A 143,034-nucleotide genomic window follows, 5' to 3' on the forward strand; every position below is an offset into this window, starting at 1 on the left:
CATGCAGATCTATTTAGGGAGAGACAAGGACTATTCTAGATTTCATTCCTCTGGTTTATAGACCTCAGGAAAGGGTGGGAACTGCTGTTTGTTACTGTTGGCAGCATCAAATTTAGTTCATCGTGGCCAGTGAAACAACTAATTGGAGGTTTTGTTGTTGTTGTTTTTTTTTTAAGAACTAAACATACTGAAAGCTCAAACATGAGTCAATAGACATTACTTAAAACATGTGACATAAATATTTTTATTGGCCCACAAAGTCATCCCTGAACATTTACATCATAAGCTGTCTTTTGCTAGCACTAATCCACTTTGTATGTCCATTCGATTCAGTGAAGACACATTCCCGCATTACGCTTGTCATGTGGAAATTACAGTAGTGTTGGCTCTTTAATGCTTGGGATCATAATGCTTCCAATGAAACTCAGATCCCACTTTAACTTTAAAATCTCAACATCATAGCTCCTAAAAGGAATGGCAAGTAACAGTGAAAAATTAAAAATAAAGGTACTTTAAAGCCTTTATATATGTATACACATTAAGTATATTTGCTGTTACAGTACAATACTGAACTTAGGTTATACAACCTCTCCTATTCTGTGACCTCAGAGTCCCATTAACTTGGTTTTTGGCATCCGCCCTATAATGAACTCTAAAATATTTCTGTATTCCTGGTGGATTGAGCAGTGTGGCAGTCAGAGGACTTTGCACCTCCCTATTCCCCAAGATAGGGTTAAAGATTGGGGGGGAGGGGAACTCTGACAATCTTTCTGTTTAAAATTGCACACTGGGGGACTGTTTAACGGGTTACTCTTTCTAGTATATTTATCTCCCACAAATCGATTTTGTAAAAAATGAGGCTGGCCCGGGGTGTTCAATATGATTGGCTGGGACCTTCTTTTATTTTTTATATTTTTTTGGGTGCAGCCTCGGACCAGGTGGAAAAGATTTGTTCCAAATTCCAGGGAAGAACCGTTCCCGTAGTGGTGGTTAAATGGTTGCTAGCCTTCACACTTGAGTGCCTGTAGACCAGAAGACTGGAAACAAAAGGGTTACTTGTTTCCCCACCACCGCCTTTACCCCCAGATCGATTTTTCTTATTTAATCAGCGAGTAAAAAGAGAGACGACTGGGGGAGAAAAAAATTGGAAGAAGGGCAAAGTGGTGGGGGGAGGGTTGAAAGCCAGAAGCCGCAGTACAGAAAATCGGTCTTGGGAGTTCGCGCTGCCGAGTCCTTGCAACAAGGAAGGGAAGCCAGCAAAAAAACGCTCTCAGTCATTTCCACACAGCCAGCCTCTCCTTTTCTCCTCGCTCCGCGCTAGTGGCTCATTTGGCTTCCCTCTGCCACCGAGCGATCACATACATTATTTCCCCCAAGATAACACAATCAAACTTGTATTTACCGACATCCTTTCCTCGCAGCCTGTTTGAGATTTGTTTTAATAAATAAGTGTTTTATGTGAATGATGTAGTCATTGAAACGGGCGCACCATTTTTTTTTTTCCCCTTCGTTACTGCAGGAGGTTCCTCAACCCCAATCTGGTTGGAAAATAAAACGCTTTGTCTCCACAACCACCCCCCACCGCACCCCCACCCGCTCTCAGTGTGTGTTTTATACGTGTGTATATCTCAACCCCCTACAGTAGCCAAGAGAAAGCAGCTAGCCAATGAGAGAGCCCAGTTTCATAAAAGCTGCTCTCTGATTGGCCTGATGCGAAAGGGCAATGGGAACAAAGAAAAGTCCCTTTCAGGTATAGAGGCTGAGAGCTCCTTTTGCTCCACTCCCCCTGTGTGTGTGTTGTGTTTCAGTCCTGATTTCAGTGTTGCAGAACAAGCTTGTGGTGTGTGTGCACCAGGGGGATTTTTCTTTTCTTTTCTTTCTTTTTAATTTTAATTTTTGCTTTTATAAAAAATACACAGGACGGTCTGTGACATTTGATGGTCCATCTTCTTTAATAATAAATTTGTTGAAGAGATTATAATTTCCAAAATAAAGCGGCTGCAACCAAACACATTCAATGCAGTTAGAAGGAAAAGGTCAACTCGATCCAATACAGACCGTAAGTACGGTTGCGTGGTGTGTCTCTATATAGCACTTAGCGGGGACTTCATGCAGGGGAATGTGCGAGTTTTATGCATTGAAATGAGGAACTAGTTACAGGGTTTGGCTTTTGCATTGAGAAAACAGCCCAAGAAGGGTGAGTTTTATTCAGTGGAGGGTGAAGCATTTGTAACTTCTTCACACAAATTAAGCTTGACTGGGCACTCGGGGTAACTTAGAGTAAATTACCTTTTGGGCTGTAACCCAAGGAGAATAAAAGTGACACAGTTACATATACTGATCTGTAGTGTCCATTCCCTAGCTCACCTCGCCCCCTCCCTCTCCTAGCCTAGCTGGGCAAGACCCTCTTCCAAACCGAGCCAGGAAAATGGGGGCAAGGGCAGAACAAGCCGATTTCTGTCTCTTGCCACATCCTAGTGCCCAATAATTTAATATTAAACAAGGGAATAGTCACCCATTACATGTAATGGTTATAATTACCATTTTCCACCTCCTGAAAAAAGCAAGCAGCAAAAACACCATTGGGGGGGGGGGGAGAAGCCCCACCCAACCCAAACAAACCCACAAATAGAGTAACAATGGTGTGTTTATTACAGGACCTGGTTTGGGAGCTAGCAAAATGTTTTTCTTTGTTTAAGACAAGAAGGGGGTCCCTAAAACCCAAATAGCTTGGAGGTGCCCTCCCCCCTCTTCTGGGCGTCCCCATCCCTGGCCCCTCGGGAAAGCCGACAAATTGGAGATAAGTTGAGGAAAGGTTTATAAGGTGTTTCTTTAAAACATCTGCTTTGCTCTTGTGCTCATTACATTTCACTCCTTCGAACTTCCGAGAGCCTAGATCTGCGAGAAATGTTTCACATTCATAACTTGTAGCTGCGCCCACTGCAGGGGGGTGGGGGCGCGGGGAGGCGGCGGCGGCGGCGCGGGGGGGGGGGGGGGTATGCAGGGGGGGGGGAGAGACCTTCAGCTTTTTTTTAAAGACCAGATCAGTATTTTCTTGATACGCTTGTCACCATTTTTGTTCTCACGACAACCAATTGAGCCCTTGATCCTCACGTGATGTGAAAGGCTTGCACTGTAACAAAATCGCTCCTTTTAGATGGTTGGTTGTTGCTAACTCGCCCATCCCCCTCTCCCAGCCCCGACATTTCCAGCAAAGCGACTCTCCACTTCCAATCCATCAACAATTCATTACTGCTTTTAGCTTCCAAACGCCAGCTAATTAAAAATACTAAGCCAAGCTCCGGGGCCATCTGACTAAACACAGGAGGGGGTGAGCGAGAGAGGAGGAGGAGAGAAAAATAAATAAAAGGGAGACGCACCGTTTGCTGCGACTATCAATGGGAAAAACTGTCCTGAAAAAGGTCGCCTTAAAAAAAAAAATCTTTTTTTTTTTTTGGACTCTAATTATCGAATTACCACATGACTGATTGGCTTGAGAGACAGCGGATTCTCCTCCCTCTCCCCCCCCCCCCCCCCCCAGGGACTATACTAGGAACTCGGTTCCTTTTTCTTAAAACAACATAAAACAGGAAAACATCACATCCTTTGGGTTTCGAAGACTGAACCAATTTTAAACGCCGTTATTTTCCTCACCCCACCGCCCACCCTCCCCAGCCCCGAGCGAATGCTGTTATAACTGGTTTATCAGCTCCCTGAATCATCTGCTCCCCTCCCCCTCCACACCTTTCTTTTTCTCCTCTTGCTGGGTTTCTCATCCTACCCTTTCTTCCTCCCCCTTTCCCCCTCCCCCTTCCCCCTTCCTCCCCCTCCTCCCCCCCTCCTCTCCCGTCCTCTCCCCTCCTCCCCCTTCCCCTCGTCTTCCCCCCTCCTTTCCTCTTAAGTTAGTTCAAGAAATCAAATCTGTCAGGACGGGCGGAAAAATGCCACTTCCCGACTAACAGGCGGAATCCAGCCCAGATTTTCAGTCGTTTCTTCTTATTCTTTCTTCCCTTTCACTAATTTATCCCGATGTTAGCACATTCTGTCTTGTTACTAGCGGACGCCTGTAGGTTTGCTACATGGGATCATTACTTACTGATCACGGTGACTCTGAAGTCTGGAACTGAAGGCGGAATGAGAAGTTGGGAAAACTTTTTTCTCTAAGCTCTCTCTCTTTCTTTTTCTTTTCTTTTTTTTTTTTTTTAAACCTATTATTCTCGATGCTTGTTAAGAGGAAAAAAAACCTTTGGTACTTCTGTTGTGAATGTGAAACATTATCTTCCAGCTGTACAGTGACACATTTTTTTAAGGAGAAAAGGACTCCTGATCCGTTTGCCAAAAGGGGGGTGGGGAGGTGGAATAATGTTATCGAGTGATTATTCTGGCTGAGATGTGTTATTTGGTTTCTTCCTTCTTGATCATTTGGTGTTTAAGTAAAATGAGGCACAGGCTTGTTTGCCGAGTGGAGTGGGAAAGGCATTTTGATTTGCTGGCCTAATTAAAAAATGATAAAGGATTAAAGGTAAGCAATGTCTGTGTGTGTGTGTGTGTGTGTGTGTGTGTGTATGTATATTTATTTATTTTTCTTGACAATCAACTGTTAAAAAGGGGCTGATCCCTTTAAAAACCGTTTTAACTGATCTTTGTCAAACACACACTCATTTGCGGTCATTGAGGCCACCTTGGCGCAGACTACTTAAAGTGCATGTCTTAATCAGTTTCCCCGTACAGTCAGTGGCACCATATTTAACAGATTGAGCAAGTCTGTGACCTAGGAATACGGTAGAATTGTTTATATGTGATTTTTTTTTTTTCCCTCAGAAGGCAGGTACTCAGCCTTTTATTTAGCACTGTCTTTTCTATAGAGAAATGGTCGTAAAGACGTGTGTGTGTATTTCAAAAATAAAATTGTATAAACTGTTGGGGGAGAGAGGGTATGTGTTTATGGGAGGGGGGTAGTTATTCATTGTTTTTCCTGTTCCTTACTGGGAACAAAAAACAGATTGCCCAGACGATTTGTAAAAAGAAGTAATCAAATTAGAAATACGGATAATTTAGAAACATCATTCTGAAACTAGCCTCAGAGAACTTCCAAGGTCTGGTCTTTGAAACTGCAAGATCTAGGACATGTTTGGGGATGTTTAAAGCTGTGTTCCTCTCTCTTGTCTTGAGTGTTTAGGCTGTGTTTCTAGGGTTGAGATAACACATGTATGGAAAAAAAATCCTAAACTTTTTTTTTTTAAACCTTCCTGGACTTGACACAGATCTTTAAGATATCTTAATGCCTTTAAAAAAGTGCTTATTCTTATGTTGTTGATAAAGGGATATATTTTTTTTAAGCTACTGTTAAGATCCTTACTGTCGTGGGTAAGTTTTTTGGGTTTGGTTATTTTCCTTTAAACCCGACTGTGGAGACAATATATGAACCACCTTCCTGTCCATCCTTCCCTGTGCCCCTTACTGACTCCCCAGTGTTAATCGTTTTTTATTCTGGTAACACCCAGACAAGAAATATTCGACTTTTCCCCCCTTCACAGGAAAAGGTGGACCTGGACTGAAGGGTGTAAAATCTCTGGACACATTCCTGGGGCAGGAAAAAGAAGAGGAAGATAAGAAGATTTTTTTTTTTTTTTTTTTTTTTTAAGAGAAAGCCCAGCGGAGCTAAACGAATGTCCCCTCATCTCCAAAGGAAAGTTCATCGGATTTTTATTCTAGAGAGCCCATCTTCAGGATGTCAGTGAACATTTCTGCTGCAGGAAAAGGTGTGGATCCAAATACGGTTGATACTTATGACAGTGGTGATGATTGGGAAATCGGGGTTGGAAATCTAATCATTGATTTGGACGCTGATTTGGAGAAGGACAGACAGAAATTTGAGATGAATAATTCCACCAACACCACCAGCAGCAGCAACTCCAAGGATTGTGGAGGTCTGGCCTCCGGTGGGGCCGGTGCTACCGCAGCCTTAGCTGATGGCCTAAAATTTGCTTCTGTTCAGCCCTCCGCTCCCCAGGGGAATTCACACAAAGAGACCAGCAAATCAAAAGTGAAAAGGAGTAAAACTTCTAAGGATGGTAATAAATCTCTGCCTTCTGCTGCCTTGTATGGGATTCCCGAGATCAGCGGCACTGGCAAGAGGCAGGAAGTCCAAGGGCGCCCTGGAGAGGCAACTGGCATGAATTCAGCGCTGGGTCAAAGTGTGAGCGGCGGCGGCGGCGGCGGCGGCGGCGGCGGCAACCCCAACGGCAGTAGTGCGGGCACCGGCCCCTCCGCTGCCCCCGCGGGGGCGGCCTCCTGCGGGAAAAGCAAAGAGGAGAAGCCAGGTAAAAGCCAGAGCAGCCGAGGCGCCAAGCGGGATAAGGATGCGGGGAAATCCAGGAAGGACAAGCACGACCTGCTTCAGGGCCACCAGAATGGCTGTGGCAGCCAGGCCCCTTCCGGGGGGCACCTCTATGGCTTTGGGGCCAAGAGCAATGGAGGTGGCGCCAGCCCCTTCCACTGCGGGGGCGCTGGGAGTGGCAGCGTCGCGGCTGCTGGGGAAGTTAGCAAAAGTGCCCCGGATTCAGGGCTCATGGGAAACTCTGTGTTGGTAAAGAAGGAAGAGGAGGAGGAGGAGAGCCACAGGCGAATCAAGAAACTGAAAACCGAGAAGGTAGGATCAAGTCGCCTTCCTCGAATTCCCACTTTCCTCTTTGTGTGCATTTGTGTGGGGGTGTGTCGGGCGCGGGGTGTGTGTGTGTGTGTGTCTGTGTGCCTCCCACTTCTTCGTGCTTCCTGGTTCTTTGTGAGGTTTCTGTTGTGTGCCTCCTTTCCGTGGACATGTGGAGTGGGGGGGCTGACTCGGGTGCGGTGTTTTCAGCTCTTGCTGCTTCTGCCGCCGCCGCTGCCGCCGCCGCCGCCGCCACCGCCTCCGCCGCGGGCGGTGCTGAGTGTTTGGTTCCCCAGGTGGGAGGGCCTGGGTGTTCCAAGTGCCTTTTGCCCTGCACCAGGGCTCCTGGCCAGTCAGCCGGCGGTGGTGTGCTTTTAATAGCAGACCTGCTCTTCTACCCGCTTGACTCAGGTCCTGGTTTCTCGCCCAAGGAGAGCTGTCTTAGGTTTTCATGTGCCCGCCCTGGTATTTCTGGTAATGAATGTGTCCTTACGTGCAGGGTTCACGTTCCCTCCCTGGAAGAGGCTGTGTCGAGGGTTCTCATTTACACTCTCCCCTCCACCTGTTTCTTTTCCCCAGACTTTCTCCAAAATGGTTCTGTCAAAGGGTATCCTCCTTGGATGGGTTCCCCTTACAGGTCCTGAATTGAAACCCCAGCCTTGGCGTCCTGGGGTCATTGCTCTCTTAACTGTGTGGAAAGACTGGAACGGTTTTGGTGGTTTCTAGGACTCTCTACGCTGGTTCCTTCGCCCAGTTCTTAGCTGGAGATTTCAGAGCGTTATCCCTTGGATTTCTAGCTTGCCTAGGGAGTGGAAAGGTTGGTAAGAAAAGTAAAATAGACTGGGCGGATTGGTGTTCCTGAGAATGGGGCAAGGGCCAGAGGGGATGGGAATTTAGTGTGGCATTTGAGTAATGGGGGATCCTCGATATAAGCCATGTGGACCCTTTCTGCCATCTCTCGTCCTTGTCTTAAGGTCTAGTTAGAGACTGCCTTTTGAAAAACTGCCCCCTCCTTGGGGGGAAGAAGGTGGAGGATGTGCCGCTTGGTGCTGGAGGCCTGTGACTTACTGGTCTGCCGACGGTCATGCGTTGAATAGCGTCCCAGGACGGAAGGGGCTCTGTCCACTGGGCAGTTTGGAAGTGAGCTGGGGGTGTGAGTATGTTTGTATGAAATCAACCTTTAGATTAAATCTGCGGGTCCTGCCTCGCAGAAGCAAAACTCATATCCTGTAGTTTCTGGCATGGTTGGTTGGAAATATGCTTATTAAATAAGCATATTATTAAATAATTCGATTTTTTCCCAATATCCACAGAGCTGTCAGATGTGTTTGGCTGATTATTTCTGTGGCCAGTTATCCACTGCTCTCTCTTCAGACCTCTCCATCTTTGTGGCCGTGGGTTCAAGATTAAAGGGGGAGCACAGGCAGAGGTTCTGATTTTCTGGTTTTAGAAGCTGTGGAAAGTCTATTAAGGTGCGAATGATGCCCAAATCACCGACAGCCTCCGGACACTTCTTTTATTCCTCTACCTTGGCTCCGACAGCTTTTTACACCAATGAACCCAAATGCATTTTTAAAAATCCCAGGTTTTGCTTCTCAACATTACATTGTGGAGTTGCACATGATTTTCTGCTAAAAGGCGTTCAGAAATCTTACTTAGTACAGTAGGGCATTTACTTTTGTTGCCAATAGTCTTCAAATTGCACTTCTAATCTGCTCTAACTATCTAGATGAATTGCCCTAATCCAGTGCTCACAATGGCTGTGGTTAAGGAGTCAGAGGCATTTGATTGGATTCACGGCTGCCTGGAATGTGGGAGGTACTGCCCTTTTGCATTCCCCTTAGCCTTTTAATCTTCCAGCCAAATGTTCACATTCAACAATTTTGTTTAGCTGGCAATCGGAACATTTCAGTATCTCAAAGGCTGCTGTCATGGCAACTGAGATTAGAGCACGGTGTCGGTTCTCCAGTTTTTGTGTTCTTCACTTTCCAGTCACAGAGGAAACTGGAGAAAGAATGGAGGAATTAAATTATTCATCTACGTGCGACTCATCTTCAGGCAGAGCAGGATAAATGGGATGATACGCATTGCATAAACGAAGAGCAAACAAGTCGCGATGGGGCCGGGCCGGGGTGGAGGAGGGGAGAGGGGGGGCGGGGAGGAGAAAGCGCGGCGCGTTGAGGACACAGCCCACCGCCCTCCGCCAACCGTGGCCGCTGGTGTTGGCACAGGGGCCCTTCGGGGATGGCTCCGAGGGGTTTGAATCCTGCAGCGCTGGCCATTCTCTGTCTAGCAGGGGGAGGGGGGTGTTGGCTCAGGAATGCTGATCCTTAGGCTCCCCACCCCCCCATCTCACCTCACCTCACCTCACTTCACCTCTTAACTTCTCTTTAGAAGGCTTGCCTCCTGGCCACGGGGAGATGGCACTCCCTTGCCCCCCCGCATGCCGCCCCGGGTGTGTGGGGGGGTGTCACTCTAATTCCACTAGCTCGTGGCTGGGAAAACAAGAGCTCAGTTTAGGGACTGCTTTCCAACGAGAGGAGGCTACCCTTTCAGGAGGTATGAGGAGGGCGCGCTTTACCTATTTCCACACTGAGGCATCTTCAGAGAAAGGTTTTCTGACGTTTTGTTGAATGTTTTAATTTCCGCCTTGCTTGATGTTCTTGGGCCGGGGACGAGTCAGGGTCTCACAAGTGAAGATGATTAATTTTCAGCAATCAGGTGCGGCTCACGAGGGGCCAAACCTGAAAACTCAAGGAGGGGGTTTGATGTGCGGGAGCTTTTCCTCTGTCTCCTCCACCCCCCCTTCCCCCCTTGAAAGGTTTCACCGGAGATTGATAAGACTTGCTGTCACCGGTTAATTTTCACAGCATGCTTAAATGTCTATTTTTGGTATGTTTATTCTGTTTCTACACTACACAAAGTCATGTAAAACATGATAAATTGGACCTTATGAAACCTAATTAAATCAATGAGTGTTCCACTCCATTATGTGGAAACCACAAGTATGTTGTAAAAGTCGCCACTCCCTTAATACGTGAACGAAATCAAAACATGCCATAATTCTGAGATGTTTGAGCTATATTTCTATAGCCCATTTTGTGGTTAAGCCACCAGTGACATGTCTGAATAAGTGGATTTGACGGGTTGGCTTTGGGTTGTTAAAACCTGCTTCTCCACCTTCCCCCTCCTTTCTTTTAAAGCCTAAGAACCTCTACAGAGGCTCTCCTTAGCGTCTTAGAGTTTTGACTTATCAGACACAGGCACTCGGCCGGGCTAAATAGGGTACATGGTTTTATTTGATTGCCGGAAAATTCTGAACGACATAGGAGAATTCTTAAAAACACCTAATACTTAAATAGACATGAAAGGCACAGGAGAGCTTACAGTCGTGTCTCAGGGTTCTGGCTGCTCAGTGCATATTCAGGAAGGAGAATTACTTTCCTGATATCATATTGCTTTCATTACGCCGGTCCTTAACAGCCTAAAGGTGGTGTCTACAAATGGACCTGTCTATAAGGGTATCATTCATTTTATTTTACTCTCTTGGAGAAGCCTTTTACACTTCACTAGGGAATTCTGGCACATTTTCTAAGTGAGTGTGAGCAGTTTAGGAACATATTTTGATTAATGAGTTTTGGGGACCGTATGCCTGCCTCTCCCTCCCCAGTCCCCCACATCTGGTGTCCCCTACAAATTCTGCTTAGATAGTACAGTTTATCTGCTGTGAAATAAAAGGGCAAAAAGGTCACTTGCTATAATTAAAGAACAAAGTCCATTGTTGTTGGACAGCAAACTGTCTGGAAAGCTACACATAAGGGATTTCGCGGTTAAAAACGTTGGTAACTAAGGCTGGGCTCCCAGTCAGTGTTGGTCCCGTTCCTCAGATTTCTCTGAGCGGCCTGGGAGGAGGGTGACAGGGCTTTTTTGAGGTAGATGTAGAGGCAGTCCTTCCCTGAGCAAGTTTTCTGTGAGAACCCAAGCAACTTGGGAGCCTTTGTGTGGCCAAGCATATCCCTGAGTCTTGAACGAATTATTTGAAACGGAGCTGGCATGGTGGAGAGATGAAAAAAAGAAAAAAAAAAAAAACCTCTACAGATCAAGATCATGCTAAAAGGAGAGGAGTAATGTTTAGCAACTTTTAATAACTTTGCAAATAGTCTGGGAGAAAAAAAAGGGGGGCGTGGGGTGCAGAGTCATTGTCCACATGTCACCAGGTTAAGAATCTCTTCAAGTGAAATTGCTTGGCGGCAAGATGGTTTTAATTAGAGTGTTATAAAGACTTATTTTTCCTAAGCAGCATTTTATAGTTAGTAAATGAAATGTATGCCGAACGTGCTAAGCAGAAATCTCCCTAACCACAGAGGTGTTCAATAACCAGATTCAAACAACATGGAAAGTACCATCTGTTCTTCGTTTTCAGCTTGAAAAACAAGGATTGAATGGCTGAGATTTGCTCCAATTTTGACTGTGTCTGTGCGTGTGTGTTTTTTTAATTTAAAAAAGTTCACCTGGTACTTCATAGAAACTTGAAATTGCAGTAATACGAGCAACACTGTGAAAACACATGTTCCTACATTTATTTTAACCAGTTCCACTTTTCTTTAAAAGATTTCCAGAAGCCCAGCCATGGAGCCCTTTATAATGGTTATTCGGTTCCTGCAGGCAATCACAACGAGGGGTCAGCTCTTCAAAGATCGCACTGTTTAGTCAGTACCTGAATTATTCTGTCAATTTTCCCCCTGGAGGCAGGAGGGGCAAAGGCTCTCCCAGGCTAACTCTGGTCAGCGTTTATCGGGTAATCTAATTGTGTGTGATAGCACTTTGGACTGGTGTTGACTCTGCAGAGCCCTTGCTCTCCTCCAGAGCTGTATCTGGGATGGTTGCTAATGAGGAAAATATTCTTTTCACGATGATAACTTTGGAGTCCTTGACTTTTAGACATGAAGCTTGGTTCTGGGCTTAGTGAGAGCCCTGGGTGAAACGGTATCCGGCCTTTGTTTGAGGTCTTTTATAGAAGCTAATGACTGGGCTTATGCCTCCCCGAGATAAATGACATTATCGTGGAGTGGGCTGACAGGAAACAGACATGTTAATGGTGAAGCTGCAGGGAAGGTCTGTTCGGGTTCTGACAAAAGAGTCACGAAGGGACCCCTGGTTGTGGTCATTAACACATAATGCGTTCTTGCTCTTCCTAAGAGGCCCTTGATAATTGGAAAGCTATTTTAGCCACAAGCACTTAAATCATAAATCTACCCCTCCTAGTTCCTTTGCATTTTTAAAAGTCGCAAAGTAACGTGTTCTTTGTTAACAAGTGTGCAGTCTGGTTTTTTAAAAATGGTGGCAGTTCTAGGCTGGGCGTCCCAGGACGTCTGGGAGGACGGCCCTTGGAACTGGCTTTATCTGATGGGATCTCTGTCTTTCATTGTGGCTCCGTCCTCCTTCTGTTTTAATGAAGCAAAAATAAATAAGTAAATAAATAAAAAATAAAGAAATGAAGTGGGTCCAGGAGCTCAAAAGAAATTGTCTTTGTGCGTGAACGGGTCTTGTGGGAGAGGGATAAAAATCCTGTTTTTTATAGGTTGGGGAGAAGATTTTGTTCAGCGATTCAAATGTGATGAAATCTGCCTTTTGAAGTGTATGTTTAAAAAGTCATGGGTATAATTGAGTTGCAGTGCATTTTAAACTCTGCTTCTTGAACGGAGATAATTGCCATGTTGAACACACTCTAGAGGTGTAGAAGAGGTGGAAAGGATCATGTTATTCTATTCTTTAATATTAAGCGCTGAAAGTTTTTCATAGTAATTACTGTAGCACAACATAGTTTTGATTGCCAGCACTCTGAACTTGCCAGTGATCCGAACATCAAGGGTTTTGCTTGAATACTAAACAGTTTATTCCTTAAGTTACTTGTAGAGCATTCTTGTAGAACATGGAAGCCAGAAACTAAGGAAACCCTGAGCAGTCTCTAGCAGTATCGCAGTGGAAATCACCCATCTTCCCTAGGATTGTTGCCCAATAAATAATACTCTCTTAATCTGTACAGCTAACTGTTGGTGCCCGGTAACTCCTATTTCATAGGTGTGTGAATGATTATTAAATGGGGACATTCAGCTGAGTAAATTAGTAGATCAGATTGGCTTCAATCACGGATTCATGAATGGATCAGTAGCTCATCTTGCAAGCAGAAAGGAGCTCTGAGGAGCTGTAGGAAAGAGGAAAGGTTTTGAAAGGTGGAGAGGGGCCTGGAGAAGGAAATTTATTAGCAGAGCGCCTTCCTAAGGGGGCCAGGTGGGACCTACTGGGTTTCTTTCTGTGCTGACCAGGTAATCCCGTAATAATGGGTAAAAGCCTATATTCCTGGGGGAGGCTGAAACTACAGTTAGATTGAAGTCTTGGTTTGATGACGTGGGGCTTAGCACAAGTGACTCCATTTTGAACCTGTTGTTTCTTTTTGTAACAGTTGCCCCTACCTTTGATCAGACCTAGCTGAACCGAGAGATATGGTCAAACTTTAAGGCGTGAAGTTCTCCCAGTTCTTGATCCCTTTGGGTGGGATTCACAGGTGATGACCTCAGGCTCACCAGTGTTGAGTTGGTCATTTTCATCCTTCCTTTTCTGGCGTTCCAGTCTTAGGGAGCTCATTTGCTTGGGGGTTCGCAGTTGGGAACATACCTTTAAAGGTTCTGAGAGAATACAGCGTGCCAGGGAGAGGACTGTGATGGTTATAAGTTATAGTGCCCAGTGCCAGGAGTGTACTTGGAAGCCACGCTCCCAGCACCCAGACCAATCAAAGGCAAGTCAGTCAGAGTAAGACTCCGCTGAAGGAGTCACTCTTATAAGTTCAGTGGCTTGCTCAGTGATTGTCAGTAACATCCCAAGAAACATGAATCCAGGTGTGGCTGGTGGTGTTGGTTAGAGCGCAGACCCCTCCTTGTTCGCTAAAAGATACACAAGGGCTGTCCTCTTATCAAGAATGACTTTGTGGGGTACCTGGGTGGCTCAGTGGGTTAAGGCCTCTGCTTTCGGCTCAGGTCATGGTCCCAGGGTCCTGGGATCGAGCCCCACATCGGGCTCTCTGCTCAGCGGGGAGCCTGCTTCCTCCTCTCTCTGCCTGCCTCTCTGCCTACTTGTGATCTGTCAAATAAATAAATTAAAAAAAAAAAAAGAATGACTTTGGTCAGAGAGTCTAGGATGTTCTGGAGACAGCTTCTGCATTAGCATTGGGTTTTGTAATATTTTCAAGAATTCAGGATGGATTCCTTGTCATAGCCTCATGTTTATTCCTAACCCCAGAAATTGAGACCTACCAAAGGGAACTAATTTTAATCGTGAAGGTGTGCTGGTATAGCCATGGAGGCCAATAAAATAAAAAGTTTCTGGACCATACACATGGTTACTCTTTTTTTTTTTTTTTTTCCCAGTAAAATCCTCCTATTTTTTTTTTTTTTTTTTATTTTTTTTTTTTTTTTATTTATTTGACACAGAGAGAGAGAGAGAGAGAGAGAGAGGTGTCACAAATAGGCAGAGAGGCAGGCAGAGAGACAGGGGAAAGCAGGCTCCCTGCTGAGCAGAACCCCATGCGGGTCTCCATTCCAGGACCCTGAGATCATGACCTGAGCTGAAGGCAGAGGCTTAACCCACTGAGCCACCCAGGTGCCAGGAGTTCTAGACTTCTTGGTCACTCTTGATCTGGTTTCTTTGCACCCAACTAGATTGCAGAGTTCCCTGATTTTTGGGTATTAACCAGAGACGTGGAAACGGACTCTTATGGTTAGGGTGTCAGATGAAATGGGAGGGGGGGCTGAGTTTGTTTGAGGGAAACTGAGGCAGGAGCCTAGTGGCAAGTCCAGCCGTGTTTGGAGGTGGGTTATCCTCCTTTGCAGTGACCTGGGAGATACGGATGATGGTGTTTATCTTTTCAGGCCAGTGCCAGAGTCAAGGATGGAAAGATAAGAAGAAAGTTTTAGGTTTAAAGTATGAAGTCTTGGTCAGACATTTTGCAAAGAAACAGTGAACCTCAGTGTTGGCTCTTTGTCTTCCTAGTCAGTTTGATTTTGAGGTTTCCACCTGGAGTTAAGGAACTGTCAGGTGGAGACTTCTTCAGCTATGAGATACATTGTGTAACCGAGGTTCACGTCTCCGAGGTTTGGTGCCATCCAGATAGTGAAAGAAACCTGGCACATCCTCCCAGATAAACCGATGGGCAGTCTTTGTTCTTCGTGATTCGAATTCAGTAGGGCTGGGAGAAAACTGGAAACATTAGTTGGAGTTATAGCCAGATATTTTAAGAAACCAGAAGAATTCAGCACCCAGTCCTTTACAGGTAAATAACAAAATCTTGGAGGCAATTAATATGATTAGAATCTAATATAGAGATAAATCTAATATAAAGATAAATGCAACATTTTTTTCTCTCTACAGTTATTTCCATTTTATACTCAAAAGAGTCACAGTAAAAGTAATTTGTTTGCTTTAAGCTTGGCCTGATTATTTGCATAAGTGCAGGAAGAATAGTGATTGATCAAAAATGCTCTTTTTAAGCCGGCTTTACTGGAACCCTGTAAGCAAAGTACCATGCCAGTTTTTCCAAGGGTCTTTATTTGCTCCATAAAGTCAACCTCAGTTTTTAAAAACACACACGGATCCTGAGTCTATGCACATGTCTCTCAAATACAAAGTTCCAGTAAAAGTCTTGGCAATATTACCGGTGTTCCCAGTTGTGTCCTGTTACAAAGAGAATGGATTCTCATTGAACTTATGTGAATAACTATTTTGCCATAAAAAGAATACTCAAGAGTTTCCACATTCTGAAGACATCAGAGGAAAAAAGTAAATGTTTCATCTTTGTTCATGAAGGTATACTTTACCAAATTATTGTAGGTCATAAATAGCTTAAGGGAAAAAGTTTCCCTAAATCTGGAAAAAACAACATTAAAGTGGTACTTCACGTAAGAAGTCATAAAAATATAATCATCCTCCTTAGTTCATTCATTCCCATGTTACTAATTTTTGTTCTGCTTGAATCCACATTTTCCATTAGTTCTGAAAATTCTTAACTGGTTCATTATCATGATCTTAAAGTTATGAGAAACCTATGTTTGCCAGAGTCCTTGTTTTGAAGCCTCGAAGATGATGTACTTTTGCAGGAACACGTTTGTGAAAACATCTGGGTGAAACAGTAACTATCTGAAAGTGAAAAGACTTATTAAAAAGATGTCCATTGTTAAAGATCAGATGAGAGTTCATTAGAAGGGAATTGAAAAGGAAATTTGGTTATTTCTGTCACACATGTTTTAAGACGATACCTGCAATTATGATGACAATTATCCTGTAATATTGGGCTTTAGGAATTTTATACACTTTCTGGAACACTTATATACCTATACAAATAACAATATAAAGAAGTCCTGGTTTTGAGGAGGCAGGAAGGGGGGAAGAAAAGGAGTGTGAGTATTATTTTTTGATAATGCTTCCCGTGTAATTCAGCATAACAAATAAGCCTACTTAGTTTCACATCTCCCTTTCTACAAGCAGAGAAAACAAATCTTTTCAGATGTTTCAGGGACTCTCTGAAAAATCTCAAAGTTAGTTTTTAGTCAAAAAGACTTCATTTAGGATTTAGTTTTGGGAAGTTTGTCAGAAATATCAAAGGTTTTAAAATACTTGGTCAGTTAAGATTTTAGGTCACTGTGAAACAATATGGTTAAACATCTTTTTAACCAAAGGGTCAGATAAAGAGTTCCAGGCAGGGGTGCCTTGCTGGCTCAGTTAGTAGAGTATGTGACTCTTGATCTCAGGGTCTTGAGTTCAAGCCTCATTTTGGGCATAGAGCTCACACTCTTTAAAAAAAAAATGAGTAAAATAAAGACTTCACAGACAAATATAGAAAGTTTAAAAGTTGTACAATATCTTAGAGTCCAGTAATCCAAGAAAACTCAGCAGATGAAAGAATATTAAGGTTCAGTTCTATATAAATATACTGTGGATATTAAAGCCCATTTGTAAAACCTTTATAACAAATTTTAATCTTACTAAGCTTGGTCATGCATAAAAATCTTCTCCCTCAATTTTTAATTTTTATTTCAGAAACTTTCTTTTTTTCCATTCAGAGTTTGTCATCTGTTTTTTCTTTTTCATCCTGATATAGCCACCTTTGCTTTAGGACAAAAGCACTTTTCTCTCAACAAAATGTATCTCCATTCTTCATACCCTTTTTTTTTTTTTTAAACCACATCCTACTTTTCTTTGGATAGGAGATGTGTCCCTTATTGTTTCTAGTCATTTCAGTTACATACATTAGAATTTTTTTTTTTTAAGATTTTTTATTTATTTATTTGACAGACAGAGAGATCACAGGTAGGCAGAGAGGCAGGCACAGAGAGAGAGGAGGAAGCAGGCCCCCCGCTGAGCAGAGAGCCCCATGCGGGGCTTGATCCCAGGACCCTGAGATCACGACCAGAACCGAAGGCAGAGGCCTCAACCCACTGAGCCACCCAGGCGCCCCCATACATTAGAATTTTTAACCCTTCAACACTTCCCCTTCTCCTGAAAGTTAAGAAGTAAACAATTGTGCAGTGTCTGTTACAGTAGCATTCTGTGGGTTGGTGAGTTTATAAATACTTATCAGAATTTCTAGAAGTAAATGTTTCCTCATAGTAAATGCACTGTGACACATTACTTTACCATTGGACCCAAATATCCATAGTGCCTCTGTAAAAGGAGCCCAGAGTAGATAAACCGATTTTGACCAATGTATCCTTGTTTGGTTTTGTTTGGAGATGATCTAGATAGTTCTTCAGTGGCCTTGACTTGCTTTATCATTTAATTTAGCAGAAGTTTGTTTCAGGTGGCTAAAAAGATTTGGAGACAGGTTGCTGAGAAGTCGACAGAGAAAACTATCTCCTTTTCCTCTATTTGAGTCATTTGTCCTTAACACTTAGTGTAATTACCTATGAAAATTTCATTAGGTATTAGACAAAGGCAGTCAGCATCCCAAGTCATTTTTCTGGTTGACAAATACAACAGAGATAACATGAACTTAGCTGATTAGTAAACCCAGGTAGAAGAAAAGTTGTACATCTGGCTGCATTATATTCAATGCTGATAGTTCTAAAGACATGCCTATGTTAATTAAACCAACAACGTCAATGTAGTTGTTACAAAAGATTATTTTAGATCACATGAACTTGAAAGAAGAGTTGGGGTTTTTATATTTTTTGAGAATTTTAGGAATGCTTCCACAACGACTTTTGAAGGCTCTTCTTTTTCCCTCTCAGTACAATTTTATTTTACTTTGAGAGGGAAGGCCTAAAAACATCCTGTCGTGCTGTGAATAGTAACGTCCAATTTGGTCATCTATTTAAAAAAATCCTATAAAATATTTTGTCATTTTTCACCTGGGACAAACACTAAAGATTTTTGACAATCTTCAACAAGCGCGTGGACACAGGAGGGGTCTCCAAAGAGGGTGCAAAAGATATTTGATTCTTCTCTCTATACTGGGTGCTACAGAGATTTGGGAGAGCTGACTCTGGTAACAATTTTCTTCCTTAGCTGGCTTTTGTTAGTTTTCCCAGGATCCCATCTGTAGGCTTCTAGTTGGGTGAAAGTATGTACCACAATTTGGCACGGCTTTGCATTAATTTTAATGTTGGTTTCTCCTTGGCTTTTAAAGGGAAAACACAGCAGACTACCAGAAAATTCCTGAGTCTCCTCAACTCTGGGAGGGCACCCTGTGGTGTCCCCCAAGAGTAGATAAAGGATTGTCTGTAAGACAGTTTGGTAGATTTGGTTTACTGTCATGTTCCACAGTCTTCTCAAAGTGTTCACCTCTTGTCATGACCTCATTCTGTTTTCTGCCTTTTTATTAATCCTTTAGTCTTAGAAGATCATCTGTCTGCGGAAACTTTTGAGGCTGTCCCCTCAATGGGGTTTAGGGACATTTTGAAACTATGGCCCTTAGTTTGGCCTTTGGCCAAGGAGTGAAAGATACCTGAAGAGGGTCACCTGGAGCCTTGGGTGGTCTTATTTTAAAACTATTTACTAGTCTTTTCAGAGTGAAAAGTGGCTTTAGAAAAAGGATCAATAGATTGAGTAGTCAAAGGGTGACGGAGAGCGGTGGGAGTTGTGTCTGGCTTCAGGTTCTTGTTTTAGGTAGTTTTGTACTTTGAATTTTTCATTGACTCACTGCAATGAATGTTTCAATGTAGCTATTTTGGAATTTTGAGGACTTTAGAGGCTTAAACTAGATAACCCATTCTGTTTGTTTGATTTGGGAACGCTTGCTTCTTAAGCCCACTTCTTCGATGATCATGTCAATGGGAGCATTCCAGTAATAATGGTCACTGTAATTCCCCTGAGGGTGGGCAACAGTTTGGTAGGACCCTAGCTACAAATGGAGAGTAAACCCACATTTGCGTCTTGCCATATTTTGGAGCCTCCAAACTTTCTAGTTAACCTAGCCAAGTGCTTAGGACAGAAACAAGCTCAGTAAGGTTTTTCCCATTCTTTTTTTTTTTTTTTAATTGATCTATAACTTCTGGGGGCCATAGTGTTTGGACACCAAATAAGTAGGTATGCCAGACGGTGGTACATTTAACTCTTTGGGTTTTAAGATCCCCCCCCCCCCAAGTCTTTGGCTGTCTTAAAGCCAAACTAATATCTAAGAGGAGGGATGTATCACTTGGTTGGGTATCTTGGTGGTGGTTTACATTGTACCTTGTTGCATGGAAATTTTCTTGAGGTTGGCAGGTGAACTAGTGTCGATCTTACCCTCTTCCATCAACTTACCATAACGTGGAAGTCTCTGGGTTAGGAGGTGTATCAGCTGGTCAGTGTTTGACCCATCCCATCAGTTCTGTGGCTTTTTGTATTTTTTCTGTGGTTTTTTGTTGTTGTTGTTTTGTTTGTCTCTCAAGATTCCCATGAACAATGTAGCCTTTACCTAAAACAAAATTTTATTTGCCCAAGGCCTCACACTGGACCCAGGACAGCTTAAGCCAAGCCAAGTCTGGGTTAAATCTGACCGTGTCCAGTCCCACCGAGAGTGGACTAAATGGTACCTTCCTCAGAATGAATGTTCCCCAGGTTTTTTTAGTGACCAGTCTAGTGACCAGTAGCATTACCCAGTGTGGAATCTGCTAGCACTGGGAAAAGATTTTGGGGACGGATTCCAGTCAAATGAGGAGCTTTGGAAACTTAGGTCAAAAGCTCTATGCCAAGAGAGTGAACCTCAGAACCGACAGGAACTCATTCACAGTCTTCCCCCTGGCAGTGGTGAAAAAGACAGCTCAAAAAAGTTTTCTCAGAGGACGTGCCTGCCTTTCTGCTTCCCCATCCCCAGTACCCTTAGTAGTCTCCTTCTGGTACTGCCACTGCCACCGATCCGTGAACTAGCAAATCTCCACTGAGTAACTTTAAAAATCAAATTGGCTTTATTGAAGGATTTGTGCATCAGGCAGCATGCTGTCTAGAAAATAGAAAGGAGCTCTGGAGAGCCATAGGGAAGGAAAGGTTTTTCAAGGCAGACAGGTTGCAGGAAGAGGAAGTTTATTAGCACAAAGCCTGTTTCAGGCAGGGTTCCCTTCCTAAGGGAAGGGGTCTCAGACAGATTTTCTCACTTGGGCTGATCAGGTAATCCCAGATCGCCTAGTTAAAGATTACATTCCTGGAAGAGGCTAAAATTGCACATAGATGATGCGTGAAGTGTTTTTTTTTTTGTTTTTTTTGTTTTTTTTTTTTTTGCTGATATGGGGCTTGGCATAAGTGACTCTATTTGGGGTCTGTTGTCTTTTATTTGTGTTATATATGTTATGTTATAATTGCATAAATAGATGTTGGGTTGGGAGTCGACTAGTACTTTCTAGTTGGTATGGGCTTTATTTCTTTTAAAAGAAGTATTACCATTGATTTTTATGTTCCACTCAGCAGCAGGGTAAATGGGGCCCCCAGTGCCCAGACTCCTCCTGTGCTCAATTCTCTCTCCCCACTGAAGTTTCCCTAAGTGCCTCCTTGCTGTCTGTTGCAAGTTCTTTTTAATTTAAACTAAAGGTTTTTGGCATTCGGAACAAAGCTTTTGCAACTGAATGGGAAGGTTGTTAAACTGTTCATAGTCTGTTGACCAGCAGTTGGGCTGTTTGTAATGTGTGTTTTTTTTTTGTTGTTGTTGTTGTTTTTGTTTTTTTGAGAACTCAAAGGATCTTCAAGAGGGTGGGACTGGCCCATTACCGCACTTGCTGAATTCTGCATCTGTGCTACCGTTTGGTTAGATACCTTTGGTCACGTATTAAAGGAGATGATGGGTTTCCCCTGAAAAGCTGAAATGATCACAAAGCAAATATGTTTTGATAGGACAGTGGACTTTGGAAAGACCTGGATGGCATTTGGTATTCAGAAGACCTCCCCCCTTTGCACCCCCACAATGAAGCTAAATGAAGATTTAAAAAATTCGCATTAGAGCTGTAAGAGAGAGAACTCAAAGGGAGGGGTGTGTTGGTTAGAACAAATCAGAGTTTGAACGGATGGATAAGTAGGACTGCTGATTTTTCAGAGGCGTTCTCCTTTTTTCATCCTTCCCATCCTCCTCTGATTATTCTTCTAGCTCAACCACTGAGCTTTTTTGCCTCCTGGGAATCCTCAGGGTCCCCTAGCACAGTAAGAAGAATGTGCCTGAAGGGCACATGTAGGCCTCTTCCAATAATGCCTTATGAATGTGGCTTTTACCGTTTCAAAACGTATTGATTGTATTTTGTGTTGTATATAATGATTTTAGAAGGCAGATATTTCGGTGGTGGGATTGGCTTATTACGTTAACCAGAAAGCAGATGGCATAGTGCCACAGACGTATAATTTTACTTAAAGGGACTTTTAAGGTTTTGATGTGTTTTCTTTTCCTCTTATTTCCCTGATGGCTTCTTTTTATTGAAGGGTAACTTAAGGAGACCTGGTAGCAATTTTACTGCCTTCCCCTGACAGTTTGAAATAATAGCATGGTCTTTGGTTGCACTGATCTTCCACTAGTCAACTAGATTCTGGTTTTTGTCATGTGGCAGTGAATTAAAAAAAAAAATAAGTGTTTGTAGTATGTTCTAAGAAATGGACTCTTTTATATGCTTCAATTAGCAACAGACGACAAAGTTCCAGTTGGTCACACTTTCATAAACTTCTAGAAGTCACAGTTCGTCCTTTTGATAAAGAAAACTGGTTTGGTTTCTTCGGAAAAAGCACATCTGGCCCTCTGCTTCCTTTAGGTACAACGTTTTGTCTTTTCTTTTGCCTTTAGTCACAGAAGGTTCAAAGGTCATGTCTGAGTCCTTCCTAGTTAGGTCAGCAAGCTTTCCCCTTTCTGGAGGGTTGTACTTTTTTGGGTTCCTACACCCACCATGGGTTGGAATTCAACTTGGCCTAAAAATACCATTGATTTCTCTCCCTAGATTTTACAGTTTGACCCATTCTTCTTGTAGGACATCATCAGGATGAGTTGGAAAGCATCTCCTCACTTTTGTTTTGCAAAGTGCACCAAGCCAGACCAGATGACTTTTGGATTTCCTGTCACCTCCTTGGCTGATTTTTATGGATGGCTCATGTTAAAAGCAACAATAATGTTTGAATTGGAAGGCTTGAAGCCTTGGGTTTTCATTCTTCATGGAGAACTGTTTATTTGTGTGTGGTTCACCACAGTACATGGATAATGCTATCAAATCTGTGCTTTATTATAGGCTTAGGACTCGCACAGCAGCCCTTAAGTTCTGTTTTCTGTGTTTGCGTTCCTTGCCAATTCTTTTGTGATGGAAATGAAATTAGAACCGAATCTTTGCAACCAAGGAGAAAATAGGCACAACAAATAGAAACTGTCCCGTGAGCCAGTTTAGAAGTAGTAAGTAGTGGTGATGGTGTTTATATATAATAATATGTATATATGTGTATATATAATATAAAATATGCATATATGTGTATATGTAATATATAAAAATATATATATTTAAAGTAAGTGAACTGTATAAGAAAGTACTTCATTTTCACTTTTCCGTGAAGATCTCTGGCCAGGGAGCCCAGCCCTTTGACAGATGGAGGGCTTCCCCCGCTTTTTGCTGTTTTCCATCCACAGTAACTGATTGGAAAGCGATTCACATTCCCAAACCTTCACACCCCTTTGAAGGTGGAATCTGAGCTAAGTAATATTGTTTGCTTCAGTTCCCCCAAAGGGAGCAACATGATTTAAAAACAGCCATCGAGCTTTTCCGCATCAGACTCCATTTGGCCACTTGTCTCCATTTACATTCCTTGCCCAAATCCTTCACCAGCCTTTCCATGATGCCGCAGCAGATGCCAGACACTGAAGTAGAAAGCGAGCAGCTGTTTGATTTCTCTCCCCCCGCCACCCCCCCTCCCCCACCTTTAAAAGAAAGAAACCGTCTCTCCCGCGGACTTCTGCATGCTCCAGTTTATCAGGCTGCAGGTTTTCTATCGGATCCGACCGCTGCCTTGCTCGGAAGGCCGGTTTATTGTTCTGGGCTGCAGCAGATGGGAGCGCCCGGGCCCAGGGGCGTGGCCGTCCGCGCGCTCCCGCTGGGGGGGGGTGTGTGGCGGGGACGCGCCGCCGGAGGCGCGCCCTCCTTCCCGCCCAGCACCCGTTTATAGCCCTGAGCGTTGTAAATCTGTCAGCTCTTCGCGACGCCCTCACCTCTTTCTTCATTTGCTCCAGCTTCTAGTTTGACAACGTTCCCCCGAGGCGGAATTCTAATCTGCTTCCAATTAGTTGCAAAATGTGACTGAAATTTCCACATTATGACTGCTGTTTTACTTGCACGCACACATCTAGAAACAAATTAATGCTCTTGAATATTTATTTTTTGAGCCCTTGGATTTACTCGAAGAGGGAGAGTTTCCAACTGTTTGGAATGGCTTCCAGGATTTGCATGCTCCCCTCCCTCAAGCCCCCTGTATTGGGTTTATATAAAAAAGAAAGAAAAAAAAAAAAAGAAAAAGCACAACTACTATAGTGGGGTCTCCCCACCTTTTAATAAGCCTTTTCCATCTTTTCAAGATTTCTCCAAATGTATTCCATATGTTTGTTATTCAGATAAATTTTGTAGCCTTTCTAAAATAAACAAAACAAGAGTTGTTGGCCAAAGTGTAGTGGAAGGGGGTCCTGGTGTGGTGTCTTAATACAACACAGGCACAAATTCACTTCTAAATGTAGCTTAAGTCTATTTGGCCAAAACACTAAAGACTTGTTAGACACCTCTGACTTGCTTTCATTCCATGTTCAAAAGCTCAGAACCCCAGATAAATGAATTAGGTGATTGATTAATTGGCTTAGCAAGTACAGGGCTGGCATTGATGATGTCACTGTGGCGGTAACAGTTACCCTGGAAGTTTGTGAGGGAGGAAGATCATTACTTTTAAGACCATTTACTTCTTTTCAGTGGTTTTTTTTTTTTTTTTTTAAAGAAAGATGTTGACTCACCTGATTATATGTAAATATTAGAGGTGTTTAGATCTTGGTTGCTGGGAGGTCAAGTTTACCTTTATTTATTACTTGCCTTACAAACTATTTTCGCATCCTCCGGCGAATTTGGACCAAGGCAGTGGGTCTCTGGCTTTGTATTTACAGAAAGCTGGTACTCTTAAGCAGGGTAGACGGGTGTATTTTACAGTTCTTGGCGTCTTGGCAGATTGATGTCAAGGATAATAATGATTTTTGAAGTGTGAATAATTTTATTGATGGGAAAGTGGTTATGTTGATCACATTACTTTGTGTTAGTTTTAAATAACACCGTCACATGCAAATCAGGTTTTCTCCCCCCAATGCCATCATCAAATATGATCATAGAAGCCGTGAATTAATTTATTATGTCATTTGGGTACATACTCTTTTCAGTCTCGGTAATCAGGTGGTGGGGCATTAATTTCACTTTGGAACAAAATTTATTTTAATATTTACTATATATGGAGTATATGTAACTTATTTTATTTGAAAACTTTTAGCTGTGGCAGAATTGCACAAAAGAAGTAGGATCGCTCTTTGTATTGCTTCTTTTCTTTCTTCTCTCTGACTGGTATTAGAAAACATAGCCAGATTGAAATGCTTAAAAATTTAAAAAGTGGGCCTTTCAGGCTGTAGAAACCTCCTGGGTTAAAAAAAGAAAAGAAAAGAAATTAGTGGACCCATAGTGAAATGCTCACAATAGGCACAATTGTGCTAGCCCCTCAAGTCCCGGGGTTCACTAATTACCCATTAATGAGGTCAGTCTGCCCGGGCTTTTTCCCTACCTTGGGAGGAAAAGCACACAAGACAGTTGGAGTTCAAGTGGATCTTGCTGTATTTGCAACTTAGCATAAATGCTTTGAAGGCCCCCAGGGTGCTTAATTGGGGCTGGGCATTTTTGCTTTGGGGGAGACTACACACAGCTCCCCATTGTGCATATAGAGGCCACTGTGCATCTTGGAAGCATTACATGCTTTTGTTGATGGTGCATAGGTTTATAAACTCCAAATGAGCTTATTGCCTTTTAACCATTGGGAGCACTAAATAATGGAGGAACCTAAAAGTCTCTGGATTGGGTAGCCGCCAAACAGTTAAAAAAAAAAGAAAAAAGAAAAGGAATGAATGGTTTAATTGTAGAGCAAACCATTTGTTTACAGATTAAGATTTATTAGGTCACCAAATCCTATGGACCAGGAGGTGGAAGAATGAGGCTGTAAGGTATAGGGCTTGAATGCCCAGTGTTCTGTATTGTGATCCTGCTCAGCTGTTTTTACTCCTGTTTTTCTCAAAAGAAGAATGAATTGTTGAATGGTGAGAACTGCTTGGCCAAGTGTACTTTTAGCTGTAGAGAGAGGGGAGGCAGGGAGAGGCGGGTTATTTCTTTGCTGTCTTGTTCAGAAGCTAAAATCTTAAGGCTCTTCCAACCGAGAGAGGGGACAATGGCTCTTGGTGAATTTCCCTGTTTGTTCCAATGAGGGGAGAATGGTGGTGGTCTTGGTGGTGGTGGAGGAGACAGGGAGTATAAAGTGGAAAGAAAGGTATGTGGGAAAGCAGGTGGTGATTGGAAAGCCTTTGTGAAAACAGCCCTAGACAATGCATTCTCTTGAATAATTGGGACCGGTTACAGAAATTCCTCACTATTTCTTTAGTTGGTGGCCTTGGTACTCAGTAGAGGGGAACTCTCCAGCAATGGCAGTGAAGTGGTAAAGGAATTTTGGGGGGACACGCTGTTTGCCTGGCGCCAGAATTTTAGAATGTCTCATTCCGTTTCTAGGACTAGATGATATTCAACAGTAGAAGACCAGAAATCATAGCATTAGTTCCCATCATGGTTACAGATTGTTCTCCTAATCCTTTTATGAATAATAGGCTTAAGGAAATACAAGTAAAGTATTATTTTCTAAAAGTATCATTTTGAATGCTCAGCTCCTTAGTTCACTGTTTTTATTTTTGCATTCATTTTCTTGGGAGTGAAACCCTTTTATCTCGAAGTGCTCTTTTGTGTGTAAACAGGATACTTACAAGTATTGTTGCTACATGATGTCTTTGTGTTCTGTTTGGCCATGAAGAACTGCTTTCCTTCTGGAACGTCATGAAAGTTATTTGTTATTCGAAGCATATATGGAAAATTGAACTTTAAACACACCAAATTGGCTTCATGTACTCTTGAGGTTTGTTTTGTTTCATTTTTCTCCTTAATAAGTTCTGGTTCTACTATTTTGGTATCATGATCACTTTTTTAAAAAGAATTTTTATTTTTTAAAGATTTTTATTTATTTGAGATAGAGAGTGAGAGCGAGAGCTGGGAGACGGAGAGGTAGAAGCAGACTCTCCTCTGAGCAGGGAAGCCTGATGCGGGACTCGATCCCATGACTCTGGGATCATAACCTGAGCCGAAGGCAGAAGTTGAACCAACCGAGCCACCCAGGCATCTGGTCATGGTCAGTTTAAAAAAGGCTTGATTTTTGAGTTGAAATCATGGCTGATGGTTTCATTTTACAAATCTTTCTCCTTTGGGGGGTGGTGAGCAGCAGGAGGAAAAGAGGGTAAAAGGTCAAAGTGGTTTCAGTCTTGTCAAACTGGTGACCTCATTGTGCTGTTGTTCATTCCGGATGGTTTTCTATTAATATTTTTTATGCTAGCAAGCCTGGATTTTACTTCTGTGAGCATCCGGCATAATTTTTAAAACTTTAAACTTTGAAATCATGAAAGTTAGCACTGTGGTGCTAGTAACATTTGTGTAAAAGATGTTTTTTAAGCCATCATGCAAAAATAAAAAATTACGTTTTACTAAAGCGGTAAATCCCCACACTCACTCACTTGAATTTGATTTCTTTGGGTGTTGTTTGACTGTTAATATGTGTTCAACCCGAGTTTACTTAGCAAACCAAACCAAAAGTGCAAAGATTAAAAAAAAATCGCTCCTGTTATCATCAGCCTAGAGGATTTGCACACTTGAAGTCTCTTTATAGCTTTAATCCCTCCTGGAAAGAAAGACTTTAACCAAATTGTCAGGGCCTAGCCCATGGGAATGCTTTGTGAGGGTTTTAAAAGCCACCTGAACATCCTGGGTATTTCAGGGAGTTCAGCTCACGTTAACATAGACATAAGGAACAGAAAGAACCGGGTGTCGGTGCTCAGCTTCCTTGCCTGGTAGTCAGAGTTCCCCTTGTCTCTTCTCTGCTTCCTGCTTGCTGACGTGTTCTGGGTACTCTGGAAGGGGATGCTTTTGTTGCCCATTGCAATGTGAAAGGAAGAATGCTAACCTTTTTAAGACTCTAAGATGCTCTGAAATTGATTTTGCTGCCCAAGTCTAGTCCTTTCTGTCTCAACTCATATTAAAAGCTCACTTCAAGTCTCCCTTGAAAGGCTAGCATATGACTCCAGAAGCCCACTCTAAATTCATGTACTACCTTCTTTCCGTGTAAGGTATTTTCCACTTTCCTGGAGCTAGGACGTCTGCAGAGTTCCTTCCAGCAGTCAGGCCCGTGCAGGGTGAGATGGACTGGGGGGGTTCTGTCAGACCTACGGCTCTTTACCAGGGATAGAATGACAACCCGAAATTTCTTGTATTTTTTGGATCCCAAAAAATATTCCAGATCCCTGGAATCTCTTTTTTTTTTAAATTTAAGATTTTATTTATTTATTTGACAGAGATCACAGGTAGGCAGAGAGGTAGGCAGAGAGAGAGGGGGAAGGCAGGCCCTCCGCTGAGCAGAGAGCGCGATGCGGGGCTCGATCCCAGGACCCTGAGATCATGACCTGAGCCGAAGATAGAGGCTTAACCCACTGAGCCACCCAGGTGCCCCTAAGCACCTGGAATCTTAAACCCGTCGAGATTTTATCTTTCTGACACTTTCAGTGAAACCTTGAAGAGGTTCGAAGATTTTCGTTCTTAGAAAAAAAAAAATCCAGAAAATGCCCAGCGTCTTCAGGTCCTATTTTTGGTGGTGTTCTCCTCCTTAGCTCTCCAGATCTTTTCAGAGGATCCCTGGGAGTTGGGTGAGCAGCTTGTCCGCACCCGCTGGTAGCAGGAGGGAATTCAGAGGTGGCGGAGAAATGGGCCCTGTTGTACCTTTTGTCTGTAAAATAAACTCTGACAGGTTTTTAGAGACTTGCATTTTGGACGTGTTGTAACTCACTTCGTGAGCTGAGGGGTAATCCTGACTGTGCGAATATTCTGTGCAATGAGGTGTGGTTGCCTCCGTGCTATTTGAGCCTGAATGTGCGTGCATAATTGGAGAGATTATTGCAAACTGTTTTGCTGTGGTAGATGTGGTTTAAATCCTAGCACTGAGCGCAGCATTTACTTTCTCAGCTTACCCACAAAATCTGTGACTAATTTAGTGAATGTGAAGATTTTAGTCCAGATGGTTAGGTTTAATTGTAAAAACTGGAAAGATTTCAAAGTACCCTTTGGGGGAGCGCAGGAAACAACAACCGAACAACAAAAAAGAATGAAGAGTGACTGGGACTCACTAAATAAAGCATATTGGTGTATTTTAGATTTTTAAACATACATGCATACCTACGGGCCTACAGTCCAAGACAAGCTTGAAGGATTTAGTATAGTGGTCGGTATGCACAGAGAGGATCGGGAAAGGGTTTCTAACGTTTAATGGCGTAGGATGTTCTGTGTCAGGTGTTTGTTCAAATGTCTATGTTTGGCCTTTCCTGGCCTCAAAATATGTTTCCTCTCAAGTGTGTGGAGAAGATGTGGCTTCCCTGTAACCCTCTATTCTTGGTTAAAGAGCGTTGGCAGTTAATCTCACGAAACCTGAGGGAAATGGTGCTCTCGCCTGGCGGGTGTCTCCTCGCTGTGGTGCTCCCTGAGGCCTGGGCTTGCCTGCTCTTCCAGACTGCCCTCATGAACTTCCTCACAGAGGGAGCCCAGTGCTGTGGAAAGATGGGTCTCCTTGTCTGCATCCATTTGTCCTTCACTGTTGGTTGCCATGACTGAGTAAGTCCAAGAATTGGAGTGGAAAAGCGTCTCAAGACCTTCTTTCTGGTTGCTTCAGATCCAAGCTTAAAGGATAGAAGTTGGCCCTTTCCTCTTGGGTCAGTAAAGTAGATTTGAAGTTGGTAGGTTGCTGGGGCTCCATGGAGAACTTATTTATATTACCTGGCCTTGTAAGGAGAGAGAGAGGCAAGAAGAATAAACATATCACGGAGATAAGTTTAGACCATTGGGCTGCTGCTAAGTTCTCCTTTGTTCCAGTGGAATGCCTAGGGTTTATGGATGGTGGCCTCAAAGGCAAGCAGGTGGACACATTTCTGTCACAGGAATGGACATTTGCCCACATATTTATAGATAAACTAGGATTTCAAAATATTCAGAAAACGTGGAGAAATGAGGCAAATTTATATGTGTTACAGTTAGCATATTATCTTTTGTTTTAACCCTTAATGATTGAGCCCAAAGTGTTTAATGAGCACGAGGTTGTCTTTCACGGTGAGGAAGATAAGCAGAAGACTATCTGTATGGGGTTAGTGATTTTGATTTTGGAATGGCTACAAAATAGAGGCCAAGAGAAGGTGTATCCCAAGGAGGAGTGTAGATCTTGGAGGCTCTTATCATTGGTGGCATGGAGAACAAGATCAAAAGGTCGGCCGCCCCAGAGCAGAAGTGGTCTTTGCCTTGATGCCATGGCAAAGCTCCTTCTAAAAATATCCTTCTTTTTGGGGTGCCTGGGTGGCTCCTCTGTGTTAAGTATCTGCCATTGGCTCAGGTCAGGATCCCAGAGTCCTGGGATCAAGCCCCACATTGGGCTCTCTGCTCAGGGGGGAGACTGCTTCTCTCGCTCCCTCTACTCTTTATGCCCACCCCCAGCTCATGTTCTCTCTCTCTGTCAAATAAAATCTTAAAAAAAAAAAATACAACTATGCCTTTATCTTCTCCTATCTACGTATTTACTTAGAGCCTGATTTTTCTCCATTTATCAATAGTTTTGCCCTCCGCTAGCAATCCGTTGGAATGACCCTGCAGGTGATTTTCAGATGGTGCCACTCCCTCATTGTGAGTGGACTTTTTGAAGGCCCAAGAGATGAAATTCTGTAGGGACTATCTGGTAGGAGGAGAGTCAGGAGAGCTTTCCTGGTGTCCATTGCATGATGCCTTTCGGACAGTCATCTTTCTGTCCCCAAAGCTGGTTTGGACAGAGCCTCATCTGTAGATGTTTCTTAGTATGTGTGGAGCTGACAGCAAGGTGTAAGTGATGAAGTTGAAACAGGGTCTGACCTGGATCCACGCCTCCCCACCCTTGATTTCACAATGGATATTTTTAGGGGGAGTTTTATAACTCGTGTAAGGAGGGTGTTTGCAACAGGGACCTGATAGGCATAGGAGATCCTGAGGATTGATGCCGCTGTTAAGTTATGGAGCGAGTCATAGACCTGAGAGTAAGATAAATGTCATGTATTTCTATTTTCTATATTAATATATTTTATAGATACACAATTTTTATAAGCTGTATTTTCTTAGTCTGTGTCTTTCTAATGTGTATGATAAATTTGATTTGAGGAACAGAAATAATGTGCATAACTTGAAGACCTCTGTGAGGGCAGCTGTACGTGGTCAAGGATACTGGAGTAATTGGGATGCAGGTCAGAAAGGTAATGAGACATAAACTCACCAGTGTATCTCTCAGCTCCTCTCGATTTGCCACAGAAGAGGTCCTCCTAGGTTTGTTCAGGCAGTAAGCAGTACTTCTTATTTTCTCTGAAGCTTTGACTTGGAAACACACGGTTATGTATCCTTGCCATTGGAAATCCTATAGGACGCCGCGGAGAAGAGATTCACTGGAAAAAGCAAGGAGGAGATTTGCCTCCTTACAGAGAACCTCTTCTGTTGACATTTCTTTACGGTCTTTGACTTTGACGACGGGCACCATGTATTTAGGAGATGAACCGGGTAGAAGGCTATGTCAAGTACAAACTTGAGGTGGAAGAGAAGGAACAGACTGAGCACCTGATGATGACTTGAGGGGAACCAAGGCCTCTTCTCCCAGTGATTGGATGTTTGCACTTTTCTTTTCTTTCTTTCATTTTTTTTTCTGGATGTGCATCCTGGTCTCGCTCTTGGCTGACTGCATGTGCTCTGAAAACCACCTGGATAATAACACACGGAGCGTGTTCCAGGCACACCGTGCCCAGATCGGATTGGGAGTTGGGCGCGGGCCAGATCAGGCAGGACTTTGTAGGTCGTGGCAAAGAGTTGGGATTTTCGTTTGAATATGATGAGGATTTTGAGCAAGGGAAAGACACATGACTTGGTTGTTGCTGAAAACTTACGTTTGACTGTGGTGTGGAGAAGAGAAATGGGGGATTCCACTGCAAGGCTTTTTTCAGAGGTCTTGGAGAGACAGGAGGGCATAGACCTGGTCATGGAGGTGATGAGAAGTGCTCCTGTTGTTGAAGGTATTGAGGAAAGACTCAGATGTGAGTGTGAAAGGATGACACTTAAGGATAACATCTAGAATTTGCGGAGTGGGCGGGGTCAAGAGTTGGGACACACGTTGGATGTACCCGCACGGCTTTCAAGTGATGATACACAATGGGCTGGCCAGTGCTGGAGGCATGGCCTGGAAGAGGTCACCTTGCTAGTCCAGCTGGGAAGGATGAGGCCAGGGCCGAGCCATGGAGCATCAGCAGGGCCTAGCAGTGCGTCCATTGAGGAGGAAGAGAACCATCCAGTCTGGTGCTTCCTGAGAGCCGGTGAAGACTTTCTAGCAAGAAGGATGTACTCCCATGTGTCAGAGACAGCCAAGCAGTCAGGTTAAGATGAGACTCGGAAGTGAGGGCTGCCTTTGGAAAGATGACTGTCGTTGGTGATCTTTAATCCAAGTGGTCCTGGGAGAGAGGTGGGGGTGGTCATAGAGGAAATCTAAGTTTGATCAAAGGGCTGGGATTTTGGGTATGAGGTGAAGAAACAGAACACAGAAAAAGTGAGTAGAGCACACTTTTCTGTAAGGGACAGCATGGGGTCAGGGAATATTTAAATGTTAAATATTAAATAGCTGTTAAATAGCTTGTTTGCGTGCCGATGGAGATGACACAGGGAACTAGGAGAGCTGATCTCCTGGAGGGAGCGGGCACGGGGTGCCCTGGAATCGGGGTGGGATGGCAGTAGGGGAGATCTGGTTCCTGGGTGCTTCTGTGGCCTCTTGGAGCCTGGACGCGTCTTCCACTCCAAAAGGACAGAAGTCAGAAAATACGTACAGAGGTACAAGGGCATTTGGTTTTCGTGGTGTGAAAATTAGGTTGCATTTTTATCATTTGTACAGGATATGGTTGCTCTCTTTAAGAAATTCTTTTAAATGCAGGTGTCGTGGACAACTGCTGAATTAGTGAATTTTCATGTCCTGCTTCCTCCAATAATCTGGGAGCTTTGTCCGTTTTGTGTTCTGATGGTAGAAATGTTAGGAAGGGCAGAAGTGTCCATGCAGATTTGTTTATTCTTTCATTCTTTCCTTCATTCATTCCTTCACTCAGCAAACACCTTCTGCCTGTTGTTTGTATGCCGAACCCAGTCTGGGCCCTGGAGATAGAGTATTGAACAAGCAAAGTTCCTGCTTTCATGAAGCTTCTATTCTAGTTAATTCTGGACAAATACATGTATTTCCGGAGGTGTTAGGTGCTTCAGGAAGGAATTGAGAGGGAGGAGGCGGTGGAGAGGGATGGTGGGAAAGGAGAGTTTTTGTTTTTTTGTGTTTGAGTAGAGACCTGGTAGACAGTGAGGAGAAGCCATTTGACCCCCTGGGGAGAGAACTTTTAGGCAAGAAAACTGTTCACAAGCCCTGGAGGTAGGGTGTGTGTGTGTGTGTGTGTGTGTGTGTGTGTGTGTGTGTGTGGTTCTAGGAGATTCCAAGCATGGTTGGAGCTGAATGAGGCTAAGAGGAACCTACCTGCTTGTTGATGAAGTTCCAGAAGGAGTCTGAGGCCAGGCTCCAGGGAGCCTTGAGGAACCAAGTAAGACTCAGAGGATGAGGGGTGAGGCTTTTTGAACACGGTGCGGGGGAGGGGCTGCACTGTGATGGGTGTTCTGGAAAGTTCTCAGGATTTGGGAAGCTACACTAAGCTTGATTTATGCCTCTGTTCCTCAGGCAAGATGATGAATACTAAGTTGGTTTTTTGTTGTTGCTTTTTCAGAAAGTGGACAAAATGGTGCCTTCCTCATTAAAAAGCAGCCACTAAACTTTCCTCAGAATGAATGTTTTCCAGGTGTCTCCAGTTGTGTGTGCACACCCATATACCCTCCCCTACATACAGAGTCTCCCCTCTATGTGTCACTGTACTAATATAGTCAATCATTACTAAAATTACAAACAATATAATTCCAAAATGATGGGGTAAGTACATAAATAAAAATCCTCATGTTTTTTTCTTGCCCTCCAGTGGATACCTCTTGTATCCCTGCTGGGTATTTAATGTGCCTCTGATTTGGGAGACTGGTCTAGAGCCTTGAGACACTAGTTAAATTTATTCAAATGTCTTTTTTTTGTTGTTGTCAAAGATTTTATTTATTCACCTGACAGAGATCACAAATAGGCAGGGGGTGGTGAAGCAGGCTCCCCGCCAAGCAGAGAGCCGGATGCGGGGCTCCATCCCAGGACCCTGGGACCATGACCCAAGCCAAAGGCAGGGGCCTTAACCCACTGAGCCACTCAGGTGCACCTATTCAAATGTATTTTATTTATTTATTTATCTATCTGTCTATCTATTTATTTATTTAAAGATTTTACTTATTTATGTGACAGAGATCACAAGTAGGCAGAGAGGCAGGCTGAGAGAGTAGGAAGCAGGCCCCCACTGAGCAGAGAGCCCAAACGCAGGACTTGGTCCCAGGACCCTGAGATCATGACCCAAGCAGAAGGCAGAGGCTTAACCACTGAGCCACCCAGACGCCGCCCCTTCAAATGTCTTTTAGTTGACTTTTTTTATTTTTTAAATTAAGAAAGCAGTACCTGAATCTATAAAAGTTTAAGCTGTACTAAAATAATATATAATGGAAAGTAGGTTTTACTCCCTTTCCCCGCAGACCTGCTCTGCAGAGCCAACTACTTTGAACAGTTTTGTGTGTCATTCCTGAAATAGTCTCCATATGTTCAAACATATATATTTATATTTCTTGTCTCCTTATACAGATTCCAAGCACATTTAAGAAACGGATCTGCATCTTGCTCTTTTTGTATAACTGATATCTTGGATATCCTGTGTTCATTTTCCACCTTTTTGGTTTTTTTTTAAGATCTTATTTTTTTGTTTGGCAGAGATCACAAGTAGGCAGAGAGGCAGGCAGCGGGGGGTGGGGAAGCAGGCTTCCCGCTGAGCAGAGAGCCTGACTTGGGGCTAGATCCCAGGACCCTGAGATCATGACCTGAGTGGAAGGCAGAGGCCCATCCCACTGAGCCATCCAACTTTAATTCCATAATTTAGCTGATTCTCTACTAATAGCCTGTGGGTGTTGACAGTCTTTTTCAGTTACATTTTTCAGAATGCTCTAGTAGACATCTTAATACAAATATATTTCAAAGTTTGTCTTCTAACTTGATGGCTGGAGTTGTGTTCCTACCAGCATGTGAAGCAGGATGTGAAGTGTCTGTATTTCTACAAGTTAACAAATACGGTGAATTATAATTATTTGGCTTTCATTTGTGGTAGTCTGATGGTAACCCGTTACGTTAATTTAATTTTAATTTCTCCTTTTCATGTTTACAAGTCATTGTATCGCTTTGTTTTCCTATATATTGATAGTGTATAATCTCTGACTCATTTCCTAGGGAGTTGGCCGTTTTTAAAATTAATTTAAAGTATTTCATTGTATATTAGTTAAATGTATGTATAAATATAAATATACATTTTTATTAAAGTATTTCAGTGTATGTTAATTAAATGTATGTATAAATATACCTTTTTTTTTTTTTACATTTTGCGAATTTTCTCTTGTGCTTGCAGATTTTTTCCCCCCTTTCTTTCTTTTCCCTTTTGTTTTTTTTTTTTTTTTTTGTGTTTTCCCCCCCCCCCCCCCCCCCCCCGCCTTTCTTTTCCCTCTGTGTAACTGTCTTGAATTGTCAGGTTATTCATTTCCTTTTGTGGCTTCTGGATTTTGTACCAGTATGAGAAGACCTCTCTCTCTCAAGAGAGAGTGAGCACAGGCAGACAGAGTGGCAGGCAGAGGCAGAGGGAGAAGCAGGTTTCCTGCTGAGCAAGGAGCCCGATGTGGGACTCGATCCCAGGACGCTGGGATCATGACCTGAGCCGAAGGCAGCTGCTTAACCAACTGAGCCACCCAGGTGTCCTGAGAAGACCTTTTTTTTCTTTGAGACTATTAAAATTTTTTCTGATAACTGCTCTGGAGGTAGTTGACTATCTTTGTAGTCTTCAACTGGAAGTTGAGCATGGTTTTTCTTTTTTTTAAGGTTTTATTTATTTGAGAGAGCACGAGCATGAGCTGGGGTGAGGGACAGAGGAATAGGGAGAAGCAGGCTCCCCACTGAGCAGGGAGCTCTATTTGGGACTCAGCCCCAGGACCTTGGAATCATGACCTGAGCCAAAGGCAGACGCTTAACTAAGCCACCCAGGCGCCCTGTGAGCATGACTTTTATCTTACTGGCTTTTGGGATCATATAACTTTTATAATAAATATTGTTTATTAATCCTCTATTGTAAGAGATAAATAGTATTTGATCAAATATCTAGAATCCTTATACCTTTAATTTAAATCACTGTTTCTTAATCAGAGCTCTGCATCTGAATCACCCAAAAAATGCTTAATTTTTTTCCTGTTCCCAAACCTGCAGTTCTAGGTCCCCTATGGCTATTCTGACTCTTCAGCTCTACAGGGGGGTTCTTTGTGTGCATTTAGAAAAAGCTGCAGATAGCTTATTGGAGGGTGCTTCCCCAGCCCCCCAAAGCAAATGTTAAGAATGGTTGTTAGAATCTCCCGTTTCTGGTTTTTTTTTTCCTTTCTTTTATAGTTCTTTATTTAAAAAATCCCCACACTATTGCTTTAAATATAATGTCACTAAGTGTTTTGCAGGTGGTTAATTAGTGCACTTGGTCAGAGGGGAGGTGGAGGAGAAGGGACAAAGGATTTGCAGCACCAGCCCTAGGAATATTCACAGCCAGGTAAATATCCTCCCCGGTGTGCTTTAGCCGTAAAGACAAACCCTGGTTTTGCTTAGTTAGCCCTTTTGGTTTAGTAGCATGTAGATAATTGCCCCGCAGGCCGGAGGAAATGTTTGGGGAGCGTATAAAGCCTGCTGTGATACTCCTGCTGTAGGTCTGATCTGTGGGGGTCATCTCTTCTGGTCAGCTGAGCTTCAGAAAACTGCCAGTTTGCTTTCTTGCCCTCTTGGTCAGCAGAGCAGAGCCAGGAAATCCTGCTGGTGGTGACCTTCTGGAAGGGTATTCTCTGCAGCGGGGCTCCCATTTCTGCCTAGGTCCGGATCCAAGGGGAGAAGCTGTGGAACGGGAGTTGTGAGACTGGGTCCCACTTGATGCATTGGCTTTGATTTTTAGGATCCTGGGTAAATGTCCCTGTATCTATCCCTGGGCCTTAGCTTCTTCTTGGATTCCTTAGTCTTCTGAGTGTCCTTCCGGTTCCAAAGAGAATCATCATGTCCCCCACTCCTAGCTATTGGACCAGACAACTGTGCGTGTCTCTGACTTGAGTCTCGCTCAGTCTGTCACTGTTGTGTATGTGTGTACATTTCCCTTGCCCACCTGAGACCTCTGAGCGGATTGATGGCATCTTACTTTCTAGATCTCTGCAGCACGGAGCCCTGTGCCTGGTTGTAGGGAGTGCTTTGTTAATGTTGGCTCAACGGGGTCTGCTTTTGGTAGGGTTGCAGACATAGGAGGACCTGGGGGCTGGCACCAGTGGGCCCATACCTTTTGTCTTTCTTCCAAGGAGAGATCGTAGGCAAAAGCCCTTGCTGGGAGTTATCTGGATCTTTTCGTATCTCACGTTCATGTGGCATTTTTAATTCTTTAATGCACCGCCATCTGCAAAGTTGGTTGTATTGCACCTGGTTTTCTGGATCTGGTCGAGCATGTCTGTGGACCCCTAAGGGTTATGCTGTATCAGAAGAACAGATTGCAGTGGTATCCTGTTGGCTGGCTAATTTTTGTTCGACGATTTTTTTTTTTTTGGTCACCCATAAAACCCTCGGGGCTACAATGGAAGACTACTCTTAGGGAAAAAAAAAAGTTATTATTCAAGTTAGAGAGAAGTGCCAGTTACAGCTAAAAGTTTAGGTGTGACCATGGGAAAATTTAAACAAGTTAACAATCTAATTTGGGGAGCAACAACAGCAACAAAAAGGCCAGCCCAGGAGTTTGGAGCATAATAAGATCTTAGGAGCTCAGGGATGAATTTGGCCCCTTTACCTTTGGTGAAATTTGTATAAGAACTTGGATCATGGCCCGTTTGGACAGTTCTGGTGTGTAATCATTGATTACAATGATGGATGGGTCATTAATAGTCGTAACTTGTTAAGTGGAACAGTGGTTTGGTTTTTACCTTGAAGTTGGCCATTTAAACTCAACATGTTATTAAAAGATATTTTTCAAAAAAACCCACTAGCCCATATAATTTAATAGATTGAAACTACCCATGTTTATTGTGAGAGTGTTTTTCACCTGAACGAGTTCTGATGTTGCTGTGTTCCTTGTCCTGGGTGCGTCTGTGGTTCTTTTTCTGGTGCCCACTGAGTCGTGTGCTTTTCTGATGGCAAGAGCGCTCTTGCTGGCAAAGGGGTGAGACAAAAAATCTTATAATTAGATGTATTATAAGATGGTGATGATGATGCCCATTAGTGAGAACTCAGCATCTTTTGGAGTGAGTTTCTTTCTTTGTTTTTTAAAAATTTGTTTTTAAAAAATTTGTTTATTTGAGAGAGAGTGAGCACAAGCAGGGGGAGTAGCAGAGAGAGAGGGAGAAGCAGACTCCCCGCCGATGAGGGAGCCCAATGCCAGGGTGGGGGATGGTGGGACTGCTCCATCCCAGGACCCCTGGCTCAGATCATGACCTGAGCCAAAGGCAGATGACTAACCCTCTGAGCCAGCCAGGTGCCCTTGGAGTGAGTTTCTGGTATAGCCATCAGCAAAGCCTCGGGATAGTCTTATCCCCTTTTGAGACCCCTTCCCCCAAGTAAGTAAGCTCCCCAGATAAATTATTTACTCAGAAGACTCTATCCTTTCTAATATCAAAAAAATACAATCAATAATTATCTTTGGACAGCCACTAGCATCTGGGTGCCCCGGGAATGTTTGTTGAGTTCAGTAATCCCTTAAATGATGTTTAAGTACTTCTAAAGTCATTTCCTGTTGGTTTTCATGATGGTCTTAAAGGTTGTTAGAGAGCTTGTTAGTGCTCTGGTTTAGGAGGTGAGGAAGCCAGGCTGATGACTGGTCAACTTGAGCAGACATGTGCAGAGTGTGTGTATTATGAAAAGGGAAGCGCTGCTCTTGACCCTGACTTTACAGACACTAGCTCAGTGCTTCTTAAGTCTATTTTCGGTTACAGTTTTATTGAGCACCTATGTGCTCTCTCTGCTGGGGGAAGGAAACAGCAAGTGCACCAGTGTGTGTAAACACACAGACCTTCGCTTCTGTAATTGTGTGCTGTCTCAGACTCTACCAAGTGTTCGAACCCCAGGTAAAGAGTCTTTGATTTAACAGTTGCTTGTCAGCAAGTCCTTGAATTAAATGACTTAGTTAGGGGCCAAACAGCTTGACTACTGAGAAGCAACAGAAACCCCATGCTTCTTTTTCCTCCCCTAATGTGTTTCCCACTACGCCATGCTGATTTTGAAATGATGAACGACAATTGAAATATTAGGAAAACGCTCCGTGAATGCAGACTGTTCTACAAATAAAAACAGCAAACCGATTTCGTTGTGGCAAGGGAGACCCAGGCCATGCAATTTGTAGTGTGGCTTATGTTCATATATTAGGGAGCCTGCTGGAACCCCACTAAACTGTGAGTTGCCAGCTGTTTGGTTTAATCTGATCATTTACAAAAATACAGCCAACCTCACTGGTGCATATGTTAAATACTGATATAACAGTAATAAGCGCTATGCCTGTGGCATACATTTTTGCAAATGCTTTCCGTGTCTGCGTTGGGAGAGCCGGTTTGATGCTAATTGCAGAAGTTTCGGTGGGATTTGTATCTGTCTTCTTGAGATAGTTGGAAGACATTTAAGTCCTCAAAATCGGAGGCTGCACATTTTAATTTTTGTCCTACTTGGGGAAGAACCGTGTTCATTTGAAGGAACTCAGGAATGTGCAGGTTGATACTGGTGGTTTCTGGTAGTGAATTAGATTTTGGTGGAGGGTGGCAGTATTGCAAACTCGAGGTTTCCCAACATTCTTTGATTTTGAGGGCAGAGAAAAAGCTTGTGGGTGTTTCTGCCATGCATATTAATTTAGGAATGAGTCGATAATGATTTCATTTCAGCATGAAAAAAGGGACACGGAGAAGGCTTGCCTGTCTTTCTTCACCAAATAGCAGTTTTGCAGACCCTTACAAGTTCCCATATGTTAGTGAAAAACATTTTCCAAGAAATTGGCAGCGTCGCACTTTGTAGCTGATGCCAGCTTCCTCCTTGGGCCAATTCAACAGAGAGAAGAGGGGGAAAAATGCCTTGTGTTAGTGGCTGAATTACTCTGACAAGCTTTCACATTGCCCCTCCTCTTATTAATATTCTTTTTGATGTGAGCTTGTAAAACAGAGGATTGGCTGTTAATCTCCAAGATCTCAAGGGCTTTTGGCAGTGGCCCATAATTGATGTGTTCACATGGCTGTTGTCTGACTACTAATGATTAGACAGCAGTGTTATCTCCCAGCTACATCAGTGTTGCTTATAAATCACACTTGATAAACTGCAGTTTCATTTCTTCAAAGAGTCTGTACATGTCTACATACTTTGATAGAACTGCCAGAGGCATTTCATGATTCTATGACAGCTTAGATTAGGTTTATTTTTCATTCCTGTGTGACAAAATATTAGACTTCCTTATGCATGTGAAAGAGACTTTTTTGTTCCTCCAACAAGGCACGTGGAGAATGATAGGCAGAGAAAGATTACCTGCTCTCCCTGGGAAGGTGCACAGGTAGGGGTGGCAGGGTCCCTTTTTGGCTTCTTGGGGCCATGTCTCTCTGGCAGAAGAAGAGAAAGATGCCCCCCAGGGGAGGCAGTTCTCAGAATGTGGGCTCCTACTCAGAGGGTGACATGGCTGGGGTAGGGCCATCTAGAATTGTGACAATCTAGATTGTCCTCACTGTTGAATCATATTATGTACTTAACCTGGGCGTCCAAATAGGATTCTGCTGTTTGGAGAAAGCAGGAGAAAGCGAGGAGGTATTATGAGAGGAAGAGGTAACAGCCACAGAAATCATTCTGTTGCTCTGCTTCGCTGTCCAGGTGGAGCTACTTGGCTTGGCACAGACACACCCAGAGCCCCCCATCTGCCCAGAGGTCTGGGCACTGCAGAATGCAACCGGGTTGCACATTGCCCATGGTGGGCTTTGACTGGGAACCTCAGAGGAACCTTGGCCCTGATCCTACCATAGACTCATGTGTCTTTGAGACAACTTTCTTTATCTATAAAACTTAAAAGAAAAAGCAACTAAGTAATGGGCCGAAATGGTTTTGCTCTTCTCCTTCTGTACTTCTACAGACCCTTGGGCTGTGTTACTCCAGAGCCCCTCAGACTCTTTTTGCTAACATTAGTGAATTCATCTTCACTTATTATTTTTTTTAGACCAGATATTAGATTTCAAAGCAGTAGTGCTGACATAATTATTTGATCTTAACAAACAGAATTCTGTTTACAGAGTTTAAAGGCCTGTTGCGTTTAAGAGCTGTCTGTAATGGCTTAAGGTGTGGTGAAAGTTAAATATTTCATCAAAATGTCTCTTACTCAGAATAAAATAATGTGACAGAGATTGGGAATAAGGGTTTTTTTTAAGTAAGTTGTTCACAGTTTAAAGAGCTACTAGAGCTCTAGAACAGTGAGAATGCAAGAGAGTGCACTTAACACCAGAGCTCCCTGAAATACATTGCCCATAGCTCACCCAAACAGAACAGAACAGAAGTTTGATAAGATCTCCAAGTTCTTCAGAGTTATTATTAAAGATACTTAAAATTTTAGGTAAATGCTTGACAGATGTGTCTTTCATATTTGGCATTTGTATGTAGATGAAACTGTTTTCTCCAATTTTGTTTCTGTGTACTCAGTTCTAGGTGCAACATTGAAGCCTTCAATGCCTGGGAGTGGCTTTGACCTAAGCACTCCTTGGCCCTAGTAAATTTTAGGCCTGTAATTAAAATAAGCAGTGTCATCAGAGAATACTGTTTATTGATTAGCACTAAAAAATAAAGATGCTTAACTAGGCTTCTTATCTTAAACTGATTTGTAGTTGAGGGAAATTACCCCTACCCTCCCTTTTTTATTAAAGAAAGCGATGTAAATATAAGTTTGTTTGGGTTATGGTTGTTTGATTTTAACACACTGTGGAAAAATATTCATGATTAACTTGGAGAAGATAGTGTCTTAGTGATGTAAATGGGTTCTTCATTGAGTTTTGATACATAAAGCAGCTGTATTGGAGTTCCTGATACAGCTGTAAAATAGGAAAAAAAAATCTATTGAAAGATTGAATATGGTTTTGGTTGTATAAAATATGTACTCATATGTAAGGGCTGTGTGGTGGTAGTAAAGATAAAGATAATTGGAGTATTTTAAAGGTTTTTTTTGCCATCTTTAAATAATATTTCTTATATTTGTTTATTTATATATGTGAGTTTTATGAAGTATGTTACGATTATGGCAAAAATAAGTATGCATTCTTTAATTTTAAAAAGATACCAGTTCTTCTTGACTGATAATTTAAATCATGACTCAAATTAACTTGATTTAAATTTAGCTTGGTCTCCTGCTAACACTGTCTGCAGGTGTTTATCGACTAACTGGAAATGTGGTAATATTAAGGGAGAGTATAATAGAAATATACATTTTAACATAAATATGAGAGGCTCAGTTGCCCACAGGGTTTGAGATTAGTATATGGAGTCTCTTTACTGTTTTCTGCTCTTTTGTGGGGCAGGGGAAGCTACCACTATATAAAATGTTCTATTCATTGGCTAAGAAATCTTGGACAGATTATAGTGTCTACCTTAAAAGTTGTGGTTATTCATTTATTTTGGACATGATCACCTTAAGATTTTATATGACCAAGATTTAGAGCAGGTATCATTTGATAGATATGAGTTTGGGTCATTGACCCTAAAATCGGTCTTTTTTTTTTTTTTTTTTTAAGATTTTATTTATTTATTTGACAGAGATCACAAGTAGGCAGAGAGGCAGGCAGAGAGAGAGGAGGAAGCAGGGTCCCTGCTGAACAAAGAGCCTGATGCAGGGCTTGATCCCAGGACCCTGGGATCATGACTTGAGCCGAAGGCAGAGGCTTTAATCCACTAAGCCACTCAGGCGCCCCTACCCTAAAATTGGTCTTAGTAGTTTCTTATAGTCATCTAAAATTTGTTCTGAAATAAGATACAGGTAAGATTAAGTATTCTGGAAGTACAAATGCTAAGATAGTGTGACCCTGCCTCCTGCCCCCCCATTAGCCCTTTTTCCTTTTTGACTCTAAAGAGGAAATACTAAAATGGATTAGCGGGTGGTGTTTGACCCTAGGGCCTTCATTTGCTGACCATTGTATAGACAGTGGACTGATGGCACAGGTTCCTTGCTTCAAGAAGGGAAGGTGTGTTTGCATTGGAGAAAACAGGATTTGTAGTTGCAGGGTGGGAACATAGGAAATGTTTTAATAAGGCACCGAGAATTGGAAGAGAGTTTCTGTCTTGGGAAGGGCAATAATTCTCAAGGGGAGGTTCCTTGGATACTTCAAGGCATCAGGGAGCGGCAGGATCAGGTGAGGGCACTTTGAAAAAGTATATTCAGGACGTACATTGGTTTTGTAATAAAGCCCCCTGAAGTGAAGGTCTCATCATCTTCTTGGCTGCCGGGGACGTGGAAAGATGGAGGGAGATGGAATTTGGGGGGTGGAGTCTGAGTTCTCAAAGGTCAGGAATTGTCTAATGGAAAAGAGGTGGCTGCAGCCATGGGGTTGAATCATTGTTTTCTTAACCGTAAAACTAAAACTGCCAGTTATTTTACCAGCAAAAGATGCGATTATTTGGGAGTAGCAGCGAATTGCAATCTAGGACAAGCGAACTACAGCAAAACCCACAGGCGAGTCTGGAGAAGGTTAGGGAACATAGGGGGGCGTGGGAGGGCTGTTGTCAACAGAGAGTCCATTGGAGTACACTGGGAGCTAGAAGTATGGTGCCTTCTCATTGGCTGAGTCGTGCCTTCTGATTGGCTGGGCTGTTGCTGGGGCAGAAGGAAAGCCTTTCTTCGTTCTCGGGTTGTGAAGTAGTATCCACCTGCAAGGGCCTCTCTTCCTGATGGGTTAGCGGTTGATGACAAGTGACAGTGCTCGAGAACCTACCCCTGCTGAATTTCCCTACTTCCCTTTATTTAATTTTCAGTTTCTTCAGCTGGATTGAAACAGAAGGTTCCAATGAGGCAGTGGGGCCATACTATGTGGAGGCCAGTTGGTGTTGAAATTAAGGAATCTGTTAAGAATTAGGAGGCTTTAAAAAGCTGTCAGTCTTGCTCTTCTGGGAGGGGCGGGGTAGCGCCGGGGCCACCTCCTCAGGGGTGGGCATGGATTTCTCTTGACTGCTCCCTGGTGTTGGACACCAAACCTCCCCACTCCTCTGAACTTATTAGCGCTCTGCTCCACCATGGGGGGCGCTGCCTGTCCTGTCCTCCCCTCCCCACAGCGGCCATCACCTCTTCCCTGGGCTACTGTCATGGCTTCTTAACTGCCCTTCTTCCTCCAGCTTCCCCTCTCCTCTGTTCCTGCACAGTGTCCCATGTGCTCTTTATCAGAGAAACGGTCGGAGCCTCCCACTCCCCTAATTTACAGCCTTGGAACTGGCGTCCAATTTCGTGGAACCCCCCCAAATTCTGAGCCTGATGGAGGGTTATCATGAGCTCCCTGCTTTTCCCTTTTGGACTCTTGTCTTTCTGACCCCCTGTGCTTCAAACCCCTTTGCTGATGGTCATGTCTAGAATGGCCCAGCTCTGTCCCTATCTCCTGTCCCCCAGGCTCCACCCTGCCCTTCTTCAGATCTATCTTCCACGTGCTCTACCCCGTCCTGCGGGGCTGCCCCAGTGTGCCACCTCAGCCCTGCCCACTGGCTGCTGGTCTCCCCCATGGCCTTGGTGCCCCTCCAGGGCTCCTGCAGCCATGCTGGTTGCATTATAGTTCCCTGGTAAAAATTTGTCGCATGAAGAAATGACTTCCCTGAGAAGGAGGTGGGTTTAGTAAGCAGCAGCTTACATGGGCTTAGTGTACAGTCAGTACATGGTCCTCCTGTCACAAAATGAAGACCTTATACTACCCTTGTCTTGTTGATCTCAGGACCTCTGCACAAGGACTTGAAATAATAGCCTTAATCATATGCTCTCTCCCTTCTGCACTGGCATTTGCTTACTTTTATCCTAAACATCTTTTTATTAAAACCTTGGTTTTTTAAAGAAATTTATGAACATTGTACCCGTTCATGTTAAAATTCATGCCTCAGGCTATAAAATAAAAAGTGATTCCCCCCTCCCCCACCCCCTGGGTTTTTATGTGGTTAACATTTCTGGAAGCATGCATAAGAAACTGTTAGAAGAAAGAGTGTTCCTAGAGAGTGACCTGTTGACTTCTAGAATCTTTGTTCTCAGGAGGGAAAACAGAATTCTGGTCTAGGAGCAGCTCTTTTTGTGTAAGGATTTGTGAGGAGAAACTTTCAAAAGTTGTAGTTTGGGTACAGAACTTGGGAGAGGCCATGGTGGCGTTCCCTGGGAGAGCCCATGGAATGAATATGAATGTCTCGGAGGTCCTTGAGAGTGGGAGCATAGATGAAGGTGATTCTTTCTCTCTCTCACCATTCCATCTCTCTGATAGAGCATGGAAAGCTTTCCTGAGTCCTTTATTTTGATTCAGTATGAAATTAAAATCTCAAAGCTTTCATTCATTTATTGAAGTCGATCATTATTTTGGATCAGCATTTGGGAGATAATGGAGGAAAGGGAGTCAAGAGGTTCATGCTGGGGGCACCTGGGTGGCTCAGTGGGTTAGGCCGCTGCCTTCGGCTCAGGTCATGATCTCAGGGTCCTGGGATCGAGTCCCGCATCAGGCTCTCTGCTCAGCAGGGAGCCTGCTTCCCTCTCTTTCTCTCTGCCTGCCTCTGATTTCTCTCTGTCAAATAAATAAATAAAATCTTAAAAAAAAAAAAGAGGTTCATGCTGTGCGTCTTTAGGTATGTGATAAAGAATTTATGTGAGTAGGTCACCTGGTTGGCTCAGTCCATTAAATGTCCGCTTTTTGCTCAGGTCATGATTCTGAGGGTCTGGGATGGAGTCCCCCATCCATCATGCTCCCTGGTCAGTGGGGAGCCTGGGAGCCTGCTCCCCCCCCCCCCCCCCCCCCCCCCCCCCCCCCCCCCCCCCGCCTGGCTCATGCTCTCACTCCCTCTTTGTCAAATAATAAATAAAATCTTTAAGAAAAAAGAAAAGCATATAAGTGAGCAGTTTTTGATTTTGCAGGGAGGAGAGTGAATGGTACTGAGGCGGTGTCCTGGGCAGTGAGTCAGAATTGTCACCTTCTGTGGCTGACGTGCCATGCTTTGGAGAAGCAGGGTTTTGACCCATGCTGAGGCACTGTCTTTCATCTCACCTCTGCAGTGTGACTCAGACACTTTCTTATTGAATTTGTTATGATGAGCACGTTGCATTTATAATTCAAATGTCTAGAATTTTCATTGAAAACACTCTGCTAGGCAGGTGAGATTCCCTAACACAAGGCAAAGAAAAGAATTTCTATTAAAAAGACAAATAAGTGGGGCGCCTGGGTGACTCAGTGGGTTAAAGCCTCTGCCTTCAGCTCAGGTCATGATCCCAGGGTCCTGGGATGGAGTCCCGCATTGGACTCTCTGCTCAGCAGGGAGCCTGCTTCCTCCTCTCTCTCTGCCTGCCTCTCTGCCTACTTGTAATCTCTCTGTCAAATAAATAAATGGAATCTTTAAAAAAAAAAAGAAAGAAAAGACGAATAAGGTGTTTTTTCCCTCCAAATAGGCCTTTGTTTCCTTTTTTTTTTTTTAAACCTTTTCCCCTTAAAGTTATCCTGTGTCAAGCAGGATGAAAGGTGGGACGCCTGGGTAGCTCAGTCGATTAAGGGTCTGACTCTTGGTTTCAGGTCAGGTCATGATCTCAGGGTTGTGAGATCGAGCCCTATGTGGACTCTGCTCTGTGAGGAGTCTGCTTGAGATTCTTTCTCCCTCTCCCTCTGCCTTTCATACTCACGTTGTTTCTCTCTCTTTTCTCTCAAATAAATAAATAAATAAATCTTAAAAAAAAGAAAAGTAGGGTGAAAGGCCTGTGACCTTTCCCTAATTTCAACCCAGTTTCAAGGAGAAATTAGAGTCATGCAAAGACAGGCACTGGAAGGTTGATCCCTGCATGTACTAAGATAGTCCTTATCCAGCTGTTTGGAAATTGATTGGTTTAGTACTGTAGGTGTCCCCATGCTAAGCCAAATCCAGAGTTAAAAATCCGGAGTTTTATCACTGAACTGCTTTTTTCACTCACAGGGGATTGGGAGCCAGGTCTAATTGGTGTACGTGGGATTTGTATGGAAATTTTCAGTCATGCAGCTTTTTACAAAGTCAAGGAACTCGTGCAAAGAATTAACAAAAGAAAATAGATGTTCTCTTTTTTTCTTAGCACTTTCATGATGGTCTCCTTTGTTTGCGGCTTATTTTTGTGGTCTGAGTAACTGAAAGTGAGCAGGATGGGAGACAACCAGAGAACCGAGACTGACGAGGCGTCAGCACCCTGGTCCCTTCGTGCCATTCTGTAAGCACAGCCCGCCCTCTGAGCAGGGGGAAGTGTCTGTGGCACTTTTAAACAGAAGAATTTGTGGCTCAGCAGTTGGACAGGTTTTTTTGGCAGAGAACACAGAGGAAGTTAAGTGTGTGACAGTTGACATTGTCTGGTGGAGTCCGTTTGTCCCAGGATGGAGTCCTTGTGTCCCCTGCCCCCCCCCCCCCCCCCAGCACCACAGTCCTGGGGCCTTCTGACAGAGAATTCTATTTGGCTTCAAAACAAAAACAAATTTCAGACACTGACTCGAGTAGTTTAATTATACTCTATCTTTGCGTACTACGGTACCTTCTGTTTGGCTTGGAAAGCTGTCATGTCTACAAGGATGAAAAAGATACTTGCTCTTGTGTAAAGGCAGTTTTATATATGTTGCTGGCCTTTAGGTGTCTCTGCTTTGCAATCTGCTCAGAGGGGCCACTTCTGGAGTGACACCCTCCCAGTCTTCTCCTCCTGGTGCTGCTTGCTACCCCCTCCCCCCACCACCTGGGCCCCACCATAGAGAGACACTGTGGGCTTGGCATTCTGTGATTTTGGCATAGTCGGAAATGGAAGCAGCTGGGGGCCAGAGCCGTGGTCCATGGCTGAGTCTTTGAAAAGCACGTTAGCAGGTGAACCGTGGAGCCTTTTATTTATTTATTTATAAAAGATTTTATTTATTTATTTGATAGAGGCAGAGCGAGAGAAGCAACACTAGCAGGGAGAGTGGGAGAGGGAAAAGCAGGCTTCCCGCTGAGCCGGGAGCTGGGTGCGGGACTTGACCCCAGGACTCCGGGATCATGATCTGAGCCGAAGGCAGACTCTTAACTACCGAGTCACCCAGTGTCCCCCTTGGGACCTTTTATTTAGGGCAGCCTCTGGTCTTCACACCTGGAAACGAGAAAGTGAAAGCCATGGTGTAATTCCCAACCATTGTTATGTGGTTGTAGCATTTAGAATTGGTTGATCTCAAATAATAACACCACCAAACCTGAGCTTTGGGTTCAGGGAATTTTCTGGGAGGGATTACAGTGATTTGCCTAGATGCCCCGAGAACAATGTGCTTCATTGAAAGGTGAATCAGGCGTGTGGCTTCCAATATACAGAGGAGGGTCCGAAATTACCTTAAGAGGAAAGCCTTTTCCCATTTTGTATTGTTTGGAAGAGTTTGCTTTTCTTCTTACCCTACTGTGGGTTCAAGTGTGGGCCTGGCCACCACGCCCAGTGACCTTTTATAGTCACTGACTTTCCCGATTTCTTTTTCTTCATTCTGGAAATACTTGTCTTCACAGTCTTGCGAAGATGGACTGAGAGAACCTACAGTATTATGTCCTTCTTATGTGATAGGAGCTAAACAGTGGCTGTTCCTTTTCATAGTTTTACATGAACTTTGAAATCAGAGGTTTGGCCTTGAGTAAATTGTCTATCCTCTGAGATCTTCACTGATCACCTCCATAAAATGGGGATGTCGAGCCATCAAGGAGATGGAGAGTATCTGATGCCTTGTACCCAGCAGACCCTGAACCAAGAACTCACCCACGATGCTTCTGTCTTGGCTCCAAAAGGGAAAGTCTCTGCCACATTCAGGAAAGCCAGTATTGGGAGTGACCAATGTACATCTCTTCAGGTTTCTGTGTCAGGGATGGGAGTTGAACCTTGACACTTCACTTTGGAGAACAGATCCGTGCGGAAAGCAAATGATTTTATAAGTTTCCCTCGCTTTGCTAACAAAGCAGCCGCGATGTCAGGCACCAAGGGCGGTGAAAATGCAAGGGGACAGACTGTGGCAGTGGTCACCGTCAAAGAGCTGTGATTTCCCCATACATGAAGTGCAGTCTTTCTGTCTAACGCGTTTTACATGAAAGAGGTGTCTGTGGGCGATCTCGTAAAAACAGCCAAATACCATGATATGGAGAGAAAGTCATGAGCATTAAGTCATTGTGCCCCTGAGTGCTCGCAAGAATGAAAAAATATTTTCTGAGCAAAATAAAACACGGTGGCCACTCTGGTGGTTGTTGATCTGAGAATCCAGGATTGGGGGGCGGGGGTTAATAGTCGGATGAGTGTGAAGATCATTGCACTGGTTGGAGGAAACCCCAGGGCAAGCTCCCCTCAGGGTGCGTGGACTGGTCCCAGGGTGTGGGAGGGCCATCTTCCCTTGACGCTGGTCCATCTCTGGCCCTGGCTGGCCCTTTTCCCTCTGCCTGCACATCACATGCCTGTCTCTTTGCTGGATCTGAGCGGTGCAGTCAGGTGCCCGCCAGGGTGTCTTCCCCCTACCCCCCAACCCCTGCCCTGTTGACCGTGCCCCTTTGGCTGTCATTTTTCCTGTCCTGGATCCCATCCAGGGCTGACAGAGTCAGTGTTGGAGGGAAGCAAAGAGGCTGCTACCCGCCCTGTCGGCTCTGGAGCCTTCCTTGCTCATCAGCCCTCAGGAAGCCCTTGAAATAAGGTGAACTGAGAAAATATTGCCAGAGTCTCTCTGCAGACTTTTCCCCCCAACCCCCTCTGATTACATACACTAAGTGCCGCTATCTGTGTAAATAACCTTTTCTTCCCCGCCTCTCTCTACCCCCCTCCTTCCCCACTCCCATGCTCTTAGGCTCTCTCGAGTGATAAATAGCCAGGCTACTGCTCAGCGTGCACCAACACCTGGGAATAATCATGCAAAAATAACAGTGAGAGACTGCCGCGCGTCTGTTCTTGACATTAACTTTCCTCGGTTTGACAGGCTGCCACCACCAGCTGTTAGACTTATGGGCCCCCCCCCCATCCCCACCCCAACTGGAGATGGCTGCTTTCCTGCTTTTCTTTTTTTGGGGCTGTAATAGGTTACATCAGTGTCCCATCAAGATGACAGAAAAGAGCTTTGACAAAGGAACCGGTGCTCAGACTGGCTGGGTTCTCTATTACAATCTTGTATTCTAGATGTTAGTAGTATTAGACTGATGATTCCCCACTAATTTTTTTTTTTAACATGGAATATCTGATGAGTACTATTTTAGCATTCTCCGCTTACCACCCCCCCCCCAGGTATTCATAATTGCCTCCCATGAATTGCCTTTAGATGCAGCAGATCTTGGTATTTGGTCTTGAAGGGCCAAACAACCTACTGATTTCTTTTTCGTCAAGGTGTCCTGTGTATTTGTAACCACAGTGACCATATTGACAATGGCAACAGCTTTTATGGGTTGAGTGCTGCTCTGTCCCAGGAGCTGAGCTCGGGTTGTTTGTCTGATTTCATTATTTCCATTTTACAGATGAAGACATGGAGTCCCAGACAGGTCAGGGCACTTGTCCCCAGGTCGTGTAGCTGAAGGTAGACTACACTGGGATTCCAGTTTTGAGGACTGACGCCCCGTACCCCAGTGTCTGCCACTGCATGCTGTGTTTTGAACTCAGGCCCTGTGGTCAGCCCCTTTGGACAATTTGGCTGCATTTGTAGAAATGTTTGAGGAGTGCCCCAGTCTTGCTTGATGAGGTAGGATGTCCAGGAGAACAGGGACCTGCTTGGCTTTGACCTACTTCTGGTGTGCTAGCAGGGTACCCAGTGCCTGGCACACAGCAGGTGTGTAATTACTGTTTATTGGGGGGATACGTGCTCAAGTTGGGGCAACTCAGAGGTGGCTTTTGGGGGAGTTGTGTGAAAAAGGGGGTGCAACTAGAGATTAGGAGATTTTGTAGATGTGTCGGACTCATTAGGACGTGCTATAAAATTGCGGGGGGAGGAGGGTGAGTTGAGGGGCAGATGAAGCCCCTGCATGAAAGGAGGAGAATTTCCCTGGGCTGAGCTGCTCAGGGTTAAGCCCCTTTTCTTATACTTTGAACACACTTTAACTGCACTTAACCATGCATTTGGAGGGGATTATAGATTTATGTTAAATATAGTAGGATATAAAAAGGAGCTTTGTAAGGTTGAGGCAGGGTTAGAGAACTGTAATATCAGACCAGGGACTTATTTATTTTTTTCCCCCTCTCCTTTCCTTCCTCACAGCCAGCATTTACGGAGCTAAGCACTTTGCTGAGCCGTCACTTGGCATGAGTTATCTCATTGAGTCTTCCCTCTGACCCACTGGGGGTATGTGTTCGTCTTCCTCCCGTGCTTAGGTCCAGACATTGAGCCTCAGAGTAACCAAGTAACTTGCTCAGGGGGCCCCCACAGCAAATACCAGCCAGGTCAGGATTAGAACCCGAGATCCACCATGGCCAAGTAAAAGTGTGTGCCACTTGGAGGGAGTCCTCCTAGGGACTGTTGCCGCCCTCTGCCCCCGCGAGCCTCATTGGTTGAAGAAGGTACGGTTCTGTCTAGGGATCAGTGACCTGGAACTCAGGGTGCAGTGGAGTTGATCTTTTGTATGAGGTAAAAACACTACTGAAAATCCCTCCAGGTCCCTGCTTTGCATATGGTGCATGTGGCTTTGTGTTAGACCCGATACGAGAACTGAAACCTGTAGGGGGACATTTGCTGGCAGAAAGAGCTAGTGACACTGAATTTGCTCCCTTCTACCTTACCTCTTTTGTCTCCCAGTGTGTGTATTTGAACTCCTGCTGTCCCGTTTATGCTTCTAGGATGCTGCTGCTTTCTACCCACTTGGGCTACCCGGAGATAGCTTCTTGTGTTTGTGCAAATACGGGCCATGTTTCTCTCTAACAGGCGGAGGTTGGGCTGGGTGGTCTTTGAGGTATAGAACGTTCTGTGATTGTCTTGGGGGAAATCTGGAAATCCAGAGTCAGCTTCCTGGAGCTGGGCAGGTCACCGCCAGGCCGAAGGGAAGCTCAGCCCTGTAGGTTGATGCCACCAGATGTGTGGGCCCAGCCTAGCATGTTATCTAATTATTATTTTAAGAGATAGTAGACATTCAGTCTCTTACCTCATTTTTTTTGTTGGCAAAAACCTGCCATGTTTTAGGAAGCAGCATACCTACCAGATAGAAACCATGCCTAGGGCCGCAGTAATTCCCCATCCTCCTCTGTGGTTGGTGACTTCTGGGGAAGTGGAGCTTCTAATAGACCGGAAGGGTGGTCTTTGTTCTTCACTCCACATTCTGCAATCCCACGGGAGAAGAGTTCCCCTTTCTTCTCTCACTGGTAGTGAGGCTCTGGTACTCACCTATAGGAATGGCAGCTGTGATTTCTCTTGAGGAAGCCAGTGTCGTAGAAAAACTGAGAAGTTGACTGTGTGAGTCAAGGAGTTGAAGGTTCTTCACTGTATTACCTGTTGAGTCTTCCTATGGAGTTTAAGAGTTTTAGCCTATTATCGCATGGGGGAACTGCTTATGATGAGTTCATATTTTCTGGCCAAACCCTATAAAGCTTAGTTTCTCATTTTGAATCATGTGGGGACAGGGCTCCAAGGTCCCCTCTGTAAATGCTGTCAGCCAGGCTCTTACCATTGCATTTTGGATTGTGTGGATGGAAATAAACACAGTTCACTCTCTGAGAGGCCCCGCATACCGTGGCCTCTCCCCTCAAGCCTTCTAGATTCTTTAGAAATTTGATGTTTGACTTCTCTTAAATATCCCAAATAGTAGAGGTGTGTGTGTGTGTGTGTGTGTGTGTGAATATTCGTAGTTGGAGTTTACATCGAAATAGAGATTTTGTCCAGAAATCCTGTTGTGATAGGAGTTGCCATCAGTAGAAGGCTGGAGATTACATTTTCCAGTTGAGGAAAACTGTGTTCAGCGGAACTTAAGTGCCTCCCCAAAGGGACAAGCTAATTAGTGTCAGAGTAGGGGCCAAAATCCTAGTGTCCAACACCCTGTCCTTATAACTTGGTGTTATAGGCTTTGCCTCGTTGTATCCCAGTGTCCCATTTGGGGGAATTAATGCCCTCTTGTATGCCTTACTTCCTTTTATTTCATCCCCTTTTCTTGTATATCTAATTGAAGCCATGTTCGTTTTCTTGGAATTAATGTAGGCTGTCGATCAAGGGATGTAAAGGGTATTTCGAGAATATTGTTCCGTTTTGTCTTTTCAGTTTATATATGTAGCAACCAATCATTGTCAGTTTATAGCTAACTATACAAATTAAGAAGTTGTTGGCAAATGTGAAAGAAAAAAAACCTATAAAGGAGACAGTTTATCATCCCCCGCCCCCCTTTAAATTCTGGTAAGTGGTTCTTTTTTTAAGATTTTATTTATTTGTCAGAGAGCGAGTGAGCATGCACAAGCAAGCAGAGAGGCAGGCAGATGCAGAGAGGGAAGCAGGCTCCGCACTGAGCAAGGAGCCTGATGCAGGACTCCATCCCAGGACCCCGGGATCATGACCTGAGCCGAAGGCAGTAGCTTAGCCGACTGAGCCACTCAGGCATCCCTGGAAAGCAGTTCTTATCTCACACAATCTTTTAGCTGAAAAGATTACAATGTAGCATTGGTTTTTTTTTTTTAACCCCTCACTTGAATTTCCTCCCTCAGTACCCCTCTCTTCATCTGTCAGCTCAGTCTTAAAATAGAAACTATCAGTAGGAACTCTGATCCGCATTAAGCTGCATTTACGTGAAAGCGTAAATCACCAGACCTGGGGTCTCGGGGCCGCTACGTGCTTTCTTACTTGGGGTCTGTGATCAAGAACGCAGAACAATACAAAGCGTGGAGCTGAAGTTTTATGGCAGCTCTGAGAGCAGGAAATTAAGTTTCTTCCCCATGCAGATGGGTGGAGGGCTGTTCTCTCGCGACTTGGATCAGTCAGGCAAGTGAACGTCAGTTTATCATTTCAGTGAGAGGCAAACTGTAGAAATAGTTCCTACTATCATATGAACAAGGAGCCCACACAGATGACTGCTTCAGCTGTTGAACTAGGAGCACACTTCCTTATATAATTTATCTTGAAATGCATGCGCGGTGTGTGTGTGTGTGTGTATTTAAACAACAAAGACTATGTTCTAGTACATTTGTAGCCAAGTGTTGATTTCTCACAAAGGTTAATTGGGAACATAGGAACCGCAGACTAAGATGGCGTTTTGCCGGAAAAACCTTCTGTGTGCCCTTTTTTACCCATATGACTCGTTAGCTCGACTGATCGTGTGTGCAAGGAGTCATCCCTTATAGGTGGGCGGTGTCTGTGTGTCACACGAGGGCATGAGGAATGTGGAGTCCCGGTGCAGATGGGCTTTACAGTGGGCTTATCTGCCTTTGACCACCTGTTTGAGCAGGGCCCTAACTAATTCTCTTAACAGTCCTAGCAGTGGTTAAAATGGGTCTGATGAATGAGTGGGGTGTCTGGTGATTGACCTATTTGGTATGTGCACAGCCTTTGGTTTCATTACGGCCGGGGTCCTGGACGTGTTGTGGGGACGATCTCTTTGCCTGTTCTCTAAGATAGGGGTGCAAAGGAGATACCGTTGCTCTTACAATGTAAGCTCTTACATTGGCTGTCTTGTCTGTTTCCTGGGATTTAGAGGGAGGGATCCTGGGTCTTGGTCAGATTCATCAGGGATCTCTCCAAGCCGAGCCACTGACGGATGGGTACATTGGAGAAACTCCAGTTCTTTTAATGTTGGGCACACACATTTATTTCCCCATTTGTATGAATTTTGTTAAACTTTGCAGTAGAAAACTTAATTAGGAGTTGATGCTTAATACATGCTAATAATATCCAGTTTATATGTTTGAGTGTGTATAATCAAGTTTATGTATTTTATATATTCAGCAGAGTAAGTTAATGTATTTTCGTAGTGATTTAATTCATTATGGTTTATAAAGTACTTTGAAAACAATTTCAGTCCATCTCCTGTGCTTAACTGTCCAAATGATGCATCTGCAGTGTTTATTGGAGTTCCTCTTTTGGAAAACACTGCAGTTTTGGAAGTACGATTTTATTACAGGAGGGAAGGAGCCTGAATTTTGCAGAGCGTATATCTCGCACCCTGACCGAGGCTGACCGGTTGTCCATCGGTGACATCAGGACATTGAAGTCCTGCCTCTCATTCTGGAAGCGAGAGCCCCAATGCTGACCTTGTTCGGCATGTGGGAAAAAAGAAATCAGATGCTCATTTCCCTTTGACTGTGTCTTTTGGCACCATGCAAACCCTCAAAGCGTATTATAATTGCAAATGGAATTTGGAACGGTGATGTATTCTAGAAGTGATGTAAACAGATTGCATTGCAAACAGCTCCGAGAATACAGCACCACTGCAGTAAGCCTGTCTGTCTTTCAGGTTGACCCCCTGTTTACAGTGCCAGCGCCGCCACCACCGATTTCCAGCAGCCTCACGCCTCAGATTCTGCCCTCCTACTTTCCCCCATCTTCACCCAATATTGCAGCACCGGTCGAGCAGCTTTTGGTTCGGACTCGTTCCGTGGGTGTCAATACGTGTGAAGTTGGAGTAGTGACAGAGCCTGAGTGTCTGGGGCCCTGTGAACCTGGGACCAGTGTGAATTTGGAAGGGATCGTGTGGCATGAAACAGAAGAAGGTAAATACACTTTACTTTTCTCTATTTCCCTGTGCCCTCTTCCCCATGACGTTCTGTGTTTATGCCCACCGGTGAGGGGACGTGGTCTGGTGGTAGGCGGCGAGGTGGGAAGAGGGGTTTTCATGCTGTCTGGATGGCTGTCGGAATAAGCACGGAGGCTCTTGTGTTCAAGGTGAATGAGAGGTCCGTGAAAGGGATCTGTACTTTAGGCGCTAGCACAGGGAGACTGGGAAGCAGGATGAGGGTTCCCCTTTGCCCCAAGAGGGATTGTGGAAATTAGGGAGACAGATGGATCTCAAGTTCACTTTCTTCTTTGGTGCCAGCCAGTCTGTCTGGACATGGTGGTTTCGTTTATCTTGACGTGGGGGTATTAAGGCTTAAATTGACCTGCTGAATTGAGCTCGGGTTCTTGTGTTTAGCGAGAGCCGTGCCCGTGATGTGGCTGTGGCTGGTTGGTGGTCTGAGCTCACAAAGCCCAAGCTCAGAGGCTTTTAAGCCCCAGCTGAGCCAGTCATTTCTCTTCTGTGACTGGAGACATGGCACCTTCCCTGCCCCTTAGCTCCCCGGGCCAACTGGCAAGGGGAATCCAGTAGTCATGAGACCAGGGGATTAGGATTAACCTGTCACTGCTCTTAGAAATGTACAAGTGTGGCCTCTACCATACCCACCATGGATCGAACCCTGACTGGACACATCTCATAGCAGGTGATCCCCTGGTCTGGTGTGTTTCAGATGTCATTGACCTTAGAGGCCCTTAAGTAATGAAAAACGAAATACCAAGGACAGCACTGCATTGCTCCACTGGGGAATGAGAGGAATAGAGAAAAATGAGGAAGAAACAAGCCCCAGGCGAGCAAAGGAGAGTGAACAACCCCTTCTTCCCTCTAAGCTAGGTTGGTCAAGGATAAGGGAGAGGACAGGTGTCTGTATCATGACCCGTTGGTCTGAGAGGAGTAGGGACAGGGAGGAGGGTAACGAGACTCCGAATCACTGTTTAGGTCCCTCTGCATCAAGGGGAAAAGTTGAGGGTTGCAACTCCTAGGAAAGAAAGTAAAATATATACAAAAGAATGAAAATCAGATGACAGGTTGTCCCAGCGTAATTGTCAGAAGGTGGAAAACAGCACACGCTGTCTCCAGGTAGAAAAGCAAAAAACCTTAGGAGAATCTTGGAATTCTGCATCTTGTGTCAAATAACGCTGTTAAAGGATCTATTTTGTGTTTGGTTACAGAATTTCGTAGATAGCATCGGTAAGGAAAAGTCTTTACAGATGAAGGAACCCGGGAAAGTGAATAAAAGCGGCAGATGGGAAGAGCTCTCTTGTGTGCGCAACCAAAAGTGATAGTTCACGTTTGCTTTCGGCTTTAGAAATGTCTGGTGTTTGGGGTTGGGGGGGTGGAGGGGGTGCGTCCTCTTTGTACTTTTAGTAGAGCTCTGCAGCCAGATTGGGGGGAGTTGGGGGAAGAGGAGCTAGAGTTCACATTTTCATCTCTTGCTTGTCCATTGAGACGCCCTCCAGGGCACAGGGTAGGTCCCCTGTGGGCAGCCAGCTTCCGTCCTCCTGCTTCCCCTTGGGTTGTGTACATACTTGGCCTTCTCAGACTTTCCCAAGAGCCGAAGCGGGGGCTGAGGGTGTCCCGGCTTGTATCTTGGGGAAGAAAAGTATAGAAAGAGACAGCATCAAGACATTAATAAGGTCATAGTTCATTAGCTTGGGTACTGATGATTCGGACACAGAAAAAGATTTGGAAAGGCCAAGGTTGATCTTCCATTGACTCGAAAGAAAGATTTTCTGGCACTTGAATCCACGTGCTTGTTAGGGTGAAGTGGCACCTTGCACTTCTGTCCCAGCAGCGACTTAGTGACTGTCAGTTTGTTGCGCGTCTTGACTTTACTTAGTCCTGTGTGGAACAGGACCATGTTCCTGCAGCATGACCTCACTGGGTGGCAGATGCTGTAAAATTAGCTACAGACTTTCTGGAACGCCTGTAAATCTTGGGTTATTTTTCACTTCGCTTGGACGTTGGCTTGGTTTTGACTTGAACCTGAGCTTCTAATAAAAGATGGGTTTACTTAGGGGAAACAAATGTTGTATTCAGAAACTGTAGGAACTCTGGGCAAACCGTTAAAGAGCTCGATGCTATTGTCAAGATTACTGTGACATTCTTTTCTTCCTTCTGTTTGGTCGCGGTGCACGTACAGTCTCACGAGTTGCACAGTGTTCTCTGAGTGGTCCGCCTCCTGAGTCCATGTGCTGTGGTCCCCCCATCCTGTGGGTGTGCCCCTCCCCCCTCTTGTGGCACACTGACAGCTTTCCCGGCTCTGCAGACCCAGGACTGGAGCCTTCTGCAGCTCCAGCCTTCTTGTTACTGTCTCACATTTTCCAGGATTTGGGACGTGTGGACGTCGACTGTGGTGACAAGAAGGAGCCAGAGCTCCTTAACACAGTTATTCTTGCTGAATAAACTCAACTCCCGACCTCCACAGAACTCGAGAACCCGACTTGGTAAAGACGCGGGTCGTAAAATGTGTGTTTAATGTGCAACCCTTCTTAAGAGTGTTCCATTTGCAACCCCCCTCTGCCCCCACCCCCGTACAGTGTGTTTAAAAGCTCTTGTACCAATTTAAAAATTAAATCCACTTGACCATTAATTTTTCCCTTTGGGGAAAAACAAAGAGAGAAACAGAACAAACGCATTTGGAGCCAGTTAGTTGGCAGAGCTAAAAGGGATGGGTTTGGGAAGAACGGGAGGGGACGGGAAGCCACAATCGTTTACTGCTGTGGGGTCGCATTAACGGCAAGCTTTAAGTCAGGCACTTCGGAAAGTGCCGGTTGCCTCTGATTAACCTCCTGGAGATGGAGTTGGAAAAAAAAAAAAAATCTCTTCCCTGGTGTTTTCATTTGAGGTGATTTTTATACCCGGGAGTGGTTTTCACACACCTAATTTGTTAGGTGTGTGTGTGTATTGAGATCCTAGAAATTTCTGGAGCTCCTATCTGCCGTCTTTGGAGGGAATATGGAGTGTTCTCAAGATCTGTTTTGAAGGATAATGTGCACCAGCAAGACAACAATATGAAATCCCCACTAAATACTAATTGCTTCTTGTGCTTGGAATTCCTCATTTGAGGAGGGTTCTTTGAGTCACAGGCTTTGCCTTTAGTGTTGCTGCCAGGATGTGGAGTCCTGGTTGCCTGAGGACCAGAGTGTCCTCAGGAGTAACGTGTGGTGAGAGAAGTTCCCTCTGGAAATAATTAGTGGGTTTCAGAGCGTGCTCCAGAGGAGAGAAAAACTATTAACTGCATTTGGATGTTTAGTTACTCGGCTCTGATCTCTCTTCTTGAAGGTGAGTGCATGGGAGCAGTGACGTCTCATGCAGAATTGCTCTCAGATGTTGGAAAGAATTTCCTGGGCATTTCATTCCTGACGTTTGGGATGCACATGCTTTTGTATAGTTATTTGTTTGGAAATTGGCTCTTTTGGGGAGGGTGAGGGTAGGGGAGACCAAACTGGAAGAAACATGGTGTGTACGCAGAGCATGTAAATACATACATACTGAACTTGGCTTTTTCGCTCTTATGAACGTGTTTTCCTTTGGATTTTTACTAAAGCATATTTCTAACTGGGCTCACCCCCCCTTTTTTTGGGGGGGGGGCTCTATCCGAGAACACACTTTGTTGTTATAACTCTAATTTACTTTGGCCTTTCAAGCATGTAAGGTTACAACACTGAGGTTCTCAGCTCTGTGCCTTTGAGTCACCCGGAGATTTTTAAAAACATGTCCAGGCACCACTTCTGGGCATTTCCTTGGTCAGGGATGGCAGTTTGGGCTGGTTGGGTGACCTGGTGTTGGTGTTTTTTTCCAGAGCTCCCTAGGGGATTCTGATGTGCAAACAAGACTGAGAAACACGGTCTCGGGGGAAAGAGGGGATGTCCTAACCTCTGCAAGCTGCTCGACTTTTTCCCTTTAAGGAAGTCCATGTGTTGTTACCTCATTCTCTTGGGTATAAAATGGACAGACACCCCTGCCCTATTTACCTCCCTGGATAGTGTTTGCCTAAAAGCTATAGTGTGGCAGGTGAGCGTGGTTGAAGCACCATCCCAGAAAGAAAGAGGGTCCAGCGCTTGATTTTGAACTTGGACTTAACAGAGTGTCTGGGACTTAATGAACAACTAATTGGTACCACTCTTCTGACTTGTTAATATGGTGGGGTGGACCTTACTGTCTGTCCCTTCAGTGAGCCAGAAGTGGTAGCTTCATTTCCTTTCCCCGTGGTGTCTGCTGAATTATTATTTTTTTTTTTTAAAGAAAGATTTTATTTATTTATTTGACAGAGAAAGAGAGAGCGTGTGCACAGGAGCAGGGGCAGAGGGAGAGGGAGAAACGGAGCCCAATGCAGGGCTTGATCCCAGGACCCCGGGATCATGACTTGAGCTGAAGGCAGCCACTTAACTGACTTAGCCACCCAGGCTTCTCTCTGCTGAATTATTTTTGAAATAGTTCAGAAATCCAGAGTATTAAAGTTAAGACTTGGCAGCCTTCCTATTAGCTTTGAGAGGGGATGCAGATGGGAGCTTCTGAACGTAAGTGTGGTGTTTTAGAGAAGACGTGCCACCTGGTGTAAGAGGCAGAATGGTTCTTTGTATGAGGTTCTTCATCTGAGGTTCTATGTGTTTTCCAAGAACAGTGATCTTGGGAATTAATGTTTTAAAGGTAATTAATCGGGGGAAGTAAATGACTCTCTTTAAACCACCGGAGATGCTCGTCAGTGCTTCTGCTTCTCCTGTGTCTCCAGAGTCATAGAGAGGACAGTGTTTCAGCGTGCAGTATCGGGGGTTTCAGGTTCATTCATTAAGAGGCAAACGATCCTCTATAAACTGACGACAGGGCTGACCTACGTTGTCGTTAACTCCTGTGCTGCGGTGTTTGACTTGCCGAACTTATTACCGGAGATAGAACTTTCATTTTGAGTTTTGATTTGAGAAGAGATTACATACGAAATCCAGGCTCACTTTGTGTTTTTGGTGTCTGAACGTGGAATAGGTGCCATACTTTTTTTTTTTTTTAAACTAAGTGAAATGTTCTTACTTACTGAGGTATTTCCCAGTGATTTTATAAATTCAGCTTTGACTCACAAGGCGAGTAAGATGTCCACTTTCGCTTCTGCATTTCATTACCCGCCATGCCAGTGATGATTGTTAACTCAGCCGTGGTGGGGGTGGGGGGAGGGGACTTGAAGACTGCTAGGGGGCATGCTCCCTCCTATCAGGAATGGGCTAAGTGGAGGTAAATCAGCGCCTGGTATGGGGGTCGGCAGGTGCACACAGTCAGTTAGTCAGTGTGCTGGTAAGAAAGAGCATCGGGCCTTGATCTTCACCATGAACTCAAAGGGATTCAGAAAGCCGGAAGAACTGCTGGTTAGTGCCATTTGGTGTCTTGGCCATAAACTTGACCCCCCACTCCCACCCCAGGCATTCTTACAGTGGTGGTTGGCCGTGAAGAGTTGAGATTCATTACCACTGGTGGCAGAGCAGCTCGAAGGATGGGCCTTCCAAAGCGTACAAGAACCACCTATTTTTTTAAAAAAATATTTTATTTATTTCACAGAGATCACAAGTAGGCAGAGAGGCAGGCAGAGAAAGTGGAGGAAGCAAGTTCCCTGCCGAGCAGAGAACCCGGCGTGGGGCTCGATCCCAGGACCCTGGGATCATGCCCCTGACAGAAGGCAGAGGCTTTAACCCACTGAGCCACCCAGGCGTCCCAAGAACCACCTATTTTTACATGCAGAAGTCAACCCAAGTAGAAAACCATATTTGTATATTTGCTGGACCACATGCCATCTTGGTTATCTCTCATTATTCTGGGTACAATAGTAAAGGTTTTCCTTTCTTTCTTTTTTTTAAGTAAAATAAACTTGGTTTAAAGATACATGTTATACATAATTATAAAACATGTCAAAGTATTTGGTTTTTTAAGATTATAGAAACTCATGTTACCAGTTTCACAGAAAAATCACAAATGAAAAACGGAGGCCAGGTGTTCATAGTGTGTCGTCCATAAAGATCTGTGAATGAAGGGGAGGTCTAAGGAAGGGACCAAGGGCTGGGGGACCAAGGGCTGGCTTGTCTGGGCTGTCTTGCTGGGTTTGCTTTCCTCCTGCACCTACCAGCTGTAGGCTTTTCTGATGGGGCCACCGTTTGCATATGGATGAGTGATGGTGTGTTTTGTTGGAAAGTGATACCATAATCACATCGCTGCTAGTCAGTGTGAAATAAATAAGCTGCTCTTAGGTAGGGTTCAGCTTCATGTTTTTAGACCAAACATTTTTCTTTTGTGTCATTTGTGTGTCACCCAAGGTGGTGACCTTGGGTGTTAGGGAATGAAGCAGTCAGCTTCATTAAACTCCCTGTGTAAAGGCCTTTTCTTGTTAACCCTTTTGGTTGGTCAATACTGTAGCTGAACTTCTCTGTGAATACAGAATGTGAGGCATGTCAAACTAAACTTTTCTTCAGACTGGAGTATAATAAAAGATCTAAGAAGTTTTCTTACAAGATGTGTGTGGATAGTAGTGTCCTCCCTTGCTTGTCTTTTCCCTATATAGAAGTTAGTAAAAGGGGCGCCTGGGTGGCTCAGTGGGTTAAGCCGCTGCCTTCGGCTCAGGTCATGATCTCAGGGTCCTGGGATCGAGTACCGCATCAGGCTCTCTGCTCAGCGGGGATCCTGCTTCCTCCTCTCTCTCTCTGCCTGCCTCTCTGCCTAGTTGTGATCTCTCTGTCAAATAAATAAATAAAATCTTAAAAAAAAAAAAAAAAGAAGTTGGTAAAAAAAAATCTTAAGTGTCTTAATATTACAGTGACCTTGAAATGAAGATATATTTTCTAATTATGAAGTGGAGTATTCTCATTGTTGCAAGAAATAGCTTTTGGCCTACCTGGGCATATTGATTAAAAGTATTTCTTTGACTTGTTAAATAGAATTTTTATAGCAGCTTTCTTGAGATACAATTCACACAGCATACAGCCCACCCATTTATTTATTTATTTATTTGAGAGAGAGAGAGAGAGAGAGAGAGATCACAAATAGGTAGAGAAGCAGGCAGAGGGAGAAGAGGAAGCAGGCTCCCTGCTGAGCAGAGAACCCGATGCAGGGCTCGATCGCAGGACCCTGAGATCATGATCTGAGCCAAAGGCAGAGGCTTAACCCACTGAGCCACCCAAGCGTCCCCAGTCCACCCATTTAAAGTGTATATTTCAGTGGGTATTTTTTTTTTAAGATTTTATTTATTTATTTGAGAGAGAGAGACAGTGAGAGAGAGCATGAGCGAGGAGAAGGTCAGAGGGAGGAGCAGACTCCCCATGGAGCTGGGAGCCCCATGCGGGACTTGATCCCGGGAATCCGGGATCGTGACCTGAGCCAAAGGCAGTCGTCCAACCAACTGAGCCACCCAGGCGTCCCATCAGTGGGTATTTTTTTAATGTATGAAGAGTCCTCCAACCGTCGCCACCATTAATTTGAGAACATTTTTATGATCCAAAGGAAACCCTGTCGCCCTTAGTAGTCACTACTGCTTCCTTAGCGCAATCCCCATTTCATTGACTAAATGCATCCTTGTCTTTGATTCTTCCTTGATTTTAAGTGTGTTTTATGGATGAGAGAAAGGGTGGATTTGTTGAGTGTTTGTACTGGGCATTCATTGTGCTGGACATGCTTGCCAGGTAATGATTTCCTTTAATCCTTAGAACACAGTCCAGAGTAAACTCTGGTTTTGTCCATACTTTTAACGAAGGAGCGACTTAGAAAGGGATTTACCTCTGCAAGACTGCACACCTACCTCCTTGGACGTGCAGAACCCTTTGTGTGTCCCACCTTGTCCTGGGAGTTCTGCTCTAGCAAGCTCCCATGTATCTCCCAAAGCGTGCTTTGGAAGGAGGCAGTCCCATATGACACAGTAATCAGAGTTTTTATTTTATTTTATTTTTAAGCACAGAATGATAGGAAATTCTTTATAGTGCTCGCATCTGATTTTGGCAGGAGTAACTGAATCCGTTTCAGCTGGGTTGATGTATACACACCATCCCTTTCTGCCTCACTAAGCTGGAAGCTTCTTTAGTCCACAGATCCCATCTGTTTTGTTCACTGTTGGATCCCCAGCGCCTGGCACGGAGTCAGTATGCCATACATATTTGTTGAATGTTGAATACATTTGCGGAACAAAGTGATATGGTCTTGATACCTGTTTCAGTGTGTGTAGTATAGCTTTCTAGTCAAGAATATGTTACTTTTGAATTAAGTTTGGCCTAGACAATCTGGACAATATTGCTCCAGAAATCTACTTTTTCACTGATGTGTGTGTGTGTGTGTGTGTGTACGGGTGGGGGGGGGCATTATAAAATCTGATTACAGCGTATTAAAATGCACCTCGCAACCTTGCTCTTCCTAGACCAGTCTCCAAAAAAGGGGGAAACAAAATAATTTGGTTTGCCTTTTTCCCTTCTGCCATTCGTATCCTCAGTATGGTTTTAATTTTCTGATCATAGAAGGCCATTTGAGGATATCCACGGGGTGGAAAACACCCAAAAGGTAGAAGAAAAAAAATCATCTGTAATCTCACTATTCAGGCATCTGCTATAATTTGTTGGTTTACCCCCCCCCCCCCTTTTTGCTTTTTTATTTATTTATTTATTTATTTATTTAAGAGAGAGAGAGAAAGCGAGCGCGTGAGAGGGGAGAAGGTCAGAGGGGGAAGCAGACTCCCCGTGGAGCTGGAGCCTCATGTGGGACTTGATCCTGGGACTCTGGGATCATGACCTGAGCTGAAGGCAGTCGCTCAATCAGCTGAGCCACCCAGGTGCCCTTTTTTTGCTTTTTAAATACACTTTTTTTTTTTAAACAAGTTGGGATCATTTGGTAGATAAATACTGCTTTCCCTTTTAATTATAACATTAAAGCATAAACATTATTTTTTAGATTTTATTTATTTATTTGACAGAGACAGTAAGAGAGGGAACACAAGCAGGGGGAGTTGGGAGAGGGAGAAGCAGGTTCCCCACTGAGCAGGGCGCCATATGTAGGGCTTGATGCTAGGACCCTGGGATCATGACCTGAGCCGAAGGCAGACGCTTAACCGACTGAGCCACGCAGGCGCCCCCATAAACGTTTCTGATGTTGAAACATTTTCTAAGATGCGTTTTCTGCTGATACAAAGCATTTTATGAAATGGACACACAATTTGATTCAAATTCCTCTAAGTCTGGATATTTACACTGCCTTCAGCTTCTTCAATAATATTATACTACAGAGTCTGTCTTTGTGCTGAAGTATTTGTTCTGTTTTATGAATTTGCAGTTACTCTTCTAGTATCAGGTTTCAAGAAACAATCACCCAGTCAAAGGACACAAACATTTTCAACGTTTGATGGCTTCACTACTTTCCCCAAAGGCAGTCCTGGTAAACTGTACCAGTTCCCATGGCCCTGGTTGAAAAACGCTTTTCTCTCTCAACCTTCCCGACAACTTTGGCCTCACTGACCTTTTCATGACCAGAGGATGGAGTTAAAAGTCATATGCACAGCCTCCAATGCCCACATCCAGGGTCCTACCGTAGATGGAGAGGGAATGCGACTGTCTTCCCCCTTGTGTAAAAATCACAGTGGACCAGCCAGGAACAGCAGGTGTGCTGCCAAGGGGTCCCAGACAATTTGCGGCCAGCGCCCTGTCCCGGGAGGGCATTGCTCTGGGTAAAACAGAGGTTCACATATCACTTCTGCTTGTGTCTGGATGTTTTTACATTTTCTGCGCCCTTCCCCTGTCCCCCCCAAAGGGAAAGAATTTTAAAAAGACCTCCTCGGAGACATTCAAACACGCAGGGGCAATTTGGGGTCTGTCAAATACCCATTCTGAATTGGAAGCCATCTCAGCCACTCCCGTTTCTGTCTTTGCAAACATCTTCTTTAGGGTTCTGCTCCTTCAGAATAAGGATGGATGGAGTAAGGAGGGATCTTTACAGGAAAACTTTGCACCTTGTGATTTGTTGATAATACATCATTTGTCACTCGACTTACTCAAGCCGGCACAACTTAGCCCTGACTTGTCCACCGTCCCTCCCGCCCCTGCTTCCAACATTCATTTCCCTTTTTCCCTAGCCTCTTCCCTCGGCTGCTGCCCTGTGTAGCTACAGCAGCAGGAATTTTCCAGGTCGTCTTAAAAAATAGTATCTACTACAGTGTTCTCACATGTACCCTTCCCCAGCCCTTCTGTCCCCAAATAAGACTGGCTAATAGTCTTCTGGCGAAAGGAAAGGAAGCTATGCTATGGGGACGTCCTATCAGAGGTTGCAGAAAACATTCTCAGCAAAGAAGGTTGCAGGAATGAGGCTCGTGGGCAAGTGGCGGAGTATCCAGCCAAGACCTGAGAAGGGCAGGATTCAAAGCGAGGGGAGTTAGGCAAGCCCCTCTCCGCCCATTTGGTAATTGCTTGCATCTGCATAGGAAATGGGATGGTTATAAGCATCCCACACCCTACATGGCCTCCGTTTCACAGGAAGCCTTCTGACTTGGGTATGTCGGGTAGTATTTTCATTCCTTGGACGTTAGAAGTGGGGCTGCTTTCTTTACACGACACATGACACATTGGGTATGTCTGAACAGCGGAGCACTTCTGCCTGGGGAGCTCTACGGGGCTCTGCCAGCGCCATCTGATTAGCATCTTTGCTTTATGTTCAAGACTCCCATCATGAGCCCTGTGACTCTCGCGGAGAAATCGAGGCACAGGCGGCCTGAATAAAATGGTTATGTGTCCTTTCTGGATTTCTGCTGTGTACCTCCCATGATCAGCCTTTCCTAGTTTTTAAGTCTCTCTCTCTGTGTGTGTGTGTGTGTGAGAGAGAATATAACCAATTATTTAAAAAATATGCTAAAAGGCAAATAAACATTTGCTTGTCAGTTTGAGGTTTTGACTGCGATGTGGGAACTTAATTCGGCTTATAGAGTGAGATGTCTTTTAAATTTAATATTCACCAAATATTTTTACAAAAGTACCCAAAATGCTGTTTTTGACTGCATATTTCATCACAAGAGAAGAAATAGCCAAGCCCTTCCCATCCGTCAGAGGCAATGCCACATGTTCCTCTGGCTCTGTGGACCGTTGGGCTCCCGCCAGCTCTTCACGGACTCACTTGGACATCTGCACACTGTCTGTGTTGTCATGTTGCTGTCTTCTTGATACTCATGTTGACAGACAACTTTCGAAGTAAGTCACGTTGAAAGAGCTGAGAACATTGAACGTGTCTTACTTCACTTGAGGGAGCAGCAAAGGCCCATTTGTTGAGAGAGAACCAACCAAGACTGCTTTCCACCATGTTCCTCGGCTTCTGGAGAATACCTTGTAGCTTTTCAGAATACGACAAGCCAAGCCAGTCCCAGCGGTGAGCTGCTTCTGACCAGCACCTCAAGCGGACATCTCTAACGTGATTTCTTACCCAAATGTACTGGAAGCACAGAAGAACCGTAAATTGGGTTGGAGGCGTTGGCTTTGTGCTCTGAGCCTGAGACCGGGCTGGCTGCAGTCGTCTGGCCCTGCGAGGGGCTTTGAGTCCAGTGAGTCTTAATACCCAACTGTACACAAGTGAGGAAGACCATAGCCTGGAATGATGACTGTCTTCCATAAGGAAGAGCTTTTCTCTTCTGTAAAATCTCTACTCAGTAGGGTGACCAGAAGGCTGTCTCACATTCCTGGGGAGTTCTAAAAAGAAAAGAGGGTAAGGTCTAAGGTGATAATGCAACAGATGACCCCAGGAGGGTCAACTTTCAAAGAAGCAGAATGCAGTGAGGTACTTACTGTTGTTTGTTTGTTTGTTTGTTTGTTTTTAATTTTATTTATTTATTTGACAGACAGAGATCACAAGTAGGCAGAGAGGCAGGCAGAGAGAGAGGGGGAAGCAGGCTCCCTGCTTGAGCAGAGAGCCTGATGCGGGACTTGATCCCAGGACCTTGGGTTCATGACCTGAGCCAAAGGCAGAGGCTTAACCCACTGAGCCACCCAGGAACCCCAGTACTTACTGTTGTATTGACTGAACATTCATCTTGAGTGATTGAGAAGGAGAGCGCTGACCACAAAGTCCTCTGTCACTTACTAGAGAATCCAAAGCACATGGCCTCTAGGACATCTCCCTTTATATCTGACTTTTGAATTAAACATCTTGAAATAAATATCTGTCCAACCAGTCCTCCTGAGACTGCAGTTTCTTGCAGTAGCTCATTTCCTAGTGTGGAATTTCAACCAAGCATGACTTGTTGAGTGTGACTATTAAGTATCGGAGGCCGCGGTTAGTGTCCGTATCTTCATTTTGTCAAAGGGAGGAAAATAAAGTGTGGGGAATTTATGACTCGAGTGGAAATCAAGGCAGGGTCTGAAGGAGAATCAAGGACCACAGAGTTCCAGTAGCTTCAGTGATGCCTTGAGAAGGATCTAGTGAGCCATGAAGGCTTATGTCAAAGTGTCAGAAGAAGGTGGGCTGGACCACACTGGGTTCCTCTTCTGGAGAAGAATTCAGGCCTGGCAGCTAACCCATATCGCTTCGACTCTGGGTTCTGACTCACTGATAAGCTCCCCTGCATTCCCCCGATCCTGCCTGACTCCCGCCCAACCACTCCTGATCTGTAGATCCAGGCTTTTGCTCAGGGTAAATTGTTCTCTGTTTTGGAAAGTAGGAAAAGTCATCCCGTGTTTACAAGGGAGTGTTAGGGGATTGTCAGGGAGTCTAAGTTAGTGTTCTAGCTGCAAATTCTCACAGCGTTGGCTTGTATGGGTCAGTGTTTGGTGTCATTGCCCTATTTATTTCATCCTGATAATTACTGAAAAGTGACACTGAGAGTAGTAGAAGTGCTAGGCCAGTAGGTAAGTAGATAAGCATTATATGCTTGATTAGAACCCAGAACATTAAAATTGCTTGGAGGCAGCTGAAGCTTTCTGCACACATGATGGTTCCTTGATTAGTGAAAAGCCTCTTGAGTGACAGCACTTGACTTAAGAAAGCACACGAAAAGCTACATGCCTTGGTCGTCTCCCATGAGAAGCCAGCGACGGGAGCATTCAGTTATTTCATACAAAATCCTGTGTTGATTCAGATCTTCTGGAAGGGCATGAGTCCATACAGCAAGGAGCACCTATAATTTTTGGATTAAAAATTCTTTATCTTTTTGGCTGCAGTGGTCTAAATCTATTTAGCAGATTAAACACACACACACACACACTCCCCCACCCCCCCAAAAAAACCCCTCTGGACTGACTTGCAGATCCGTCCAGAGTCCTCAGTACTGCAGTTGTAACTGCTGCTAGCGAAACTGAGAGAAGACCAGTGGCTAAAGCAGGACCAAAACCAAATGAAGACAAAATGATGTGATTGCTCCAACTTTGTGGTTACGAGAGCAGATTGGTCTCCAGGGAAGAGGGAGGCCAGTTGAAAGGAAAATGGACAAAGGTGGCCTGTTGCCTAATGTTGATCCCTCCTGCTTCCCACCAACCCCATGTGTCTTAAAAATACATGTATGTATGGTGACCGATGATGAGGTTCTGTGAGTGTTCCTGCGGCTGCCCTCAGCTTTTGCAGATACTGTCCCTTGCCCACCAGGAAAGGACTCTGGGCCTCATTTTCCTCATCTGTAAAATGGGAGGGTTTAGAATACCTAATTCCTTAATGATACCTGAGTTTTGGGGCACAAGGGGGTGTGAATCCCATAGAATGTTCTTGCCAGAATCATTTCAGACGTAGAGAATTTTCTGAGAAAAATTCCAAGCCAACAGTTAGCCTCGATGGCGTTACGCTTAAGTCACCCTCTGGGTTCGTGCCAAGTCCTGCTGAACAGCAGGTAGCCATCCCATGAGTGTCCCAAAGTGGATCTATTTCTGGAACACTTTATTTACTGAAATCATTTATATTGAACTATTGGCCATTGTGTAGGTAAAGGGGAGTCTGGTCTGAGTAGGCTGACATTTATTTTATGCTCTGGTACATTCCACGGAAGAATGAGCACATGGAAGACATTATCTGAAAAGATTCCTAAAACGTACTGTTTCAAACCCCTGCCCTAAAATGCCTGCATGAGCTCTACCTCCTTCTGTGTTACTCTATCTACACCTTGTGTCCCAGGGTGCCTGACTGGCTCTCTTGGTGGAGCGTGAGACTCCTGATCTTGGGTTTTTAAGTTCGAGCCCCACATTGGGTGGTGATATTACATAAAAAGAAAATCTTTAAAAATTAAAAAAAAAAATTCTTATAGTGTCCAAAAGATGGATGCAGAATAGAAAGTTTATTGGTTGCATGAGTGTGAACATTGAATGTGGTATACTTTTTCTCTTTTATTCAGTTTACACATGTATTTTATGGTCTAAAAAGCCAGAGTTCTTCTAGGGCTGTAACCACAAGAAAAACCCCATCTTTCCCTTCACCCAGTCCTGCTTGCCAGAGGCCACTAAGTACTTCAAACTTTTGTAGCTGGTATTTTCTTTGTATTTTGAAACACATCTTTCTGTAGCTATTCCGTGATGTAATTTTGTAAGTTTTAGGCTTTTTAAAGGTGGAAGGTGGTGATTCAGTGCATACTCCCCTCCCCCAACAGAACTGTATTTGCCGCCCATCCTCTCAATATAGTTTCGAGTTACCCATTGCTGTGTAGCCAATAACTCTAAAGCAGAGTACCTCAGAGTGGCAAACATGGATTATCCCGCAGTTTGTGGGTCAGGAATCAGAGGAACTTCTCCACTGGGCTTCTCATAACATAGTACATTACCTCCCCAGCAAGATCCAAGGGACTCTGAACCCAGATGTTTGTATAACTTCCTATGAGAGAGAAAACCCATTGTTTTTGCCACCTAGTCTGTTCGTTAGAACTCCGTAAGTTCAGCCCGGGCTCAAGGAGGGGAGCATGTCTTGTAAGTATGTCAATATCAAGAAGCAGGAATTATTTGGGACCCTCTTGAAGGCTGCCTATCAAAAGTAGTTTTTCCTCAGGTCAGTATTCAGTGTTTACATTACTGTGACTATATATAGTCACAGTAATGTAAAAAAAAAAAAAAAAAATATATATATATATATATATATATATATGCGCAGCACAGCCGTGTACTATGATCGCTTTTCTTTTCTCACCTGACTTTCTCCCTGGAGTTATTAGTTGCCTTCTTTTTGATTTGCTTAGTGTTCTATGCACCCCTCACTAATTCACCATGAACCATCATGCCAGAATTATAAATTGCTTCTCATTTTGTTGAAACACACCCAGCATTCTATACATTGTATCTTTTGGACTAGTCTCTCAGAGTCTTCCCATCTGCTCCAATCTGGTATTTTAGGGGTTAGGCAGGGGCTCGTGAAAGAGTTACAAAAACTGAGCTCTCTATACACCATCCTGAAGATTCCATTCTTAGGTTGGATATTCTGTTTGCTACATTGACGGATGCATCCCCTTGTTTCTCTTTCATTTTGGAGAAGCCTATCTTCAAGTAGCTTTCTAAGAAAGGGTTCACGGGGAGTAAACGTTTTGAAATCCTGGATGTTTGCGCAGGTTTTTCTTTACCCCTCATAACTGGACACATGAAGGGGCTAGGTGAGGAATGGGTGACAGTAATTTTCTGTCATACTTGAAGGCTTTGTTCCACTGCTCTGAGCTCTCCCCATTGTTGTCCTTGAGAAGTTCAATACCATCCCAATTTGAGACCTTGAGTGTGTTGGGTGTCCCCCTCCCCACCAAGCCTTCATCTCTTCTTTGTCCCCAGCATTCTGAAACATCTCAGTAACATCCTTTGGCATGAGTCTTTTTTTAATCTCTCTTGGTCCTCTCGTTAGAAACTCAGGCTGTATCCTGTTAGAAATTTTGTAGATATCTTTCTTGGGTGGGGATGCAATTTCCATTTCCATGTTCTCTCTGGAGCTGCTTTTAGTAAGATGTTGAACCTCTTGTATCAGTTCTACTTCCTTTTTTTTTTTTTTTTGTAAAGATTTTATTTATTAGAGTGGGGGGAGGGGCAGAGAGAGAGAGAGAGAATCTCAAGCTGACTCCCCAGTGAGCGTGGAGCCTGAGATCCTACAACTCTGAAATCACAACTGGAGCTGAAATCAAGAAACGGACTTAACTGACTGAGGCACCCAGGCACCCCTTACTTCTCTGATCTTTTCTCTCCTTTTTCAGTCTCTGACATACAGTGTTTTGGTTTTTTTGTTGTTGTTGTTTTGTTTTTAAAATATTTTATTTATTTATTTGAGTGAGAGAGTGAGAGAGGGCATGAGAGGGGAGAAGGTCAGAGGGAGAATCAGACTCTCCATGGAGCTGGGAGTCTGATGTGGGACTCAATCCCGGACTCCAGAACTAAGACCTAAGCCGAAGGCTGTCGCTTAACCAGCTGAGCCACCCAGGTGCCCTGACATACAGTTTTTAACAGATTTTCTAATTTGGGGAGTTCTGTCATTCTTTATCTTTAAATATTTTCATTGGAAAAAAGCATCTGCTCTTATACATTTTTCATTTTTGTTGTTACGGGGATTAAAAGCTTCCTGTTCTAGTTTCATGAATGCAATGTCTCAGTTACGTGAGGATCGACCTTCCTTCTTCCTTCTCTCCTTCCTTCCTTCCTTCCATCGGCCAGCCTCATTTCCAAGTTCCTTTGTGTTTTTGTCCTCCTTTGTCCTCAGTCTTTCCTGTTGGAGATTTTCCTCAAGCACCTCATGATCCTTGACTGTGTGCTTGGGGATGGTGGCCTCAGAAGTTGGTTTGAAGTCCCACATGTGTGGGAGGGTGTTTTGATGGTATAGGAAGATCTGAGTGGATTGTCTGTCTAGGGGATCTCCCAGCTGGGGGTTTCCAGGCTTTGATCAGTTTCTCCAGAAAAGCCTTCTCTGATTTCCTGGTTACCAACTTTTTAGGTGTCAATTTTGGGAAAGAGGGTGAAGATTTTACTCGGCATTGTGTAAAAACTGAACCTTACTGTTTCTGTTGGTTTGTTTGTTCCGTAACTGTAGTATTATCCACATTATACGGATAAGAAAACTCTGAAAGAACCTTAAGTTCCTTTGTTGAGTTTTCTTGGTAGCCACCATTTATTTCATGACCTGAAATTGAGATAGTTTTAGTCAACTTAGAATGTGCCATCATAGTGATTGCTTAACTTCCTTTTTTTTTTTTTTTTTTTTAATTTTTAAAGGATTTTCTTTATTTGAGAGAGAGAGAGACAGTGAGAGAGAGCATGAGAGGTGAGAAGGTCAGAGGAAGAAGCAGATTCCCCATGGAGATGGGAGCCCCACACGAGACTGGATCCCGGGACTCCCGGATCGTGACCTGAGCCGAAGGCAGCCGCCCAACCAACTGAGCCACCCAGGCGTCCTATGATCTCTCAACTTCTAAAGAGAGATCAAGTCCTTCATTTTATTACTTGCCCACGCCCCTACCCCCCAGTGTGGCTTTAGTTAGGCTCCGTTTCCAGATAGACTCAATGTTTGGGAACTTAAAACAGAGGCATATAAATGAAACAACAAACTGCCTTTTTAAACTGCTTTTGGTGATGTAAACAAAACAATGTAGTAGCTTTTTGAAAGAGTCTCCCAGTGCCATCCCTGCCTGCTGCCCTCATCAGTCCTGGCCAGATCATGACTTCGGGCTTGATTTCTGCTCTTTTTATCTGTATATAGCAACACAACTTGTTCACCAAACTGCTCTGTCACAGATTCCTTGAAATGGTTTAGCAAACGTCTCATTCCCTTGTTTGTTGACCAAAACTTGAACACTTCCACCTCTAAGACACTGAGTTGAGAGAGGTCTCCTAAACTGTTCCTTCGACAAAAGACGGGTTCACTGAAGACACCTCATAAAAACCAAGGTCCCTTTCTTGGTGGACTTCTGTGGTGGACCCAGGCCCCAGGGACAGGCTGTATCTGGAAACACTCTGCTCACTTATCCGAAGCACCTTCCATTACTTGTGTTCTCAAGTTTCTCTCCTCAGCCAAGAAAGGGCTTTATTCATTTCGTGCCCCTACTTTACTTTTACTTTTTATAAAGATTATTTATTTATTTATTTATTTATTTGACAGACAGATCACAAGTAGGCAAGAGAGGCAGGCCGAGAGAGAGGAGGAAGCAGGCTCCCTGCTGAGCAGAGAGCCCGATGCGGGCTTGATCCCGGAACTCTGGGATCATGACCTGAGCTGAAGGCAGACGCTTAAACCACTGAGCCACCCAGATTTTATTTTTTTATCGAGAGAGAGTGAGAGCACCAGCAGGGGCAGAGGGAGAGGGAGAAGCAGGCTCCTTGCTGAGCAGGGAGCCGGAGGTGGGACTCAGTCCCAGGACCCTGGGATCATGACCTGAGCCGAAGGCAGACGCTTAACTGACTGAGTCACCCAGGCACCCCAGCCCCCACACTGTTGCATAATATAGGGTCCTTCCTTGTTGAGGGGAACGGCTATGAAAGATGATTGCAAATATCACAATGCTATCATAGAAGGCATTATTTGTCCAGTTCACGCACATGTCCCTGGTACCCAGCACCTGGGCAGCCGCTACCCGTCCCTCAGGGCCGTCTGAATGAACTAGTAAATGAATGCTTGGTGAGGAGGAAGGTGGTCAGGTCAGGCATGACTTTGGAAGCCAGCCGCGCTCCTTCATTCCCTCTCCCCGTGTGGCTCGAGCCCATATTGGCGCTCAGAGGGAGCGGGTGTGGGTTTCGTGCCGTTCTGTCAGATGAGTCAATAGGTGACAGGCAGTGAGCTGAAGGAAACGTTTTTATATCCTTAAAAGTGTTATCTGTGAGGAGCAGTTTGTAGCACCAGAGTGAAAAGAAGCCTCTCTCAGATGGCTGGCTTGATGCAGGCAAAGCTGCTAATTTGTTGTCAGCCTCGAGGAGATTTAGAGCCTCGGCCTCCCCGGCGGTCGCTCACCGTGGAATTGTTTCCCTGCTCTTTCCTCCGAGTCTCCTGCCCCGCAGTGGGAGAAGCTGGAGGTTTGCAGAACCTGGGAGCACCAAGATTCTTCTTTCGTGGACAGGTGTGGAGATTGGTGGCCTGGGACTTTTTCTGACTTAAGGGCGTGCTCTTGGGAAAACACACCAACCCCTTCTGATAGCTGAGGGCAACCACAGAACTTCCTGTGGGAAGGAGACCTGGAGTCCAGTCACTCAACCATGCCGGGAAGGGGAGCATCAGAGCGAAAGTTCTCGTCTGCTCCCTTGACAAAGCCCTCCCCGAGGCAGGCTGCATACACAGAAAATGCACTTGGCACCTAAGTCAGAGCCTCCCCAAATGTCGGATTCACACCTGTAGCAGGCCCTAGCCCTGGGTCTGCCCACCAGTTCGGGACAGGACCGCGGGAACCAACATGGCGGCCCACTGTGGCGGGATGGCGGTCCTAGAAGTCCTTTCCGGACTCTGGTTAAGCCCCCATCTGTTGAGGCCACATTAATGGGAACTTTCCAGTGGCCACTTATAGGGGGAATATAGAAAAAGAAACTCGAGTAGGTGGTTGTTTGTGTGCTCTGGGTCAGAACTTGCATTATTATGTAGATTTCCACGGTTAATCAGATTAATTTTCGTCTTTTACAGTTCACTGAGATTTTTGTCCCCAAGCGGAGGCCTTTGGGTACTGAGTGCTGGAGTTTTAAAATTTCTTGGTAATGCCTGAATCAACACTCTAGGAATTGCCTCTTTGCCAGCTTTTCTCCTTTTTGGCAATGGCGAATGCATGAAGAATGCCTTCTTTGAAGCTTTAAGGCACACAATAGGCTAAGAACTCTCTAATTGAACTTTACAAGCTGAAGGGGCTGACTTCTGTGCAGCATTTGAACAAACTTCTAGTCACCGCAGTTTAGTAAGGGGTGGCTGCCAAAAGCCATGTAAGGCTTTATTTGATCCATTTATGAATAAAGAGCCTGCAGTAAATTAATTACCATATATTGGGGCTAATAAAATCTAGCACGATGAGAACGCCTTTGGGCTCATCTGTAGAGGGAATGAGGACAGAGCTGATTCCTGGTATCCGAGCGTTTCCTGGCCCTGGGGCCTTCCACAGTGCGGGTGGGTGGTGGGGGTGGAGAAGAATGGGGTTCACGCTCCATGTCCATTGAAGAGGTATGTGAGCTAGCTTTTGGTTCTGCAACTGCTGGAAGGCTTTGCTTTATTGATCATAATAAGCTGTTCTGTCTTATTAAAGTTGCATCATGGAGTCTGGTTTTTGGGAGCCCCGTTGAGAATTAGTTGCAGAAGAAGTGATTTGCTTGTATTTTCCGACAGTTAACAGGCCAAGCAGATGGGGGAGCAGACCTGGGCTAGTTGGGTTGGCTGCCTGCCACTCTTCCATGAATTGTGATTTTCACGGATCTGTACTAGTTTTCTAGTTTCCCCTCTACCTCCCCCCTCTTTTGGAAGTTCTAGCCTATGGGTCTGAGGAAAGGAATCCTTGGTTTCCTGTAGAATGCTCCCTTGTAAGCAAATGTTACTGCAGGGTGTCCCATGGACCCTGTGTGGTGTGCGTCAAATCGGTGTCGCATAGACTGCATGTTAGTGCAAGAGCAGAGCATGAGCTCTTTAGCGAAAACAGATTTCACCTGTGCTCTGCCTTGCATTTTTCAGGTGCTTCTCTTTTGTCCAGGCTGTGGTCCCCAACATACTGAACCACACGGAAGAAAGTGTGTTCAGCTTCTGTTTCGAAATGGCATTTGTATACAAATGTGAAAGAAGCCAGAGCAGCATTTGGGTGAAGAAGGTCGCAGTTCCTCCTCAGAGGCCATTCCAAAAACTTGTTTTGTTAAATATATGTAAGATGAACACACACACACACACACACACACCCCATGTGCAAAAATGCTGTTTCAGATGAGTATATGGTAGAAAGGACAGTGTGAAAGCAAATGCGTATTTCCTACCACCTTCATGAAGAAATGGGACATGTCCATTTCAGGACCTTTGAAAACCCCTGGTGTGCCCCTGCCTTTCTCCCACTCTGTTGTTGACATTCTCTGTGAAACCACTAACTTACGTTTTGTGGGGTTTCTCGTTTCTTTGTGTTACTGTGTCCCTCTGAGTTTCTATGTCAGCACCTCGTTTATTTTGCATAGTTTGAACATCATATAAATGGGGTCCTATAGGGTGCTTCTCTTGGCTCGGTGTTTTTCCTCAGCCCTGAGCTCTGGTTCATTTCCACTGCTGGGTCGGAATGTTTGAATATACCGTGATGATTTATCCATTCTTGCGCCCGTGGACTTTCGGATTGCAGCCAGCTCTTTGCAATTTCACTGTCCCTGTGAACATTCTTGTAACCGGTCTCTCGCTATCTAAGGCAGTGTTTAAACAAACCAATCTACTTTAAACACTACGCTGGCATATTTTTTTTTAAGATTTATTTTGCCAAGAGGGCATGCCGCAAGATATTTCAGGTATCAATTGATTGTAAGGTGACCATTTATTACCCACTTCAAAGAAAGGCATGTATTTACCCAGCAATGCGAAGGAACCATACATAGATTTGTGTCTCTGTTCTTACTCTGGGTCCAGATAAAAGTGCCGGCTGCTGCGAAATGCGTTTCATTAATGTTTGTTAAAAGGACAGCTTCAAGAGTCAAATGGAATTTTAAGATTGAAAAGATAAGTGAGAAGTGCCTCTTTGTCTCCATGGGCTGCCTTCACCTCTCCTCCCTGAGCCGATGGCGTGTTGCTTGTTGGCGCTTGCTGCTAGGTGTTCTGGTTGCTTCTCCCGTGGCATTCCCCAGCAGCCTCGCACGACATCTCTTCGACTTAATGTGAAGTCGAGAACAACACTTGGTTCTCCAGAGCGGAGTACCAGTCTTTAAACGTGTCTCCTGGGAGAAGGCGTGTTGAATAAGTAGAACCGAACGTGTCTTCTGTATCCTTGTCTTGCTGCCCCTGGCCTTTGCATTGCTTTTCTCTCTGTGCCAGAGCCCTCTTCTCCCAGAGCTCCCATATGTTCACGTTTTTGCAGTTTGGGCTCAGATCTTACCTTCCCAGGAATACATTCTTGGACTCCCATACCCAGACTCCCTTCCTAGCCCTTATACTGCTTTATTAATTTATTTTTTCAAGGACTTGGTACCTAAAATTATAGTTGTTTCCTTGGCTGTTACCGGCCTTTTTTTTTTTTTTAAAGATTTTATTTATATTTTTTGATTAAGAGAGTAAGCATAAGTAGGGGAGCAGCAGGCAGAGGGAGAAGCAGACTCCCCTCTGAGCAGGGAGTGCAATGCGGGACTTAATCCTGGGACTCTGGGATCACAACCTGAGCCATGATTGCTTAACTGGCTGAGCCACCCAGGTACCTGGCTGTTACCTGTCTTATCCCATATGTCATATGGGGCCAGAGTCTGTCGGTAGTGCCTAGTGCACAGAAAGGGGGAAAAATGGGTTGAGGAAAGGGTTTTTTTTTTTTTTTTTTTAGATAAAAATGACTAGATTAAGGATATTTCCTTTTTTTGTTTGTTTTTGTTTTTTTAAGATTTATCTATTTATTTGAGAGAGAGCGAGAGCATGAGCAGGAGGGGTTGACAGAGGGAGAGGGAGAAGCAGACTCCCCGCTGAGCAGGGAGCCCAGTGCAGGACTCTATCCCAGGACCCTGGGATCATGATCTGAGCCAAAGACAGATGCTTAACTGAATGAGTCACCTAGGCGCCCCAGATTAAGGATATTTCTAAGTGAAAGATGGCTGTAGTCTTTATATGTAGGCTGCTAGAGACTTCTAAGTAAGTCATCAGACTTTAGGCTTTGTTGTTTTTCTGATCCTGTGAAATGGGGTTATGGATGTAATAAGTAGGAAACAAGAGTAGACATAAAATTGCTTTTTAAGCAGGGGGAAAGATGTGTTGCTGACATTATGTAAACTGCTCCTGACTGTGGACTGGCCCAAAGGTGGTTGAAGGGAACTAGGTTTGAAAACCTTTCAGGGGGCGCCTGGGTGGCTCAGTGGGTTAAGCCGCTGCCTTCAGCTCAGGTCATGATCTCGGGGTCCTGGGATCAAGCCCCGCATCAGGCTTTCTGCTCAGTGGGGAGCCTGCTTTCCTCTCTCTCTCTCTCTCTCTGCCTACTTGTGATCTCTACTTGTCAAATAAATAAATACATAAAATCTTTTTAAAAAAGAAAAAGAAAGAAAACCTTTCAGAAATTTCCCTGTAGGAAAACAACAGTCTTCGAAGATAAAAGTGGCAGCCAGGTGGGAAAGCTCCGGGAGACTTTATTTCTCCCCCACGGTAATTGCACATGCAGAATCTGTACACTTTTGAATGTCTGCGCACCTAGCTGACACACACTGGAAACTTAATAAAAACATTTTTATTTTCCTCTCTCCTGGTAGGTATTCCGTTTTGTAAATTTTACATCGGCTAATACTTGGTAATGTTCTTTTATCGAGGCCTATTAATCATCTGACCGTTCAGAGGAGGGGCTATTTTGTTTTGTGATTTGTGATTCTATTGGACAAACAGAGTCGTGTGCCAGGCAGGGAAAGGGTGTTTGGATAAAAGCTTCCTAAGTTGTTTAAATACTTTGTATTAACCTCAGAATCTACTAGACCCTTTCTTCTCAATCCGGACTGCACGTTAAAATCATCTTAGGAACTTGGGGGAAATGCCATGGCTCAGGCTGCACATCTACACACGCCAGTTTGTTTGGTTTAGGATGGAGTCTAGCATTGTTTTTATGTGTGTGCGTTTCTCTGTGACTCTTGAGGTTATTCTGATCAGCAGGGAGCATCAAGAACCACTTGAAGAGATAATTTGTTTACAGACATGGCTGTCTGGACACCTGGGTGGCTCAGTTGGCTAAGGTGCCTTCGGCTCAGGTCCAGATCCCAGAGTCCCGGGATTAAGCCCTGCGTCAGGCTTTCAGGCTTTCTGCGCAGTGGGGAGCCTGCTTCTCCCTCTGCCTGCTGCTCCCCCTGCTTGTGGCCGTCAAATAAATAAATGAAATCTTTAAAAAAAAAAAAAAGCAGCAAATATCGCTTCCTCCAGGAATCACCCTGGTAAGTGAGGATATACTGATGCTTGGGGCCCCACTCTCAGTGGTTGGAGTTTTGAAGGAGGATTGGCCTCAGGATTTTTAAAAAGATTTCTCCTGTGATGCTAATTTGTCCCAGTCTTTGAACCACTGCTCTCAACTATGTGCTGCTTAAACCTAGAGCCCACACAGAAAGGCCTCCATCATTTTGCATGTTGGTACAACAACCTGGAATGCTTCCTAAAATGCAGATTCCTGGACCCCACTCCTGAATCTCCAGGGGAATATGTTGGGGTGCCACATACCCCTCCAGTGATTTTTAGGATCATGCACGTTTGGGGGACCTGGCCCAAGCCCAGTCAGTATTGCTTTTTCCTATGTTATTTGTTGTGGGTGAATTTTCTCATAATGTGCTTGGCTTGCCTCTGAGCAAAGAAGTGAGTTAAAACAAAAGCCTTTCAGATTTAGGAGAATATATACAAGGAGCAAAATGTATCAGTTAATGACATTTCAGGGGACAGTTATAATTGCTTTTTTTTTCTGTAGTTAAATGATAATAAAGTACAAGCTGCATAAATCCTTGAAATACAAAGCCTGTTCAGAGATAAACATTTGATAATGGGGGGTATGGCAGAGCCTCATCTGTTTATTATAATGTGAAGAGATAGCGTAGGTAATTAAAAGCCAAAACCAATGGGAAAAAAGTGTTCTCATCCTCGGAAACCTTCCCCTCTTCCCTGCACCCAGGCCTTTTAAAATTTAAGCCTATAATCTGATTTGCATTTCACTCTTATTTCCATGATTTTAGTCTTGTGGAGATGCTCAAATGTAGTGTCCTATTAAAAACACATAGATAAATGAGCAAAAGTGAAAAGACAAGACCTATTGGACAGTACTGATTGGACTCAATTATGCGCCTTGCGTTGTGTGAGACACTCGGGAAGAGATTAAAAGTACAAGATCATGCCTTGTGCTTTGTGGATAAATAGGCCTGTTTTGCAGTGTCTAAATAATGTACAACCTGTGTAATCTACCGACTGGTTCATCACTTGCCATCCTGAAGAGTAGCAGCTGAGTATAATTTGCTACATTGTACTCTCTGGTGTTTCTAGTCATTTATGAGAGAGTTTTCCATCATTTGTAGGCAAAAGATCCCTGTCCCCTCCTGTGAGTTAAGAGTTGGGAGTTTAATGAGGCCAACCTCCAGCCGAATCTGCTGGAAAGAGCTTGGAAGGGTGAATGAGGTGTGCTCAGATTGCCTGGGGAGCACAGTGGGGGTTGTCGTGACTTCCTGGGGTGGTGGTCAGGTCCCCATCCCTGGAGGGTGGCTCCAAAAATTTATTTGTTGCATATGCCCACTCTCTCCTGTCCTGTTTTTCTCCCTTGTGTGAGGAGGCGGTTCATTACACTTACCCTTTTTTAGTTTCTTCTTAGAGAATCACCGAAAGCTAGTAGGACCTTATTGCTGTCACCAGGTACGAATGTAAGCCCATGATAATACGACTGGGGTTCCCACTTCTTTCTGATGAAAGAACTTTTAGGAGACGTGTTTGTTTTCTCTGGGATAGAAAACAGTGAATAATGTTAAGATCTGAGTTGGGGGTTTTGTTTTGTTTTAGTTTGGTTTTTGGTGGGGTTTTCTTTTTGTTTGTTTTTGGTTTTTTTCCTTTTAGCATTGGAGATGCTAACATCAAAAGGCTGTTCCTTCAAAGAACTTCATGTTGCTATTTAAATGGTAATTACTTTTCTCCTGGGTTAGCTCCCGGCTTGGTAAATTTAGCAGGCTCAAGTATTTTTATTTTATATTGTTGGTACTGTGAGACGAGGGTCTGAATAAAAAAAAAAGTGCTCACTCGATTCTGATTAGGAGGACAGTCAGTTCCTAGATTGAGCATCTGTTCCAGTGTTACTTGGGAAAAATCATAAACTATGCTGCATTTTAAATAAGTGAATGGTCCTTTGGTTTTCTGTTATTGTCTGTTTTGCACACATGTTTCCTTTCGTGTACTTAGAGACCATTTTCCCAGTGAATAGAGCCTACCGATATAATTAAGCTCAGTTTGGTTCATTCTTCAGCGAGTTACTATTTTCATGGAGGAAGAGTAGTAAAATCCTGTTTTTAAAAAAGTGCTAGGAAACCGAATCACAATATTTAGAGGTCAGAGCATGGCACGGTTATTTTAAAAATAAATAAATAAAAATAAAAAGCCTTTCCCCCATATTTCTGATGTGCACCGGGATTGGGAACCACAGACACAGACCCATTCTGCATTTTATTTCGGTGAGAAAGAAGTAAATCAATGAATTTATCTAATGAGGTACCTATTAATATTTTATGTTGTATTTCTCTGTAGAGTTTTCTAGGGAGAGAAAGTGTGTTTTGGCTCTTTGGTAATTTTGCTGGGTGGTTTCTTGACTGGTCATCTGATCCGTCCTTTCTCTATAGAATTGGGTCCCTGGGAAGACCATTACGAATTCTGTGCGCTCCCCACCCCGCCCCACCCCCACAAGCCCTTTTACTTAGAGCTTCCTTTGAATATTTTATTATCTACTGGTTTATAATCAAGACCACCCACCTGATTTTAGCCTGCTGACTTTTTCCCCTGCCTTTTTATTCCTTCAAGCCCACAGTGCATGTGTATTCATGTTTTTGCTTTCCGTTCACGGAGATCTCCAGCTGGGAAAATATAGTGTGTACAATACTCTCTGCCTTCAACTGACATTGCTCATAAATTGCAACAGAAACATTGCTATCAGCAGCTTAATAGCAGGTAGAATACAGCTCTCCATATCAAGTCTCAGCAGGGTACAGAAACTACGCTTACCAAATTTCCAAAGGAGAAGGACGAGGGGGTAGGAAGTTTTCTCTCGAAGAATAACCAAAACAACACTGAAAATTGATTCACTGAAAGCAGCTTTTTGAAGAGGGCCTATAAGGGCTGACTCAGTGGTTGCTCCGCTGTCAGCTTTCTGCTGAATTGTTATTTTTGCAGACCTCACAAGAGGGTTTTATGGTAGAGCAGTGTGGAAAAAGGCCTGCTTCTTGGCTTCTCTGTCTTTCCGTCTTTCTTTCTGTTACCCTTTTAAAAGGCCTTCGATAAACCTCATGAAATACACGGGGTACCTCTATCTCTACTGTAAGATGATGAGGTGCTGTTAGAAATTACCCTCAGGCACACACCTGCCCTCACCCATGCCCGTGTCCCTGGCGGGAGAATCCTGCCTAGAATAGTGGAAAAGCTGGCCTCGCCGTTAGTCTTGGCTCTGAGCTACAATTTATTTTATCTTGCCCGGTGACCCATCCAATTATTTGACTTCTGGTAAAAGAGCACACAATTACGTAGCATATCAAGATGTTAATATTTTAGGCTGGGATGTAAAATTGGACACTCTTATTTATAGAACCATTCCGTTAAAAGAAGGGAGAAAAAGAAAAGGCGAGGAAAATATATAGCGGCCTCCAGTGTGAGAATTTCCAGTGCTATAGCACATCGCTTTATCTTAATAAGTGAGGTTATATTAATATGTTGAAAAGGCCCCAATTCCCCTCTGTGAAGAAAGGATTGCCAGGCTCCGTCATCTTTTGTGAGTCGCCATGGCAAGAGTCCTGCCTCTTGCCAGAAGAGATTAGTGCGGGTGGTGGAATAATTCTTTCTTTAAACCAAGTTAAGCTGTTGTATTAATACTACTGTCCAAGGGCTCAGGCAGATGAAAAGTGCTCCGCGTCACTCTAGGTTCCTTGGTGACTTTTCCTAAAGGAGTCACCAAATATTCCTGTCGCCACGTGCAGCCCCATCCCCCAGAATGTAGGAAAGTCATTAATCCCAACCTCCCCCCCCCCATTTCTGTCCTTCAAAAACGCCACATAGTTTTATGTATATCTTACTTTGTGTGGTGCGTATTTTCCTCTCAAGTCTGGGAGCCTCGTTGCTCTGATAAGAATCACCTTAGATGTTTGGAGGAGAGCTAATAATTGGGTTGTGTTTTTTTTTTTTTTTTTTTTAATTTTATTTACCTATTTGACAGAGAGAGATCACAAGTGGGCAGAGAGGCAGGCAGAGAGAGAGAGAGAGGAGGAAGCAGGCTCCCTGCTGAGCACAGAGCCCGATGCGGGACTCGATCCCAGGACCCTGAGATCATGACCTGAGCGGAAGGCAGCAGCCCAACCCACTGAGCCACCCAGGCGCCCAGAATTGGTATTTTTAATAAGCACTCAAGAGGATTTTTTTTTAATCACCCAGGGAGTTTGGGAAAACATTAGCGTTGGATAAGCCTGGGTTTGAAACCCATATGTGCCATCATCTAGGAGTGTGTGTGTGCGCACATGTGTGTGTGTGTGTTTGAGTGAGAGAAGAGATTCACAGATTTCTCTGTAGTTCAGCCAGGAACCCACATCTGGAAACCTCTCTATTTTCCAAAATGGCACCCTGATTCTTAACATGTAGAGAACGCCAGAGCCTCGAGGCCCGTGGATTTTTGCTGTCAGTAATGCTGCATTGGGATTGAGTATGGCTCATGACCCACTCCCTCCTGCCAGGCCCCTTGGCCGTGGACCCTGTCCACCCCGCCAGAGGGCTGTGATGACCCACTGCCGTTCTGAGAACACCTCCTCTTCCAAAGCGAAGACCGCGAGCGCCTGGGGAGGCAGCCCCCTGCCTTCCAGGCTGAGTCAGCAGCTACTTCTTGAGCTTGGTGATAAAAGGAAGCAAGTACGAGAGGCTCTCGGTAGTTTAGATCTCATTTTGTCCTGTGACTTCCCACCGCGCAGAGATGTGCTCCATTGGCAGTTCCGCTGGCAGGCGGTGGGTGTTGGTGGCCGTGGTGGCGGAGGGGGCTGGGAAACGTGTAGGAGTCAGAAGACGTCTCTGGTACTTCTCTCCTTAGCACGGTGCTATCCCAGGAAGCCTGTGGTCAGGTTCACTGAAGGCAAATGGGTAGAGTTTTATCTGACTTCTCTCGTCCTCCTCCTCAGTGCACTAAATGTGGCACTAAGTGGATTGTGTTTTACCACTCTGGCCTTTGCAGCAACAAGGAGTCTTCTGATTCTTTTTAATCCTTTTCTGTGGCATAAATTTAAGACACTCCCCTTTAGCTGCCTTCCTAAATAGGCCAGGGAGTTTAGGATTGATTAAATGAAAAGATGAGTCCCTGGTGCATGTGTTACCTACCACAGGACCTTGGCTATTACTTGGAGCTCTGACTCCTTCCTTATCCAGACCAAAGAAGCCTTTTCTTGACCACCCTCCCGCTTCTCCAGAGCCACTTTTTATCACTTGGGTGTGTGTTAGTCTCACTGAAGCAAAATTCTGCAGTGGCCCTGGGGCTCCCTCAAGGGCCTCAGCTTTAAAGGAACCTCTTACCCCCTGGAGAAGCCTTGAGAGCCCATCACAACGGCCTGGCCGTCCCAGTTGCTACCTACCTTATGCTGGGTGCTGCTCTCTGGGCCCCCAGGATCCCTGGAAGAGAAGAAAGGGAGAGACCTAGCTGTACTTTTGGCTCTCTTCTCCCTAGTCAGGGGACCTGGGATCCACCATTTAATCTCCAGGCCTGGTTACTTCTTCCTGAAGAGGGGAAGTTTTGCATAAGTGATTGCCAAGGTTCTTTTGTGCTTGAAAATAACCTGATTTGTTTGTTTTGGAGGGAACTCAGGACAGATGTGATGAAGTTTATTGTGTCAGTTGTGTGCCTTGTCATTTAAATTTGGCGCCGTCACTGATTAGTGCAAGAGGAGAATTCCTTGCAGTGAGGGCCAGCTGTGTATGCTCTGGTGGCTTCTACATGGGGACACTGGGTAATTGTTACAGACTGGAGCCAGGTCCCTTGGGTTCCTCTGTAGGGTCACAGCTTCCTGCTCTTGTGACCTTGGGATGTAACTCACTGCCTTTTATGCATCAGCCCATCATTTGTAAAATGAGGAGAATAGAGTATCCTCCTCATTGGGGTGTTAGAAGGACATTTCAAATAGTGCCTAACACACAGCACTCTATGCACTTCTCAGTGGACACACATACCCACTCCCAGCGTTGCAGGATTTCTTCGAGGCAAAGATAGGAATGCCTTTCGTTAGCCCGCCAACATGTATGTTCTCTGTAATTTGGGATTCCAGCCTTACAAGACGGGCAGACTGTCCTCCTAGTAGGTATTCCTCCGCAGCACATTAACACTGTCATGGTCCTGCTTTCTGACAGCCACATCAAGCTAGCAGGTGTCTGGACTGCAGGTCCTTCCGACAAAGGCGACGTGAGGGGAGAGGGGAGCCATGGTCAGACAGCGCCAGGTCTCAGATCTGCAGTGAACAAACCCTTCTCCTCCTGGGAGCCCAGTTCCCCTGCTGGTCCAAAGCAGCTTTCCTCTGGGGTCACCTAGAATGTAAACAACAGGAAGAGGTGATGGGAACCATGCTTCGTATGTAAATGCTCTGTGAAAAATATTTACTGCATCCTCCCCAGCCCCATCTTCGTAGATTTCTTTCTTCTATTTCCTTCGTGTAATGACTGCGGTTATAAGTGCATTTTAAGTAGAAGTTATTTTGAAGGATTGATCCTCTGTACCTCATGCTTTCAGGGATCAGGCATTTCATTTTTGCTTTCAATTGAATTGCTAATTTATAATAAGTGAGTGGAAATTTGCATCTTTATAATCTCCTGTTCCAGAGGACACTATGCTGCATCTGTAACCGTATTTACCCGTGTATGGATGGCCGGCGTTTAAACGGTTGCTGCTATGGCCCAGATTTTTTTGTTTTTGTTTTTGTTTTTCTTAAAGCGTGACTATTTCAAAAATTTTTTATGTGCCCTTTTGTTTTATTTTGTGGAATATTTACATGCAAACTGTGACTTACACATATTTACCAAGTTTCTTTGTAAACGAGTGCCTTAACGTAAAACTAGACTAACATAATTCACTGGAATTAAACATGAAGCATTGCAGTTTGTTGTACAGATTAAAATGCATATGACACGGGGCGCCTGGGTGGCTCATTCAGTTAGGCATCTGCCTTCAGCTCAGGTCATGATCCCAGGGTCCTGGGATTGAGTCCCATGTTGGGCTCCCTGCTCATCAGGGAGCCTGCTTCTCCCTTTGCCGCTCCCCTTGCTTGTTCTCGAGCTCTCTCTTTCTGTCAAAAAAATAAGTAATGTCTTAAAAAAAAAAAAAAAAAGATGCATGCAGCTCTCCGATATAGACTTGGATCATTTGAGTTGTGAAGAAACAAGTCAAAACAAGTTACGAGTCTTCTGGGAGGAAAAAAAAAAGTGCCTCTTGACTACATGGTGAAGGCAACCATATTGAAATAGTGTCCTTCTCCTGTCTTTCCCCTGGATTAGGAGTGCAGTAGCCTGAAGATCTGATGCTTTCTAAGTAAACTAATCTATTTGTTTTATGGGGAGAGAGGAGATACTGAAAAGCACAGTGGCAAAGACAGTTCTGTGTCCGGCACCGGAGAGGCCCTGTTAAAAGTCACGGGCCACGTGTTGAGGACCAGTGACGCATGTGCACGCTTCTGGTAATGCCAGCTTCCATTTAGTACTAGTTCCCAGTCCCAGCACCGCTTCCAGCCACACGGTGCATCCCCAGAAGGCAGGCGGAATAATCCGCGCCATCAAGGATCACAACGGGAAGACACTGCTTCGCACCTCACCAGAGTTTTCCCCTATTTATTGTCATGAACGCGTAACATGGGATCTGCGTTACTGAGCAATCAGTGAAATAATTTTCTGTCTCCTTGAAATCCATTTCTGGTGATCACACATGCAGATGGAAAACCATGGCTTGAAGACTTACACTCAGCAAATAAAATTGACGTCCCCTGAAAGGCAAAGACTGTCATTTCATGCTTGCTAACCTTCGTTGTCTATCTCCCTTTGGGACACACACGCGGCGCGGGACACACACGCGGACGCGCCCATTATGGAGAGATGGCTTTCTGCTCTGTCAACTTTGTTTTATAAAAGCTCTGTTTTCTTTATGGCCTTTATCTAGTACATCTGTAAAATTTATTTAAGCCATGACAGATCTGTCTTTGGGGCCCCAGACTCTGGGAGAATCCCCACCTGGCGGCCCATTGGGAGGAGATTTGTAGGCTATGACTGTTCATTAAATTGTAAGCAGCAGTGGGAGAGGCCAGTGGTCTGCATCTACCGTGGCTGGGCGGTTATGGTCTCTGTTTGGAGCTTCTGCCATCAGGTGAGCGACAAATGGACCTCATCAGTCGCTTTCATAATAGTTCAATAAAAGTGGATGGCTTTTGAAATCCTTGAGGAAGGTTCCGGGTTTCTTTACCTTATAAGAGTGCTTACTTCACAAAAATTTCCAATAAAAAAATAGAAGGTAACTCAAAACCCAATGGTTCGCATTCATATTATTACCCGTTATTTTGAAAATGGCAAGAATCGATGGAGATGGGCTCCTTCGCTTGGGAGGGATCAGAATCAGGGGACAGATCGTCACCGTCGCAATTTCACTTCGGCCTTTGGATTTGTGTCACGATAATAACGCAGGGACTCTTTTACACTTTGTTCATTTCGATATTTCATCTGCCTTTAAAAAAGAAGAAAGAGGGTGCCTGGGTGGCTCAGTGGGTTAAGCCACTGCCTTCGGCTCAGGTCATGATCCCAGGGTCCTGGGATGGAGTCCCACATCGGGCTCTCTGCTCAGCGGGGAGCCTGCTTCCCCTCTCTCTCTCTGCCTGCTTCTCTGTCTACTTGTGATCTCTCTCTGTACAATAAATAAATAAAATATTTAAAAAAGAAGAAAGAAAGACATTTATTGAGCACCTGCTTTTTGCAGGGCACTCTGAGTGAGAGACAGTGCTGAGTCTCCTCCAGAGTTGGCAGATAAAAATTCAGCTTCCTGAACATCACGTACGTCCTACAGTAGAAATACCCACAGGAGCGGTCAGGCATTTTCAGGGCTTCCCAGAGCTCTGTGCCCCCGGCCTCAGACGCCAGTGCATAAAGGCAGGCCCGGTTCTCCCTGCAGAAGGCAGTAGGAAAGCGTGAAGCCTGAGGTAACCTGTTGCGTGCAGGGTACTGAACGTCAGTTTGAGGTGTCGTGAGGGTGGGGGAGGGGTGAGTGGTGGCGGTGGAAAGGTAACCGAGGCCTGAGTGTGGACAGTGGCCCAGATGAAGAGGAGGGGATGGAGCCAGGAATTTTTTTTTTTTTTTAAAGATTTATTTATTTATTTGACAGACAGATCCCAAGTAGGCAGAGGCAGGCAGAGAGAGAGAGGAGGAAGCAGGCTCCCTTCTGAGCAGAGAGCCCAATGTGGGGCTCGATCCCAGGTCCCTGGGATCATGACCTGAGCCGAAGGCAGAGGCCTTAACCCACTGAGCCACCCAGGCGCCCCTGGAGCCAGGAATTTTAGTGAGAGTCAGAAGAGCCACACCTTTGTGACCAGATAGGTGTGAGTGCATAAATGGAAGGGAGAGGTCTGGGATTGTGAATTGTGACTACCTCGAAACGACAGCAAAAATGATAAGTCAGAACTGTAGTCCGTGGTGAATTCTAGAACGAGTCCTCCGCTTCGTACTTCAGATCCTTTCTAAGGAGTGAAACATAGATAGGGAAGGGATTCCGGGTTCCCTGCTATCCCCAGACCCCTGTTTTGTCTGACATGTCGCACAATGGGAAAGAAGAATAGCATTTCCACAAATTAAGGTCTGTAGCCATTGGTGGGCTGGTTAAAAAAAATTTTTTTTTTTAAGATTTTATTTATTTATTTGTCAGAGAGAGAAGGAGTGCATACAAGCAGGGGGAGCGGCAGACAGAGCAGGCAGAGGGAGAAGCAGGCTCCCTGCCAAGCAAGGAGCCCGATGTGGGACTCGATCCCAGGACCCTGAGATCATAACCTGAGCCGAAGGCAGTGGCTTAACCCGTTGAGCCATCCAGGCGCCCCTGCGCTGGTAAATGAACACCCAGTTTTGGATTGGAGGACTCAGGAACCCTGATTGGTAGTGTTTGCTGTTTTGTGGTGTATATTCTCAACTATGGTCTGTTCCAAGCTTCCAACATGAGGTGTCTGAAGATGGTTCTAGGAAGAGGTGTGTGCCCATCCATGGCACGTAACTCCAAGCACACCACTGGTCTTCACCTAGGTGGCCTTGCGTACCCCAGGGGCCCACATCCACACACATACGGTGGCTTCATGAAATAGTGTTACTTATAAAGTTAGGTTTAGGTAACCTTACGCAACGCATTTTGGAGCATGGGATCAGAAGTCAGACTGCCTGTGTTCACATCTCTGACTTTCCAACCCTGGGCAAGTCTGCCAGTTAAGCCATCTTGGAATTACTTTGCTCATCAGTAAAATAGTAATCATCAGGAACCGGAGGCTCAGTCGGCTCCGGTCATGATCCTGGGGGTCTGAGGATCGAGCCCCGCATCAGGCTCCCTGCTCAGAGTCAGCTTCTCTCTGTCCTTCGGCCCTTCCTCCCCTTCTGTGCTCTCTGACTCTCTCCATCTTCACGGACTTGAGACTTAACCCTTCGTAAGGATAAGTCTTTATGTATGGCACTTAGTGGCTTGAATACTGGGTGGTTTTCTCTGCGTCCTTTCCGAACTCATTTCTGGGCTGTACGAAGTAGGAATAGCCAAGGAAGTTCTTTTTCTCTAAGAACAGGCTACACGTTCACTTTTGTCCTGAAGAGTCCACTCAACCTTTTTTTCTTTTTTTTTTTTTTTTTTTTTTTTTGGCTTTGATAGCCCATGACATCATTTATGAGTTTAATCTGCTCTGGCGGTGTGTTCCTAGTGAATTAGGAATTTCTGATTTTCCTTACTATTCAAGTTGAGTTGAACTGAAGGAAACCAGAAAATGTAGTCCTTTGCAGCGAGACACTTTATCAGGACTGAAAGCACGGTTTGCTCTCTTGCCCACCATCTTTTCAGAAAGCTGATCAGATCGAGTATTACATTCATAGATCTCGGAGTTAGTATACCGTCAAACCCACAAATGGAGCAGGGTTTAATTGGAAAATGGCTTTCTAGTCACTCATTAGGGAAAGTATGTATTAATTTATAGGTACTAATTTAGATATGGGGATATAATAAATAAAACAACGTAATCAGTCTCTTGGCTAAATGTGCTAGGATTTTGTGGCTAAAAAATGTATTTGTTATTTTTAAAGATTTTATCTATTTGTCAGAGAGAGAGTGTGTGTGTGTACAAGCAGGGAGAGGGGCAGAGAGAGAAGCAGATTCCCTGCTGAGTGGGGAGCCCGATGCGGGACTCGATCCCAGGACCCTGAGATCATGACCTGAGCTGAAGGCAGAGGCTTAACCCACTGAGCCACCTAGGCTTCCCGTGGTTGAAAATTTCTTAAGCAAAGAAAGCTCAGTGAGAAACTAAGCCATTTGGTTTTTGTGTTTTTTTCCCCCTTGTTTCCACAAACTAAGACTTCCGAAAAGTCACCATGTGATCTTTCCTTCCAAGAGTTCAGTTTTGTAAAGACACTTGTTCAGTACTTTCAACAAGTGTTGTGGGTCCTTTGCTGTGGGGCTGTCCTGTCCGGTCACCTGCTGCCCCGGGCCATGGAGAAGCAGACGAGGTGCTCTGATGACTCACCTTTGCCAGGCCACCCCCCCCCCTCCTCTCCCCTAGGAGGCCTGTTTGGGTAAGAAGAGAGAATGGTTTGGTGTTTCTTTCAAAGGAAACCAGAAAGCCTTTGGACCCAGTCACTCTGCACCCCTTCAGAGTGCTGTATCCCTCACACGAAGCCCACGGGCCACTGTGCACAGCCCCTGCCCTCGCCATGCAGGGGGTGGCTGGCCCCTAGCATGCCCAGCTACCAGTTTCAGTGGAAGAATTTCTTTAGTTATTTCAGGCAGAGGACTTCAGTAGGAAATACGGTATCTCTACTTCATCTCTCCAGCAGGCGCTCTCCTGCCCTATGGACTCTTCCCCACAGATATCTGCCTTTAAAAAAATAAATAAATAAAATAGTCTTCCCTCTGCCAACTCCCAAATGTTCCCATTGTCCAGCCCAGCATTCCGTGTTCACATTGGTATTCAGTGTAGCAACCCAGGACCATGATGGGTACAAATCAGAGTTTTGTCTCGTGTGTGTGTGTGTGTGTGTGTGTGTGTGTGTGTGTGTGTGTGTGGTGTGTGTGTAGCTCTTGAGAGAATTACAAGGCAACCTGGGAAAGATGCTGAAATGTTTAGTCAGGTCTTCTCTCGTTGGAAAGAGGTGTATAAAACACACGGTGATGATGAGCACCAATTAACAGTGCATTACTTTCCAGAGGAGACTTCACGCTGGCTGCCCTGCAGGTCAGAGTCAATAAAGACTGAGTTACTAACAATAGCCTTTCTCTCTCCCGAAGCCTTGGACTTAACCCTAACTTCATCAGACCAGAGAAGAAGAGGCTCGTGCAAACAATAGGCATCTCCGAGGTTGACTTGGGCCTAATGCTCAGAGGCCGTGAAAGCTGTCGGGAGCCTGATTGATGGGCTCTCACGCCTCAGTCCCCAGTGCAAAGCACTAATGTTCCAGCCTCTTTGGAGTGGGTGGTTGTGCCACCTGGGGTCAGAACTTACCAGCCTGCAGGGCTAATGTTTCAGATGAGGCCAGAGTGCAGTCAATAATTGATACGGAAATTCTGTGCTTCGAGTCACCAAGGAAGGCCACATCTTGACTCGAATTCCTGTGTGTTCCGAAGAGAAGTCCAAGTCCGCTTCGGATCTCCCTGCTGACAGTGTTAGTCACGTTTAAGACGCGCTCTCATTGCAGAAGAGGACGAGAGCCATCCCGAAAGGCGTATTTAGTAGACACAACGAGCCAGATTTCAGGAGTTTCAGAATTGAGAAGTAAAACGAGGGGAAAGAAACACCAGCCCTTTGGCATTTATTTAAAAACCAAAGTAAATCACCCCTCAAATGTAATACGTAGGTCAGATGAAATCATAGCGACTTCGGTAAGCATCCATGGGGAGCGTCGGTATACACAGGTCCTGAAACTCAGCTTCCCAGTACGGACCGCTGGTGGGAGAGCAATGTTAGGAGCTATCAAAGACTGGAAGAGACGTGAGTGTCAGAGAGCAGAGCCTCGAAGACTTGATCCCTTCTGCAGGGCAGTGTCACCCCAAGTTAGCTTGGTGGCTGCACGTGACTGTGTGTGTGTGTGTGTGTGTGTGTGTGTGTGAATGAACATCTCTGCGTCTACATAAACACATGTATTATACACACAGTATGCAGAAATGGGCAGCAACGGGGTGACACCAAGCGAGGCTGGTCAATCAATAACCAGCTAAGTTTTGTTCTGCTCCAGCAAAACGATGACTTGCTCCAGTAAGTGCTAACAAAGGCCCTTTCCCTTGCTCTGCTCGGGGAGAGCACTATTAGTCACGCTTCATTAGGCTTGTTTACAGAAAAGAGCTGGTCTCTAAGCACATTATTGAAATACTTGTAACTCTGCTGGGCTTTTTTCTTCGCTGAAAAGATAGGGACTTCGGAAGGGGGCGGAGGGGGGGGGCCTCGGACCATTCGAGACATCTAGTCTGTTCAGATGGTAATTGGAAGGATGAGTTTGCCTTTAATGCTCTCTGCAGTCCCCAGAGCCCTGCTGCCGGGGCTCCTCTCGGCAAGGTCCCGGGGACCTTTAATTTTGCCTTTTGTTGCTGTGACAGATGCCAGGCATTCAGTTCCTGTTCCTGCGGACCGGATGTGCGGTCCCCGAACCCCACATCCCTAGAGGAGCCCGCAGGGATTTAGAACTGCATGTCCAGAGTGGTGAGGAGGAGGAGGTGGGGATATGGGCTTGCCACGGTGGGTATGCCAGGAAGGAGACCTTCCTGGGGGTTGCAGTTGGGGCCAGGCTTAGGAAGAAGCTAAGTCCCTCCTGTTGGAATTTGCAGCTCGTGAGATGTGCTTAAGAGATCGTGCTACCGTGTGTCCAACAGCCCAGACCCCGGGAATCCAGGATAATTTGCCCGGCGGCCCCGTCTGAGGGTGCTTTACCTGCCAGAAGCGCAGTGAGGCCAGCTGCCGGCTGATTTTCTCAGTGTGCAACTCCTTGTATTTTGGGGTCTCCCTCTGTTTCCAGCTGTGATGTGGGTTCCAGGGGAGTTTCACGATGAGGAAGCCTGAGTCCGTTTGCCAAGCGACTCTTGGATGCCCACGCCCCTGTGTTTGATGCTTTATAGAAACCATACCTTACCCGGCATCCGTATTGTCCCTGTTTTATAGATGAGAAAACTGAGGGGCAGAGAGGCTTCATTAAGGGTGAAGCCCCAGCTGCAGAGTGTGCCGGGGGCCAGGTGAGTCTGTCTCCCGAGACCATCTTCTCGGGCGCTTGGGATGCTGTGTAGGATTACCAAACACTCTCTCATTCTGTCTTCCTCCCAGTCTTCAGAGTAAAATTGGCTGCAGGCTGAGCTTGATTGGAGTTAATTCCTTCGGCTTTCCTTATTACATTCTGAACCCGAGCCACCATGGTGTGGCCTCACTATGGGAGTCGCTGGGCTTGGCTGCCTCCCGGTGAGAACAGGGAGATTTACCAACGACAAGGACCTCATTCACCCCATTGCCTTTAATTTTGAGGGTGCTGACTCCGGTTCCTCTGAGAGGCACTCCCTTGTTTCCTTTTTAGATTGGCAGAGTTGCTGACTTTCAGGTGACACATAAAATGTGTGCCTCTGCGTGTCCTAGACATGCAGAGTCTTGCTGGGGATGGACACACACACACACACACACACACACACACACACACACACAGAGGGTTCCCCGGTCTTCAGCTGCTGTTGTAAATTGCTATTTTAAATTTCAGCAAGTGGAATAATAGCAGAGTGATCATCTCCAGTAAATGCTGTTGGTCTTTGTAAAGAATGGCTTGTTCAGAGGATTTATGATTTATGGGGGACCCAGCTGGTGGCCAGCAGAGCCGTAGGAATGTGTGCTCTCCTGGGCCGGGGAGAGCTGGAGATGAAAAGGGCCCAGAGCTGGCACGAAAGCAAATAAGCGCTCTGACTTTGAAAAAAGCATCATAATTTCTATGAAGCCAGGCTCTTGGGTCCCAGTGAGATGCACGCATCAGTAGCAGCTTTTTGATGTGCGCATAATTGTCAATTGGTTCCCACTGTCTCCCTGTATCTCAAGGACCCGGGGAGGGTAAGAAATGACTGGAAAACGCAGTCCTATAATCTGTCCTGGGATTATCCGTATTTTGACGAGCAGTTCACTAGCACTGAAACCTGAAACTCTGCTCATCACCCACCTCGATGGATGCGCAAGAGGTTTGCGAGCAAGGAGAGGAGGAAGATCCCTCCCTCTTTGTTTTTTTCCTGAGTCTGCTCCCCTTCCCCAAAGTATAGGCGTTAGTTCATGCGTAGGTTTTATGTCCCCTGGCATCTTGCAATTTCATTCATCCCGGTGATGGGTGAGCAGCCCTGCCTGTTGCTCCCTCCCCTGCACTTCCCTTGGGTTGGCAGGAAGGGGAAGCCAGAAACAGACTTCTCTCTGCACCTGGAGCTGGGGGAGTTGCAGGTATCTCGGAAGCGGCTTTCCAAATTCATAGCATCTCACACCCTTCTTCCCTCCTTTGGCCTCAGAATGCTGTCTTCTAGGGGCCTTGGCCTGGAGCCAGGGGTTTTTGCGCCTGTTGTTGTCTTTACCTGTTTTTGAAGTTGGACTGATGACATCGTAGAGATCCTGGCTGAGGGGTTGTAAGCGGAAAAGATGCCGTGGGTAATACTGAGTGCGGGAAACCGAAGGCCTGCCTTCTCTCAGCTGCTCATCTTCCGTGGCAGGCGGGTCCGAACGTGGGGTTGTGTTGAGGCTGTGTCCCTTCCGTTCTGGGGGTGGGGATCCTGGTTATGTGCTATGGGCCTGGGCCCCTTATATGCCGCTGCCTCCTAAAATAACTCTTGGATGTGTGTTAGGAACATGCTGGGAGGTCCCAGAGTAAGAACCAAATCGTGATTGTGGCTCAGAGTAAGCCTGCTTCAGTAAGTACTTACTAGATACCTTTCCCCAACTTGTGAGTGCTTTTATATTAAGGAAGGAAAAAAGTGATCTCCTAATGAGCTAATAATTAAAGCTTGGGAGACCTGAGGGGGGAAGATGTCTGTTCTCCTATAGCTGGCACTGAACCCTGGTCTCCCCATGAAGATAGGGAGGAGAGGGAATGAGAAACCCTTCTATTCCAGTTGGTACCTTCAAAAAAGAGAGGGTTTGGGACACCCGGGTGGCTCAGTGGGTTAAAGCCTCTGCCTTCAGCTCAGGTCATGATCCCAGGGTCTGGGATCGAGCCCCACATGGGGCTCTCTGCTCCGTGGGGAGCCTGCTTCCTTCTGTCTCTCTGCCTGCCTCTCTGCCTACTTGTGATCTCTGTCAAATAAATTAAAAAAAAAAAATCTTTATTACAAAAGAGAGGGTTTGAGGAACTAGAAATCATTCATCGATACTCAACCACTTACAGAGCTATGAATGCAGAGGAGCAGGAAAAAATTCGGGCTTGGAACTTTGCACCAGAAATCAGTGTGGTTTGTTAGCATATGTCTGTGTCAGCCAGCCTCAAGGCATTACTTACTGGACAGTTTGATCAAAGACCAGAAATGAAACCTCTTCATATGAGTGTGTACCTACATGCATAGACTCTGTATGTGCACAGGGTCACTCTGTGCATTGAAATTCTTCCAAATGTCTCAGAAGACTTTGTGTTGTGGTCCCCCTCCCTTTCTCCCCTCTCTATGCTCCCCACCTTCATCTTTTATCTTTTCCTTGAGCGTATCAGTTCATTTTCCTGTGTGATGGCTGAGCCTTGATAGAGCACAGGATGGAGAGCCTCCCCTTGGGGAGGCATGCAGCCTCCCTGCCTGTCACTTGCTGCCCTGTCGGAGCAAGCTTGGGGGTTGGTTCCCCCTGCTCTGCATTCCCTGAAACTTGTCTTCTTGTCTATCCCCAGGTTGGGGGGCCTCCTGACCCCTAAGCGGTATTGTGGTATGGGTGGTTACATTATCTCTTTGTTTCACTAGTAGCCTTGAGCCATCAAGGATAATGTTTCTTTAGCATGCATATGTCTGCCTTACTTAAAATCAAGTGGTTTTTGTTCTCGTCATGTTTAAAGTTGCTTTGTCAAGATCTCCCCATGATTTTTTTTTCCCCCCCGCTATGCTCTTTGTTCCCTGAAATATCCGTAATGACACACTTAGGATGTCTTATAATGATGAAACTTACTGAAACTTATGTACTGATTTTTTTTTTTTTTAAGGAAAGCATCTCTTTCTGAAATTAACATTAAGTTCTAGTGATCTGTTTGGATCTGATTTTTGAAAGTTGTGTCTTAGGCTATCGAAGTTTTCACGAACGCTTCCACTAGGGTAACGCTTGGTCGGTGAAAATCCTGTCACCAGCCAGAGACGCCAAGCAGGCTCCCATACAGATGTCCAGGACAGCAGCTGAGTGTTCCCGGAGGTGCCTTACAAAAGCCTGATTTCTGCTCCCTCTTCTTCCCCACAAGACTTTTTAACAGGCCATTGTGTTTTCTAGAAGTGGGAAAGGGTAATGTTACTAGGGAAGCGAAGAGAAGAAAAGCAGCAAGAGCCTCTTTTAGCTGACCAGTCAACTGCGTATTGGCCACCTGTCTTCATGGGAAAGAAATAGATGGCAGTGAATAAGCGAGAGTCTAGTTTTCCAAGAAGCTCAATGATTTTCCCAAATCAATACAGCTCATCAGGCCTCAGAACAAAGGCTGCGGGGGAGGTGACAGTGATGGAAGTAGCTGTGTGTTCTTTTGTGTATTAAACCGTAAGGCCCATGGGGAAACAAGGTCTCTTTAGCTATGGTTCTCCCCCTCCCTTAGAGCTTATTCAAGGTAGTTGGGGGTGGGGAGAAAGCCTTTCAGGTTTTTGTTTTTTTTTTTAAATAAGATTTCCATAGATGGTATCCCAGTGATCAAATGTACTTTTGAAAGAGATAAGCTCAGTCCAGGAAGAATACCGTCTTTTAAAATGGAGATTAGAACATCATTCTGCCATTGCCTTTTGCTCTCTGGTGTTGGCTTAGTCCATTTGCTTGGATTTCTTGTGGATTTTTTTTTTTTTTTCCCTTGAGATTGATGGGTAGGGTTTGGAGGAACCAAAAAGCAGTATCTCGATGTTCAGATGAACTTCTGGCCAATCAAGAATCATTAACGATCCTCCCATAAATGAACCTTGTTCCCGATGCCCTGAAAATAACAGCGAACCCTAAAAGAAATGCTGAATTGTCGTCTGAGAGCTTATAATTAACGTAGATAGAGCGGTGCCAACATCGTCCAGCCGCCAACAGGGAACATCTATCCAAACCAGCAATTTTTAGCCCGTCAGTCCTTTAATCTTTAAGCTCACTGTGCTTTCATAAAGTAGTACATTAACACCAGAGCAGAGCATGTCTGGGGTTTATGAGTGGGGTGGTGGCACACTAGGGCATAAAGTGTTTCATTACACTCCCCTTTGTTAGTGCTGCCCTATCTCCCAAGCTCCATTGCCGTACGCTATTTGTTCAGATAAAGCCCAATGTTCAGGGTGACTAATCGCAGCACTGTGTTCCAGATGGTTTGATTACAGGATGTGGTTAAAGTGACTCTTCAAACATTCAGCTCAGCAGTAGAGCTCTTTTAAAAAAAAAAAAAAAAAAAAATACTGCATTTTCTGGTCATGTGATGACACGTTTCTTATCCTCGTGCTCCAGAGATAGTTGGCATAGGGAAATAGGCAAGTCCCTCTGCATTCTGACTGTGGGGGATTTCATTGGCAGCCTTCGTTGTCAGTGAAACATTTGCCCCAAAGAGTTAGAAACCCAACTTTGTCCTTTGAAGAAAGATCTCTCCGAAGGTTAGATGCTATAAAGCCAGGAAAATCGAATAATTGTACTATGCAAAGCTCAACCTTTTTAAGCAAGTCCTAGCCTTGGTTACAGCAAAACCACAACAGTAAGGTGTGGGAGGGGAGGGAGTTGGAGTAGGAAGGAGTGATGATAAATCATACCTTGTACAATGGTCATATTGTATAAAAATGTAGAGTAATAGGATACTCTAAATGTATGAACTTCATCCTGGGTGCATGAAACCAGCATATTGTGGCCTTTTATTGTCACAAATGATTCCACTAGAAAAAATATATAAAAGGAAAGAAATGTGTAAACTTCAAAAAAAAAAAAGGGGGGGGTTGTGGCACAACAGGGTTACATTTTGGTGTTATTAGAGTGAGGTTTCTGTTTTCTGCTTGAGTGCACGCCAAGTCCATCCAGATGTGGTAGTCTGAATAGGAGTCCAAAAAAGAAAGGGAAAAAAAAAAAAAAGACCGACATGATTCCAAATTCAGCATTTGCAACGCTTGGCAGAGACTTCTGTCCCAGAGACGAGGCACTTTAAAGACTCTGGAACACTCTTTAAACTGTAATACAAACAGAGTTAGATCCGCTGGGAAATCAGGCAATTGCCCAGTTCTTGAGGAAACATCTTCACGAATAGGAGAAGCAGTAATTCATACACCATATTTATCACATCTTTGGAGTATAGTCTCTCCACAGAGAATTTCTGTCATCTCTGCACTCTGGGAGATTATGCTTATTGAAAAAGAATGGTGAGAAGAAGGCTTCAGATCTAGATTCCCTTCTGTCACCGTGTCAGAGTTCCCAGGGGTCGAGTGCGCTGGCTCTGTGTGCGCGCCAGGCCCTGTGATCACCGGTGGGGCAGGTGTAGGCGCTGCTCCTCTGTCTTCTGGTTGAGGGCGAGGCATCCTCTGTCTCTAAGGACTAGCAGCATGGGAGGGACAGGGTATTAGGTTAAGACAGTCTCCGCAGTGTTCAAACATGGGAGGAATTGATCTGCTGCTTCCCTGATGGAGTGAGTTTGGGATTCCTTTGTTGCGTTTCCCTGGTCATTCAGGGGTCCCAGATGAAGGAGACCCTGCCATCCGCCGGTGGCCTTCAAGGTCACTGCTGTCTCCATGCCAGCCAGCCAGAAAGAGGAAGAAGTGAAAAGGACATGCACCGGGGATAGTGTGGGCCAGGCCTGTAAGTGGCGCACGTCCAGTCTCTCACTTGGCTGTCACAGACCTGAATGAGCCACACACCTGCGCATTGACCTGGGCGGGAGGCTAAGAAGGGTCTAGCTGGGGACTCAGAGGTAAGCCTGGATTCTGGGGAGCATCCGTTGGTCAGAGGGCTGTGAAGGGAAGTGCTGTGGGTGTCTCGGGAGGGGGCGGCTGTGTTTCCGTGGCATGCACTGTCAGCGTGGGAGTGGAGAACATTCAGAGAAGAGGGAACATTGGACTTTGTCCCTCTTTGGTGCTGATTCATTAGGAGCTTTCCTTGGAGATTTGGACTAGAACGTCTTAGAGGGATTAAAACTGTGATATAAATGGTGCTTGCAGAAGAAACTCCATTAGGCTGGAGGGGGGGGGGGGAAGAAGTGAGCTGGAGGTGAAAAAAGTGAGCTGGAGGTGAAAATGTTGCAGTGGTTGTTGTCCTTGCCTGGATGAACGGCTGTCCACGGGACAGTGGGTAGACTTTCCCTGCTGGTTATCAGAATGTCCCTCTGGGAGCAAGGGAGTCAAAGACAGATTTAAATTGAGAACCAGGAACGACTTTTTAACAAGATGACTGGAGAATAATGGGGCAGTCCTGGGTGCTTGGTGAGCTCTTGTCACTGATGAAGAGGAGGAAGAAGGGACACGTACACACTGGTACTGAGGGCCTTGTGCCCATTGGCTTCATATCCTAGCTCTTGTATAGGTCTGGCCCACTGTCGACCTCTCAGCCTCTAGTACCTTGTGACCTTGAGATTTCTACTTATGTTATCACCTTTCCTTGTGACAGATTCCGTTTCCCAAAATAAGTCCCTGTTTGGCTGCCTCAGCTTAGGCGCCCTTTGTTGCAACCATCCAAGGAGGCCAGAGTTAGGATCACTGTTTTAGGAGCCTAGTAGCCTAAGACAACCCTCTGAGCAGGGACTGTAGGCAGGGTAAGTCCTAGGAACATCTTATTCAGGGTCTAGTTTAATGTGATGGGTTAAGGGAACTGTTGTCTAGGTATAGGTCACCCCTAAGCTCTCCTTCCCTTTCTGGGTGACAGGGTGTGCCTGTGTTGGTTTTATGGTAAGTTTGTAAGCTCTTGCAGAACAGAGTTTGGATGGAGGTCTGGCTAGACCGTGGCTGATTCCATAGCACCAAATAAGTACCTAATGTATACCCTGGAGATGTCTGCGGGCTTGATCATCTCTCTGGGAGCACTTCACTGCTAAGTATTGACAAGAGCACATTAGAGTTAGAACCCTGTGACTGGAATTCTTAGGAGACGTCAGGGCTCTTTGGACTTGCAGAGGTCACGGGCTTAGGTTATAGAGGGCGGAGCACGTTCTTCTAAGTGTCCTGTAGATAGTACATACTTTATGGGGCCATAGCTTGGATTCTGTATCAGTATCCAAGACAAAGCATTAAAAAAATATGAAAACCCTGTGCGGTGAGCACACTCAAACTATCCATTGCTGTCTTTAGCTGTATTCATACTTCATTGGCCGTGAGCTTCAGATCTTTCTCAGATATAAAACATTAAGGGGCAGGCATTATTAGAACTTGGACAAAGACCATTGTCCTGGGTAGGAGAGGAGGACAGTAAACCTCAAAGGATACTGGAGAATGTGAAGATGAAAGAGGCTGGTTGTAGTGTGTCCCCAGCACCTGGGTCACAGGCAAGGCATTTGGAAGAGTACATGTGCATTAAAAGAAATATCAGCTCTGTTTGGCCTACATGTATATTTATTTCCAGTGTATGTAAGATAAATGAGAAATACAGCTGTGCCCAGATTTATGAAATTCGAAGTAGAACTTGAAAAAGACTAATTTTCATTTTGGTTATTTCGAAAGAAGAGTCCCACTTTACATGCCCACGGGTTACCAAGTACGCAAGCTGTTGGAGACTTCAGCAAGAAACCGACAAACCATTTGCACGTCTGAGAGCTGAAACACCACCTTCCCACTTGTCCCCTCACAATGGAGGTGGGGGGGGTTGTCTACACGCAGACTTTCTTACAAAGCAACAGGACACTTTGTAGTTTATACGAGAAGCAGTCCTTAAGCCTTCTTTCCAGTTTGGCCATGTCAACATGTGCGTGTGTACCCTCGCACGTGAATGCTAGGCAGAGAGACCTCCTCTGTGGCAGAAAGAAAAACAGACACAGGCACACGTATTTCATTAGCCCCGATTGATGGAGACTCTTCAAAGTCTCCCCGAGAGCAGAGCATCTGTTTTTGAGCGTTTCAGATACCGAGGGCTTCCAGGAAAATCAGGCTGGCGCATGGAGGCCCTATTGAAGCGGAGAATGGGCTTGACCGGGATCCCCCACCCCCAGGGCCGGCCGGTAATAAGGACGGTCCTAGCAGTCTCGCTAGTGCTTCCCCACGAGGTGTGCCGGTGTGGCTTCTAGAAACAGCCTCCTCCGGCCGTGGGAATGGTTTCACGCTGTGCAAGCCGCAGTGTGGGCTCAGCCTCGGCGGCAGCTGGCCACGGTGGCCCCTCGGCTGCCGCTTCGGGGTCCCCACGGTGCCCCCCGGGTCCCGGCTGGGGAACCGCCGACCGGGTCCCGGGGGCCGCGGCCCCTGCCCTCCGCCCAGCGCCTTTATCCCCGGCCGCCGCCTCGCGGCTCCGGGGCGGCCGCCCTCGGCCCAGCCAATCAGACGCGCGCGTTCCCAGCAGGCGCCGGCCAATCCGCGGCCCGCGTTTGCTGGAAACGCGAACCCCTTAGGGGAAAAGCAATAACAAAAGCCTTTCACTGCAGACAAATGTTAAGTGTCTGTGCAGACTTTTCCTGTTTTTAATTTTATTACTGCAAGAATGGAGGGTTTGTTGTTTCTTTCATGTTTCCTTTCAAGCAATTTTAATTATACATTTGTGCTACATCAGGGACTCTGGAACGCAGTGATTCAGCCTAGTGCGTCTAAAGCTAAAATGCGGTAACCTTCTGGCAATACAGATATATTCCTGCACTGTAAATATAGCTGACATGCTAAAGAATTTTAAGCAGCTGCAAAGGTCTTTGACACCACACACAGGGCCCCAGAGAGCACATGATGAGAAAACCAGCTCCGTCTTCCCCTTCGCCTCCCCTCCCACCGCCCTCCCTTTTCCTGGAGGGATGTGCTCATAAAGAATCCTTTCCTCCAATTGTTCTGTCTTGTGCAAATTTTGACCAAATGCCTAATTACCATTGATTCTCATCTCAGTATGAATTTTTATATTCAGTGGTTTTAAAAAAAAAAATTTCCCCAGGGAATTAGAATGGAATCAACCGTGATTTGAGGAAATGCTTGCTTTGCTTCATTCCTGTCCCCCTCCCACCTCCCCCCATCGCTACAGTGAGTAAATTCAGCTGTCACCTAATAGCAACAGAGACCATATGGGAAAGCATTTTTTAAATCTCTTTCAGAGACTTTTGAAAGAAATCCTTCCTTCCCCACTACTGAGTTCCAACCATTCAAATATTTTTACCTGCTGTGAAAATGTTCCCAAGGAAATTAGTCTTACCTTGTGAGTTGTCCCGTACTGTAAAGGAGTGCAATACAGGCTTTCTATACGATTCAAAATGGCAGTGAGCGAGGGAGCAAACCAACTAGAAGCAGACCTTGAGGACTGTCCCTTGGTGCTTCCAAGATAGAATGGATTGTAGGTACAGAAAACACAACAAAGCCTCACTTAAGCGTTTCATTTATTTACCCTAGTATTTTAGGTATGTCTCAAGATTAGGCCCTTTTATTGTACGTTTTTAACGAGTGATTAAAAAAATATATACGGCGCTTGTCCTCTAGAGAAATAAAGAGGATGTTCTATTTTGTTTTCCTGTGACATTTGGTATACTAAGTGCACTTAAGTTTAGTAATTCACAGATGCAGTGCTAAATTAAATTGTCTGCCTGCAAAGCAGTTGGGAAAAGCAGAATGGCTTGCAGGAAACAAGTGTGTTGGTTTTGAGATTTTTCTTCTAATCCTCTGTGGCAAATGCTTTCTAAAGTTGATTCTAAAGATAACCCCAAGAGCAAACCTATTGTGCACATTTATTTTCTTAAGAGGGCTATTTTCGGAGTCCTTAATATGAAACAAGACCGAACAGTGAAACAGATACCATACCCTGGCTGATGCTTGTCTCACAGAGCCAGAGAAGGGAGGAGTAGGAAAGAGAGAAATCATAGCAGATTGTCTGCTCTCTGGACTCTGTGGCCCCCCCTGCTCTCCCCCTCAACACCTATTTTTGTGCACCCCTATAATCTTTTTCTAAATACAAAATCACCACGATTCTATACTGTTGAATTGGAAACAAAGCCGATGCCTTTCAGTCACCTTCTGGTTTAAGCACTGGTAACTGGTGCTTAGTTTTTGTTGGCCGCTTGCCAAACGAAAGCAATTATGTGTAATAATAGAAAAATTAAGAGGTGAGTGTTGGTGTTTTACAGCAGGACATGGCAAAAACCATTTCCTTCTGTCAGCAGTATCTTGATTACACTCTCACACACAGTATTACCCTTTTGTACCGCATGGGCATGATCACACACACACACACACACACAAACATACGCACGCACGTACACACAAACATGCACACACACACACACAGTTTCCTGTGGGTTTCCACTTGAGGTCACTGAAACCAGAAAGAGGAAGAATGCAAACCACAGCTTTTGAAAGCGGATGAGAATAGAACTTTGCTGGTAAAATCATCTCATCACCACCATCATCATCATCATCTGGAAATAGAGGAATCCATGCTAACCGTGGTCCTCCTTCATTGCCCGTTCCTGCAGGTGTTCTAGTGGTCAATGTCACGTGGAGGAACAAAACTTACGTAGGGACCCTGCTGGACTGCACCAAGCACGACTGGGCCCCTCCCAGGTATGCACGGGGCCTTTTATTTCAGGCTCTGTTTTCTCTCCTCCTTCCTCTTCCCCTCACCTTCCCCCACCCTCTCTTTGCAAAGAAACCCGAGAGATAGATTAATAATGCATACAAGTCTGCCCGTAATTGAAACCAGGCAAAAGAGAAGGGAGCAGTTCAGGATTGCACACGGTGAAATGCAGATGCGGGATTTCTTTTCAGTCATGGAGAACTCTCCTCCCTGCCCCCCTGCTCCCTCTCTCCTTTGTTTCCTTCTCTACTTAAAATGGGAATTGGAACTGGATTTGAAGCTAGATATCCCAGTCGTTTTTCTTTGGTGTTCTAAAGAACATACATCCTCCCTAGCTGGTTCTTTTGCAGGGAGTGAAATTCTCAGCGGAAGGCTAGGGTGTGTTTTGCTTCTCTGGGCCCAGCCCTCGGGCTGGGGGGCTGTTGGCTGCTCTTGCCTGCATTGTGTGCCTCGTGTTTTCACCTGGCTCTTCTGGGAGTGCTCATTTTGACCTCTGTTGCTTGCTTCCCTAGGTTCTGTGAGTCCCCGACCAGCGACCTGGAGATGAGAGGGGGCCGGGGCCGAGGGAAGAGAGCCAGGTCTGCCGCAGCGGCTCCGGGCTCGGAGGCCAGCTTCACGGAGTCCAGAGGGTTGCAGAACAAGAACAGAGGGGGCGCCAATGGGAAGGGGAGACGAGGCAGCCTCAATGCCAGCGGGCGAAGGACACCCCCAAATTGCGCCGCGGAGGACATCAAAGCCAGCCCCTCCTCCACCAACAAAAGGAAAAACAAGCCCCCAATGGAGCTGGACCTGAATTCCAGCTCTGAGGACAACAAGCCCGGGAAGCGTGTCCGCACGAATTCCAGAAGCACTCCAACCACTCCTCAAGGGAAACCAGAGACTACTTTTTTGGACCAAGGCTGCTCGTCTCCGGTGTTAATCGACTGCCCCCACCCTAACTGCAACAAAAAGTACAAGCACATTAACGGCCTGAGGTACCACCAGGCTCACGCACACTTAGACCCGGAGAACAAGCTGGAGTTCGAGCCCGACAGCGAGGACAAGATCTCGGACTGCGAGGAGGCCTTGAGTCACGTGGCGCTCGAGTGCAGTGAGCCCAGCGCGAGCCTCTCGGCTTACGAGCAGGTGAAGGCACCCGCCTCACCGGGCTCCGGGCACCCCCCTGGCACCCCCAAGGGAAAGAGAGAGCTGATGAGCAACGGTCCGGGTTCTGTCATTGGCTCTAAAGCGGGCAAGAACTCTGGCAAAAAGAAGGGCCTTCACAGTGAGCTGAACAACCTCCCGGTGATCTCCAACATGACGGCCGCCCTGGACAGTTGCTCGGCGGCAGATGGCAGCTTGGCCGCGGAGATGCCCAAACTGGAAGCGGAAGGCTTGATCGATAAGAAGACTGCGGGAGACAAGGAAAAGGGCAAGAAAGCCAACAACTGCAAAATGGACAAAAATCTCTCCAAACTTAAAACTGCCCGGCCCATCGCCCCTGCCCCTGCGCCCGCGCCCGCGCCCCCACAGCTCATCGCCATACCCACTGCAGCCTTTACGAGCACCACCACGGGGACCATCCCCGGACTGCCCTCCCTCACCACGACTGTCGTGCAGGCCACACCAAAGAGCCCTCCGTTGAAACCCATTCAGCCAAAGCCCACGATTATGGGGGAGCCCATCACCGTGAACCCAGCTCTCGTGTCCCTCAAAGACAAAAAGAAGAAGGAGAAGCGGAAGCTTAAGGACAAAGAAGGGAAGGAGTCGGGGAGCCCCAAGCTGGATGCCAAGCTGGGCAAACTCGAGGACGCCAAAGGGGCGGGGAAAGATTTATCTGGGCATTTTTTAAAGGACCACCTCAGCAAGAGTGAAGGGCTGGCCAACGGACTGTCGGAGTCTCAGGAGAGCCGGATGGCCAGCATCAAAGCAGAGGCGGATAAGGTTTACACTTTCACGGACAACGCCCCCAGCCCGTCCATAGGCAGTGCCTCGAGGATGGAATGCAGCACTTTGGTGAACGGCCAGGCTCCCATGGCCCCACTGCACGTGCTCACCCAAAACGGCGCAGAGACGTCGGCGGCCAAGACCAGCAGCCCTGCCTATTCGGACATTTCTGATGCTGCGGACGACGGTGGTTCCGACAGCCGGTCGGAGGGCATGCGGTCCAAGGCCAGTTCCCCATCAGACATCATTTCCAGTAAGGAGGGTGTGGTCAAAGGGCATCCTTCGGCTACAGCACAATCATCTCAGATGAAAGAGTCCCATTCTCCCTACTACCATGGCTATGACCCTTACTATTCTCCAAGTTACATGCACCCCGGGCAGGTTGGAGCCCCAGCCGTTGGGAACGGCGGGAGCGCGCAGGCCATGAAGATCAAGAAGGAGTCCGAGGAGGACGCAGAAAAGAAAGACAAGGCAGAGCAGCTTGACGCCAAGAAGATGGACCATACCTCAGCACCCTTACAGCCCCAGCACCAGTCGGTGATCACACAGAGACACCCAGCCCTAGCGCAGTCCCTTTACTATGGCCAGTATGCCTATGGGCTCTATATGGACCAGAAGTCCCTGATGGCCACCAGCCCTGCCTACAGGCAGCAGTACGAGAAGTACTATGAGGATCAGAGGCTGGCAGAGCAGAAAATGGCCCAAGCTGGCCGAGGAGATTGCGACAGGAAAAATGAGCTCCCCTTGAAAGAGCTGGGCAAGGAGGACAGTAAACAGAAAATCCTGCCGTCTGCCACAATCTCAAAAGCTCCCTCTACCCCGGAGCCTAACAAAACCCATTCTAAACTAGGGCCGCCAGTGCCTAATAAAACTGAGGAGACAGGTAAATCACAGCTTCTCCCCGGTCACCAGCAGCACCTTCAGGCCGACAGCTTCAAAGCTAAGCAGATGGAAAACCACCAGCTTATTAAGGAGGCTGTAGAAATGAAATCTGTCATGGACTCTATGAAGCAGACAGGTGTAGACCCAACCTCGAGATTTAAACAAGTAAGATTGTGGAGCGTGGCCCCCACAGGGAGAGAGCGAGTCTGAGACTTGGACGTGTCTGGGCTTGATCTGGTTAGACGTCTTCAAAGGAAATAAGCCAAGGGTTCATTAGGGTTGGTCCCTCTCCTCCTGAAAAATACTTGAAAAGGTTCCCTCGGGAGTTACTGCCTACCTTGCAAGCGTTGCGTTGCCCACAATTGCCTTGTGTTGTGTAGTGAAAGGAACTTCAGACCAGCGCTTTGCAGACTGGTGTTCCTTGCTGTTCACTCACTGTGCAAGGTCCCCTGATTTCTTACTGAGTCCAGAGTGAGGGAGTACTACCACATGGCCGCTGAGATCCTGAGTCTGGTCTCTACAGTGTTCTCTGTCATATTTCCAAATTTCTCCTGGCACCTTCAAGGAATATTAAGCCTGGGCCCCTTCAATCCACATTTCCCACTCGTCTCTTTCATAACACTTGGGGCCCAGATGTCTTTCACATGGTGTCCGAGATGCCTGTCCCAAAGCGGGGCTCAGGGCTCAATGTCCATAGCCTGTGAGATGAAGGGATGGGGAGTATCTGGGTGTGTGGGCCTCCCGCAGTTCTCCTGGGAACCCCTAGTCAGCCAGTCTGAGGTTCCACAGGTAGGCACCTGAAAACCAGCCACCACGAAATCACACACATGCCGACACTTTCTGTCATGGCATGCGCATCCTCACTGTGGACCTCTGAGAGTTAACTCTGGGGTTTCCCAGTGTCCTGTCCCCCTCTCCACTCCCACACTTCTTGTCCCTGGGGAATCAGACCAACAGAACCCTGTCTTCATGCTCGCTCACTCACTCTAGAAGTTGAGACTGAGGCCCAAGGCCGATTGTTCTTTGGGGACCTAAATTCCCAGTGGGTTTTTGTCCTGAATGGGATGGAAGTCACAGAGGCCTTTTGCAGTCCTCCCTTCCCCACTTCTGGAGGCCTGAACCAGGTTCTGGCTTCACAAGGCTACATTAGAGCCATACGGTTTTGAAGGGGTTTAGAGGTGCCTTTGTTTTCTAATAGAAAAACTGTAATGCATACTATTAATTTGAAGTTTTGTGTTTTGAGTAAGATATCTGCACAGGAGATGGGAGCCTGTATACTAAGCCTCAGCTGCTATAGGTGAAGAAAATATGTTAGGAAACCAAGAGTTTCCCCCACTAAATGATGTTAATTGATGTGAAGATGACTTAAATTTACTACGAACTAGCCCGAGTTGGGAGTTTTTTTTAAATTTTTTTTGCCTGCATGAGATAGTAAAGGGAAAATGAGTTTTCGATTAAATGATGTCTGAGCGTGCTGTTTTAAATGTCGAAGGATCCCACAAAGGGCCCAGCTCTGGATTCCCGCAGACCTAAGTTTGTGGTCCAGCTCCACCCTGGGCAGCAGTGTGACCCCAGTGTTCCTGGAGCTTGAAAAGCTCTGAATTTGTCTTGTGTGAAAGAGATGAATAATGATGCCTATCTTAGACGTCATGACTTCGTCAGAGAGGGAGGCTTGAAGCTCTTGTGCAGGGCAAGGGCAGACACGTGTTCACTTAGTATTAGAAGTAAGAGTAATAATGCTATCATGGTGATTAATGGGTTTTGCTTCCAAAATTGAGATTAAAAAATTTTTTTTCCCTCTTCTTTTTCTTTTCTTTTTTTTTTTTTTCTTTTAAATCAGGATCCAGATTCAAGGACATGGCATCATTACGTATACCAGCCCAAATACCTGGATCAGCAAAAGTCAGAAGAGCTTGATAGGGACAAGAAATTGAAAGAGGATAGCCCCAGGAAGACCCCCACCAAGGACGGGGGTGTGCCCAGCCTTCCCGTATCACTAACGAGCATTAAAGAGGAGCCCAAAGAGGCCAAGCGTCCTGATTCTCAGTCCCTGGAGGAGAGCAAGCTGAAAAGCGATGATGGAAAAACGCCTGTGAACTGGAAGGACTCTCGGGGAGCGCGAGTGGCGGTGTCCTCGCCCATAAGTCAGCATCAGTCGTACATACAGTACTTGCATGCTTATCCTTACCCACAGATGTATGACCCCAGCCACCCTGCATACCGGGCTGTCTCTCCCGTCCTAATGCACAGTTACCCTGGTACGTGTCGTGGGTTCTCACTCTCTTGGAGGGAACAGGCTACGTGCAAATTTTAGCGGTTTAAAAAACTCAGGATAAATGAGACGCTTTGCCAGTAACCTTTGTTTTGCTGACTTTTAGGCTGCGTCAAGTCCCCAAGGTGAAACTTAATATGAGGGTTTGGGGGGGGCGGGGGTTGGTTTTTTTGGTTGGTTTGCTTGTTTGTTTTTAAGATCAAATATCAGGCGTCCTGAGCGCTCGTTTGCATTGACTCTGATGGTCTGCTCGAGCTGTTAGACCGACACATACTTTATTGCCTGTGGAAATATTCTAAGCACTTACTGTCATAATCATGATAGTTACTGTTCCTTTCACTTAAGCGGACACATAAATGTATGAAACGGCTATAAGCTCCATTCTGCTTATAACCTCCGTTCATCAGGATGAATTAACTGGGAGAAGAAAATCGGAGGGCTTTCGCACGGTTTAACGATGATGTAGCCCGTGCTTAATGTCAACCCCTATTTTAAGCTCTCTGACTCTTATCCCAAATTCATGTAACCCAGATGACGTTTTTTCCTTCCTTTTTTTTTTTTTTTTTTTTTTTTTTAAGATGGAGCCTGTAACTTGATGTGGCATTTGTTGTGTATCTGCAGGGGCCTATCTCTCTCCGGGATTTCATTATCCCGTTTATGGGAAGATGTCAGGGAGAGAAGAGGCAGAGAAAGTCAGTAGCAGCCCTAGCATCAACACGAAAACATCGACGGAATCGAAAGCCCTGGACTTGCTCCAGCAGCACGCCAACCAGTACCGCAGCAAGTCTCCCGCTGTAAGCCGTCTTTTGTTGTCACTTTAAAAGTACTGTGCTTTTGGGGTGGAAGAAGGGGACAAGCTAGGAAACGGTCTTGAAATATAAATGGCTTTCGAGCCTAGCCATGATTTCAAGATGCTGTTTTATCTTCACACATAAAGCATTGAATGTTCAAACGTCAGCTGCTTTCGCACAGGGGGGAAAAGTGGCCAGAGTGAGCGTGTGTGGTGCTGGTGGGCTTTTCTGTGGCAGAATGCACTACTTCAACTACCAGGAGGGTGCCTGTGAGGGGAAGGTGGACGTTCGTAGGAGCCAACTTTGGGGGCAAAGTATTTTGGATGCCTGATCCGATGCTGGTGGCTGCATGTGCTGTGTTTTGGCTTGGACCCCTGGTCCTGTCCCTGTAACATCCCAAAGCCTTGAGAGTAGGTGTCTTTGTGAAAGATGGCTCCCCCCTTGCTATCCCCTCTCCACACCCCAAGAAAAAGGGCATCTGTTCGTTCTAGAGGCTGTCGTGAAGAGAGACAAAGACCATGGCAGTTCTTGCCTAGAAAAGAGAAGTTGGGGATAAAATGTAGGATCTATGATGTGGATGTGTCCACCAGAGACTCTGGAAGTGAGAAAAGATGATTTCTGAGTCTCTTTCTGTGGGTCCTCCTTCTACTGCAAAGATTTTTTTTTTTCCCAGTGAGAACAAAGAACTTTATGTGGGCTCAGTTCTGGCAAGTGGAAATGTGTAGGAGAGAGTCCTTCATCATGATTTGGGAGAACTGAGAGCTTCTCTCCGCGCCTTCAGAAATGGGTGGATTCTGGAATGCTTCCAGAGGCATAGGGCAACGATTGCCTGTGCTCAATACTGACATACAGTGTTGAGATGCGTATTTTCAATGGACTAAACTAGAGATGGGCATGTTTAAAGTTTAAAGTTACCAGATATATTCTCCCTACCCAGTGTAAACAAAATACAAGGATAATTAGAAAACTTGACGTAAATCTCCACAACTACTTCTTTCGCCCCTTGATCAAAGTACAAAAGTTGTTTCTGGGAAGAAATTGGGTAGATTGTAATCTTGAGGTTATGAGCAGGCATAAAAAAAATCCTCTTACTTCCAGCATTTAGGAAAACCTTGATCCCTTTGGTTTACTCTTAGGTGGGAGCATTTCTTTAAAAGTGTTGGCCTAATGCCCGCTGAAACTCATGCACACCCTTTGAAATTGTCTTCCCGTTGATCAGGAATGTTAAGTATGTCTGCATTTGTTTTTAATCATTGACAAATACTGCTCAAGGGACAGAGGTGGTTTGAGCACTCCTTTTCAGAATCTTAAGAGGAGCCCATCTCTCTTTTCTGTTGCAGCCCGTGGAAAAGGCGACCGCAGAGCGGGAGCGGGAGGCAGAGAGGGAGAGGGACCGCCACTCCCCCTTCGGCCAGCGGCACTTGCACACGCACCACCACACCCACGTTGGCATGGGTTACCCACTAATCCCTGGTCAATATGACCCTTTCCAAGGTCAGCAGCTCCGTCGTTAAGCGCGTGGGTTATTCTGCTCGGGAAAACTGTTGCCCAAAGTATCTGTCATATCACAAAGTAAATATATTGAGCTTTGGGTTCACATTAACTCCAGGGAGTAAGTAAGTTTCTTAATTCTTATTTCCTAGTGACACAGCAGAGGTGATTGGCCCCATCTTTTGTGTTCTGCTGAGATAGGAGATGGCTCCCACTTAATAATTGTTGCTGGTTGATGGTATCAGAGGCTTGCTGTTATCTGATGGACCGAGGGTGGCGGCCACGGTCTGGGGCACCTGAATATAACAATCAGAAGATCTGATAGCTCCTTGAGGGAAATTGCTGGGGAGAAAAGGAAGGGATGGCGAGAGGCTTTGGTGACATTGCAGTGATTTCTTCAGATCTTTCCCTTAGCTTTCCTGCCTCACCGAAGTAATAGGAGCAACACGATCCAGTTTAACACTTTCTTTCTTTCTTTTTTTTTTTAAATTTTATTTATTTATTTTGACAGCGTTCACAAGTAGGTGGGGGTGGGGGGAAGCAGGCTCCCCACTGAGCAGAGAGCCCGATGTGGGACTCGATCCTAGGACCCTGAGATCATGACCTGAGCCGAAGGCAGAGGCTTAACCCACTGAGCCACCCAGGCACCCCCAGTTGACCACTTTCAATCACCTCTAATGCAGGGACTGTTTGTAGCCATTTATGGCTGTGACTTTCAAGATGGAGAAACATTTTGAAGAAGCCATAGCATCGACGAGAGAGAGACTTTGATTTGCGGTGTTATTAGCTGAGCTTGTGCCGTTTGTCTCAGCTCTGTGACCTCCCGGGGGGCAGGGGTGCCAGGCCCCATTGCTGCCCACAGATCCACTGGCCAGGTTCTTGCTGTCTCAGCTCAGATGGCCAAGATGAAATGTCGCAGCCTCCATGGCTTTCAACAGCAGGCATAACTTCCCATAGTTCTGGAGGCGGGGGGTCTGAGATCAGGGTTCGAGCACGGTTGCTCGGTGGTGAGTGCTCTGTGTCTGGCTTGAAGCAAGCTGCCATCTTGCTGTGTACCTGTATGACCTCTTCTCAGTGACAGAGACAGTGCATGCTGAGAGCTCTGAGTTCTTGTCTATAAGGACACGGATCTTGATGGATTACAGTGCCATCCTTATGACCTCATTTAACCTTAATTGTTTAGGTCCTATCCTAAGATAGTTACTCTGGGGGTGAGGGCGCCCACCTAGGAATTTGAGTGTGGGGAGACACTTTTAGCCCCTAACATGTACCACATCACCCCTTCTTTGACTGTGTGAACACAAGAGAACATGTGTGATGTTATCTCCCGAAGTGGGAAGTGCTCTGCAGGCGCCAAGACTCGTTTCTGTTTGTTTATTCATCTCGTGTTGCTTGCTGTCAGCTAGTGGTGTTAAGAAAAAACAGAAAGGGGGCACCTGGGTGGCTCAGTGGGTTAAGCCTTTGCCTTCAGCCCAGGTCATGATCTCAGGGTCCTGGGTTCGAGCCCCACATCGGGCTCTCTGCTCAGTAGGGGGCCTGCTCTGTCCTCTCTCTGCCTGCTTCTCTGCCTACTTGTGCTCTCCATCTGTCAAATAAGTAAATAAAATTAAAAAAAAAAGAAAGAAAGGACACAGAGGGAGAGTACTCTTCCCCAGGTTGGCACTTCTGTTTTCTTATTTTTCTGGGGTTTGTTTTTTTGTTTTTTGTTTTTGCTGTAGAATGAAAAATCGCTTCCCGCTAGGCAACTTTATGCCACCTGGGGCTATGCCGCTCTCGCCACCCCTGTCTCTCTTCTTGCGGAGTAGAAGTGCAGGCTGTTTCTAAGTTTGATTCGCTGATTCCGTGTGAATTCCTGACTAATTCCTGGCGGGGTGCCTTATGTTCCTTTGCTGGGGAAATGTTCAAGTGTGGCCCAAGTTACTATGAAAGTATCATGTTCGAAGCACTTCGCGTGTTGCTGCTGTTGTTCACCGTGACTTTTGCTTCGTGTTGTGACCCGCTGCCTATTAATTCTGCTGAGCGTCCCCCCGTTCAGGAATGCGCACAAACCACCTAGCTCCGTGCAGAGTCCGGGAGATGGAATGTCTTGGAATAGCTATTAAAAAACTGGACTCTTGGATAAATGGTAGACTTGGTTAGACCACGCGGCTTGGGCTCGTCCTTGCTGCGTGAAACGTGTCGTGTATGTTTAGGAAAGGTCCGATGGCTGTAGTATTTCACCTGGGCACCTGTACCTGCTCTTACCTTTCCGAATGTCACAGAAAACCTGCATTTTTTCCCCATCAGGCTTGACCTCCGCTGCCCTCGTTGCCTCTCAGCAGGTGGCCGCCCAGGCATCTGCATCAGGAATGTTTCCTGCACAAAGAAGGTAAATATCTGGTGCATTTCAAATCCACCTTCTAGTAGAGACAGCATAATGGGGGTGGGGGGGTGGATATAGTACAGGCTTTTTAGATCCCAAACTTGGCTCCTCGGTGTTTTATATTATTGTAATGTGTTTTTACATCCCTGTTGCTTCCCCTGTGAGCTTACCTTCCAGGACATTCCTTTCTTTAGCTGTAACATGGGTTAGCAATCAACAGATGGATTTTTTTTTTAACAGTTGAGAGTCTCTCACACAGCTTTGTTAGAATAATTGGCCATGACTCCCTTTGTTTTAGCCTGTGTAAAAAACAAAGTCATGAAGGGAGATACTTACTTTCATAATGCTAAAGGTCATGTTTGTTCTTCGGTACTTTGAATTACCCCTCCCATTGTTTGAGAAAGGAAAATAATTTCTTCTTCCGTGGTGTGTATCCTTACCCTCCTGTTCATTCCCTCTCTGTAGAAGGGAATCCTGTGAACAGAGTAGAATTGAGATAAATAAGTCTGTCAGTCGTGGGGTTGTTGTATTTTCGGTGTCACTTGTCGCAAGAACCTCGTGCTAAGGTCTTCTTTTCTCTTGCAGAGAATAACAAGATTGGAAACGTACGTTGTCATGTGACTGGATCACATGGGAGAGCGTTTTATACAAACATCAGTTCCATGGTGTTAATTTGAAATGCCTTTAATGGCAGGCAAAAACCAGTCATTTCATTTTTGTAAATTACAGATTTTATCACAGAGTAACAAATGTTGCTGTAATTAAACTTCTGTTTTATATATATATACGTATACATATATGTATATATACATATATATATATATATATATTCTTTACTTTTTTGTATCAGTAACCAGGCTCGCACACACAGGGTCTGCTGCCAAGTCGCAAACCACTCAGTAAAAAGAAATAAAAAAAGTGTATCTGTCATGTTGAAAAGTGTTGGCCGCAGAAGGCTGCTTACTTTCTTTTCCTTTCCACTTGTAAATAAAGGACGTTCCGTATCCGTGTGCCCGAACCTTGCATATCCTTCCTCGATACCCCGTGAGACCCTCAGAAAGGCTGGCTGTGATGGTGACGCTTGGGTACAATTTAGATGTCTATTCGGTGGCTCCCGTTAAAGACACATCAGTGTGAAATGCTCCTGTAGTCACTGTTTGTACTTGTGTGTTGTGGGGAAAAAAAAAAAAAAAAGACTTATGGAAAGGCATGGGGTTGCCAGTACCACAAAAACTGTGTTGTATATAATGTAAAGATTAAAATGGGGAAATAATGAGCATCTGTGAATAATGAGATGTCATTTTTTTGATAATCTTGAATGGCAAATAACCCAATAGCCTGCGTACCAGAGACATCTGTGATTGTTCTATTACTTGAATAGTCTTGCAGTCCCCTTTTTTTTTTTTTTTTAATGTTTACAATTATCCAGTTTTAGAAGAGAGAGACTTTAACGCCATTGCCTGGTTACTTGTTTTATGCTGTAATCTAGTTTATTTTATGTAAAATGTATATTGAATGCTTTCTTTTTTATACCTGCCTTAAATAATTTGGCAATCAGAATTAAAAAGTTTTTTTTTTTTTTTATAACGGCCTCTTGTCTGTCTCGTGTTATTTCTCGATGGCTGGGAGTGATTCTCGTTTCCAAAGAAAGGTTGCTTAATATTACGAACGTTCACTTTGAAAGAGAAAGTACACGCATACTGAGTTTTCTCGTGTGAGACGCCGGTGTAACACCCAGTGGTGTATTTAATTCCGTGGACGTGTGCAAATTTACTCGGAGCATCGCATCAGTACAAATTGGTACATATGAGTTTCTCTGATAGGGAATGATGCTGTAAAGGTATCCGTCTCGGGACATGTGGGCAGTAGGAAAGTCAACCATTTATTTGACTTGTCATTGAGTTGTTTTGCTAGTGTATTATCCATCCCACATAGAGAATTAACTGCCTCTGTCTTTGCCTCCCTTCCATCCTCCCTCCCTTCCAACAAACACTTACTGAGCATCTGCTTTATCCTAGGCACTGTACAGGGACTGGGATATAGCCGTGAACATAGTAGATTAAAATTCCTATCTTCCTAGCAACTGCATTTTCTAGTAGGTGTGATAAGCTCCTGTATCTGCTAATGGCAGTTGCCCTCCTCCGTGTTTGTCTACAAAGTTCTTGTTGTTGTCAGACATTGTCTTGGTATAATGTGGTTAGCTCTCCTCCTGGGGTGGGGAGGGCTTTGCCTTGCAAACCGATGAGATTCCTACACTCCAAGTGTTTCTTCTGCTTCCGGAAAAGCCTTGCAGGTTTGTCTGCGTTCCTGATAGATTTCTCTAGAAGGTTATTTTTCTCCATATTTTCGCTTCGATTGTCTTTTGAATTTCATCCATGTGAGTGTTTCTAAAGACCTTGGTGGTGGTGGTTTTTCCCCACGTGTGAACATTTCACATTTCTCACCATCGTCGTAAAGTTACCGCATGTTTTCAGTTCAATGTGTCCTTGCCGAGTTGATGTACCTTTGCTGAAGCCATTTCAGCAAGTATATTTTCTCTGTTCCAAATATGGTCTCAGGTGTGTCTGTTGATTGCCTCCCTGCTGCTGTAGCTCTAGAACAGACCAAACAATTCAGTTGTTCCAGACGCTGGAGCAGGGCTAAGGTGGTCTGCTCCCGTCTTCCGCTGAATCGCTGTGTTCCCGTGGCGGCAAGCCGAAGCTACGGATTCCGGGGTGATTTTTCTGCTTTTAGCAAGAAGCATTTTGTTAAAATTCTGTGAAAGCCAGTCTCGCCTTTCCACTGCAGAATGACTGGGTGAGTCCTTATGCCACACCAGCCTTTTGATCACTACTAGTTAGGGGCCTGACTGGTTAGTCTAAACAGATGGACCCAGCCGTGCTTCGCTCTGCTGCTGTAATAAACAGGAGTGCCGGGAAATGCAGAGAAATATATGACCAGACCCACAGTGCAACATGAATGGTCTCTCCTCGCCCCCCAGGCTTTTTATGGGAACGTTATTCATGACTGGTTTACATTAATCACTAAATGAAGTTTTGTTTCTTCGCCTGAACTGTTAGAGTGTTGTCTTTGCTTATGACAACATGAAATTGCCAAAGGGCAGGGCTTGTTTATATTATGTGTGCGGGTTCTCTGGCTGAGTACATAGTCAGGACCGAATGGTAAATTAAAGATTCCCAAAAGACAAGCCTACTTGGCTCCATTATATTACTATGATGAATCTGCCATTAATACGGTTCTAATTGTTTTACTTTTATAGACATAAAATCAGTCCCCTTAGTGACTAATAATAGGGTTTATTGATTTTCCTAAACATTATTCATTCCAGGCCAGCTCCTATCAGCTTGTCCTGAACATATGCAAAGAGCCCGCAGTGCTGACACAGTGCAAATTAACTTCACGGAGAGATGGGAGCCAAGACTTGTTTACAGCTGTGGTCCCATCGAAGGCAGAATATTAAAAACAAGGTAATAGGCCCCACGTAGAACCGTGGGTTCCTGGACATGGAGCGCAGCTGGCTTCTTCTTGGGAACTTGCCACTGGTGTTCATCGCCGGCCGTGAACGTGAACGCTCACAGAGTTAAAAGCTGGCCTTATCTGTTCCCACTGGCGCTGACCCTGATTTACTGGGGTTTCAGCCCGAGGGTCTGAGAGCCCCCAGAATGAATAGTTCTGATTGATACGGGATAAAACAGCAGTTTAAGTGATAATTACTGGTCATTTCATTCCCTCCCTGACTCTGAAAAGGAGACGAGACAGGCAAAGCCATTTATTATTGTTTTTGTCACCAAACACAGTCATCCATTCCTTGCTTCCTACAGAAGCATGAGTCACGAGTGTTGTTTACTTGGAGGAGCGAAGCCCACGATGGGCAGGGCCTCTGGTGCAGAATCTGGGTTTTTTTCTTAACAAAAGCACTCTTTAATGCGGGGCTTTCCAGCCTCGACACCTGATACTTGTAAAACCCAGTTATGGATCCCGTTGCCGGGTGGAGGACACTGAGGCCCAGAGCTGAAGTGACTTGAGGTCACATGGCTATCAGTCCCAGGGCAAGCTTTATGACCCCCACGCTCTTCCGCTTCAGAGAAGGGATCCCAAACTCAGGAAGTAACCAGACCGAGCCCATTTTCTTTGCTAAAGTCTGTTCCTTTCAGAGGAGCAAATGAGAGAACCCCAGCCCGCGTCTCTAGTCTTCTGTGAGACAAAACCCTGGTACAGGTTTTCCCGGAGCTGGGTAGCCACCCAGGCCTGGGATCCTGAGAGCCTGGAGCTCATTGCCGGAAGTTTTCCTTTTTTCCTGGTGGTCAAGGTGGTCCTTGCCGCCTTTAGTCATCTGCCACATGCAGCTGGGAACTAGAAACCCAGAACATGAGTTAGGTTTGGTGGGAAGGATGCTCGTGTGTCAGAGGCTGGTGGGGAAAACTGGATTCTGGTAAGTTAAAAACAAAGTGAAGCAAGCTCTGGGCACCTGGCTGGCTCAGCGGGTGGGGCGTGTAGCCCTTGATCTCAGGGGTTAGGAGTTCAAGCCTCACATTACTACTAAGGGGGAAAAATAAAGAAGACTGTCAAAGGAAGACGTTCAAACCACAACTCTCAATTCATCTCCTGTAACCAGATCCTTTTCTAGGGCATTTTGTGTGCAGAGGGAGATCTGGGAAACATTTATTGGCAAGATGTAGACGTTTAAACCATACCCAAACTTTTATAAAGTTGTATTAGAATGGCTTCTTTATGTTAATTTAGGGGGAGCCTTAAAAAAAAAAAAAAGAATGGCCTGAATTTTTCTTATTTTTTTCCCCCCTTAAGATTTTATTTATTTGAGAGTAAGAGAGAGAACACAAGCAGAAGGAGAAGCAAAGGGAAAGGGAGAAGCAGACTCACTGCTGAGCAGGGAGCCCGATGCTGGTCTCAGCCCCAGGACTCTGGGATCATAACCTGAGCAGAAAGCAGGCACTTAAGCGGCTGAGTCACCCAGGTGCCTAGATTTTTCTGGGCCTCTGAGAGGACTTGGTTCCAGAAAGCATTTGCTGTGGGAAGGATATACTATTTACTTTAAAAATTCCTCCTAAAAGGGGTGGCAGAAGGCTGTGGCTCAAAGGCTTCCTGAGCCTCGTGCAGTCATCAGAGAACCAGGTTGGAAAGAGAAAGGCGGTCCTGTCTTATCACCCTCCGGGGAAGGTCCCTCCATCACCCACCCCGTCCTCCTAGATCAGATGCCGAATTTTCCAGGGTTTATTTGTAGGGTGATGATTAGCAGGCAGGGAAAAGAGGTACAATATCCCCAGCCTGGTGGGGGGTGACTTTTCAACGAGATCATGGAGAGGGAAGGCATCTCCAGCAGGGTTGGTGGTAGGGCGTGATGTTTTCCAATGCACATAATGGAAACCTTGTCTCCAACTACCTTCAGCCCCTAGGAAATATATTCTGTTCCATAGCCTGAGGCTGAAAGCAGAATGAGCTCCAGAGCAGTCCTGCACATCCACGGGCCTGTTTCTCTAGAACACCCTTTGCTCAGCCTCCTCTGTATCCTTCATGTGAGTGGCCATGGGCCCCGGCCACAGGCATCCACGTCTCTCTGTGTCTCTGTCTTAGGAGGGAAGAAGTCTTTCCCAGACAGCTGGCAGACATCCACTCAAGTCTCCTTGACCACAGTCAGGGCACATGCTCACTCCTGAACCGTCCCAGATGAGAGGAAGAGATGGCTGTGACTTCCCTGGGTTGAGAAGGGTGAGAATCGCCCCCGGATCATGCATGGGAAAGGTGCCTGATGGCTTAGAACCAAGGTTCCGTTAGGGAGGAAGCTGAAGGAGATGAGTGTTTTGTTGTCTGAGCCCAGTGGCACTTGGTAGATTCTCCTGACGTCCGCTGGTTCTCTTGAGGTTATTGTCTGTGTCCAGGATGGGGTCTGGGTATGAAGTAGGCAGTTCTTGGCACGTAAGCAGAACTCAGGGAGACCTTCACCTTTTTTTTTTTAAAGATTTTATTTATTTGTTAGGGAGAGAGAGAGAGAGCGAGAGAGAGAGAGAGAGAGAGAGAGAGCACAAGTAAGCAGAGAGGCAGGCAGAGGCAGAGAGAGAAGCAGGCTCCCCGCTGAGGAAGGAGCTGGATGTGAGACTCGATCCCAGGACTCTGGGATCATGACCTGAGCTGAAGGCAGACGCTTAACCGACTGAGCCACCCAGGCGTCCCAAGACCTTCACCTTTTACCTGATTCTCCTGTAGAGAATCAGTGATGGGGCAGAATTAGTGTAGTGAGGCACTCATGTCATGGGCTACACTGAACCTCCAAAAAAAATTACAAAGGAATTCATAAGCCTACCAAGCAGGTATCTGGAAGAAAGATACCAGTCTCTACTGTATGCACAAAGACAGACACACACACACAAAACACACACACACACACACACACACACACACAGAGTTATGTGCTCTTTTCCCCTGCAGAAGCTCCCTAGAATTTACAGCCTGTTACCATTTCCCCCAAGCAAGTAGCCCAAACTCTGAAGAGAAAAAAAGGAGCTTGGGTCCATTCCTTACTGTATTAGAGGTACAACTGTGAGGTCGTTGGGGCCGGGGGGGGGGGGGGTTGTGGTAAGGGGACTGGAGTGTTAGGAAGGGGACTCGTCAGGCACTGGTGTACCAAGAGAAAAAACAAATTAGCCCACAGGCAGGGAGAATCTTATCATAAACAAGGAAGATTCCTTGAGGGAAAGAGAATCCAGGCTTCCGCTTGTGGTCATTGACCGAATGATCAAAAGCTTTCAGTTGAGAAAGAGCCTAGAGTGGTTCTTGCAGAGCAGCCTTACTGTCCCTGAAGAAGAAAAGTAGGTAGGTAGTTCCTAGGTAGTCCCAATGGTGGGGGGTTGGGTGGGGAAGGCTTAATCCTCTCCACCTTTGACCTCCTCTGCCCTCTCAGAGGTCACAGAGGTTGGTAGGAAGAAGGTAAAGGAACGGCCCCCATTTCCTGCTCTTTTCTCAGTCTCTCCGGGTTCTGGTTCTGATGCGGAGAGGGTGTTTACTGGGCTGGATGGCGAGCTCAGTGGTTCCATGAGGAGGTCCCTGAGGTGGTGAGGGGTGGCCCAGGGTGCCACGCAGCAGGTCTAGTGACTGGGAACATTCGGGGAGGCTTCAGTTCCTTCCAAAGAAGGAATTTTGAAAGTGGGTGAAAAGGACAGGAGGCAGAATCCTTTTAGGAAGTATTTCCCAATTGCCCACCAAAAGGGCCTCGGGTTTCCTAGGGTCACAGTGCCCAAACCTCGGGTTCCCTAGGGTCACAATGCCCAAACCTTGTGCTCACAGCCCTTCTAGACAGAGGGCACGGCTCTCCTCTCTGTGGATCAGCCGCCTGTGTCTGCAGAGCTGGGTGGACCAGAGCCTTGCAGACTTAACAGTTACCTGGGAAGACAGAGGTCTTTGTTCAACCCAGGGACTCTGCCCCCAGCTCAGAAAGCTTTAGACAGGATGTGCTCAGCCTCAGAAATCTGCAGGTACCTGGTTGTCTGCCACCCTCAACCTTTTCCCCTCCCCTCAGTGGCAGGATACACAGAGACACGCAGTGTATTTTATGGCAACAGTTTGGTGACCAGACTGTCTGGGGGCTGAAGCAGGATTCATCATGGAAAAGCCCCCAGCAGGCAGCTCCGGGAGGCCCTCTGTCCGATGGCACCGTGAACTCAGTCCCCAGGCCACCGGTAAGTGGCAGACGGGCCCAGAGGTAGGAAGCTTCGTGACTCATTGCTGCCCCTTGCTTGGATTCTGTTGTCGTCGTTGAGCGGCATCTCACCAAAAACATGGCACACGGCCGGGGTATTCCAGTGCCTGTCAGAGGGCAGCCTGAACATGGTTTCTATCTTGATAGTCCTCTTGCTGGGGGCAGAGCAGCTTCTGGAAGCCTCCCCCCAGTCCAGGGAGCCCAGGCACATTCCCGTGACTGACTCTGGAGGCTGAGGTGGGTTGACAGCACACAGACGACCAAGGAGCGTCCCCCCAGATCAGCCAAGATGGACTTCCTAATAATAGGAGTGAAGTACTCTGTTGGAAGGCCAAGTGTCTCCAGCCTTGCTCCCCTCCATGTTGGCAACTCTGGGGTCCTCTGGATCTTCCGAATGCCCTGCAGGCTCACCTGGGTACTGCCAGCTTCCTCGTGCTGCCTTGGCTTAGAAGAGGGCTTTTCCACTGTCCAGAGCAGAAATGTATTCAAACTAAGTAAACAAAATGGCGGATTCAGTGTAGGGCAGAGAGGTCCTCCGGGAACAAGGGCAGGAAGTGCGGATAAGCTCCAAAGGGGAAGCGAAAGCACCTTGGCAGCCTCATCTTCCTCCTTTTTCTCTCCTTCCCCTCTCCTTCTCATCGTGGCCTCTTTGCTCGCTCTCTCTCCGCTCACTGGCTTTCTCTGATTCTCTGAACATGTGGCCTGACTTGACCAGCAGTATTCCTAGCATCTCCGTTCCGAGTTTGGCTTCCTTGGGCCACCCCTGCACCCCTGCCATCCAGGCCCTGTGTCCGAGGAGCGCTGAGTGCCGGGAACAGAAGCCCATTCAAACCAGCTTAGTTACAGAGAGGGTCTGTTGAAAGCTTATGAGTCAATCTCCTCGTGTCCAGTGATAGGCAAGGAATTGGCAGGTCACAGTAGTGGTTTCTAGAAAACCCCTCAGTCTCACTGGAGTGGCCCATGGTCTCTTACCCCTGAGTCTTTTGGTGCAAGGGTCCCTTTCTCCTACTTCTGCTGACGGACAGACTCGTGCTACCCTCATAGCTTCTGGGCTGCTGTTATTAAATACAGCTTGGGATGCTTACGGACTGCCCTCTGGCCCATTTCTCAGCATTATTTAACTGCCTCCGCCTTTCAGTTCGCACTCCAGATTCCTACGCTGGGTGTAATGGATTTCCGTCCCTGTCATAACCTGATGTGGTTGGCCGGATTTGGGAGAGGTGGGACGGAATCCTAGAACTCAGGACTGTCCCTCCTGGAAGGCTCAGTACGGCAGCTTCTCCAAGAGTGGAGGTGAGTGGGTGGCATTTCTCCTGTACCCTGACATGACATTCCCTCACTCATTCACGTAATTATTGAGTGCCGGTTTTAGGCTAAAAGCTGTTGGGGATGCTGGAGATGAAACACTAAGAAAAGACACCCAACTCTGCCCTCACGGAGTTTACCTTCTCCTGGGAGAAGGTGACCCCAAAGAAGCATGCTAGGAAACATATACCAGGTCAGGTGGTAGCAAACCACATAGAGACAGGCAACATAGAGCCGAGAGGGTAGGGAGCACCTCACATGCAGAAGAGGAAATTCCTATTTTTGTGGTCATCTAGACATGTAATTAAAGCTCCTGAAGCCCTTGGAAATGCTGGGGCACCTGGGTGGCTCAGTTGGTTTAACATCTGAGTCTTGATTGATTTCCGCTCAGGGTTGCGAGATCAAATCCCGCCTGGGACTCTGCGCTTAGCTGGGAGTCTGCTTGAGGATTCCCTCTCTCTCTCTGCCCCTCCCCAACTCTAAATCTTTAAAACGAACAAACAATACCCTTGGATTCACCTAAGTGATAGGAGTCTGTTTTGTCATGCATAAGGGGCCTCTCCAGCCATACCCAAATGTATGGTAATGAGGTGACTCTTGGCCTGTCTCTCTAAGGCCTGGGTTGGGGACTGGTTGCAGAGGAGGTAACCACGTGATGAGAGGCTTGGAACTTTTAGAGAGACAAGGCCTGGAGATGGAGTTCTATCACCAATGACCAATGACTTATAAAAGCATGACTGTACAATGAAGTTTTGATAAAAACTTAATCCTGATGATAGAACGATAATCCTAAGTATGCTTTCCTAGGTTCTAGGAGTTGTTCCAACAAATTATCAAAACTGAGGGGCGTCGTGGGAACCCCTGATTTATTGTTGGCTGTGCACGGGTGCAGGTAGCCTGGGAACCCATTTGTGGCTGGTGTCTGAAGGGGAGACAGTCTTCATTTAAGAGACTAAATCCTTAACCTGTAGGGTCTGTGCTCACACAAGGCAGTGTCAGAATTGAATTGACTCATAGGACACCTCTCTGACTTGATGTTGGAGAACTGGAAAATTGTTACTGGAAAATAATTTCATTTTATAGAGGGGGTTCAGGAAACAGACAACTGAAGGAGTTGAGGGAACATGTCATACAGATGTCTGCAAGAATAGTGTTTTAGGCAAAGGGAAGAGCAAGTGCAAAGGTCCTGAGGTAGGAATGTGTTTGCACTATTTAAGGTTGAGGAATAGAAATGTAGCTAGAGCACAGATGAGGAGTCCACTGGCAGATAAAGTATGTGTTGACATAGCCTTACAAAAGGAGCCTCCATGTACCCAGCCAGGCAACCTGTCCCATAGTTGTGGCACAGAAAGCTCATGGACTAAAGATACGGAAATCACACAGTTAACTGAAGCAATGTAACCTCAAGCATACAGTTTGAAGCCAGTGGGAAAAAATGGAGTGGACTAGTACACTTAGGCTGGGACACAGTCCATGGAAGGGCACACCCCCTGAGTGCTATGTTGTACGTAGGTTTTCGTCCGGGATAGGAGGCAGATGGGGCTTTGAGTGAGTGTCAACAGTGAGTGGTCCTCATCTATATTTAGGAGATCATGAATATTCAGTGCTTTGTGTGTCTCGTTTATATTTAGTGGTCATGAATATGTAGTATTTACTTGCTTCTTCCACTTCCCTTCTATCTAGGTTCACACATATATGCTCTATTTGCTTTATCTGTCTTCACCTGTCTCCCAGGTAAATAATTTAATTATCTGTGCTTGACACATCTAATGATTTGCATCAGTCCCCCTTGTTTTGTCTTGTGTAGCCAAGTTGAATATTCTCACTGTGACCAGCGTACACTGCACAAGACCTAGGAATTGGATAGAGAATGGTGGCAAGAAAGCAGAGTCTTACAAGCCATTGTAAGGACCTAATTTTTACTCTGAAGGGGAAGTAGGAGCAGTCTATTTGGATAAGCCTAAAAATTTCATCACCCGCATGGGCGATTTTAGGAAAGGCAGGAGGTTGGAACAATTATGAAAGCAGATGTCAGGAGATTCTTTGCAGAGGGACGTACTTATAAAAAGGTGCTGAGAATGTGGGTTCTCCGGACTGAGGATTAGCTATTGATTTTACTCATTTGCCTACCAGCTGTTTCAGTCTTGTCCTGGTGGCGAAGAAACAGCCATGTGGAGGAGGAGGCAGTTACCTCACGATGTGAAAGGCAGGGCTGAGCACGGAATGGATGGGAGTCAGCCTCGGGAACAGGTGCAGCCAGCTCTGGAAGGAAGTTAATGGGGGAATTTTGCAAGGTGGAAGGTACCATTATACCTTTAGTAAGATTGAGAGGCACTGCTGTTCTTAGGCCATCAATCGATCCTTGCCAGAAGCTTGACGTGCCTCCCTAAGATGCCCTATTCTGGTTATTGCTTCTATATTTATTCCCATTGGAATGAATTATAAATGGTCCAGAATTATGTTAATCATTCCATTTCTGTGATTTGGGCTCATTGGGGCAAAGAAGTAACGCATTTAACTTCTTTGATAAAAGTTTGGTGCTGTTTGTTTATAAAGCAAAAAGATATAGCAATTTCAGTGGATATATAACCCTTAAAAATCCATTTAAGCTCTACCAAAGAAATGATTTAAAAATGCCTTTGTGGAATATCATTGACTTTACTTTTTTAGGAGTCCGTCTTATTGAGAAAGAATTTGGGGGTATTCCTTTGTCTTGTCTCTGTAACACAGAACTAACAATTTCATGTTATTTAAGCTGCAGATTATGTTTCTTAAAGATATTTTATAAAACATCTGAAATGGCCACAGTCTACTATTAATATTTCTGAAAAACAAAATTAATGTATGAAAACATATGAATGATTTTATCTTTATTTCTAGTGAAACATTGCTTGACCAGCAAATGTGTGTATCTTAAACATGTTTTGACATACTGATTGGGCATATGGGAGCAAATAGCTTGGAATTTAACATGACTCCATAACTCCTTAAAAGCCAGAGAAATTGATTCTTCTAGAATCAACCATTTAGTGGAAGTATCATAGCAGTAGAAGAAAACACTGGTGATCTGTTTTTATTTCTGGGATGGGAGTGATGATTCTGGACATAGCATTGGATTCAGAAATCACAGAGGAAAAGATGGATAATTTGACCACATTAAAGAATTTAAAGAATTTAAATTAAAGAATTTAAAGTTGCTTTTGAGACCTCATCAATAAAGTCAGATAACGGACAAGAAACCGAGGGAAATATTTGCGAAATTTACCACAGGCAAAGGGCCATTTTGGATACTGACATTATTTTTTACAAGCATTGAGCCAGCATAGAAAAGAGAGAACTGGAGAATTGTTGCTGGAAAATGATGTCATTTTATAGAGGGGGTTCAGGAAACAGACAGCTGAAGGAGTTGGAGGAACATGTCATATAGATGTCCAGAAGAATATTGTCTCAGGCCGAGAGAAGAGCAAGTGCAAAGGTCCTGAGATAGAAATGTGTTTCGATCATTTAGTGGTCTCATCTCTCATAGAAAAGAGAGATGAGGGGTCTCTGGGTGGCTCAGTGGGTTAAGTCTCTGCCTTTGGCTGAGGTCATGATCTCAGGGTCCTGGGATTAAGCCCCACATAGGGCTCTCTGATCAGTGGGGAGCCTGCTTCCCCCTCTCTCTCTGCCTGCCTCTCTGCCTACTTTTGATCTCTCTCTGTCAAATAAATAAATAAAATCTTTTTTAAAAAAGAGAGAGAGAGAGATGAAGGGTACCAGGAACAGAAAAGGAACACAGTGAAAGATAGGAATATAAAAAGGTGGTCATAGAATATATGAAAAGGACAACTGATTTCTTTTCACCTCTTAGTACAACCACACTTTGAAAGTGTGGCTCAAAGTTCCTACACTTGGCACTGTTTGTCAAAAATATAAACATACAGGAGCACCTGGGTGGCTCAGTTGGTTAAGCATCTGCTTTCGGCTCAGGACGTGATCTCAGGATCCTGGGATAGAGCCCTGCATTGGGCTCCCTGCTCAGTAGGGAGCCTGCTTCTCCCCTATTCATGCTTGCTCTCTCCCTTTCTCTCTTTTAAATAAATAAAACCTTAAAAATATATATAAACATACATAGGCATTTCCTTTTAGTGTAGCCTACCACCTATTCTCAATTACACAAAGATTGTGTGAAAATGTTCATTGCATCATTTTGAGCAGCCCAGAACTACTAAAATGTCCTTGACTATTGTCTCGCCAAGGCAGAGCCACAGTATGCTACCTTGGAAGGTTAAATGTTTATGTACTCATAGGACATGGTGGCTACAAGGTGTGGCTTGCTGTGTGTACGTGTGTGTTTATGCTCTATATTTGCGTTTGGATAGACACTTGGAAAGCCAGGTTCTCAAGTTGTTTTCAGTGGTTACCTGTCATGAATGGGGATCAGGGAGTAGCCTAGAGGAGGAAGGGGCTTTCTCTTGAATGTCATTGTGAACTATTCGATTTTTACAATGATGGACATAAATCAGTTTCAGAGTGAACTGTCATTTCTCTCCCCATGAATATGTAGCATGGTATCTGTCTATGTGTCTAGCTTATCTCTATTATTTCTCTTGCTATCGCTTCACCATCTCTATGAAATTCATCTCTATTTAATTAATATATATATACTTACATTAAGGGAGAATGTTTATTAGCCAGTTCTAGCATCTTTCACCATGATGTTAGCTGCCGTGAAATTTATTATGCAAAGTTTGTCCTTGGCTATTTGTGTATGATGTTTTATTTTAGCATAACATCATTTGCATACTCTTACGCGCTTAATGAGGAAAGCACTCAAATGGAGTAGCAAACAAATAAAGGTCTTTATTAAGAATAGGTTGGGGGGCGCCTGGGTGGCTCAGGGGGTTAAGCCTCTGCCTTCTGCTCAGGTCATGATCTCAGGGTCCTGGGATCGAGCCCCACATCGGGCTCTCTGCTCAGTGGGGAGCCTGCTTTGTCCTCTCTCTGGCCTGCCTCTCTGCCTACTTGGGATCTCTCTATGACATAAATAAATAAAAATCTTTAAAAAAAAAAAAAAAGAATACTTTGGGGGCGCCTGGGTGGCTCAGTCGGTTAAACACTGGACTCTTGGTTTTAGCTCAGGTCATGATCTCTGGGGGGTGAGATAAGGTGACTCTGCACTCAGCGGGGAGTTGGCTTGAGAGTCTCTCTCCCTCTCTGTCTGCCCCTTCCTTCCCCCCAAATAAATGAATAAGTCTTAAAAAAAAAAAAAAAAAACAGATTCAGTAACCCTCTTAACAGTGCTCAACATTTTGGAGCTACAAATAGAATATACGCATTGGGAAGAAGTCTATCTAAAATTCTTTGGATAGAGGTTAATTTCATTTTGAAACAATAGAGTTTCATCATTTTAAAAAACTGGTTGTGAGGGGAGTTGAGGAGTGGGTGGTGGACTCCTCTGAGTAATGGTTGCCATTTTTAAAGGGCACTTTGGAGACCTTAGAGTCAGGGTACACGTAGTGGTTTAGATGCTTAGCAAGAATGAGGTATAGTGAGTAGTTCAGCTTAGTTAATGCCCAAAGTAACAGTCTTCCGTTTTTTACCCCCTTGTCTAGCATCTTCGGACAGGCAGTACCCAATAGGACTAGGAGCTGTAAGCACGTTTAGCATATACTCGTACACTTATATATATGTATTCCTTTGTCACTAGAGGCAAGCCTCCATTTTTAAAATTTTGCATATGCCCGGAGAAATCTTTGCCTATCCTTTGATTTCAAGCTTTCTGAATCATTTGTTTTAGATGTGTCTCTTTTATGCAGAATAGAGATAAATTACCCTATAAAATCTGATCTGGAAAATCTCTTTTCACAGTCAAGTTTAGCACTTTTAATTTTTGGCTATGAAAGATTTGTTTGTTTCTGCAATGTCATATTATTTTATGTTTTCTTTTTGCTTATTTTAACATTGTAATTCTTTTGACATTTGAGAAGGTTTGTATCTCTGTACCTGTATTTTGTATTTTTGTGTAAACATTTTCTCCAACTCTTCTATAGTATAGAAAGTATATAATTACCTCATATAAGAGTATATATGGCATAATAACCTCAAATACTATCATCAGTGATAAAATTAGCTCATGTTCTCTTCTTTCTCCATAAATATACGCCTTGCTTCAACTTTATTGTCTTTTTTATTGTCATTTTTGTAGTGCTAATTATGTTTTCACTTCTGCCCCTCATTTTGCCAATATTAAATAACATTCTTCTGTGCTCATTTAATTTCTACCTCCTATCTTCTCCTCTCAGTTTTTATTTTATTGGCTTCTAAAAACATGTTATAGAAAAATATTTTCCGTACTTAAAAAGAATTGTACGTGATTTGCTCTTTTGCCTAGCTATCCAGAGGATTATTTTTTATCTTAAAATTCCCATGGATTTATTAGAGTGTATCTCAGTGTTGGATGTTTTCCCTAATACACGATATGCCGTTTAAATGTGTGGATACAAGTCTTCATTTATTTCAGGAAAGCTTTCTTATTTAAAAATACTTGCTCTGCTTTACTTTCCCTTCTTGAAGATTCCAGTTGTGGGTATGTGGGATACCTTTCACTTTGTATCTATCAGATACATTTTATCTTTTATAATTGTTATTGTTTTTCTAATTCTTTTAATTTTTTTTCTATCTATCTCATTTTATTAGCTGATTTCATTTCTAGCTTTAATATTCCTTTTTGTTTTTTTTGTAGTATCTGTTTTCCCCTTGGCTTGTTCATTAAAAAAACAACTAATTTCCCTAATTTCTTTCTTTTGTATTTCTTCCCCAAGTTCTGCCACATATATTTTATCCTGCTTAGTGTTTGGTCTTCCCAGCTCTGTGTTCTTATATTTTTATTTTTTAAGACTTCTTCTATGGAGATAATTGTTTTATTATTAACTTTAACATATCCTGGTAAAATTTGTGACTACAGATTTCATCTACCCTATGGCAATATATATATATATATATATATATATATATATATATATATTTTTTTTTTTTTAAGATTTTATTTATTTATTTGACAGAGAGAGATCACAAGTAGGCAAAGAAGCAGGCAGAGAGAGAGAGAGGAGGAAGCAGGCTCCCTGCTGAGCAGAGAGCCCGATGCGGGACTCGATCCCAGGACCCTGAGATCATGACCTGAGCTGAAGGCAGCAGCTTAACCCACTGAGCCACCCAGGCGCCCCTATATATATATATATTTTTAAAGGTTTTATTTATTTACTTGACAGAGCCGAGAGCACAGGCAGGGGGAGCAGGAAAGGGAGAAGCAGATGCCCTGCTGAGCAGAGAGCCCCATGTGAAGCTCCATCCCTGGACCCCAAGGTCATGACCTGAGCCAAAGGTGGACACTTAACCGACTGAGCCACCCAAGCGTCCCTATGGCAATGTTTTTGAGTGTTTTTTAAAATCTCTTGTTCAATTTTGATGTTTTAATTTTTTTTCAGCCTCATGCCAATTTTGCTTCGCATGATTGATTGGGTTAGATTTTCCTGGACCATCTATTTACTTACAGGCTCTGTTGTTAAGGGTGGGAAGTAGGGCAAGATGAAATTCTATGGTTTGTAACTTAAGAGTCTTTCCTTCGCTGCCTGAGAGACATTTTGCTTCCACGTGGCATCTCTGGGTTCTGCCCTCACCGCTTCCTGATTCTCTCTGAGCTTCGTGGTGTGATCTCAGCACTGTTAAATCTCAGTCATCTCAGAGCCAACCTTCTATGCAGTCTTTTACTTTGCTGTAGCTCCCTTTCAGTTGCTACTCACCAGTTCCCTTCACCCCTTCCTGGACGGTTCTCTGCTAATTCCAGAATAGCTCCTTTGGGGGCTCTGCTTGGTCTCAGCTGTGGGAGGCAGCGTGAGCAATAAGAAGTCTGTAGTGTGCTTGGTATCCAAGTTTGTCACAAATGTTTTACTCATAGTCCTGTTTGTTCAGTCCAGTTTCTAGGAAGAGAAGTGAAAACCTGAACCAAATTCTCTTTGTCTACATCAGAAACTATATTATTCTCATATTTTAAACAGTCTTAGTTCTGTCTTTTTTTTTTTTTTTGCGCAAATCATAGAGAACTAAATGATTGTTTTAAGAATTATTTTAAGCCAAACAGGAGAATAAAGGAAATAAAGTCTCCCTTAATACGTCTTCTCAAGCTAAAAAAAAGCAGCTCTGTGTCACCGGTTAGTATAGGTCTTTCTAGATATTTCTGTGTGTGTGTGAAATTGATATGAGATATTTTGAAATTCATACATATAGGAGCACCTCTGTGGCTCAGTCAGTAAAGCATCTGACTGTTGACTTTTGCCTCAGGTCATGAGGTTAGGGTCCTGAGATCAAGCCCTGTGTCAGGCTCCTTGCTGTGGGTGGAGCCTGGTTGAGATTCTCTTTCTCCCTCTTTCTGTGTCCCTACGCCCCTCCTGCGCATGTACCTGTTTGCACATGCTCTCTCTCTCCGTCTCTTAAAAAAAAAGAAAGTCATACCTTTGACCTTGACCTTTGTTAATGCTTTTTTTTTTTTCCTGGTTTCTGTTGCCTTATCTCATTCTGCCATTAACTTTGTTCTTATTCCTTGGCTACAGAACTTGTTGATTAATTGTTAAAAGAATTATTTATTGGTCTTGACATAGCAGTCCCTTCTTCCTCCAAGACAGAATATTCAGCAAACGTTAACCATTACGATGGTGGTGATTTTGCCATTTCTTTCATCCAAGCTTTCATTTAAACTCCTTTCCAAAATCTGAAAGCAACACCTGATGTTCTGCTCCTCCCCCATACCCTTTCTCCCTCTCCATCCTTCTGTATTTCTAGCAAATTCTGAGATTGTTTCTTATCACAGGACAAGACCTCTTTCTGGGAATATGATTCTGGAGCAATACTACATTTTTTTTTTTCTAACAGTGTCTTTTCTGTCCCCTGATGTGCAGTTAACTTTTTTTTTTTTTTAATTATGAGAATGAATTTAAGTATCCAAATTCATGTTTTGGAGGTAAGACTTGATGAAATGTTTTGTTTTGATTGTTCACTGTAATGTTAAACAGTTTCTCTTCCTGATCCCAACCATGAAAAAGTTTGTCTTATTATGTGTCGTTTTTCCTGTATGAAGTAAGATTAAAGAAAGGGTCTATTCTTGGCAGTCTTTAACTTCATGTTGAGACACTAAGTTAGAATCACAGACACTGCCTAACCTCAGAACTCTCATTCTCTTGTGCCAGATAAAGAAGGGCAGACATCACTCTTGTGGCCACTCTGTTAGTCACCCGATAGAAAGGCTGATCCTGGACAATCTATCATTTGGACAAAATAGTCATTTGGTACAGTTTGGGTTTTCAGAGTTTACTCATCCACAACAAGGATAAAGAATAGCTACATAAGGGGAATTCTTCACCAACGGAATTGCTTGGGGAAAAAAAAGAAAGAAAGAAAATGAAAACCTAAAATCATTGCCCTTAGGAGAAGCAGATGCTTCTAAACGCGTCTATACTGCAAAAAAAGATTTTTTTCCTTTCCACAGTATCATCTAGGCTCTGGGGGTCGGGTCCATGAACCGTCCTGAAGTAAATGGCAGCATTTTGCAGGACAGGATCACATAAGGATTCTTCTGGAACAAAAGACCTTTCATTTTAATTCGATTCCAAGGGTAGAAATGAATGAGGTTTAAGAAATACTATTAAGTAATACCAATAGTTTCCTAGCATTTTGTTTGTCCGTCTTGTGGTCCTTTGTTATTCCCGTGTGGCATCCATTTCCTTGCTTTCTAATGCTCTTCCCATGTCCCATGGGGGACTCTGTCCTTGGCTCTCAGTCCAGAGACTGCAGGCAGGGTCCCCCGCCCCTGCTCTGGGGGTGCTCAGGCTCCTGTGTGGTAGGTCAGCATATTCTGCCCTCTTGGCCACAGGGAGGGGCTCAGGGGTGCGCTGGTGACTCACTACAGGCCCTCGAAATTTCTGTCAGAGAATTTGCTGGAACTACAGGGAAGTTGCTGAGCAGATAGACTTTAACTCTGGGTCTGATGGACCCTCCATGGGGTGAGGGCTTTCCCCAAAGCGAACTTTACAGGAAATAAAGTTGAGCAAAACGATAGCAGCAGAACTTCGTGATACCTTTCAGAGCCCAGAAGCGTGTCTAAAGTGGTCCTCCTTCCGGACTTTTTCAGCTGCCTGAGGCAAGAAACACCCCTCCCCCACTCTTCAATTTGTTTGTGAACTGAAATGAGTTTGAGTTGGGAATTTGTCACTTGAGTGACAAAGAGTTGTTCCTGACATCTCTCCTCCTTGTGTATATACGTATTTATACTTTGTTTCTGAAATGTCTGGGAATAGCCTTTGTACAAGTTGCTGCGCATGGCAATATACCAAGATTCATGTAATGAATATCATTGACCATTTTGCATATTTAAGTCTGTTGTGCTTTTTTTTTTTTAAGATTTTATTTATTTATCAAAGAGAGAGCACAAGCACAGGAAGAGATGGAGGGAGAGGGAGAAGCAGGCTTCCTACTGAGCAAGGAGCCCAAATGCAGAACTAAACCCAGGACCCTGGGATTCTGACCTGAACCAAAGGCAGATGCTTAACTGACTGAGCCACCCAGGCATCCCTCTGTTGAGCTTTTTTTTTTTTTTTAATTTTTAAAAAGATTTTATTTATTTATTTGACAGAGAAAGATCACAAGTAGGCAGAGAGGCAGGCAGAGAGAGCAAGAGGGAAGCAGGCTCCCCACCAAGGAGAGAGCCTGATGCAGGACTCGATCCCAGGGCCCTGAAACCATGACCTGAGCCGAAGGCAGTGGCCTAAACCACTGAGCCTCCCAGGCGCCCCTCTGTTGAGCTTTTTAAAAGCAAAGAAGACAGCTGTCTGTTTTTCTAGCATGTACTGTAGCTTGTATTTTCTTCTTGGTCTATAAGGTTTTGCTCCTGGAAAAAAAAAAAAAATGGTTTTCCTGCCAAAAATGACTTTCATGTTCATCAAGCTTCATCGGATATTTCCTTGAGGCACAGTGGATGCCCCCTCTCCCATACCCTGAGACCCCAAGAAGGGAGTGGAAGAAATCAGACAAATCAAAGGGCACCCAACTGTGGCCTCGGGATCCTTCTTACTCTTTCATTTGGGCAACAAGAAAGGGTGCCTGTCATCGTTGACTCTGTGAAGTTAGCAGAGAAAACAAAGAATCGTTTTGAAAAATCTGCTCATGGTGCTGACATCGTGGGTTCTCCTATCAAAGGTACGGTCGGTCACAACAAAGATGGAAAAATTCTGCAAGACGCTCAAGTACTCTTTCAGCTTCTGAGAAAAATCAATACCATCTTCACTCTCCTGGTTGCTTGCATAAAATATTGACCGCAGATGCATTGCTTTTAGTCCTTATGTAAAAACGCCCATCTTAATCGTCCGCCGGGTCCTAATTGTTTCCCCTCCCCTCTCAACAGCAAGAATAATGAGAGGACAGCTAAAAGCAGAACTATATAGTTATTTTATAACTGGCACTAACAAATTTCGCCAATTACAGAGTCCATTCTGTAAGCAATGAATGTGTGGCTCCCAATTAATCTCGTGCACCTCTAGGCAAGGTCTAAATCAGCTGGATACAGCTAAAGCAATTTGCACACAGCTAAAAGCAAATTGGAAAGTAAGTGTCCCACGCTGCTGCCTATCTTTCCAAGCCAAAGACACAATCAGTATTCTGGCAGCGGCCCTCCGTCATGTTATTTGCAGCTATCAATTTTAATTATAACAATTATTGATTAGTTGGGAAAGTGAATAATCTGAAGCTCAAATAAATGACTTTCCTGCTCCAGGAGCCCCTTCCTGCCTCTTGCGAGGTATTCCTGAATCCTGCTTAAAGATTCCACTTGGGTCCTGGATGGTTCCCTCCTCCCCGCTCCCTTGCCTCCCCAGCCCCACACAAAGTCTTCCTTTTGCAGTTTGGCTTAAAGACTGCCCTGACCTGAAATGAAGGTTGGTCGGCATCTTGTTTCTCATCAGAGAGTTTAAGAGACAGTTATGGAAGAGGCATTACGATTTTTGAAAATTTCGTATTCGTTCACCTGTTTCTTTTCAGGTGGGTGAAGAAGGGAGAAAAGAAATCCAATAGGAAGAGAGGAAAATAGAGCCAAAAGGAGAAAGCATGGTCAGCACCCTGACAGATGGAGCAAGCAAATGAGTGTGGTGTAGTGAACAAAATGGTTTGGGGATCGAATGCATGAAAGCACTCTGTCTTCAGATGAGGGTCATGTACCTTAACTCTGTGATCTTGGGGAAATCAGATAACATCCCCGATCCTTTACCTGCTAATCTGTAAAACAGGGATGGGAATAACACAGTGAGGACACTACTTTGAGGTAGGTTTTGTTTTGTTTTGTTTTTTTAAAAACCTCTGGTGAAGGGGGTTGAGAGCAAGAGGCAGTGCAATGAGGCATTCCATAAGAAAGGGTTCGCTGACATGGTTGTAAATGTTACCTTGAGCTCTCCCCGATACGTTCTATTGTATTTGTTGAATTAGCCACGTTCTCCTTTGACTCAATTTTCTCCTGTCAGATTCTGCATGAAGGAAGCCCTGGAGAGGTTGGCGGTTCTAGAGATGATAGCTATGAACATAAATAAATTCATCTCTCAGTTTATGAAATAGAGGCACGCTAGCAAATTTGGCTATAAAGTGAATTTCTGCAAAGCAAATCCCATTTCTCTATTGATGTCTATTATAAAATCAGATATATATCCGTGGAAAAGAATTTCCCAAGATACTAAGTCAAAAATGGTTAGAGGACGGCGGCAGTTACTTTGAAGTGTGTTCAGAATTTTGAAGTATTTGGCACGATGTTCCCGATTCTGGGATTCATCTGGAACCTATCTTTGCAGAAAAGGCTCTAAACTAACTAAAAAGGATCCTTAAAAATGCTCTTGGAACTAAGATCCCCTTCTCAACTCCGGTCTAGAAATCTGCGAAGTCTGTGGACCTGAGCTGTAATCATGAGTTTTGCTAATAGATGGTATAGTCTAGCATGCCAAATACTTCAGCTCCTTCAATTTTGGAGGAGAGAGTAGAAAATCAAAGAATTTGGGGCTTTATCCCTTTCTTAATCTAAGAATTCAGCATAATGAGCTTAGTAAGAGGCTAGGTGGAGATGAACACCTCCCAGTGTGGCACCTTAGGTGGTTTTGTCCAGATGCCACCATTACTGTTCAGGGAGCTCATGGTGGGCGAGGTCCTGCAGCAGCATGTGGTCCAAGAACTAATGCAAGGTCAGAACCTTCTTATGCTTAGCAGTTAAAGCCTCAAGTAGCTCATAATCAGTCTTCGCTTGATTCTTCTTCTAGGAAGAATCATATGTTTGGAGAAGCATGCTCAAATCTCATGGAACAAATAGCCAAATCCTTCGCTTCATGAAGATCAGTTTTTCCCCATGGATTTCCTAGAAATAATTTCAAATCGTGTGGGGGTACAAGCTACTTTTCTTTTTCTTGCTCATTTTAAAGGAAAGACGTGACCTGCTTAGTTTGCTCTGTGTCAGAGAATTATGATTTAAGAATATATGTGTTCTCATATAATTGCTAGCAAGTCTGTCACCATATTTCAAGGGAAGCTATTTATGACTTTAGTAAACATTTAAATTAAACACCAGAGTAAAATAAGATGTACAACCGTGACATGAGAAGGAATTTAAACGATTCCAGAGCTATTATTTCTTTCAGACATCCTATTTGGATATGCAAGATTAGTCGTATGGGGCATAATGTAGAGTATCAGATTCTTTTCTAAAGGATCCCTTTGTATTTTTGCCTTTGAATCTTTGCTTTAACATGTGTTATAAAACACACAATACTGTATTTCCATACTTGGTACTTAAAATGCTTTAATGATTTACCACAATTCAATTGAAATTCTTCTTAGGAATCGAATGGGCATACAATTTCCTTATTTGATAAGAGATTATTTAGCAAAGGTTGTACTTGGACCAAGAATGTTCTTAGGGTTATAGCTACATTTCTTTTCTTTTTTTTTTTTTTTTAAGACTTTATTTATTTATTTGTCAGAGAGGGAGAGAGAGCACACAAGCAGGGGGAGCAGCAGGCAGGGAGAGAAGCAGGCTCCCCACTGAGCAGGGAGCCTGACGCCAAGACTCCATCCCAGGACCCTGGGATCACGACCTGAGCCAAAGGCAGGTGCTTAACCAACTGAGCCACCCAGGTGTCCCTATAGCTACATTTCAAACTCATGTGATTTTCTCTGTTGAATGCAGGGTGATTTGCTGGAATCTATCAAAGTATGAGGCCATCATGTGCGGTAGCAGAAGCATGAGATTTGGTATCTAAAGCCCTCTGGCTACACCTTGAATCTGTGCCATTTGGTTTTATGTCCCTGGGCAAGTTATTTAACTTCGGTAAGTATCGGATCTCTCATCAATGAAGTGGGGACAACAAAGCAAAATGGGTATAAAAGAGAAAATTAGAGGATGAATTTCCAAGTATGTAATCGTTGCTCAGTCCATGTATTTGTCTCTTTTTCATTTTCTTTCCTATCTCAGTGTAAGAGGTGCATGACGTAGATGAAATCTATTTATAAAATTCTTTTTTATTTTATTTTATTTATTTATTTGACAGACTGAGATCACAAGTAGGCAGAGAGGCAGGCAGAGAGAGAGAGAGGAAGAGAAGCAGACTCCCTGATGAGCAGAGAGCCCGATGTGGGGCTCGATCCCAGGACCCTGAGATCATGACCTGATCCAAAGGCAGAGGCTTAACCCACTGAGCCACCCAGGCGCCCCTCAACTAGTGTTCTGATCGCTCTTTTTTTTTTTTTTTAAAGATTTTATTTATTTATTTGACAGACAGAGATCACAAGTAGGCAGAGAGGCAGGTAGAAAGAGAGAGAGGAGGAAGCAGGCTATCCGCGGAGCGGACAGCCCGATGCGGGGCTCGATCCCAGGACCCTGGGATCATGACCTGAGCCGAAGGCAGAGGCTTTAACCCACTGAGCCACCCAGGCGCCCCATGATCGCTCTTTCTTTGTAACATAGCCCCTTGTGAACCAAAGCAGAGACTGTCCCTGGGGGTTGGGCTGGGAGGAGATTAATAATGGACTGGAATTTTATCCTTGGAGCCGAACGGTGGTCTGCAACTCAGGTGACCTTGTTAGATATGTTTGTTCTGGAATGAGCCTGATCTATAAGGCTTCGGAGTCTCACAGTAAGTTATGGAAGCCATCCTTGACTTGCAACCGTGTTAATTATTTCTGTATTTACTCCAGGGGACCAGGCTGGCAGCTTAGGCTCCTTAGCCTGGGGTAGCTTCCTGACCAGGCCTGTTCTCCTTGGCCTATCTAGAGTCTAGACTATTTGCTGCCCTTGCCTTTCTGGTCCTCGTTGTTCTGGATAGACTGACAAACTTGTTCACACCAAATTTCTAAGGAGTTGATTATCTCCTTTCTTGGGATTATTTTCATCCTAAAGGTGACTTGTGGCCTCAGCAGCAGGAATGAAATAGGGCTGTCTGGGATTTGAGCAACCTCACTGTAGGAATATATTGGGACAGAGAGACACTGAGAGGACCCCACTTGGAATAGTAAAAGGTAGTTACCTTCTGCCTCTTGAAGAAGTCTTGAAGACTGGAGGTTGTGAGCACTGAGAACAGAGAATGCCATTTACTCGCTACAATTGAAATGTTCTAGCGTAAACTTGAAATAACCCAGAAGAGGCTGATTCCTATCACATTAACTTCTGAATGCCTTATCTGTCGGGGTTTTTCTAACATGAAAAAGCCAGTTCAACTGCTTCCTGTGTAAATCTGGCACCTTTTTAAGTGGCCGTGAACAGGTAGGGAAGGGAAGGTCGACTGGGTGAGGCTCTCTGACAGGGAGAGCTGGGAATTGTCATCCTTGTCAGTGCGAGGTCTTGCTATTCGAGAAGCAAACCTGAGTAGAGCGATGGGGCCTCATTTAGAAATACCAACCCCAGCCATAGAAAATCTGTGTGCGGAAGAGTTCAAGCCAATGCCGTGAGAAGTAGACAGGGCAATTACTCAGGAAAGTGGACTCCCAGAGGGATTGTGTGATACCTCAGTGCAAGCCTTTGGGTGTCTTTTCTGCCCAGTCATGACTGGAAGACATGAAGAAAAATTTTAGAAATTGTGAATGCGGTCTTTTCTTCATTCTCCCAGATGATGTGATTGTCTGGGTCTTGTTCATTCAAGTTGGAAAACAGAGCAACAAGAAAGGTTTTTGTTGTATTTTCTTTCTGTGGAGAATGCTCCTTTCACCGAATGCAGTGAACGGTTTCTCCCTTGGTGAGTGTCCCCTACATGGTGGGCCTCCACTCTGGGCCCCAACTCTATGCTTAATAATTACAAGTACGTGGTGTTAGAGTCTCTTAAACACTGAGCATGGATTTGGCCACACTGTGGAAGACTTGAGAAGGAAAATGTAGGCTAGTGGAGGTCAACAGTTTGAGTTTTCCTCTTGTCTTTACCCTCTCTTTTTCCTTACTCCCATGTTTAAGAAAGAAGGTCCTTTCCTTATTGTCCAACTTACTCTTTCTTGTTCCCTTGGCTTGCCTCTCTCCTACTTCCTTGGATCCCTTACACTCTTTTTTAGTTTTTACTGCCAACTCTGTCTTCTGTAATGCTGCCTTCCCTTCTCTCATCAATATGATCTGTTCAGGATTTCATTCTCCTAAAGAATCTCAATGGCTCAACCATCTTATCTACTGAGGCATAGTGGGGTCTATCGCCTCCCTGCTGAGCAGGGAGCCCAATGTGGGGCTTGATCCCAGGACCCTGAGATCATGACCTGAGCCGAAGGCAGAGGCTTAACCCACTGAGCCACCCAGGTGACCCTCAATGTGCTTTTGATTTGAATTTCTCTGATGGCCAATGATGTTCAAATTTTTTCAAGGTCAGCCATTTGAATGTCTTCTTTAGAGAAGTGTCTATTCATGTTTTCTGCCCACTTTTTGACTTGGTTATCTGTTTTTACCTCCCAATTACCTTCCAATGGTATTTGGGTATCTCCCCCTGGCTGTCATTGTCAGTTCTAAACTTAGTAAATCAGAAACCCAAATTCTTTCCTCCTACTAGGTTAGCTTCTTTTCCTGGACTCCATGTGTCTTTCCAGGGTGCTACGTACCACCCACACTCAAGCCTTGGAATCATGTTGACTTGTAAATATTCAGGAGTTTGTTACTTTCACTTTGCAGTTTCTCTGATACACACCTCTTTCTTCCTTGTCGTAGTTCAGATTCTTTTTCCTTCTTGTTTTTACTCAAATAGCTTCCTGGATCATCCTTTCTATTTCATTGACACCTGAGTATTCTACATACTGCCATAGAAATCTATGTACTACAGAATAAATCTGTATACTACAATAGAAATCTATATACTGTTGTAGAAAATCTATATAGTATGGTAGAAATCTGCTACAGTTTATTTATATACTGTGTATATGTGTGTATAATATATATCAGTAGCTTATGGGTTAATAAAAAGAATTTCAATTAAAAGAGGAAATCATGAGTAGTGACAGACACATACCTTAAACATTTTCTTTTAACTTAAAGCATATCAATGTGGATTAATTTAACATGTTCTGGGCCACTGATTCATGTTCTGCCTTACCCTTTTTCGCATGAGCATCCCAACTGCATGGTTTCTTTGGTTTTGGTTTTTTTTTTTTTTTTTCCTCCCAAGCAGACCAGGAAGTTAAAGAAATTCTTGAAGCATTCTGAAAAGAAAATTCTTCTGAATTTACATCATCCCCCCAATCATTTATGATTTTTCTCACCCACTCCTGATTTGATATTTTCTTAAAAAACTCTTTCAGAGAAAGTACAAATCTTTCTTCTGGACCGTTTATCAGTTTATTTTAAATAGTACATAAATTGCCTGATCATAGTGACACACAGTTTGTATAGACAGGGTTAGAAGCAAACACAACTTCCTCTTAGCAGGTAGACAGTATAACCGAGGGGAGCAGAGGTACTCAGACAGCTTGTCTAGGAGGAGCCCATCAGTGATGATAGGAGCTAGTTGTGTGGGGGGCGGGCAGGACTTATGGCTAGAAAAGATCAGCTGGCCTTGGATTTGGAGATTTGGGGGTCGGATAATAGAGCATCTACTGTACTGCCAAATTATCTGGCATGAGACAGCTTTGTTTCTGAAATCGTAAGGAATACTACTACAGTCTGTAGAGACCACTGCCCTCAAGCAAACATTACTTTGAGGAGGTCCAGAATCATTGGAGTCCCTTTTACCTTCTGCTTTGGCTGGGATGGCTACTAGTCTGACATCAGCTAGAGGATCTTTACAATTGTTTTTCCCCCATAGTGACTTTAAAAATATTCACGTATGCAACTATCAAAAAAAAAAAATCAAAATGAAGACATTGATACACATCTGATTTTAATATAGAATTTCCAGAGCAACATATTACTCATTGTTTAATGTACAGTAACTTAGAGGCCGACATACCCATAAAACAATTGGGTAATGTTCAGATTTAGATTATAGGAACCTCATTCGTATATAAAATATGATGATCTTGAGCCTTTCCTCTACCATGAGTTAATGCCTACTCTGGGAATTGATGTCATATTTCCTAACTGGAATCACTCCTGGAGAGCAAAAATAATTTAGCGAGAAAAGAAAATCATAAAAGAAATCGAGTGAACTAATCCGTGGATTAAAATATAATTTAGAAAACTCTTTCTGACTTAGAGTTCATCAGTGAAACGATTTCACCAAGTCTCGTCCTCTATGAGCCCGGCTCTGCCAAAAACCAGAATCACTTCCCTTTAGCATTCAAAAATTTATCACCAAGCCCACAGCCAGCCCAACACCACTACCTTGAAATTCTTGAAAAAATGTTCTCCTTCCAAAGTCAAGCCCGTTCATTTAACATGTGTTTCCAGAGGTTCGTGGACTCGTGGGCATGGAGAGGTTCAGATTTCATGGACACGCAGCAAGTGGATGCTGAATCCTTGTAGGGCCCTTAGACCAGGCCTGGAAAAGCCAGCCTGGGTCAGTCCCCTGGACCTGTGTGAGTGCGCTCTCACGGGGACTTTGGAAACATTTTACAATGCAGCCCTGAACTCTGGTGCATGCATGGTTTGTTTTTCTGTAAGGAAAGGGGGACGACATGACTATGTAAGCAGAGGAAGTTGACATGATCTCATTCATGGGTCTTTCTTCTATTTGTGCCAGGGGAATCCGCCTTTGCAGAATAGGGAGCCACACATGGTTGTCTGCTTAATTTTACTCATTCTTAGCCTTCGCCTCCTTCTTGGAACCAAGTGTGACCATACTGCCAGGATTCTGCATTCTTCCTGCGAATCTTCTTCACAATGGTCGGGAGGGGCAGGGTCAAAGAGGTTCGTACAGCCAGCAAATAACTCCAGTACATGGGACCAGATCTGAACAGCCACCTCCCAGGGGAAGAGGTTCCATGTAGAAATGGGTTCAGAGAGAAATGGGGGTTTCTGCTCTTTGCCACACGCATTGTAGACACCTAGTTAAATGTTGTCTAATTTACATTAATGATAAAGCTATCTTGTAAATAATAAAAGTCCCCAAAGCAAAACTTTCATTTCATGGTACTAATTGCCTTTGAATCAGTCCTTCGTTTTAAAACAGTTTTAATCCAAACAGCACTTTAATTATTAAGTAATATTTATATGCTTGTGAAGTCATAATTTAATTGGGTACATTTTATGTGATAATGCTTTGTTTTCCTGTTCTCTTTGTTGCTATACATATTGTAGAATTGTGAATTATTCTACAGATTAGGTTATTCTGAGAAATGTAGAGACAATGATTGGACTATTTGTAACTAACAATTAAATACACATTCTATTCTACTCACAAGACATTCGAGAAGGTCTTTATTGTGGTCTCAGTTGTGATCAAAACCATTTTATTTT

The 143,034-nt window shown here is 44.9% G+C and overlaps 1 protein-coding gene and 1 long non-coding RNA gene across 5 annotated transcripts; one reads left to right on the forward strand and one right to left on the reverse strand.

Annotated features, from left to right (window-relative positions):
- The first annotated feature begins 1,800 nt into the window (after positions 1–1,800).
- ZNF608 (zinc finger protein 608) lies at positions 1,801–114,888 on the forward strand. Of its 4 annotated transcripts, none has more exons than XM_059418414.1 (10): positions 1,801–2,059; positions 5,538–6,652; positions 55,283–55,538; positions 104,285–104,372; positions 104,898–107,358; positions 109,034–109,451; positions 110,087–110,259; positions 111,597–111,750; positions 114,034–114,115; positions 114,695–114,888. In XM_059418414.1, exons 2-10 carry the CDS (start codon positions 5,732–5,734, stop codon positions 114,699–114,701), a joined length of 4,560 nt encoding a protein of 1,519 aa, XP_059274397.1. In that variant the 5' UTR covers positions 1,801–2,059; positions 5,538–5,731; the 3' UTR covers positions 114,702–114,888. The 4 variants fall into 4 exon arrangements, with proteins under 4 accessions (XP_059274397.1, XP_059274399.1, XP_059274396.1 ...); XM_059418413.1 differs by lacking the exon at positions 1,801–2,059 and adding an exon at positions 3,962–4,522; XM_059418416.1 differs by lacking the exon at positions 5,538–6,652 and having other exon boundaries at positions 1,803–2,059.
- LOC132028024 (uncharacterized) lies at positions 83,396–92,905 on the reverse strand. The gene is made up of 4 exons (XR_009407323.1): positions 92,053–92,905; positions 85,526–85,876; positions 84,934–84,970; positions 83,396–84,434 (listed from the first exon to the last, which is right to left on the reverse strand). It is a non-coding gene; the product is annotated as an uncharacterized LOC132028024 (long non-coding RNA).
- Positions 114,889–143,034: the final 28,146 nt, after the last annotated feature.

The sequence above is a fragment of the Mustela nigripes genome, chromosome 12 (genome assembly GCF_022355385.1).
Source record: "Mustela nigripes isolate SB6536 chromosome 12, MUSNIG.SB6536, whole genome shotgun sequence".
Classification (NCBI taxonomy): domain Eukaryota; kingdom Metazoa; phylum Chordata; class Mammalia; order Carnivora; family Mustelidae; genus Mustela; species Mustela nigripes.

Coding starts and splice junctions, on each gene's coding strand:
- ZNF608 (XM_059418414.1), top strand. CDS start 5,732: ATGTCAGTGAACATTTCTGCTGCAGGAAAAGGTGTGGATCCAAATACG. Junction 104,373..104,897: donor CACGACTGGGCCCCTCCCAG/GTATGCACGGGG, acceptor TTGCTTCCCTAG/GTTCTGTGAGTCCCCGACCA. Junction 111,751..114,033: donor TCAATATGACCCTTTCCAAG/GTCAGCAGCTCC, acceptor TTTCCCCATCAG/GCTTGACCTCCGCTGCCCTC.